Source organism: Ursus arctos, chromosome Y (assembly GCF_023065955.2).
Source record: "Ursus arctos isolate Adak ecotype North America chromosome Y, UrsArc2.0, whole genome shotgun sequence".
Classification (NCBI taxonomy): domain Eukaryota; kingdom Metazoa; phylum Chordata; class Mammalia; order Carnivora; family Ursidae; genus Ursus; species Ursus arctos.
The window spans coordinates 28,838,452-28,982,630 of NC_079874.1; the positions used below are offsets into that span (position 1 = coordinate 28,838,452).

Below are 144,179 nucleotides of genomic sequence, written 5' to 3' on the forward strand. Positions count from 1 at the left end.
ACAGGTGCCTTCAGAGAACAGGTGCAATCCATCACATTCTGCATCTGATGAAACCCTCACTGAAGGGAGCGCTGTTACTCTGTTCTGTCCTGGCCTTAGTACTTCCCACAGCGGGATATAATTGTATACCCACCCCTACCCATCCTCAGTGCAGGTGGTGAGCTCCTTGAGCTCAAGACCCAGGTGTGTCTACACCACAGGTCAACACTTTTACTGTCATGGTGAATATGGGGGACCGTGTGCCTCCATCTACAAGGACCACGAACAAGATGCCCCATGGATGTATTTCCACTGATGAACCCAGATGCTTTGGTCAATGGTCACATGACCATATTTCCAATAGCTAAGAAAAGCGATCGTGCGTGCTACGGTCAGGGCGTGTTACAGTGCAAGGAGAAACCCAGGGGATGGTTGTGGTGAGCCAGCACAGGGTGGGAGCCCAAGGCCGTCCGGCCTGGAAGGTTGACGGCAGAGATAAGGAGAGAAAGGTTCAAATTCAAAAGGTCTGATAAAAGCAAAGTCAACAGGATGTGGCAATAACTGTCTTCTAAAAAACGGAAGAAAGGCGGTATCACTTGTGAGGACTCAAGAGGGTTGAACAGAAATGTGCATTTTTTGATTTTTCACTTTTTTTTGATAATATGTAAAGTTTAATCGATATATTGATTGATAAGAGAATTGGTGAAAACCTGGAGGGACACCAAGGGTTTACAAGATTTTGGAGCAAGAGAGGGAGGAGAGAAACAGACCCAAGAGGAGGGGGGTGGCCATTGGGCTTCCCAGATCTCTGTACAGCACCTGCAGAAAAAGAGTCCACCTCAAGACACTGCCCCCACACCTCACCCCCGCCCAGCACCAGGAAGACCCACGGGAACCAAATTGGAGAGGAGAAGAGAAGTAGAAACGAATTCGCTTTTTATTATTTTTACTCAATAAAAATCAATTTTAGACATTGAGGATGTACAAGGAAAAAATAAGAACTAATGCGATCTTCCAATGACCTGGAAGCACACTCTACTTGCTTTAATGTCCAAGACGCATGCTCCACCAAGACCACGCAATACGTCCTGTTTGGGGAATTAGCTGAGATGCGGGTTTACCTTATTAACACACAAAACTAATGGAAACATGCACTTATCAAACGAACGGTGAATTGTTTTCACATTCACAAAGTTGAGGTATTTTTAGAAGAGCTTCGCATGACATGAAGTCGACTTGACATCTTGCCCAGAGAAAGATCAAAGTCAACGCATTTGACAGATGTCCACTCACATGTGGGATACATTACTTAGACAATGACACAAAGAGAGAGAAAAAGCTGCCTCTCAACCTTTTCTGCCACAAACTATAATTTTTTTGAAGTATCTTTCTCCACGGATACTTCTCCACGCCTGGTCTGCTCCAGTTCTGAAATTCTGACTGACCTCGTGCTGCATGGCTGTGATGTCATAATCGCTGACAAATGCTTGCCACATAGTATAAATGAGTCAGGTGATAGAATTATTTCCCTATTATCTAATATTTCAGAGAGTCAAAGAATTGTAAAAGGAGCACGCACGTCCAACACCACGGAAAGCAAAACACACATCCTCTATACTTTGTAAACTTCTTGTGTGTCCCTCCCAATCCCTCAAGGATGATAGATCCTGAATTCACATTGATCATTAATTAGTTTTATGTACAGTTTTGTCACATGGACCTCGTCTTGAATCTGCCAATTATATCGTGCACGTGCTTTTTATCTTTAAATAAATGTCATTACGCTGCATTTTGTCATCCATCGTGATTATCTCTCCAACATTGTGAGAATTACATTGTTGAAGGACTTAGCCGTATTCCATTTATTTCACTTTTTTGTCTCAATTTGTTCTTAACTTCACGACTTGTCTTTACTGTCTATTACTCCGATGTCTGGATATCACGGGCTTTACTTACACATTGGCTTTTTCCTCTCCATGACCATTTGGTTGGTTTCCATCTTTTGCTACTATGGATAATGATGCCATAAGCATTTTTGTGTGGGGTTCCTTTGTAAGACTTTTTAAGGGGAAGTCTTCGGCAGAATGGCTCCTCTTTCCAAAGTAATGCCACGTGGTTTCCCCCAAGTAGCTGTACCAATTTCTACGTCTACAGAGTATGAGAGATCCCCTGCCTCCACATGTGTGCCCTGCTTTGCGACTCTTTGATGGCAAATGTGGTTTTAATTTTGTATCCGCTGACCAAGGCTCAGTGAGCCACTTTCCTCTGGTTAATTGTGATTCAGATGTCCTCTTCTTTGAAACGCCCTTACCCATTTTTCTACAACACTGTGGTTTTCCAAGTTGACCTGGAGGAGGTCTTTACGTACAATAAACACTAAGCTTCTGTTGATTCTTTAGAGCAAATGCGTTCTCCCAGTCTATACCGCGTGTTCTCACTCTTTTGTTGGTGTCTTGACACAAACAAATTCTTGGTTTTCATGGAGTCAACCACATCAGTCTTTGCTCAGTGGTTTCTCCTTGGGCTGTGTCTTGGGTGAAGAAATCCTGCCATCACACAAGGTCATAAATGCATGTGCTCATGTTTTTTTTTTTAAGGGTTTAAGTTTAGCCTTTCATACCTAACTGCTTAACTTGGATAGCTTAGAGTTTTAAAGCTGGGTTTTACTCCCTCTGGATAACCCATTGTCCGAGCACCATATTGAACAGATCATTACTTTCCCATCGACCCTGTCACACAACAAATGCCTCCCGTTGACGGTCTTCAATGCCACCACCCATGCTACACTGAACTCAGACTATGGCTTCTTGGAAGGAAAGTTGATATTGGAAGGAAAGTTGGCAGGAATAGTCTCCACCTGATTTTTCTTCCTCAAACTTATTTCATCAGGATTACCTATTTGCTTATAAATTTACTTTATTTTATTTTACTTTTTAAAGATTTTTTATTTTTTAATTAATCTCTACACCCAACATGGGGCTCAAACTCATGACCTTAAGATCAAGAGTTGCATGCTCTACCCACTGAGTGGGCCAGGCACCCTTACCTATCAACTATAAAGACAAGTTGTCAAGCTTTGGAAAAAATATGGCTGTAACTGTGATTAAAGTGAGAGAAAGAGAGAGTGTCCACATCTTTATGCAACTTCATGCTACCATATTTTTCAAACTTTGAATATGTTAGGTTTCTTGAGTGATATTCTTCAGTGATGCCTATAGCTACCACATTAAATGAAGAGCTTTGCATTTTCTTCATTTGTTCTGACATTTCTTTTGGTAGAATAATCCCATTATTGTTATTATAATTGTGTTTTTTAAATTATATTATAAAACATATTTTATATTATATAATATAGTTATATAATATAATATATATCATAATTATATATTACACATTATAATATATTAGTTGCAGATTATATAATATATATTATAACATATTATAGTTGCATATTCTTTATTATGTTATATATTATAATACATAATATATTATAATTATATATTATATCATATTATATTGTATGTCTTAATATACAATATATTATAATTATATATTATTATATTGTGTATCTTAATACACAATATATCATAATTATATATTATATATTATACATTGTAATATACAACATATTATAGTTACATATTATATGATATTAAATTATATATTCTGATATATTAATATTATATACTATTATTTTATTACATTACACTAAATAATCTTGTGCTCCTGTATTAAAATGAAATTGACTTTATTTAATGATTTATAAATTTCAGTTAACTCTTACTAATTCTATGTTTTTTCTAGAAGTTTTTTTTGGGGGGAAATTGTTTATATACATACAGAAAATACCGTCTGCAAATAATATCATTCTTCTTTCCAGCACTGTATTTATTTTCTCTCGTTGTGGTCGGATTGTAGTGGCTGGTCTCTAGGACAATGTCGGATTGAAACGAAGACAGCAATTATCCTTGAATTGTTTCTGACTTTCTGACTGCTTTCAAAATTCCACTATTTAGTAGGATGTGCAGTAAGTTCACTTGGAGAAAGCCTTTCTTCGATTAAAGGGGGTTTGGATTTATTCCTGGTTTGTTCAATCATGAATGGATGCTCAACTTTCTTTCTTTTTTTTTTTTTGAGATTTTATTTATTTATTTGAGAGAGAGAGCACAAGCAGGGGGAGCAGCAGAGGGAGAAGGAGAAGCAGACTCCCCACTGAGCAGGGAGCCCGATGCAGGGCTCGATCCCAGGACCCTGAGATCATGACCTGAGCTGAAGGCAGACGCTTAACCCACGGAGCCCCCCCAGGAGCCTCGGATGCTCAATTTTATCAAAGTGATTTTCTTCATCAGTTGATATACAAAGACCTTGTTTGTTTTGTTCTGTCCTTTAATCTGGTAATGTTTAATGCATAATCACAGACCAACGTTGAACCTTACATTCCCAACATAACCCAAATCCATTGAATGGCTTACTGAAATTGTTTTGCCAATGCTTTGCTTTGAAATATGCAATTTTTGCTCACAAAGAGGAAAATTGGTCTGTAATTTTTCCCCCGTGCTTTTTTTTTTTTTTTTTTTTTTTTACTGGGTTTTGGTGCAAAAATATTTCCGGCCTCATAAAATACTATGGAGATGTTATTTCTTTATTCTGTTGCCTGGGGTAATTCAGATAATACTGGAATTTCCAGCTACCTGATGAAACCACATGCCGTTGATATTTTCCCGGTGGGGAGTTGTTTAACCACTGATTCAATTTTTGTTAACATCCATATGACTATTCAGCTCTTATATATCTCTTTGCATCAGTTTTGGTAAAATTTGTTATGTCCAAGTTTAATGAATTGGAACAGTCGTTCATAACATGACTTCATTTTCCTTGTAAACAAGACGACGTCTGAAGTTATGTCTCCTACTTATTCTTGGTATGATTCATTGGCACATTCTATTTCCTGTTTCTTTTCTTTTATAAAAAAAAAAAAGATTTTATTTTTCATTCAAGAGTGAGAGAGAGCGAGCGAGCGCGAAAGCACAACCAGGGGGAGGGGTGAAGGGAGAGGGACAAGAGAATCCCCTCGGAAAAAGGAGCCCAACACGGGGCTCGATCCCAGGACCCCGGGATCATGACCTGAGCTGAAAACAGGCCCCTAACTGGCTGAGCCACCCAGGCACTCCTTTTTTTTTTTTTTAATATCACCACAATTTTGTTGATTCCACTATTTCTATTTTATTTAGTATATTTTCAATTTTATTACAAATTAAAATTTTATGTAAAATAAAACCGATTTGTTAAAAGGGAAATGTAAAAGAAAGCCAGTTTTCTAAAACTAAATTTTAATTTAAAATAGAATTAATGTGATTAACATTTTTTAAACTATTTTCATTTCGGCCACATTGATTCCTTGTGTTTCATTTTGCTTCCTGATATAATAAATCATGTAGGGAAGAACACTAGGGTTCAAACGCATTGGCCAGGAAAGAATTCTTGAGACGTCTTTGGTGCAAAAGGTGGTTTTGTTGAAGCTTGGAGACAGGACCCATGGACTGAAAGAGCTGCACTGGGGTCAGGAGGAGTGGCCCATTATATACGCTCAAATTGGGAGGGGGTTAGGGGTAGTCTAAGTCTCTAAGGAGTTTGGAAGCAAGGTTTCTAGGACCTTGAAGACGCTAGCTATTGTTGGGAAAAGGTCATTTAATACTATCTAATAAAATCCTCATCAAGAGACCCTTCAGATGTGTATCCATGGGTCATATGCTTGGGGGATGATTGCCGACATGTATCTTGGTGGGTTTCGAGATAAAGGAAGTTTCCAAAGGAATTTTTATATGTTAAAGTGGACTTACAGGATCCTGGTTTGCCCTTAGCAAAGTATTCACATGGAGGCGGTTGAGTCCCTAGAGAAAGGTCACTCTGCCTGTTTCAAGGACTTTTCAGTGGGCTGTAGGTAGTCAGGAAATTTCATAATTTTTCTTGTCTTTGTCTCCCACATTAGTAAACTCTGCAGCTTCCAATTTCTTTGTGTGTGCTCTTTTGGTCTTCTTCCGACTTCTTTTTTTTTTTTTTATAGATTTTATTTATTTATTTGACAGAGATAGAGACAGCCAGCGAGAGAGGGAGCACAAGCAGGGGGAGTGGGAGAGGAAGAAGCAGGCTCATAGCGGAGGAGCCCGATGTGGGGCTCGATCCCATAACGCCGAGATCACGCCCTGAGCCGAAGGCAGACGCTTAACCGCTGTGCCACCCAGGCGCCCCTCCTTCTGACTTCTTAAGTCACTTCTTAGCTCATTCATCTGTGCCATATTTCCTTGACTGGCATAAACACTGTCCAGCTTTTCAGAGTGACCTGCCCTGGGACACCGGCTGCCCACACAAAGCTCCAGCACCGTTGATGTGCGTACCACGGGGTCAAAAATGGAACGTGCCAATGTGTTCTTAAGAAACCGCGATGGTCTCTGCAAACACAAGGGCGCGTCGGGTCTAAAAGATAAACATTTGTCCCATGTGAAGGCCACTCTGTTCTACCTTCCCCGCGGTGCATTTGGCAAGAAGGGACATGTTATGCTTTCAGGAAAACATCCATGCAGGGGAGCTGGAAGCAGGGACAAGATGCCCCGAGTCCCGTAACGGGCGGGGGACATTTGTCATTCCTTGACAAAGAAGCAGGCAGATGGAAATCAGGGCCTCCAGCTCCATGCTGCAAGGATCTGTCACCACGTGGCCAAGTGACCCAAAATAGCACCAGCGGGACCCAAGCTGGAAAACACTCCCAAAGGGAATTAGCCTTCGTTTCTGCAGCTCTGCACGCAGGTTACAGAGCTCATGGGAGACGCTCCACGGCTCCCTCTTCCTCTGGGCGCACGACAGGGGTGCGGGCTCCGTGCTGGCTTCGAAGGGGGACTGATGGGGCAGAGGACAGAGGGCAGCGGGAAGGGGACTGGGCAGAGACCAATGAAGAGAAGCTGGACTCAGTCTCCCTGGGGAAATTCCTGGGCTGACGCAGCAGGAGGGAAGGTCCTCCGAGCCTGGACACCCACCGGATTTGCCTCCCTAGCAAGAGGAAGGGAGACCATCCTCTGTGGGTTCAGCCTCCTCTGTGGGTACCGATCCTGTGTCTCTTTGAAGCGTTGACTTGTTGCTCATCGTGCTTTTATTTATTTATTTCACCCATTTTTATTCTTTTTAAACATTGCATTAGGGGTGCCTGGGGGGCTCGGTCGATTGGGTATCTGCCTTCGGCTCAGGGCATAATCCCAGGACCCTGGGATCGAGCCCCGCATCGGGCTCTCTGCTCGGCCGGGAGTCTGCTTCTCTCTTTCCCTCTGCCTCACACGCCTGCTCATGTGCTCTCTCTCTCTCAAATAAATAAATAAAATCTTAAAAAAAAAAAAAAAGCATTGCATTAAATAGTATGGCTCTGGGCACCTGGGTGGCTCAGTCGGTGAAGCACCTGTCTTCATCTTGGGTCACGGTCCCCGGGGTCCTGAGATGGAGCCCCATGTCCCATGTCGGGCTCCCTCCTCAGCAGGGAGTCGGCTTCTCCCTCTGCCTGTCCCGATGCTTGTGCTCTCTCTCTCTCTCAAATAAATAAAAAATATCAAAAACAATAAAAATAAAACAGGAGTCCTGTTGTTAGCCATACAAGCCCCAGCAGTGAGGTGTATTTTAGCTGAGAAACAGCACCACACCTGCTACGTTCCTATCCTTCAAGCCCAGCTTCCCGTCCACAGTCGGCCCTCGGTGAATAACAGCGTAATAAAGGACCCCGAAGCCAAAAAAAAAACAAAACCCAAACCAAACCAAAGCCCCTCTTTTTCCTCCCACAAACCATTCTAACAGCACGGTAATTCCTTTCTTAATGCAGAGAAACACCACGAATTCCTTTCCTTGCAAAGAATGTGCTCCCTTTATCCGGAAAAATTCTGATTATATAGTCAATAGACTTGTAATGGCACTTTTATTATGCGCTGCATTAGACACTTAGCATAATTATAGCAATCGTTGAAATCTGTATGAAAACCAAGTAATTGCTTGGCAGGGTGAGACAGAACACAGCTCATTCTCTGGAAAGTGTAGATACTAAATAAATCCGCCCCCAGTCGGCAATTTCCTCACCCCAAACGTGCTCCTTTCCGAATAAACCAAGGTACTCAGCAGTGACACGCAGCTTCGAAGGGCCTATCCCAGTGAGACACGGAGCATGAGAACAGCAATCGGCAGAGGGCTTGAGGGTCTGGTTGGTTGCAAATAGATAAATCGTCAAGAAGTAGGACTTGATGCGGGTCTGTTTGAAAAAAGTGTCCGTGTCTTTTATTCTTTCGTGGAAATGCACGTTGCAGAAAAACTTCCGTGCCTCCTTGTTAGCAGAAACATTGAAGAGAGTGGGTATGGCCAGCAAAATTCTAAGATGGCCCTGTGTGGTAGGTTGAATGGGTGGCCCCCCAAATGTATGTTCACCCAGAAGCTGGGAATAGAACCTTATTTGGAAACAAGGTCTTTGCAGATGTGAGTAAGGGGAGGATCTGAGATGAGCTCCTCCTGGATCAGGGGGGCCCTAAATGCAATGACAGGGGTCCTTGTAAGAGACAGAAGAGGAGACACAGACACAGAGGAGAAGCCACGTGAGGACAGAGGCAGAGATGGGAGGGACGTGGCCACGAGTCCAGGGACACATGGAGCCCAGAAGTGGAAGAGGCAGGAAGGACCCCGCCCTGGAACCTCTGGACGGAGCATGTCTCTGCCCCGCCTGGATCTCAGGGGTCCTGCCCTGCCTGGATCTCAGAATTCTGGTCTCCAGAGCTGGGACAGGATAACTATCCCACTGACCCTCTTCTTTCTGGCCTTTCCTCCCAGGTGCTTGTCTGTGCCTCCCAACAATACTTTTGCACAAATAAACTGTATTTATTCATCTGTCGGAATGCCATAACAAAATCCCACAGACTGGTTTAAACACAGAAATTTACTGCTTCCAGGTAGAAGTCCAAAGTCAAGAAGTTGGCAGGGTTGGTTCTTTCTGGAGGTGTTAGGACAGAATCTGTTCCAAGCCTTTCCCTGGCTTCTTCTGGTTTGCAGACAAGCTTTGGCAGACGCTTCCCCCCCCCCCCAAATCTCCTTCTTTGTCTTCACCCGGGCTTCTTCCTGTGAGTGTCCCTGTATCCAATGCCCCCCTTTGTATAAGGACACCGATCCCATTGCATTAGAGGGCTGCCTGATGACCTCACCCTAACTTATTCCATCTGCAGCGACCCTATTTCCATATAAGGTCATATTCTGAGTTACTGCAGGTTGGGATTTCAACTTACAAAAATTTTTGCGGGGAGAAAGTTGTACACGATTCAATCTATAACATACCGTTGATAAAGAAAGCCCCTGACATTCAAAAAAAACAGGATGTCAGGAACCCATAAGCAAACCCTATTCCAGAAGCTCTTTCCATGGTGAAATATCCCAAAACTGAAACCCAAAGCAGCGCAGCAGATGGCCTAATTTGGCGGGTTCCTAACACTTCTGTGTGTATTAGAATCGCCCTGGGACCTTATTAAACACAGCAGCCTGGACCTCACCCCACTTCTTTGGAATTTGAATCGCCTGGGGTGTGGCTATTTTTAACAGCCTCCCAGGTGTTTGCCCGCAGCAGAAACATTGGGAAGCCCCGAGAGACTCACGGCCCGGTGTGGCGAGGGCACAGCTCTGAGCGCGCCCCACCCAGGTGGCCGCCGCGACTTCAAGCAGGAGTTGCATTAATTGGGTGCATGACCCAGAACTGGAGACACCCGGGTCATTGCACGGGAGGCGTGGCCACAAGTGGGCCTCGCCTCAGCCGATGGGTTTCATTAGCGGCTCCCTTGCAGACAAGAAACACAAATTGTCTCTAAATAAATCCAATAAAACATGGATTAAAGCTTGCATGGGTTTAAAAACTCCTGTTTGCGGGATGCAATGTTATAACCTGTTTCTGATCATTGACTGTGGTTTTGAAGTTGGGAAGACAGGATCCAGACCTTTCACGGGCTCTGAGGTCGACCGGTGATCTACGCACCCACTCCCTGCTCGCGGCCAGTAATGTGACTGTCGCAGTCCCTGGTTCTAGGCCTGTGCAGCCCACAAAGCACAGAATCCCTCAAAGTGCTCAGGGCCTGGCCCACAAGGCTTTGCTCCTCAATTGCTGGCTTTTTCCCCAGTGGACCCCGCGTCCCTTCTCTGTCTAACTGGATCCTTGAGGCCATGAATTCTGAGAATGTGATTCTTTTTGAATCCGATGGAAAGCCAGAGGAGCGGGATGAAGCCCACATCAGTTCCATCGGGCTTTTTATTCAGATGCATCCGTTCTGGACCATCATCACAAGGAAAGGCAGAATTGCTACGATGCAGATGGAGATGCAGACATGGAAATGCAGGCATATTGAAAGTTCGCCCAAATGGACAGCTTCTGGATTTCCGAGTTGCCTTTTCGTGAAGTATTGGCAAATACTCTTGCCTAATGGCACTGCACCCACACCTGAAATCACACCTACGACCCACACCTGGAACCACATGTATAACTCACACCTGCGACCCACACCTGGAACCCACAACTATTACTGACTCCTGGAACCACACCTAGAACCCCCACCTGGAACCACACCTCCGACCCACACCTGGAACCCACACCTAGAACCACCACCTGGGACCACACCTAGAACCCCCACCTGGGACCACACCTCCGACCCACACCTAGAACCGCCACCTGGGACCACACCTAGAACCCCCACCTGGGACCGCCGTCTAGAACCCACACCTGGAACCACATCCAGAACCCACACTTGAAACCACATCTGGAAGCCAGACCTGGAGTCCGAATTTGCCTCCACATCTGCGCCTTGAAAGGGTCATGCCAACACCCACCTGAGGCCAGAGAGTAGGTAAGGACGTACTCCTACCTGACTTAAGGTCAAGCTCTCTTCTGGATGCTGTCACCCCGACCTCTTTCATTTCACTTGGATCGTTCTACTTCGTCCTCATGGCTGGTGCAGGCTCGCTCCGGCACTGGGTGGGCTCCGCGTGCCTTATCTTCTGTACCCCTACTGACCTTCCTGGACGGCCGGCCCCATGCCTTCCTGACTTTCCTTTTCTCTGTCTCCACGAACTCCACACCTACTTTTTTCTTCTTCTTCCCTTGATACGCCGCCCGGCACAGAATGAAAGGACCCAGACATTTTATTAAAATGCCCCCCCCCCAAGAACACAACCTCGCCCAGACAAGAGAAATTAGTCCTCTCCCAAAGAAAGTCTTGGCTCCAAGCTGGCAATGCCCAGTTGCCACCAAGATATATTCTATCCACGTCAGTTCTTGACATTTTCATCTTGCAGTTCTCCAAGGGACAAAAGGTCATAGAAACCCTCCCAGAACGTCATAGAAAAGATTCCTAATCTATCAAACCCCGTGTGTTCCAGTAATTCTACTCCCAGGGATAAACCCAACAGAAATGGAAACATAGGTTCGTGCAGAAGCTTGTCCACACAGGTTCACAGCAGCTTGATTCACAAGAGCCAAAAGCGGAAACCACCGAAGCGTCCATCAACGATGGATAAGCAACATGTGGTCCATGCACACAATGGAATATGACTCACCCAGAAAAAGAGATGAAGCTCTGACCCCTGCTACAGACGTGGATGAACCTTGTAACCACAATGCTCAGCGGAAAACAGCAAGTCACAAAATACCGCGTACGATCGGTGCGTATTCATAAGAAAGCCTGGAATCGGAAGACCTATAAAAACAGTATGGAGGCAACAGAAGGCAAGCTGAGGGCAAAGCAGGAGCTGACGCCGTACAACCCTCCCACCCCTTGGGAGGGATACATGCGACATGGCTCGGCACTCCTGGCTGCCCTAAGGAAAAACAGAGTTAACTTGTGGAGACCACAATCCTGCAGGACCTGAGTCTCCCCCCGTCTACAAAAGTCTTAGCAATTTACAAGAACAAAGCATTTCTATCAAACCCTAGCTTCCAGAAGGAAATGTAGATACAGTTAAATGTCCTTATAACGTGCAGCCCGTGGACAGATACTTGAAGTGGCCAGAGCGTAATGTTCCTCCAGGAAGCTCCCAACCGTCTTCACGTTCATGCCTTGCTAGAGGGAAAAACGACCTTCACTTGACAATGGCAAGGTCGGTCCTTTGAGCAGATGAAAGTTCTTTTGAAACCTCCCTTTTCCTAAACTCCCGCAACTCCAACCCCCGTTGGAGTGGATCATCAGCCACCCCTCACAACCCGGGGGCAGCAGCTCTTTCTGCTCACGGGTCCTGTCCCCGAGCTATTTAATAAACCACCATTTTGCCCCAACGACGCCTCAAGAATTCCTTCCTGCCCGTCGGCTCCAGACCTCACTTCACTGAACCTCACCTATATTCCAAAACCACATCGAATAGAACCCAGATTAATGGTTGCTTAGGGCTTGGGGCGTCTGGGTGGCACAGCGGTTAAGCGTCTGCCTTCGGCTCAGGGCGTGATCCCAGCGTTATGGGATCGAGCCCCACATCAGGCTCCTCCGCTATGAGCCTGCTTCTTCCTCTCCCACTCCCCCTGCTTGTGTTCCCTCTCTCGCTGGCTGTCTCTCTCTCTGTCAAATAAATAAATAAAATCTTTAAAAAAAAAATGGTTGCTTAGGGCTTGTGCAGCTTGGGACGTGGTAGCTCAAGGGTGTGGGGTTTCTTTTTGACGCCATAAAACACATTCTAGATTGGGCCGTGGTGATGCTTGCTCATATCTGTGCAAGTACTAAAAACCATTCCATGGTACGCTTTGAACAGATGCATGTATGCTATGTGATATGTATCTTGATAAAGCTGGTTTTTTTTTTAAGAAAGCTTAAGGACAGCATGGGACAAACCAGAATAGGGCAGAAAGGTACCTTTCATGATGCTTCTAACATGATGGTTTCCCCCCAGATTCATGCACTCATTCCTGGACTTTTGTCTTCATTGATTTTTATTGGTGTTCAATCAATAGCTACTGAGTGCTACCGGGGAACAAGCAGGGGCTGGGTCGTTGTTCCCAGTCCTTGACTCCCTTCATTTGATCGAATCGCAGGGGTGTAACTCTTGCCGTGGGTGAGACTCTCAAGGAGCTCCCACAAAAGCAGGTGTGATATTGTTATCTATGAAATATATACGTATTTTGGTGTTCATTCCCCACCCCACCCCCACTTTCTGGCACGGAGTTCCTAAAACCCTTGGAATTTCTAAGTGATAAGATAGGAAGGTATCCTTTGTCAGGTGAACAAGGTGACTTTTGGAATGCCCCCAAGGATGGGGGCTGGTTGCCACGGAAACCAACAGTAGGATTAAAGGGATAGAAATTTCTGTCCCATGGATGGGGGAGGGGCTGGAGGTTGAATCATTTACCAATAGCCAACGATTTAATCAATTCTACCTACACGACGAAACCTCCATAAAACCCCAAAAGGATGGGGTTCAGTGAGCTTCCAGGCTGGGGAGACAGAACATTTCCACCAGGCTCTGTGACCGACCCCAAGCTCCAAGATGACAGAAGCTCCTTTGATCCAAACCTCCCCCTACGAGTCTCTTCATCCAGCAGTTGATTCGTTATCCTAATATCCTCTGTTCCTTTGTCATAAACCGGTGGGTAATCTACCGAGTGGACGAGGTTCCCTGCATCACTCTGAAAATTAATGGAACCCAAAGAGGGAGTCATGGGAGCCTCCAGTCTAGAGCTGGTTCAGGTGCCGATGTGGACTGGAGATCGGCCTGCGAGGTCTCCAGAAGAGGAGCCTTCTCATTCCATCTCCAGGCCAACGCTGTTGGAAATCAGGTGCCTCCTGGACACCCAGCTACTGTCTGAGAACCGGTCATCTGGGGAGGCTCCCACCCCGCACCCATTGCAAATGGCGCCAGAATTCTTTGGGCAGGTGTAGTAGATACTCCTGTGCCGTGATACTGGGTTTGAACGCATTCCTGGTCACGGCCGAAGAAGCATGAACGGGTGACACAGTACGGGTTATCGCTGTGGCCCTCCAGTTGGCTTATCTCTTTGGCCCCCAATCGCTGCCCCAAGCAAGATGTTAAAGAACACAAATTCAAGGGAGCAAATGTTGACTTCATGAAGCTCTTCACCAATGGGGCAGCGTCCCACCTAGCAAGTAGAGAGAGGCCCAAGCTAGAAGGTTTCTGTAGGGAGGAGAGTGGGGCAAGGACGTAATTAGCAAAATAAAGGAAAGGCCTGTGTCCGGGCAAGATCGCCTTCCCCCAGAGGGATGGGCAGGTGCATTAATTCATCTTCCTTTGGTGCAGGGATGCAGAAGGTTCCACAGACTCCCCACTGAGCAGGGAGCCCAATGTGGGGCTCGATCCCAGGTCCCTGGGATCATGACCCTAGCCAAAGGCAGACACTGAACTGAGTGAGCCCCCTGGTGCCCCCAGATTTAATCTCTGGGACAGGTTGAAACTGCAGACAGTTTAGGTATGAAGCCCCGGGGGGTCTGGTGACTTTGGGGCTTGTGGTCTTCTGAACAGAAGCATGCCCCAGACGCCCTCTGCCTCTTCACCTGCTTGGACACGCATGCAAGAAACATGAGCCCAACCAGAAACTTGGAAACCCACACCCTGCAGAGCCGAGGTAGCCCAGCGAAGATCAGAGCTGACGATTTCCAGCTACTTTGTAGTGTTTGTGTCTCCAGACCAATTCTTCACAACCCCGGGGCCATTTTGCTCCCAGGGAGACTGGCAAGGACTGGAGATATTTTGGTGGTTGCAGCTATGGGGGAGGGAGTGTTTCTGGTGCCTGGAGGGTGGAAATCAGAGACGTGGCTCAGCACTCTACCATGCACAGCAGAGAGTCATCTAGCCCCCGCTGTGCATAGCGTTGAGCCTAGCAGTGATTTCACATGCAGTAAGATTACTGTCGTTTCTGGGGAAATGAGCCATCTGTAATTTCCTTGTGCTCACTTCTGGCTAAGTGCTGTGCCTTAGACCTTCCCATCCAGAGATAAAATACTCGTGCAATTTTCTCTAGCACTTGCCAGAGAACAAAGACCACTCCACACTCATAAAGCTGCCTTCCAAATGGAGCGTATAAAAATACTTAAAGCATTTAATGCTTAAGCATGCACAAGTTAGACTTTTTTTTCTTTGCCTCTTGATTTGGTGGAAACATTTTATTCCACTCAAACATCCAAACTGTATTTTAGGAAATGCATTTGGGTTTGCAAATACGCTTTTGTAATATGGGTAAGCAAGTCTGAGCAGAGCTCACGAATGTATTTCTTTATGTAAAAATAGACAGTCATGCCACTTTGTGAAATCACAGAATTTTCCCCTAAATAGTCTTTTGCCTATTAAATAATTTGAATGAGCCTTGAAACTCCCCAGAAATAAAATATTGGTTCCAGACAGTTGTATAGAAGAGAGCAAATACACTTTCAAGAAAAAGATACCATTTCAATATGCGGAGAATATTTTCATAAAAGTCAAAATTATTTTATGAATATCATTTTAGCAAGTTCAGAATGGAAAGGACTCTCTTAATCTGGTAATCTAGTTTTTAAAAACACAATCATTTTCCTTAACAGGACAGCCGTTAATATTGGTTCTGTTGAATCAATATGTAACTGGAAAGCTGGGCTGCAAACCCATCTCCGTATCACCTGGGGGTGTCCACATTCCCTAGAACACAGTCTCCACGGGGCTATTAACATTTCTTCAAGTTAACAAAAAAAGAGAGCTTCTTAAAAATATTTTTTAGGGCGCCTGGGTAGCGCAGTCGTTAAGCGTCTGCCTTCGGCTCAGGGCGTGATCCCGGCGTTCCGGGATCGAGTCCCACATCGGGCTTCTCTGCTGGGAGCCTGCTTCTTCCTCTCCTACTGCTATGTTCCCTCTCTCGCTGGCTGTTTCTCTGTCACATATATAAATAAAAAAAATATTTTAAAAAATATATTTTTTAAATGGTGGACTGAAGTCCCAATAATTTCAGAAAAATTGAGGGGATAAAGCCTCAACTCGGGGTTAAAATAGTAGTATGTCTCAATTCAATCTTCAGTCAAGGAAGGAGTGTTAATTTTAGAGGTTAATTCCACACTGACCACATCACACACCTCACTTACCCACGTCTTAAATAGCACAGACTTCAATTATACACTGTTTAATAATTGAAAAATGCTTTATTACAATTATCAACATAATAACCATTATTCAATGCTGAACTTGAAAGCCTTACGCTTCTTCCTTTTAAAAAATATGTTTAAGCAAAATATTAAATGAATATAAGCAGCAATGTTGCTTGGCTCATAGAATTTGGGGACGCTTTTTCAATTTATTTCATGTTGATGTCTTAGAAGGACCTCCAGGGTCAATAAAAGGCAGATGAACGAGAATGAATAAATGTTTCCCACCGTGTCATGTTGCAATAAGCAATCCTGTTAGTAACTGTCAAGACTGCAGGCACAAACCATCTCAACACCCAGGACGTAGGGCCTGGACACATGATCCCGTTGGAGTCTCCATCTAGACAAGCCTAGAATTCCATGGGATGAACTTGGCTTTCCCTCTCAATGAAGTCATTCCCATCCAACTTATATCCATCCATCCATCCATCCATCCATCCATCCATCCATCCATCCATCATATCTGTCTATCTATCCATCCATCCATCCATCCAACCATTCATCCACTAACCCATCCATTTATTCACCCATCTATCCACTTATCCATCCATCCATCCATCCATCCATCCATCCATCCATCCATCCACCATATCTGTCTATCCATCCATCCATCTATCCATCCATCCATCCATCCACCATATCTGTCTATCCATCCATCCATCCATCCATCCATCCATCCATCCATCCATCCAACCATTCATCCATCCATCCACCATATCTGTCTATCCATCCATCCATCCATCCATCCATCCATCCATCCATCCACCATATCTGTCTATCCATCCATCCATTCCATCCATCCATCCATCCATCCACCATATCTGTCTATCCATCCATTCATCCATCCATCCATCCATCCATCCATCCATCCATCCATCCACCATATCTGTCTATCCATCCATCCATCCATCCATCCATCCATCCATCCACCATATCTGTCTATCCATTCATCCATCCATCCATCCATCCATCCATCTACCATATCTGTCTATCCATCCATCCATCCATCCATCCACCATATCTGTCTATCCATCCATCCATCCATCCATCCACCATATCTGTCTATCCATCCATCCATCCATCCACCATATCTGTCTTTCCATCCATCCATCCATCCATCCATCCATCAATCCATCCATCCACCATATCTGTCTATCCATCCATCCATCCATCCATCCATCCATCCATCCATCCACCATATCTGTCTATCCATCCATCCATCCATCCATCCATCCACCATATCTGTCTATCCATCCATCCATCCACCATATCTGTCTTTCCATCCATCCATCCATCCAGCCAGCCATCCATCCATTAACCCATCCATTTATTAACCCATCTATCCACTTATCCATCCAACCATCCATCATGTCTGTCTGTCTATCTCTCTCTCTCTATCATCTATCTATCCATCCATCCATCCCTACATCTATCTATGCTTACATCTATCTACATATCTATGTATCTATTTATCTACTTATCATCTATCCAAACATATATATACACACCCACACTAACAAATAATGTCTATGATCTGTGTTGAATATAAATTATACATTGTGCTAAGACAAGGGTCCTTAGTTTATAAACACACACACACACACACAGACACACACACTGAAAAACACAGCTGTGTCCACCGGTGCAACAGGGTGATTACCTCACACATTTTTAAACGTTAAGCATATAGTCTCAGCCTCAACGTCGAAACAGGCTGAAGACTATTCATTATCTTGCTTCCTCTTAATGTTAAGGTGTTCATTTATACAAACTCATCTCACCACGGAGGCAACATATATTTGCAGCAAATTGTTATGTTGGAAGGAGGACTTTTGGGGTTTTCTACCTGCTAATTCCCGGAGAAAAACCGCATTGGTGGATTGCTTTCAAGGACGTGTTCTTAGTTTCTGCATTACTCTAGCTATATTTTAAGGAATTATCGATATGAGTTTGAGATCATAGAGGAATAGATCATACACAGATCTTAGAGGAACCAGCCCCCAAAGTTTGTACAGCTTCTCGAAGAACACCAGGCAAGAAATTCCCATAGCTGCGATGTTGTAATCATGCTACGTACACGGGTATAGATGAAAATAACCTAACATAAAAACAACTCCTTATGCTTACAGAGCAATAGAAACATGACATGATTTTTTTTTTTTTTTTTTTTTTTTGTCATCACTGTGATGTCTGCATTGGACTTCTCGCTATCCTACTTTCTATACAAATATAATCTCAGCTTCCCGGAACGGAGTTTTCTTCATGGAGTCACAAGCAAACAAGAGTTTCACAGCTCATGCTGGTCTGCATTCTCAATTATACACTTTAACTGTAAAGTGCTTACCCAGGTATTTTGTCATAGGACAGATTCCTGGCTACTTGCTAACTTTGTAAGATTATTATTTCTTTTAAGATTAAATGGAAACCAATCAACCTTGGGGGTGTTTTCTTTCAATGGCAATTGTAGCCAAATTCAAAAAAGTAAATTAGAGCCTTTCTATCTATGAAAGTATGTCTAATATATAATTAGATCACAATTTTCTATCTATCTACTTATTATCCGTCTTATCTATTTATCTGTTGTCTATCAATCATCAATCATCTATCCATCCATCCCTCCCTGGATACATTTATCTCAATCTCCCTATCTATGTGTCTATCTCTATGTATCTATCGTATCTGTTTATCTTTCTATCTACATCTATTTATCAATCTATTATCTATCTATCTATCTATCTATCTATCTATCTATCTATCTATCATCTATCTACCCAAACACGTATATACTCCCCCACACATATAAATTATGTGTATGATCTGTGTTGAATAAAATTTACAAATTGTGCTAAGACAGTGGTCCTCAAACAGGGACGATATCCTTTCAGTCTGGAGGCCATTTGGTAATGTCAAGAGACGTTGTCGGTTGTCACAACCGGGGGTGGGGAGATGTGCTAGCATCTACCTAAAGGACACGGAGGAAACAGCTCAAAACCCTACAAGGCACAGGACAGCCCCCCTACAGCAAAGAACTATCTGCCCCCACATGTCAATAGTGTCAAGGTTGAGGGACCCTGGGCTAAACACTAGGGAGGAATTAATTCAGCAAGATGCATTAAACACACATGGGTCATAAGCTCATCTACTGTATACCCTACATGAGAAATAACATAGGAAGTCCCTAAACAACTTTTAATGAATTTTTAAATAAACGAATGTGTTTTCTTTAAAACTGTGTTTGTAATGCCTGAACACAATGAGCCCCTCCCAAACCCCTAACCCTCAGACCACGCCTGTTTACACATCAAGGTCGGGTAAAACCGGCATCTGGCTTTGTCTGCAACCCTAAACAGGAAGTGTTTGGGGTGGGGTTGGCCAGTGGTTGGCAGAAGTCTGGGTGTTGGTGGCTTTCACAAATCCGGGAGGTGATGTTCGGGAAAGTGGGTGAGGCGAAGGTTCTTGCTTCCCTTGTGCAGACTTATGCGTATTCACTGATTGAACGCCTTTTGGGGTAGAGTCAGAGTACTTCAAAGAAACCGAGACCTGTCTTTCCCCTGCCCCCCAGAAAACGGGCGTGTGAAAGAACAGCTGACCCTATTTCCCAGAGAGGACCTGACATGCCCCAGGACACACCTCCTTATCCGACCACTCCTCCATTAGGAAGTGGGGTCTACATGCCTTCCCCTAGGAGCTGAGATGGCTTACCCTGACCCCGTGTCTTCGCCTGCCAGGGCTGCCAAAACAGAGCACCATGGGCCAGGGGCTTAAACACCGGGAATTGATTCTCTCTCAGTTCTGGAGGCCAGAAGTCCAAAATCAAGGTGTGGGCAGGGCTGGTTCCTCCTGGAGGCTCTGAGGGTGAATCTTCCCATGCTTTCCTGAGTCTCTGATGGCTGCTGGAGGTGCTGGGTTGCCCTGGACTTGTAGATGCCTCAGTCTCTGCTTCCTCCTTCACACTGCTCTTCCTCTGTGTGCATTTCCTATTTTTCCCATATTAGGACATGCATCACTGCATTTAGGGCCCACCTCGTTAATCCACAATGATCTCATTTCAAGTTCCCTATTGATATCTACAGAGACCCCTTTTCCACATAAGGTCCTATTACCACGTCCAGGTGGGCACATCTTTTTGTTGTTGTTGTGGGAGGTGTTGGGCTAAGGGTGTGTCACCCTTCAACTAAGTACATGGTCTATGAAACACGAGATGCGGGCCTCACGTCCACTGACCTTGCCACAATATGGCCGAATCTCCACGTTTTGGCCCAGGATTGGTGAATCCCCCTCCTGGGAATTCAGATTTATCCTGATGCTTTCAGATTCCTTCATGGTGACATCTTAGGAATTGTAGACCTCCCAGACGCATTTTCAAATCCCGGTACTTAGGTCTACACCCCCAGTCAAGTTGGCTGTGTGGTCTGCATCAAAATGTCCCCCGTCCTCCCACGAAAGGGCGGATCTATTGACAGATAAGTGTCCCCTAAAGTCCGCAGCTCACGTCACAGAACACTCTTGTCCATCTTTGGGAAGTCTCAGTCCCTTTGCACGTCTTCGGGACAAACCCACAGAGCCCCCTCACTTTTAATAGCTAGAGCTCTGCCACACAGTGTACAGTGAACTTCGTTTCCACACATCTCTTTACGGCACCCTAAATCCATCCCTAAATGTGTTTTGAGGTCTGTATTCCTCAGGGATCTCACACCACAGAACGTCCCTCTCCCACGAAGGTCTTTTCTCTTTGTATTTACCCAAGCTTATCTGCACCGCTTACATCATCTTTCTTCCAACACACTCGGCAAAACTCCAAACAAACGACAGCCAACACTCGTCTTGCAGAAAGAGCTGCTGTTTACTATGTACGTGCATCATCCCGTTGTGGGTGCGGGCGGCCCCAAGTAAACGCAACTGACAGGCGCATGAAGCATCCTTCGTGATTCCCTATCGGAGGGGTCTGATTCCAGGCGTGAGCTTACGGACGGTCTCCTTCTCCCTCCAGCTACGGGGGAGCTCTCTTCTTTATTATTGTCTGCATCGACTCAGGACTCTGACCTGATTGCCTAAGGCTGTTCTGAAGGAGACTTCTTGGGTGTGACACTGATTGCCTAATTATGGCGCACAGCTTCACGTCAAAAGAAAACAAAGCAAACCACTTCTGTATCTTCTCCCAAGGACACTCTGTACCCTTCTGAGCAGAACAATACTTCAGACACAGGGACGTCATCTTGCAAGATGCGGTCAGGGTCTCAGCCTCCCAGGGGGGCTTAGTCTGGACCCTTGTAGGAACGGTGACCCACGCACGTCACCTCATGCAACCGTGTGCATGCAGTCAGAAGGCTCTCCGCGGTGGGCATGCTGATGTCCTTACTCTTGGGGTCGTTGGGCTATTGGACCACCTCCTTCATCTTGGACAGCTGAGCTCTTCCTACGGGATCTTAAAACAAAATCACATATGTTTTATTCCCTCTTCCCAGACTAATTTCTTGTGGGAACTTGGACCCCAGTGGACGGCTCCACAGATCATTTCTGCAGCTCCAAAGCAGCTCTGACCTGTCTGCTTCAACCGAGCAATTTCGGCTCCAGCATAAACCAAACAACCTCCATGCATCAAAGGTTGCCGGGGGAGCTGTGGGTCTGTAGCCTCAGCCCCAGATCCCGGCGGGCAGAAACCAAGTGTGACGTCCTTCGCACTCATGCCCAAGAGCAAAGCCGGGCATGATCTTTAAAACCAGCCAAGTACGTTCCATAGGAATACATGACCGGCTCGGTTTCTTTTCCCTCGACCTTACATATCTCAAGGCATCGTACAGTGAGAACTGCGCTTATAAATCCAAAAATAAATAAACAGTAATTAGTGGCATGAGAGATGCATAGCCCATAATTTTTAGCCCCACGTGGGTTGGTGTAATTATACCCGAGAAGCCATAAAAAATTGGAGTGGGGAGATCTTTCCCTCCGTCGGATGTGGGGATACACGGTTTTCTCAGAGGCTTCATGTTTGGATTTCGTTTTCCCTTTGTCTTTTCGGCCTCCATCAGCTTCGTAAATACGATTGCACTGGAGGAACAATTTGTGCTGGGATGTGCTGTCAGCTCTGCTGGGCACTGATGAGCTGGATAGCATCTCTCTGGGTAAACAGGTTGTTACAGGATTTGTGTCCCCTGAGTGCCCATGGTTCTCGGTCATGCTGCTTTGAAGAATGAAGAGGTAGTCCAGATGAAGAGTGGTGGGCAGCAAAGCAATGTGTATTGAGCAAGAGAACAAAGCTCCCGGAGAGGGAGGGAACCCAAGAGGGTTGCCCCTGGAGTTTCTAAGTTTTGCGGAACTTTCTTAAGCAATCGGGGTGTGCTGAGTTGTGCCAGTCAGGGCTCTGGTCACGTATCTGTCTACCTATTAGGTTCACATCCATGTGCTTGTGGTCTCTTTTTTTGCTGACATCTGGGGGCTTAGGTCTTCACCGCCCCTTGCCCGTGACAGTGACAAATGCTTTGTGGTTCATTGTCTTGTTTTAGGACATTTTGCAGAAGTCATTTCTGCAAAGGCTGCAAAGCAGAATGTCAGTGGGGTCCTGTCTAAGGTGCAAAACAGGATGTCAGTGCTGTTGGATCTTAGCTGTCCCGACTGCATGTTCCCTTGTTGGGGACCCTGGCCCTGACTCCCTAACTGTCCAGCTCACTCCGAACAAGGCGACTGCCCCAGCTGCCAGGGTGGGATGCCCTTTGAGCTGCTTTTCCTCTGCCGGGGCTGTGTTCCTGCTTTGTCACTGCACTGGGCCCTCGTTCGCTGTATGACCTTCAGCACGTCTTGGAGATGACCGCAGAGGGGATTCCATGTACCCAACACATGACCTTTACTCTCCCGGCAGCCAACACAACTAATGGATTTTACTCTATTTAATTTAATTTTGTTTTCTTTTCTTTTATTTTGTTGTGTTTTCTTTTCTTTTGTTTTGTTTTATATTACTTTATTTCGTTTTATTTTATTTTGTTTTGTTTTATGTTATTTTACTTCATTTTATTTTTTATTTTATTTCATTTTGTTTTATTTTATTTTTTACTTTATTTTCTCGTTTTGTTTTATTTTACTTTGTTTTATTTTGTGTTATTTTATTTCATTTTGTTTTGTTTTAGTTTGCTTTGTGTTATTTTATTTTGTTCTGTCTTATTTTTGTTTTATTTTAGTATATTGTATTGTAGGGTACTTTTTTTTTTTAAAGATTTTTATTTATTCATTTGACAGAGATAGAGATACCCAGCGAGAGAGGGAACACAAGCAGGGGGAGTGGGAGAGGAAGAAGCAGGCTCATAGTGGAGGAGCCTGATGTGGGGCTCGATCCCAGAACGCCGGGATCACGCCCTGAGCTGAAGGCAGACGCTTAACCGCTGTGCCACCCAGGCGCCCCGTAGGCTACTTTTTCAATTAACATATTTTAACACCTGATACAAAGGAACATCTGTTCAGAAAGTCAAACCAAACACAAGGAATTTAATGTGATCCCTCCCAACACCCTGGATTGACTTACCCTCCTCATCCCAAAGCCCTGTCTTTCGGGGATCCCTTCTGGACGGTCTGCAAGGAGCGTTCCTGAGCCCCCAGAGCGGCATATGGTTTCACATCTTGTGAGGCAAGGTGCTTCTTGTCAAAATGACTCTGATATCTTTCCCTCAAATACACACGTACAGATCACCTTCCTTTAGTATTTCTTTTTATGGCTATGATCTTGTCTCTTGGAAGGGCATGGCTCGATTTATTTTTTATTTTGCAGAATAAATAGACGTCATTGCTTGGAGGCGTTTCGGGGTCACAGAGGCATGTGGTTCCCACGTCCGCCTGGCCCTGCACCCCGCTTCCCCTCTTACATCGACCATAGCTGTGGTACATGCCTTACCATTACTGAACCAATACGAGCACATTCGCACTGCAAACCCACAGTGTCTATCAGGGTTCACTGCACTGGTGCATAGCCTCTGGGTTTTGCAGAACTCAACTACCCACCAAAAGGGCATCTTACAGAGGCAACTGCACTGCCCTACTGCTCATTATTTCCTCGTGCCTCCACAATTTGTCTCTGCAGAACCCCAGAAGCATCCCACTGAGGCTTTGGTCCTCAGCAAAATCCCTCGAGGAAATAGGAAACGTGTCTGTGCCTGGGTATCTGAGCACCTGCCCCGAGCCATGCATCAGTGGGGCTCTGCTGAAGCCCACACTCTGTAGGGTTTCCCAACGTTCCATGGACTTCTCCCCGAGCCTGGGCCTCTGAAGCTTATCCTCCACCCACCAGGCACATGGATCCTTGTATTTATTCTTATTTTATTTTTTTTAAAGATGTTATTTATTTATCATGATTATTTTAAAAGATTTTATTTATTTGAGAGAGAGATGGCACGAGTGGGAGGGGCAGCAGGAGAGGGAGAGAGAGAGAGAATCTGAAGCAGACTCCATGCTGAGCTCACAGCCAGATGCGGGGCTCGATCCCACGACCCTGAGATCACGACCTGAGCCGAAACCAAGAGTCGGGTGCTTAACCAACGGAGCCACCCAGGTGCCCCCAAAAGATGTAATTTATAGAGAAAGAGTGCAAGCTTGGGGAGGGGCAGAGAGAGAGAGAATCCCAAGCTGACCCCACACTGAGCACAGAGGCCAAGGCAAAACTCCATCCCATGACCCTGAGATCATGACCTGAGCTGAAATCAACACTCAACACTCATGACCTGAGCCGAAGCCCAACGCTCAACCGACTGAGCCACCTGGGCGCCCCTGCAAGGATCCTTTTAAAATTGAGCCTGGCAGGTGACATTCCTGCTTATAATTTGGCAACGGTGCTGCGTGTGGCTTGGAGTCAGGGTTGCCAAATAAAACACCGGATGACAGCCAAATTCAAATGGCAGCTAAACCGTGAATGATGTTTTTAGTGTAAGGACGCCCAAATGCTGCATGGGACATACTTATCCTATTGGAACTATTTGTGGTTTATGTGAAATTCAGATTCATCTGTGCCCTTAATAGATGTACAACCCAAATAGTGCATGGGATATACTTACAATAACAGAATGGTTCATTATTTATCTGAAATTCAGGTTCAACTCGGTGATTAGTGTACGTATATCCCAAATGTTACACAGGCCATACTTACAATAAAACAATGATTTGTTGTTTATCAGAAATTCAAATCCATCTCAACATTTAGTATAATTACGTCCCAAAGATTACAAGGGCCATACACTCAAATTCAAATTCAACTGGCAGCCTAGTCTGAGTATGTCCCAAGTGGGACATACTTAGAATAAAGGAATTATTCATTGTTTATTTGAAATTGAAATTCAGCTGGGTGTTGAGCATAAGTACATCCCCAATACAGAATGGGACATACTTATACTAAAACAATTACGTATTGTTTATTTGAAATTCAAATTCATCTTGGCATTTAGCCTAAGTATGTCTCAACTATTACATGGGGACATATTATATACTAATATATATATATAGATTCATATTTTATACTGATATATACATATTAAGTATATATATATACTTTATGTATATTATATATTATCTATATATATTATACATGTATTATATATCTCATATATATATTTATATATACATTGTTTATCTGAAATTCAAATTCATCTTGGCATTTAACCTAAGTATGTCCCAAATATTACATGGAGACATATTATATGCTAATATATATACATATATATGCATATTTTATGCTAATATGTACATATTAAGTATATATATACTATATGTATATTATATATATTACCTATATATATTTATATATACATTGTTTATCTGAAATTCAAATTCATCTTGACTATACATTATATTATACATACACACACACATTGTTTATGTGAAATTCAAATTTCACTGGGCATCCCGCATTTTTGTTTTTAAGATTTTATTTTTAAGTCATCGGTCATCTCTACACCCAACGTGGGGCTGGAACTCACCACTCCGAGGTCAGGAGTCTCATGCTTCACGGACTGAGCCAGCCGGGCGCCCCTCACTCTGCATTTTTATTTGCTCAGTCTGGCGACCCTACCGGGACGAAGAGGCAAAGTCATCGTAAGGGCTGCTAGGGCCATACCCTCTGTGGCTGGGCCACGCTGTCTCTGTCCCTTCCCCACACACGTGCTCACTGGCTCCGTCCCTCCTTCAGGTCTTTGCTCCAATCCCACCCCCTCTGGAAGACCTACTAGGTACGCACATACACGCCCATATCTATAGGTAAATAATCGTACATCTCTGTATGCACGTATATATGATATGGTATAAAATATTAACATACACTTATACCCATGTAATTATAGGGTTAGAGTGAAAACATATAATTACTGCCTTGTCAACGCGCCCCTCCCTCCAGCCCTCCCAGTTTGCTGTTTCTGTGTTTCCAGCCCCCTCATCGCATCCTCTCACCGCCTCTGAATGCTCACTGTCCATTGCTCCCCAGTGGGATCTGAGCCCCAGGAGACGGGGATCTCGGTCTGCCTTTGCTCTTGCAAACTCTCCTGCAATGAGCCGTCTTCCCCAAACGCCTTCACACGCCCGGGGCACATTTCCCCAAACACACCCAGAGGGGGCAGGTGCATGGGACGACCCCCCGATGTTCACTTCCTGATAATCTTCCATAACGTTTGCACACACGGATCCTCTCACTTGTAGGGTGCCTCAGGGCCCGCTGTCCTGAAAACCAACCTACACAGGGTGCTGTGTATGGTTCCCGTCACGTGGGAGGAAGGGACATGAGCTAAACCTCCTTCCTCCACTGGGAGAGGCTGAGCAACTTTTCTCGGGGGTTGGCACAGACCCTGAAGCCCCATCGTCCTACCCCAAGGACCAGCTGGGGGCACAGACTCAAGCCCCTAATGACAGTCCTCCCAGGGTAGCAGAAATAAAAGCATCAGCCCTTTACGTGACTATCAAGATCCAGGGCACAAAGGCCACATGGATATTTTGCACGCTAACATTTGCCTTTAAAATTAGCTTATGTCCTTGTAAATTATGCATGATTTAAATGATTATAAACGCACACATAAATATATACATACACACACATAAATATGCACATGGCTTCATACATATTTAGGGTTATATATATGTATATATGTTTATATACACTTAGATTTATATTTGTATATATGTTCATATATATTCGTCTACTATGTATCCATATATATTATATTGTAACATATATATTTTGTATATAGATACACACGTCTATATAAAAGTATGTATATATTTTTCCTAGACAATACAAACACAAAATGCCTTTCCTTTATGGTTTCTTAGAAAACTCTCCCTGTCCCCAAATGATGCATATTTTTTATAAATTACGTATACTATAAATTATATATATTTTGTTTTTTATTTTTATTGTTTTAAGGATTTTATTTATTTCAGAGAGAGAGCACAAGCAGGGGGAAGGGAGAGAGGGAGAAGGAGAAGCAGTCTCCCCGCTGATCGCACGACCCTGGGATCATGACCTGAGCCAAAGACAGACGCTTAACCAACGGAGCCACTCAGGTGCCCCTAAAATATATGTATTTTACAAATGCAGTTATTATTGCACGTTTTTTATTATTACCCTTTTAAAGTCCCTATTGTCATTTTGTAGTCCGTGATTTTGTTTTTAACATTCATCTTGACACGTACAGAATTGATTTTGGCACGAAGGAGCGCAGACCCAATCCTCTTTTTTAGAAACTTGAAATCACCATCCACCTGCTTGCATAACATTTCCTGGGTAAGCCCTGCTCTCTCCACCACATGCAAATGGCAGGTGCCCTCCGGGCTCCAGATTTTTTCTGCCGCAATACCAAACTATTTTTAAAGTCCGGGCTTTATCACAGGAAACCCAAGTTCCCATGTGATGACAAGTCTCCTATTCTCAGAATTTTGGAATCCCTGCTCTCACACTGGCTCTTCCGTACAAATCATTCACCTCCCCGGGTCAGGCTGTGACCTGTGTTTCCGTGGGCTGATGCTGACCCATTCAGGACTCCTACTCGCCAAGCTTTTCCCGGCAAGGTCAGGGTGTGACTTTGTCTTTGCTCACACCTCCCTGGAGTCCTTCGAGACTCCTCAACTTCCCCCTTCCGAGTCCTGCCGGGATAAGTACTGATAACTAACTGAAATGATCCGGTTCGAAGATAAGACCGGGAGATGTCCTCCTTCCTCCGTCCTGGAAATGAAGATTAAATGCACAGGTGTCCTAGCAAGACCTTACAGAACTCTCTCAATCCAATCGGTCACACCTCCAAAACCAGTTTCCAAACCTCTCCATCTGTATCTCCCAGGAAATCATTTCTCATGCTCCCAAGTCAGCTTCCTCATTATAAAAAAATGTGTGAAACACTGACAAAAAATTACAAAGGTTCTCAAAATCCACACACAGCCTTTTTGACATTTTCCTACTTTTTTTTTAGGTCATTTTGCTAGACAAGGAACATCGGAGTGTGTCATAACATTTGGATGACTGCCTATATTACTTAAAATGTAATCATAACGCCCCCCCCTTTTTTTACTATTTACGAGGAGTATAAAGATTTCCGCACACGAACAGAACAACATAAAAGCAGACACAGCCCTCTATCTGGGGTGTTGAACGTATCTCTGTTTTTCTCGATCATATAAGCTGCCTTGAATATTGGGCGTATTACTTTCCTAGGGTCACTGTAACAGTACTGACCTGACACGCATTTATTCTCTGACCGTCCCGGAGGCTGGGAATCAGATCCAGGCGGGGCCGAGGCTGGAGTCTGAGATCCAGGCGGGGCCGAGGCTGGCTCCCCCTGAGGCCTCTCTCCTTGGCGTCTCGACCCCGTGTTCTCCCCGTGTCCTCATGTGTGGGGATTTAGGGCTTCCACCTGCAAATTTGGGGGGACACGATTCAGCCCATAACCATCGCTGACGGTGATCAGAAAGCTGTCCATATAATCCCACATTTAATTTTGAAAAATAAATTCACGCACGTAAAATGACGAGACCGAAATGCACGATCCCTTCTAACAGTGTCGGGTGTTCCACTCACGGACATGGCCACTCGGAGTGTGTAAGAATTCTCTTGTCCTTGTGGGAATAGCTCATCTTTCTAACGTTAGCTGGATTAAAAAAAAAAAAAAACACAAAAAAACAGCGGCCACTTTTGTGCTTCGATACATTTCTTTGTTACTTATTAGCCACGTGTTTTCTCGCTGTGTGAACGACCCCCACTATGCCTTTTTTGCAGGAGTGTTAATTGTGCATTCATGCCCTTGGACCAGATATCAGTTTGGCTTTATCCACCACGCACGCTTCCCATCAACGTATTTTAATTTTGTTTATATTTCCATAGCTTTCTCACATTTTTGGGTAGTCGAAACTATTCCTCTATCTACCCCTGTCGTTCTATTTCTGACAAGTTTACGACGTCCCCTTCCGCGATTTGGAAAACTGGCCCCAGGGATCTTCTTCGAGTTGTATTGTTCTGATTTTATCTCCCCTTGACTCCTTGTATTTCCAGAATTTACTTTCTTTTCTTGTGGTATCTTCCTGGCATTTTTAAAGACCAGACAAGTGAGCATCTAAATACCATTTAATCCCACAGAACCGCTTCATACTAGCGTCTCATTTACCGTGGCTGGAGAAACGCACAACTCCATTGGAGACCATTTTTCTCTTGTTACTTTTTCAGGCTCCTGAGTTACTTAAAAGCTTCCGAGACTAACCCAGGAGCCAAAAGGAGTGGCAAAGCTCCTCTGACCCCAGTGATAAGGTCAGGGGATGTGTTTGCATTTTGCAAAGCAGGAGGCAACCGTGTGCATTCAATACATTTCCCATAAACCTCTCCAGCGTCTGAGAAGCAACAATTCTCATGCATATCTTGGGTGCAGAGTAAACTCAGCAAAGTCTAATTATAGGCTGGTGTGGCCCAGGCAATGCTATACCCCCGTCAATGCAAAACCTATATGGTTTTCTTTGACATCGCTCAAGAAAAACCTCCGAGGAAATAGGCACGTTTAGAGGCATTATCATTATTACTTTTAGAAGTCAGCGCTCCGTGCACGAAAAATCACGTCCGTCTGCCTTGGGATGTGTTCAGATTTTCAAACTTTTAAGTTGGCCAGACAGAGAGCCTCAGGGTTTTGCTTGACTTTGGTGATTGATGACTCATTGATCTTACTTCAATCTGCAATTATTTGAGGACTCCTGTTTCTGCCCCGGGATGACTTAACTGCTCTCAGCCCTCTTGGAATTCATGAGGTCCCCACCCAGCAAACTGCGTGTGGTGTCTCCATGGTGAAGACGTTGTTTGCATCACCGGACAGGGCTTTTCGAGGTCAGCTTCACCTGGTTCGAACACGTGTTGGGTCAAGGCATTTTTTCCCTTTTTTATTTGGAGTCTTTTTTATGGAGGGGCGAGATTGGGGCAGGTCTGAAACAAGTGAGGTTGGAGGGGTTTGGAAAGCAGGTCCCCTTTGCATGGAAATATGGCACCTCGAGCCCACACGGGCTGTTTTGCATGGGGGTGAGACACCAGGGCTCACACTAGAGGAAGGCTCGGATTCCTGTGGCTACCACATATAATTATAAAATAAGTGTCATCACCTCTGATGACTCACGGTGGGCCTGGCTCCATGCGTGGAGGCCCAAGCGCCCAGCATTGTCCCAGAACGTAACCCACGAACTAGGTTACCATGAATTCCTAACCCATGAAACGCACACAGACCCACCACGGGGCCGTCCGGTGACCAGGAACAAATGAGAACCACACGACTGCGAAGCTGGGAACTGTGAGTGCCACTCTGTTTTGGAATCACTCCTTGCTAAGAAAACGTTCATCGGCCGTCCACGAAAACACAAGCCCCAGGGCCTGCCCTTGCCACAGCGCGTCTGGGAAACAAGGAGCAAACACTCTGACCACGGAAAACCCCCCTGCTCTATCCCTACGACACAAGGGGCAACCAGTAGAGGGCTTTATCTGCATTACGGGGAGATCTAATGAGGGAAGTCTGAGACCCTAATCCTGTAAGTGCACACCTACCAGAACTTTCTGCCTGCCTCCAAAGACCAAATCCTAAGCGGACAGAACTTCAGGCATGCAGCGATAAAAAAAACCAACTTCCATCCCTGGCTGAGTCCAGAGTCAATGCATTGCTGAATTGTTGGAAGGATCTCTTTCCAGAAGCCCTGGGAAGGCCTCTTGGAACAAAGTACTGAAACCCACCATGTAAATTTCCAAAGTATGGGTTTATTTCACTGAGTGCAATACACACAGATATATTTAACTCAAAATATATAGGGGCGCCCAGGTGGCTCAACTGGTGAAGTGTCTGCCTTTGGCTCAGGTCATGATCCCGGGGTCAGGTCATGATCCCGGGGTCCTGGGATGGAGGCCCATGTTGGGGTCCTAGCTCCATGGACAGTCTGCTTCTCCCTCTCCCTCTGCCCCTCCCCTTGCTCGTGCTCTCTCTCTAATGAATAAAATTTAAAACAATATGTATATTTTTTCACACATAAATATATGCGTGTAAATATAAATTGTAATGTCTGTAAAAGTCGCTGCACGTGTCTTTTAGACTATATATATTAGAATTTACAATAAAATATATTACCATATACATTACAGAATGTTAGAATATAATATATACGTCTAATATTATATATTTAAGTTGTAATGTCTGCAAAGGCAGCCGAACATATTTTTTATTTTTTCATTATTTATTTGTTTTAAAGATTTTATTTTTTTTTGTCAGAGAGAGAGCAGAAGGAGGGGGAGGGGCAGAGGCAGAGGGAGAAGCAGGCACCCCGCAGAGCAGGGAGCCTGATGTGGGACTCCATCCCAGGATCCCGGGATCAGGAGCTTAGCCAAAGGCAGACACTTATCAACTGAGCCACCCAGGCGGCCCTGAACATGTCTTTTACAATATATATATACATATGTTAGAATTTATAATAAAATATACTTGAATATACATTATAGACTCTCAGAATAGATGTCTAATATTATGTATATAAATTGTGAAGTCTGAAGGCAGCTAAACATGCCTTTTAGAACACATATTAGAATTTATAAAAATATATTAAAATCTATAAGAAAACAGATTAGACTACATCATAGAATGTTAGAATATAACGTATCATAGGGCGTTAGAATATAATATATAATCGATAAGAATATATCATAGACTGTTAGAATAAATATATAATCTATATATCATTTATGTATATATAAGTTGTAAAGTCTGTGAAAGCAGGTGAACATGTCCTTTAGAATATACAGAATAAAATATATTAGGATCTATATTCTAGAATATATTAGGATTTAATGTATATAATATATAATATGTATGAATTGTAAACCCTGTGAAGGTGACAGTATACTTTTTAATTTTTAAGAGAGAGGACTGTCTACACACTCAATATACACACACATATATATATACCCATACAGGTGTATATATATTCGCATGTATAATATATATTTGTATATATGCATGTATCTGTATGTAATATATATGTATTTGTACATATAATATATACACACACATGATATATGCAAATACATACATTTGGGTTCCAAATGAGCAATACATATATATATTGCTACCGCCGTCACTGACTACTTTTTTTCTCTTGTATTAACACCTGCACAGGTGAGGGTGTTGACCTTCTGCTCCCTCGGGGAGGAGGCAGGATTGTTTCTTTCCGCATTCCTGAGCTCAGTACATCCCTTGCACCACAAGGGAATGCGGCAGGATGATAAAGGCGGTCATAGCCCTATAACGCCTTGCTTACCAGGATTCTTGTTCTGTGTTGCCTTTCGAGTCATAGGCTGTGGTTTCTGAAGAATGTTTATGAATCCTTCCAGATGAAAGCTGGCTTGTACAGCAAGGTGTTGCAAAACCTGCCCAGGATATTTATAGGAAGACGTAGGTCTGTGGTCAGGCTCACCGATGGGAGAGGGAGGAGTCACATCCACTCTGCAACCCAGAGTTTAATTCTCAAAGTTTGTCTGTGACCCTTTTCTGCCTGGGTGCAACTGGAAGGGAAAAGCATGCTCCTAATGGACCCAGCCTTGACCACCAACCTTAGTCACCTAGGACCATCACAGTGGCAAGGGGGACGGGGACGTGCCCCCGAGGACCGTCTAGGGTGCCCCCCATCGCTCGGCAGGGCCTGGTGGCCAGAGCGCCTCCTTGTTCCAACCCGGTGCACACGGCCTGCTCCGGGCACGCATTTTTTACATTCCAGCTCAAGATTTGGCAACAAGCAAAGACAGCAGGCCTAATGCCCGGGGAAAATGCCACCCACAATGTGCAGATGAACGCTGGCCCAAAGCTGACAGCCAGGGGCCAGAAAGCCACACCCAGAGCCAGGCTTTGATTTCCTGTGGCCCCCTCCCAGTTGGCCAAGCCAGGCAGACAGGGCCTGGTGTCTGTAAAAAACCGCCCCCTCCCCGACCCCAGGACTGAGCGGCAGGACACCCCCCCACCGCGTCCAAGCGCGGAATGGCCGAGATGCCTTCAAACCAGGTGGAGTCAGTATGTCCTCTCTTTGGAGCTCAAAGTGTGGTTCGCGGGGCCTCATCTGGGAACACCCCTTCCCGGCCCGCATTTCACCGGATGCCCGGGGACAGGGTGGCCAGATAAAAGAGAGGACGTCCAGTGAACATTCCAGTTTCAGATACGCGCTACTCATTTATTGTCTAAGTATATCCAGATATGGCCTGGGACATACACTGCGGGGGGGGGGGGTGGGACTCTCGTGGATCTGAAATTCAAATGGATCTGGGGCGCCCTGCATTTCTTCTCCAAATTGTGCGACTTGGGTTTAAACCAGTGACCCAACCAGGGGCACGTGCTGCGTTTTTGTTTTTTTTTTTTGGGGGGGTGGGGTGGGGGTGCTCGTCCTCTCTCTTAAACCTGTGTCTCCTTGTGTTTAAAAAATGGTTCTTTGGAAATACTCATGGATTCGCAGGAAGGTGCCCAGAAACGAGGGGTGCGGGGGGAGGGTCCAGCGCACTCGCGCGCCCGCCCCCCCCCCCCCCAGCTAGCGTTTTGCATCACCATGGTCCCCCCGAGAAACCAGGAAGCTGACACGGGCCAGGTTTTTATTCGCTAAACCCGGCAGCCGTCCTCGGGGGCGCGCGGACACCGAAGAGCCCGCGGAGCGACTCACCCGCCTTTCGCTCCCGTTCAGTTTGATTTTTTAACTTTACTTTTGTTGGAGCCACGCCCTCCCTGTCCCCAGCGCGCCCCGCCTCCCACCCTTCCGGGCTGGGGCGCAGCGAGCGCGGTGGCCGGCCCGCGCGTCCCCCGGGGAGCTCGGCTGGGGACCTCTCCCCCGGGGCGCCCCCGGCGGCGCACGGGGCGCGGCCACCTTCTCCAAGCCGCCCGCCCCCGCGCGCCGGCCTCTCGGATCCCGGACTGGGGCGCGGCGGGGGCGGAGCGCGGGGGCCCCAGCGACACGCCCGTCGGCGGGCCGAGCCCGGGCGGGCGCCTGGGCGGGCTGGAGAGCGCGTGGCCCCGCCCAGGCCGTTTCCGCCCGGCCCCCAACTAGCGCGCACGCAGCGGCGGCGCGGGTGGCGGCGGACGCGAGCCACGAGGAATGAACAGGGAGCCGGGCGCCCGCGGCCGGGACCCCGCCTCGCCCCCGCCAGCCCGGGCCGCGCCCCCCGCCTCGGCCGCGCCGCCGCCCCCGCCCCCGCCGCCGCCCGGGCCCCCGGGCCCGCCCCCCGAGGCTGCCGGCTACTCCCACCAGCTGCTGCTGCTGCTGCTGCAGTGAGCGCCGCCCCGCGCCCCGCCATTGTCCCCGCCGCTCCGCCAGTCGCGCCGGGCCGCGGACCGGGAGGCGGGGGACGCGCATGGGTGGGCGCCGCTAATGCCGCCGCCGCCGCGCCGCCCTCCGAGGCTGCGTCCCGGCAAGCCCGGACCTCCGCGCTCCCCGTCCCGGCCCGGCGCCCCGGACTGGAGCGCGCCCCCATGGAGGCGCCCGGGCTGGCCAAGGCGGCCAAGGCGGCCGCGACGGACCCCGATCCTCGGGAGAGCTGTGGGGAGACCCCCGACGGGGCGCCCGCGCTCTGCCCCAGCCCCGAGGCGCCCTCGCCGGAGCCTCCAGCCTACCGCCTGCAGGACTTCGACACGCTGGCCACCGTGGGTGAGTAGGGCGCGCGGGGACCCGGCCCGCAGGGTCTTTCGGCGCCGCCCGGGACGCAGGCGTCAGACAAAGGGCCGGTGTGCCGTCGCCCGGCCGCCTCCCTGAGCCGTCCTGCCCGGTCCCGTCTGCTCAGGGTCTCCGCGCCGGCTGGCGGTGCGCCCCAGGACCCTCGGGCGCTCCCAGAGTTGGAAGGTGTCCCCACCCCCAGCTCCCGCGAGCCTCCCCCACTGCCGGCTCCCTGTCCCGTGCCCCAGGAGTCTCCTGATTTAAAACTCCCCTCCTCCTACCCCAATCCCCCTGGTGCCTGTGCCACTGGACGTCACAAAACTTCCTGGGGGTCACGTCATATAGGGCGCCTCGCCCGCCCTCGCAGCCAGGGGCCCCGAGGGACAGAGGCGGCGACCAGAGGAACCTGCGCAAGTCTTCCTGGCCGGCCTCCCTCTGCCCAGCGTCAGGATGCTCCCGCGTAGACTTTAGACCTCACCAGGGGCTTGGCGGGGACAGGTGTCCTGGGGCGTAACGGGGGCGGGCGTGGCGGGGGGGACTGACGGCGTTAGAGATGGATTACCCATTTCCCGACACCGCGCGTGCTTTTCGTCTCGTGCCGCTGGAAGTTGGCATTCTTGATCACACACTGATTTCCTTTTGTCCTCTCCCCTTTGATTGTGGTCGCAGTTGGGCACCTGGACATGTAGTTTCCAGGTCGCCTGGCGCCCCTGAATCGCGAAAGTCTCTAGGATATTATGCGGCCGCCGTGACTGGGCTAGAAAATCCGCGCCCCAGGTCGGCGCTGGGTTCGAGTTGTGGGCACGACCCGCTGTGGCTTTTTAGCGACTCTTTGTTGCTCACGGGGTTTAGGAGATGGGGTGCTTGTCAGATAAGTGGGGAAGGAGACAAGCTGCATGTCACGGGGGGAGGGGGGAGCTGGGGGTGTTCAGGGAGTTTTCCTGGGTCCCCTGCCCCTCTTCTGGAAAGGAGGAAGCTGGGCAGGGAATCAGGAAGCCGGGGCTCAAGGTCATGCCCTAGGGTTTAATCAGACCGACAGGCACGGCCACATTGGCGTTGTAACCCACCGTCCGCAGAGAGGAACACTTCTCTTTTCCGTGCCCGGTCTCCCTGCGCGGCGGGAGGGAGGGGTCTGCAGGAAACCTGATTTGGGAAGGAGGGAAGGCTTCCTCTCTGTCCCTGTTAACCTCCTCATCTCCGTTCCGTCGGTCTCTGTGTCCCTCTCTCCTTCCCTCCCCTGCCCCCCCCCCGCCCCCCTGCCCCGGGACGCTGGGGCTGATTGAAAGGCAGGCTGTGCTTTGCAGGGTTGCACGGTGGGGCAGAAACCCAACCCGTGGGGTGACACCAGGAGTAGGTGGAAATACAAGTGAACAATGGAAAGTTGGTGAAGGACCCGCCGTGTCTTGGCACACAGAACCACCAATTGTCTTTTGGGCACACACATGGGTCTGTTGTCAAAGGTGCCGGGGCTGGTGGCCAGCAGGGTGTGGGCGGGCTGGTGGGCCGTCCCCGTGACCTATTGTTGTGCCTGCAGTCACGTGGGGTCCTGTGGGCACTGCCAAGTGGGCACGGGGTGGCCAGCCCGTCATCTTGTCCTTAAAAATAGAATGTCTCCTCCTCTGGGGACTGAGAGGGGTGTGCAGGGGAGGGTGACTTCTTCCACTGGTCTTTGCCTCTTGATGAAGAGGATGCTTGTTCTCCAAGGATAACTTCCTGTGGGCCCCCAGGGTGTGAAGGGAGCGCCAGACCGGGGACAGACCCAGGTGTGTATGCAAGAGACAGAGACTCAGCGTTAAGGAATCCTCAGTGTTCCCCAGCCGTCCCAGTCATGTGTCTGAGCCACAGTGTCCACCAGCCGGAGGACGGTTTGTAAGGTGCAGTGGGTTCCCGAGAGGGCTCAGTCTGAGCTCTGCCCGTGCAGTTACAGGCTGGCCTCCTCGCTGTCTCCCGTGCCAGCCAGGCACCCAGGGGTCCCGCGTGGTCCAGGGGCGTCTGTATGCACGTTCCCAGTTGAGCAGTGCGGCTCTCCTTGACCCACACCCAGAGCAGACCCACAGCACGCAAACACCCCAAACCTCTCTTTGCTTTTACTTAGCAGCACCCTCCCTGCGCCTTGGGACTTTGTATCCAGAAGGAGTCAGGGTGGAAGGGTGCCGCTGGGCTCTGCCCTTGACTGTGTGCAATTCTAACTTGCATTTCATCCATGTGGGGGGGGGGCTTGCTGTGTCCCTCATGGTGTTCATTCTGCACGTCTGCCTGTGAGCTGGGCACGCAGGGGAGGCTCCCGAGGGGGCAGAAATGCCGAGTCAGAATCGCACACACACGGTTTGTGGGGATGTGGGTATTCAGGACACGGCAGGTGAGCACACCTGTGCTTCTCCCTGATTTAGGCACGCCCAGAGTGGCTCTTAGACAGCCCGTCTGTCGGTCCGGGAGGTACTTTCAGCTCAAGACCCTGCTGCAAAGGGACGGCCGAGTCCCCGGGGCAGCCCCTGGAGGTAGAAGGAGGAGGCAAGTTGGACACAGGGCGTGTGTTAGCGCTCCAGAGGATCCGATTGCCCAGAAATCCGGACAGTTAGGAAGAAATCTCAGCTTGCGTTACTGCCAAATCTGGTGATGGCGTTGCAGAGCAGGGGAGCGACGTTGGGGCGTGTCTGGGCTCAACTACGATTTCCTAGCTAGAGAAACACGGACTCAGAGCAGGAAAGGAGTGCAAGCAAGCCCAGCCAGGATGTCCGTGTCGGTACAGTCGTGCTGGGAGGCCACAGACCATGTCCCGTGCTCCTTGGTGTTTGCAGGCTGTGCTTTGAGGGTGTGTGTGGCTGCCGGGCTGTGCCTTTTTATCTTGTGCCGTTTTTCAGCCAACACCCCCAAATTGAGGACAGAACTCATTCCCTCAGCACAGACTCGAGGCTCCCACTTCACACCTGTTATTTCCGATGGCACGTAATGCATTGGGCAAGTTGTAGTTCCTTAATCCTGAGGAGACCTGCCTTCACGAATATCTTAATTACAGACGGTTTGTAAAGTTCTCCGAATCGGTTTCCTGATAGTGGCGGGAGTGTCTCCTGCACGGGCAGTTGCCCCCAAATTGGCCCTGGTTTCGCCCCCTCTAACCTGGGCTCTTACCAAACCCCCAAACATCACACCGGCACAGCTCCACGAGGAGTGGAGTTGCAAGCAGTGTGGTGTTGCCGTGCTCCTAGACAAGCGGTCCGTCCTATGGGCGGTGTTGACATAAGCCATTATGAGGAAGTGGTTCTTGCTTAACAATACGCAGAAAATCGAGATCACCGTTTGATCCCGTCCATCCTTCACGGGCGTGTCGCCGGTAACTTGTGAATGCACGTGACCCACACTTTCCATCTGACCGCCTTCCGGGAACTTCAAAAATCGGATGACCTATTAGAAAAAGAGTATGGCCAGGGACCGAAGTCCTACACCTTGTTCCCCTTCATTTTTTTAAAATTGAGATCAAGTTCCCGTAACAAAAAAAACGAACCATTTTTCAGCAAGCCGTCCAGCCGTGTTTCGTACATTGAAAAAGTTGGCGCGACCAGCACCTCCATCCACTTCCGAAACATTCTTCTTACCTCCCCAGAGGAGACCCCATCCCCGTGAGCTGTCAGTCCTCAACCCCTTCCCCCAGCCCCCACTGATCGGGACTCTGCACTCTGTCTCCATGGACTTACCGATTCTGTGTGCTTCCTTCCACGAATGCTTTTTCTTTTTCCCTTGCCATCTCGAAGGGGGCGAGGGTCCAATGGGAAGATGCAGAGCCCAGATTTTCCCCCCTCAAGAGGGCAGAGAAAAAGCACCCGTGGAAAGGAAATAGGGGATGGAAAAGACCAGATGAGGACAAACCAGGAATAAAAAATGGACAGTGGGAGAGATGAGCAAACACATGCACACAGCCTTTGCTGTCCTGGGGTGAGTAGAGTCCCCCACCCCAAATTCATGTCCTCCCTCTCAGAACTGCAAATGGAACCTTATTTAGAAATAGGCTCTTTGCAGATGTAATTAAGTATTGAGATGAAGTTCATTGTACTAGGATAGCCTTAAATCCAATGGCATGTGTCCTTGTAAGAGACAGAGGAGGAGACATACAGACACAGAGGAGAAGCCACGTGAGGACAGAGGCAGAGATGGAAGGGACGCGGTCACCAGCTCACCAGCCCAGGGACGCCTGGAGCCCCAGAAGCTGCAAGAGGCAGTTAGGACCCTCCCCTGGAGCCTCAGGAGGGGTTGAAAGCCCTGCCCCACCTGGATCTCAGTGGTCCTGCCCCATGTGGATCTCAGAGTCCTGGTCTCTAGAACTGGGAGGGCATGAATTCCTATTGTTTTAAGCCACTACGTGGTGGCTGCCCTAGGACACCTAATGAGAAAACGAATACACCTGCCACGGGATTGCAGAGCTGACTTGTAGGCTGCTTTAGACCATGGTGCCTTAGCTCCATGAATTGGTTTCCCCAAACCCGTGGAGGTGCCCGACATCCAGCTACAAGTTGTACGATGCTTTCCACGGGTGGCCTGATCCTAGAGATAGCACGTGGGTGTGGTTAACACAGGAGAGCGATGTGTTCATTTCAGAAGACAGGGCATCCGTAACTCACTGTTTGAGGAGGGCCATCCCCAGAGCTGGGTGGAACACCGCCAGGAACTTGTTCTAATTCTACCTCTAGTTCTGCTCCCTTGCAACCACCCCCTTCCCCCCAGAGAGCAGCCAGCTGAAGCCTGCACACGGTGTCTACTTCCTCTTGTCCCCCCCCCCTTTTGCAAAGCCAGGCTTTCCCGCATGGCCAGACCAAGGGGCGCCATCTTGAATCCGTTTCCACCTTAGGTTGCTGTAACAAAATACCATGAACCAGGTGGCTTTTAAACGACACGGCTTTATTTTTCACAGCTCTAGAGGCCAGAAGTCTGAGGTCAGGATGCCAGAGCATGGATGGGTTCTGGTGAGCGCCCTCCCTGGCTTGTAGATGGCCACCACCTGGCTGTGTGCTGCTACGGTGGGAAGGGAGACAGGAGAAGCAAGCGTCCTGGTGTCTGTTATAAGGGAACTAAGTTCATCATAAGGGACCCCATTCTCATGACTTCACCTAATCTTAATCACATCCCAAAGACCCACTTGAATATGTAAATACTATTTTATTGGGAATTAGTGCTTCATCGTATGAAATGGGGGGGGGGGACGACAAACACATTCCGTCCATAATACTCGGTTTTACTCCTCGTTGTGTGTTGTCCTGACTTCCCTCTCCTGAACTCCTCCTTTGGGGTACAGGGTGCTGGCTGCCCCAGCAGCAGACTTCCCTCGTCTTGTCCTAGAACCCCCAGGGGAGGACACCTCACCTCACTCCCCGTGTCTGTCTGGGACAACCCTCCTTGTCCCTGCTTGCGTCACCCACATGGGTGGGGACACGGCACTGTGATGGCGGTCTCAGATCTGCTTCCTGGGTGAGTTCCTCCTCAGCCGGGGACAACCCGGGAGGCCACCTTTGTACCTGGGAGAACCGGGCAACACATGACATGGACGTGTCCTGGCTGGGTGCCAGCAGCGTGGCCGCCTTGGGATCACCAGTGATGAGGCTTCTGACCACAGTGTTCTTTCTGAGAGATGAACGTGGTACGATTTCTCTGAAAACCACTTTCAGTCTCTGGGAGTGACACCGTGGGGCTCTCTGTGTTTCCCCCAAGGTTTTTTCAAATGACCACAACGTCATGACCTTCACCACCCTTTGGAGACTCATGTTTTCCTTTTTTTCTTTGAACTCTGTATATGCTGTTCTTGTTGGGAAGGGGAGCAGAGTACTGGGTAATCGAGGTGGGCTTTGTCGTGATCGTAGACAGGGTACCAGGCAGAGGACTGTCATCTCCCTTGATCTCACAAGGATGTCCACGAGGGGAGTCGGCTGCTGCATTGGGGGTTTTCTGCCCCCCTTCTCTGCACAGTCCGCCAGCTGTCGGCAGCTCGGCAGTCCCCTGCCCTGTGCCGTCCTCCTCTCCCACGGCGCTCGTGCCTCTTCCCCTGAAACGAAACAGAGTGGGGGCAGAGACATCTGCAGGGCTGTTTGCTAGCTGTGTGTCTCCGAGCAGGCGTCATCCCTTCATCGTCCCATCCCCCAGGAACACGTGGCTCACGATGACGTCGCAGCGCCTCACTGCGGAGCTGATGGGTTGTACCGTGGTGTTCGGCATGGCGTGTGTGCCACAGAGGGCAACTGCCATCGTCTGTTCACGTGTTCACTCATACATGGGTGGTTGGCGTGTCTGCGTTGGGCAGGGACCTTCCCGGAAAGCCTGAAAGTCCCCGATGGTGGGAAATCCCTGGGCCCCGGCCTCTCAGGACGGTAGTTGTCCCTGTTTGTGGTGGATATCGGTGGAGCTGCCCCTGAACTCCCTGCTCTCTGGCTGTGGGAGGTAATAGACAACTCAACACAGGGGTCCCTGCATCTGGAGTTTACGTTACGCCGAGAGAGGTGGATAGTGGGTACTGGGTGTGACACGTGCATTTGGTGGTTGGTTCAAGGCTGTCAGAAGTGGGGGAAGAACAGAGCAGCGCCATGCGGGTTGGAGCACCTGCGTGCCGAGGAGGGGTAGGGGCATGCTGACATGTGCGGGAGGTTATGGAGGTTATGGGGTCTGCCTTTCCCAGAAGGAGAGGTTTGGTCAAGTCCCAGAAGATGAGGAGGGGGCTAGCCATGGGGACACCCTAGGAAGACAGTGAGCACAGTGGCTGGTTCTCAGCCTTGAGCTTCAGCAGAATTCCCTGGAGGGCTTGTCCGAACACAGGTGGCTGGCCCCACCTCAGAGCCCACCGGGCATGTTCTGGAAGCTCTCAGAAGGTCACTGTGGCTGGTGTGGGACTGAGCAAGCACAGAGGGGACGACGCAGAGCTTCTGTGTGGGGCCTATCATGTGTGTGTCTTTGCTTGGGCTTCCCTGAATGTCTGTGCAAGGAGAAAGGGTGGGGGCGGAGAGAGGGTATGTTCTGTGGCGTCTCTTCTTACAAGTGGTCTGTAGGATGACGGCCCCACTCTGATGACCTCATTTCACCTTTATTACTTCCTTAGAAGTTCATCTCCAGATACAGTCACGCTGGGATTTAGGCCTTCAAGGCATGAATTTTTATGTCGGGAGGGGAACGGACACAGACATTCAGTGTGTAACAGTGACTTAGAGAACAGTCGTGGGTAACTCCCAGGTGTTTGGGTTGAATAATTAGAAAACTTGCACTGCCATCAGGCAACGGAAGAAGGGTTTTGGATGGAGCAGTGTTTGGGAGAGAAGATCCCCACATCATCACCATCACCTTTATCAGTGCCTCTCCCTCGCACCTGCCCACATTCTACCTTTTCCACCATATTGATCATCTTAACCATCACTATCATCACCACCACCATCATCATCGCCAACCCGTCATCATCACCACCTTCATCACCACCTTCCTTTCAGCACCCACCCACATCCTATCGTTTCTACCATCTCTCTCACCAACACCACCATCATCATCATGGCCGTCATGGCCATCATGACCACCATCACCATCATCCCCAACCCCATCATCATCGTCATCACCACCACCACCACCTTCATCACCACCTTCCGTTCAGCACCCACCCACATCCTATCGTTTCTACCATCTTTCTCACCAACACCACCATCATCATCATGGCCGTCATGGCCGTCATGACCACCATCACCATCATCCCCAACCCCATCATCGTTGTCCTCACCACCACCACCACCTTCCTCACCACCTTCCCTTCAACACGCCCACATCCTACCACTTTTTTCCCATCGTCAGCGTGATTTCTACCATCATCATTTCTGCCACCCGTAAAACTTTTTCTTTGAAGTTCACATAACAGAATTGTTTTATAGTGAACAATGCAGGGGCATTTAGCACATCCACGGTGTGTAAGCATCCCTTCTTTCCATCAGTCCCCAAGGAACACCCCGTACCCATCAAGCAGTCACTCCCTGTTCCCCTTGCCCTTGACTCCCACCAATCTACTTTCTGTCTGTGTATATTTGCATATTCTGGACGTTTCATAAGAATGGAATCATACGGTGTAGAACCTTTTTTAACTGGTTTCTTTCACTTAGCCTGATTTTGAGTTTCATCTGTGTGTCTAGTATGTGTCAGTAGTTCATTCTTTCTTATGACTAATATTTCATGGAATGGATAAGACGACATTTTGTTTATCCTGTTCTGTGAGTTTGCTTTAAAGAAACAAAGTGCCAGAGATGGGGCGGCTTCAACAATAGACATTTATTCTCTCCCACTCGTGGAGGCTGGAAGTCCAAGATCCAGGCGTGGCCAAGGCTGGTTCCTCCTGAGGCCTCTCTGCTCGGTGTGTAGACTCCGTCTTCTCCCTGTGCCCTTACATGGTCTTCCCTCTGTGCGTGTCTGTGTCGTAATCTTCTCTTCTTAGGAGGACACCAGCCCTGTGGGATCAGGCCACACACCTCAGTGACCTCATTTTACCTTAGTCACTTTCAAGACCCCATCCAAAGATCGCCGCGTTCTGAGGTCCTGGAGATGGGGATGTAAACGTAAATTTTCTGTGGGGGAGGGACACAATTCAGCCCATGACACCTGTGAAACTTCTAATGCATCAGATGATACCTCCATCCCTTTGGAGCTCCCATAATGCAGTATTGAAGCGTCACCCCGGGTGGATTTGGCTCATCCGCTCGGAGGGCTGAAAGCAGGATCCTTTTGTGGCAAAGGACAGAAGACTATGGTGATAGTGTAAAGATCAGCTCTCTGCTCGTCCTGGCAGCACCTCTCCCTGCCGTCCTGTCATGCATCACCACCCGCCCACTGCCCTTTCCTTCTCTCTGGTCATTGGTAACTGTCACATAAAGGTGTCAGGACTTAAGTAGTGCCCACCACAACCCCTCAACTCTACTCGTTCTTTGGTCATTGCAGTAGCACCTTTCCCAGACCTCTGCCTGGGCCGTGGGCATTCTTTCTTCCTGGAAAAGGGAGAGCCCCTGTGAATGAGAGGTGTTGCTCGTTCCCGGGGATGCTGTGTGCAGCTCCTGGTTCCCAGATGCCACATGTTCCAGTGGCTTTCCCGGGGCACTGCGCGGATCTCCTTCACGCTCCACCGAGAAGGGCGACCCTGCATCCCATCTGCTGTGATGTCTGTGTGACCGGGTGTATGCAACCGGGTCTCTCCATGTCTTAGGAAGTCACCTTGGGTGACCACGCTGGGTCTTTCTAAATCTGTTTATTTTTTTTTTAAGAATTTTTTTTATGGTAGTGATATCACATAAAATTCATCATTCTAACCAGTCTGAAGTGTGCACCTCAGTGACATTAAGTAATTCACACTGTTTTGCGACCCTCACTTCCAACACTTTAGCGTTTCCCCACACTGAAACCCCACACCCATTAGAAGTGACCCCCCGAGAGTCTAGTGTCCTCTAAGCCTTTTTCTGACCCATTACCTCATCCCTGTTTCATGACCCGCCTTTCTTATTCTTCTCCTATTGGAGGCTGGTCCCCCGTCACTGCTCAGGAACAGGGTTCCGAGCATTGAAGAACCAACGTAGTGTATAGGGTTGGTGCTCAGGTTCCTGGGTTGAGTGATTGGGACAGAAACCCTGCCTCTTGGCCACTCTTGCTCCCATCTCTGTGGTCACTAAATGGGGCATAGTTTCAGGGTGCATGTGCACCTGGCTCTCCATCCCGCCATTTTCCCCGCACAGTCCTTGAGGAGGCATCCGTGAAGGGCTCCGACCCTGAATGGTCCTTTGCTAGGATGTGCTTCTCCACATACCTTGGCAGGTGCGTGTTGTGTTTTTCTCCGTCCTTTGAGGATGAGTGCGGAGCTTCAGCCTTGAGCACCTGTGTCTCCTGTCCTCTGGGCATCAGCCAGGCAGTAAGCACACCTCACCAAAGCCGTCGTCGCCATCATCGTCGTCATCACCACCATCATCACCACCATCATCATGGCGACCATCCATTCCCAAGCATAGTGGAGGTCCATCACTTCAGGGATGGATGGTGGTGGTATTTGCCTGGATTTGGAGCTAATTCCGTTCGGAACACCTGGAGCCTTTCTGGCTATGTTTGTCTTGAGGCTGCTGAGAGCCTTCGCCCCACCCCACCCCTGCACAGGACACCTTGTGCTAGCCCCAGGGTTAGGGAGTTGGGGCTCAAGGCAGGGTCGCAGAGGCAGCCCACTGCAAGGTTATCTTCACTTGCTCTACTGCTCTGCTCCCTCTGTGGACTTTGTCCCCACATTACTGTCCTACGGCGGCTCTGATGAATGATCCTACGCCTAGTGGCTTAAAACAACACACATTTTTTCAATCCCACGGCTCTGCAAGGTAGGAGTCTGAAGGTGAGTGTTAGTGGGTCAGTATCAAGGGTCAGCGGGGCTGCGTTCCCTTCCAGAGGCTCCCTGCTTCTTACAGCTTCTAGATGGCCGTCTGCCTTCTTTGGCTTACGATGCCTTCATCCGTCCTCTAGGACAGCACAGTTGGGTCAGGTCCATCTCATGCTGCCATGTCTCTGTCTCCGGTTCTTCCTCCCCTCCCTCTCTCGTCCTTGTAAGGACTCACCCACATGACCAAGGATCATTTCCCTGTTTCAAGTCAAGTACTTAGCATCTGTAAGTAGCACCTGGAAACTCAGTTCTCCCTTCAACGTATTCACGGGATCTGGGGATTAGGATGTCAACGTCTTTTGGGAAAAAGGCATTATTCTGTGCACGCCACCCGCTTCCTGTCATGTGCTGTGCTTGCCTTGCCTTAGAAGTGGCTTCTGAGAGTGGGGTTAAGAAAGTGGGGTGGGGTAGGTGGCTGCACTCCAGCCCCGCTGTGCCCTTGTCCAGCTGCACTGACTTCCATCTGCGGACAAACCACATTAACAATAAAAAGCTCTTCCATTAGGAGGAGAGATGCTAGCTCTGATTTGCTATGCACGTGGCTGTAAGTGTGTGTGTGTGTGTGTGTGTGTGTGTGTGTGAGAGAGAGAGAGAGAGAGAGACAGAGACAAAGAGGGGGGAAGACAAGGGATTCATCGAGTTAACTGCCCAGCTCACATCTGTGCCCTCCTCTACCTGGCTGGAACCCTGTACGAGGACTCATTGCCCTCCCTCTGGGACTCATCCTCTGCGCGGGGCGTGCAGAACCAGTTCTCATGTTACAGGGAGCCCCGGACGTGGGATGGCTCAAAGCTGGAATGACAGCCTTACCTTCTGGAAGCTTGAGTCCAGCCCCAAATGCACGGTCGGACGGGTGGCTCTGGACCAGGTACTGGGAGCTCTGTCCAGGTGGCCACATGGCATCCCAGAAGCAGGGCTTGTGTCCACCTGGAGGAGCCAGATAAGGAACACAGACACGTGATTGTTTGCAGGGAATCTTGACCTTGCTGATTAATTCAATAACACATGCACGTTTTTTCTTTTGTAAGCTTGGCAGGCTCTTTTTTCCAAGTGAGCTCGTGCAAGGATAATAAAGCCAATACTATGAAAGCTTCTAGGCAGCTAATTCCGGGAGCGTTCTCCCTTGCTTCTCACGGGGAGGGATTTCCGATTGTACGCTGGGCGGGGTGGACTGGATGGTACACTTTGGCTTTACCATCAGGGCACTTAGGTGGGAGTCCAGTTGGCATTTGGAGTACATCTGAATCGGACAAAACGTGACAGACACATCGCCACTGATGCATTTGAAGTTGTCCAGCGACTTCTCCATTGAAGCATCCTGAGTTTGCAAGGCTCACCCCAGTGGAGCCCCCTGTATTGAGGGTGGAAGGGAGTGCTCGTTCCAGGGGGGAGATTCCTTCCTCCTGTGGCACAGCTGGTTCTTCCTCCCCGTACACTCCAAGGAGGCCAAGTGGAGATTCTTCAGGGTGGGAGGCTGGGCACGGCCCTGAGCATCCTGTGTCCTGGTGTAGGAGTTTCGTGTAGGACACTTGTGGACGATCCTTCTGGCCCCTTAGCTCAGCTCAGGTGTCCAGTGGCCCCCTCCAGCACCTGTTTGTGCCTTCCCATCCCGCTCGGTGCAGGCAGCCTGCCAAGGCTAGATCCTGGGCGTCTGGGACCCTACCTAACTGGGCATTTCCGTGTTTGAGAGAGACATCCACCTTGGACACAATGTCTTCTGTGCTGACCTTGGTTACCCCCTTCTCCACTTGGAAATCCATACTGCTTTTTCCGGCAGGTAACAGAAGATAGAGGCTGCCCCACAGACTCCCTGCTAAAATGCACAAGGTCCCACCAGGCAGTCACACCCGGTGTCACCGTGGTCTTGAACAGGTGTCCTGCCCAGGCATTTGGGTCCTTGTCTTGAGGTGGTTGGTTTGCAAATAGTTGTGATGAAGCAGCCCATCAAGGAGGTTCGCCGGGCAACCTCCAGAGAGCTCTTTTCAAGTGGTTGACAATTAATTTGGTGGATGATTTCATGCTGCTGGATCATTATCTTGGGAGCCACTCCACAGAACAAAGGGCTGTGCAGATGTGGGGCTGGGTGTGGCTGGCCAAGCGCCGGGGCTCTGGAGAAAAAGAAGGCCTTTGTCACGCTTGGGGCCCCTGGGATCTGAGTGGGGAGGGCAGCCAGAAGCGGGGCTGGGTGTGTGCCCGAGCGTGCATGCGTGTGGCCGTACGTGCTCACGTTGGCGGCGCGTCACTGGGCAGTCCCCCAAGAGGATACTGAGCCAGCTGAATGTCTGGGGACAACTGCAGAGGAGGAAATCATTCTGCAGAGCTCGGAAAATCCAGGAAGGGCATGAAGAAGACAGACTGCCTAGGATGTCCTCTTCGCAGGCACTGGACTCCCTTATCATTCCTCCTTAAGAAAAAAGTAGTCGATGTAGAAAAATAAATCAGTAATGACTCCCTGTTCCCCAGATAGTCGGGTCTAGTTGTCAGGTGATTTGACTTAGGAAAGCTTTTCTTTGCTCGATCCTTAAATAGTTCAGTATTTTATTCTGATGACAAATTTTGGAATCTCACTTGTATTGATCTGTCCAAAGAACCAGAGTCGTCTTTCTTTGATTGTTTTTTTTTCTTTCTTTCTCCTCTGTCGATTTCCTGTTCTTCATTTCACTGATTTCTACTTTCATTTTCGGTCATTCTTCTGCTTGCTGGTCTGGTCTTTCTTTCCCTGACTTTTCCTTCTGTAGTTTTTTCTTGCTTTTTCAGCCTTCTGGATTGCTCTAAGTGTTATGTGTGTTCTCGTACTTGGGTTTATGTTATTCTCTCTGTAGCTCTTTCGTGTTGTTCACTCTTCTTTCTTCAACTGTCTTGTTGTGAGCACCATTCTGAGTGTAGGGTGGGGGAGCCGTGAAAGAAAGGACATTGAAACTCTGAGAAATAGCTGAGAAATCACCATCCATCCCTTCTGTGTTCCAGCCGCCTTCGGGGCAGCCCAAAGGAGTTGGGAGTTCAGCCTCGAGTTTGTCGTATGCTTGGGGCCTGTGGATTCTTGTACGTGGCTTCCTCACCGGTTTCTGTCTCTCTGTCCCAGCTGGTACTGGTGCAGCTCAGGCTCCCCTCCTCCAAGTCACCAACACCCTTGACTGCCTCTTCCTCTCTGAACAAGCCACAAACCTGAGTGTGAAGAACACAAGTCAGCAGCGACCTGCTCTAGAAGCGTGTCCGGTGAATGCGCTGCATTTCAGTACGGCTGCTCTGAGTTCCGAGGGCTTGTCTTCCTTCAGAAGGAAAAGTTGAGTGACGCCTGGGTGGCTCAGATGGTGCTGCGTCTGCCTTTGGCTCAGGTCATGATCCCAGGGTCTCACATTGGGCTCCTTGCTCGGTAGGGAGCATGCGTGTTCCTCTCTGTCGCTCTCCCTGCTTGTGCTCTCTCTCTCTCTCTCAAATAAATAAGATCTTAAAAAAAATAAAAAAGGAAAAGTTGAGTGACAGTGCAGTGTGGATTGAGTGCAGTCTAGGAGTTAACTAGAGAACGCCGTGCTCTCGGCAAAACCATCAGCGTGAAGGTTTGATAGGTGGCTGCGTGCTCTGGATTCTTCACCTCCTGCATCACCATGTGGGGGTTCCTGACCTTTATGGAGGTGAAAACCTACTTCTTTTTTTTTTTTTTTTTAAGATTTTTATTTATTTATTTGATAGGAGGAGCAGGCGGAAGGGCAGAGTGAGAGGGAGAAGCAGACTCCCCGCTGAGCAGGGAGCCCGACATGGGTCTCAATCGCAAGGCCTCTTAATTTGTTAGCATAGAAAAGACTTCGTACCTGTAACGAGCATCACATGGTGATAGGAAAACGTAAAGCAGGATTCTTATAAGATTAGCGATTCAGCAAAGGAGTAACTCAGTACAGCGAAAAGCAGTGGTGTTGAATATGGATGCTTGACGGAAGGCAGATTTCCCAGGGAGGAGGCGGTAAGACAGGGTGAGTGGCTCATCAGGACTCTTGAAGAAACTGAATATTGTGTTTTCATTGACTTTATTTTTTCTGGCATTGAACTTGACTTCCTAAAGGGGTGGCATGTAGTTGTTCGAAATAGGTCTGACTTTCCAGTGACCCGCTGTGATTGGGCTCTCGTGTAAATGTGCCTTGGATCGCGAACATACTCTGTGGCTCCGGCTGGGTGAGAGTCAGGCATGGGACATAGCAGACGGACCCCTTCCTTGTTTTCTTGGTTCTTCTTGGGATCCCAGTGTGCTTGATATCTACCTGGCTGGCCTGTGTCGTGACAAGATGAATGATGGATTCATACCCTAATCTAGGGACATGGGGGATTGTTTCTGGTTTCTCTCTTGGACCCTCAGGCCCCTTCCCTCCCGAAGCCTCCTGGGGGATGATGCAGGAGTGCCATTGTCGTTGGAGGAGGAGGTTTGAGCTAGCGATGGGAACTGGATATCTCTGGGGATGACGGGGGCGGGAGGGAAGGGTGGAGGGAGATGGTTGGAGGGAAGCACATTGTCATCATGTGGTCCAGGGTGCCTTGGATCCTGGAGGAAAGGTGGTGGCTTGAAGTGGGAACACCGAATGGAAGGCTTTCTACATCTGCTGTGATGTGTCCACCAACGTGTTCTTTGCTCAGGACTTTGAGGATGTCCGGATTTAATATATGGCGCTGTGACATGATCACAAAGTAAGCACTATTCGAGAATGAAAAGGGCACATTGTACAACCTGACGAACAAAGCGCTTGTGTGCTTGGCGGAGCAGAAACTAAAAAAAACGCTCATCTTACATCTTTGCCGTGTTTGCAGAATGGTGCCACGTGCAAAATACTCCATTTAATACCTCTTGAGAGAGCTTGTTGGTTGCATGATGGGTTGTACAAGTGAGGTCATCACTGAGACCAAGGTGGTTCTCCAGGTGGGGTCTGGGGACCCATGGGCTTCCTGGAGAACCTTCTAGAGAGTTCGCAGGTCAAGCCTCCTTTCATAGTACCATAAAGATATTAGCTGTCCTTCTCTCTCTCCTTCTTGCCTGTGTGTGTGGCGGTTTCCGGAAGCTCCCCGAGCTGGGACGGTATCACCTCTGACCATCACTGGAGTGTCCTTGCTTGCTCTTGTGTTTTAGACATTGCTGCTTTCCTTGCTAATATGGTTACTATCTCCCGAGAGCAACGCCCACAAGTACACAGACATTGGTTACGGTCCTCCATCTGTTTCTGAAGACCTTGCCAAAGAATCTTGAGATCAGGGTGCTTGAGAACCGGTGCTTTAAACCAATGCCCCAGTCTAAGAGGGTCTTGATGCAGCACCCACAGTGACTGATTCATGGTGATTCCTGTATCCGGGGAGTCTTCAGAGAATGAAATCCCTCATTGTGCCCCAAGAACACGGCTTGAATTCTCATTTCTCAACTGCACCCAAGTGAAGTGGTCGCCTTGTTCAAAATTGAATCCTACTAACGGCATTGCTTCTGTGGAGCTCTGGATGTCCCCATTGCGGTGTAGGTTTGGGTTAGCGTTGCAGAGGCATCGTTGAGGCTGTTTGGAAAGTGGTTATTAGCACGTCCCATGTGCAAGGGACTGCAGACTTTATTTGGGGGACATAAAAAGTATAGGATGCAGTTTACATTTCCAAGAAGCTTACTAATACAGATAAGTAAGAAAAGGTCAGTGTGTTAAGGATTGTAATTAAGGTGCCAAGAAGGAACTAGGATCTGATAGCAGATGTTCAGGGCTGCCTAGGGTTTTGGGTAAACACAACTGCGGAGGAAGCAGGCAGCTTCTGCGCGCTCCAGGACTAAGTTCTCCTAATGCTTTCAGAGCCCCCAGCCTCACTCACACGTGGAAACTTTCTGAGTCACTCTTTCTGGTATCCGTCTCATTGGTAAATGGGAAGAGACCGCAAACCCAGTGTTTATCGGGAGGTTACACTGTGTGAGGCATGGAGATAAGTAAAGACATGTGATCCCAGGAAAAGCAGATAATTCAGGGCGCCTAAAGAGAACACTGATGAAAACAAAAAGAGGAACACAGGAGACATTTAAAAAATAACTCTTACTATGAGTCCTGTGTTCAGGGAAGTTTGAGAAGATACCATTCCCATCAACAAAAACAGGATGTGACAGTGAAACAGAAACAGTTTTCAATAGAATTGCTGAAAATTTAAATAATTGAAAAAGAAAATTCCCCCAAATCAAAGGTGCTGTTGTTCATGCTGGTGACTTCAGTTATCACCGTGGAGGTGTTGGCTCCCACATGCACAGCTCAGATCTAGACCTTTCTCTTGAGTGAGCTCTGGAGGGCAGTGTCTCCAAAGCAATGCCTGTTGCGGGTTCCATGGCTCCCTGGAAGCTAGGAGGCCCGTTGTCATACCTTCCTGCAGTTGTCCTAACAAATCCCTGCAAACCTGGTGGCTTACAGGAACAGAAACATTTTCTCCCCCAGCTGTGGAGACCAGAGTCTGAGATCCAGGCGGGGCAGGACCACTGAGATCCAGGTGGGGCAGGGCCATGTCGTTCCCAAGGCTCCAGGGGAGGGTCCTTCCTGCCTCTTCCAGCTTCTGGGGCTCTGGGCATCCCTGGGCTGGTGGCTGCAGCCCTCTCATCTCTGCATCCATTTTTCACGTGGCTGCTTCTCTGTGCCTGAGTCTTTCCTCTTCTGTGTCTTACAAGGACCCCTGTCCTTGGATTTAGGGCCATCCTAAAGCACGATGATCTCTTCTTGAGATCTTTGACTATATCCACAGTGCAAAGACAGGTTTCCAAACAATACCACGTTCACAGTAGTAAGGTTCAGGACATGGACATACCTTTCTGGGGGGACACAATTCAACCCACTACACCCTTTGTCCTCAGTGTGTCCACAGCGTGCCACGTGGAACTGTTGGACCTTCTGCCCCCAAACCAGACAACTCAGCAGATCCCTTGCACACCTGCTAGGGTTTCTGGTCACTAACTGCTCAGATGCCAACATCCACCCCTGCAGTCTTGTCCACCCTCCCTCTCCTGGCCCCGCCCTGCTTGTCCTCTTGACTGTGCAGCTCGCTGTCACCCCTGCTCTTGACCCTTGGCTCTGACCTCTGTCCTGGTTTGTACCACAACTCCCACACTGCCCTGGCTGTTCCTCCCACTGGCTTCTCTTACAACAGTGACATCTTTAAAACAAAACAAAAGCATGCAGAACCCAAAGCCACACACACAGGCACTTCCTGGTGTCATCGTGTGATTTCCTGCTGCCCTTGGCATGAAGAGCTCACTCAAAGGGTTTCACAGTCCTTCCCTTCTCTTGCTGTGCTCCCTAGTGTTTCCTCCCTCCTCCAAAATTCCAGTGCTCCGTGTGGCTTCTGCCTCACAGCCTTTACTTCTTCCCAGTCACCCTACAAACTACCCTTCAGTCTGCCCAGCTCTCCAGTTTCCATTTGAAACTTGACTCCCTCTCAAGGAAATGTCTTGGGCGCCTGGGTGGCTCAGTCAGTGAAGCGTCTGCCTTCGGCTCAGGTCATGATCCCAGAGTCTTGCATCGGGCTCCCTATACAGCAGGGGAGTCTGCTTCTCCCTTGGCCTCTCCCCTCTGCTCATGCTCTCTCTCCCACACTCAGTCTCAAATAAAGACATAAAATCTTAAAAAAAAAAGTCTTCTCTGATCCTGACACCCGAGTAAGGTCCATTCGTTTCTTCCTCTACACACCTGTCTTACCAAGTCATTAAACCTGACTGAGCTCATTAAACCCAAATGAGCTCATCGATGTTATTATACCTGTTATAATTAGTCGTTACTGCCTGCCTTTCCGGCCCAGTTGTAACTAACCCCAGCGAATGAGGGAACCAGCCTTACGTTGTTCATTGCTGCTTCGGAGTTGTGTAGGACACCTGACACACAGTCAAATACCAATAGCGGGGGAAAGAATGCCCAACCTCGTTACATTGACTGGGTCTTCGTTCAGAGAATGAGGTCGTACTCATGCCACGGACTGCCTAACTCATTTGTGGTCAAAGACAGCGGTTGACCCTTGATAACAAGAATTGAGTGTGAGCTGAATGGTCGAACTTTAAAGCTGTCCAAGATGGTGGCCGCTAGCCCCAGGGACTACAATAAGAATATTGTCTCATTAGCCAGTCTCAGGAGCTGCATTTCAGATCCTCAGAAGCCCCCTGGGAGCACGTGCCTACTGTAGCAGACAGCAGGATGGAGAAGGTTCCTGCCCCACGGAAAGTTCAACTGGGCAGTGGGTCTTAACTGGGGGCAGTTCTGCCCCCACTGGACACTTGGCAATGACTGGGCATTATTGATGGTCACAACTGGAATTTGGGGTGAGGGCATCTGGTGGAGGAAACTCTGCCTTAGCAAGAGAGATTCTCTCTCTCATCTGTCTGTCCATCCATCCCTCCATCCATCCATCCGTCTGTGCATCATCCATCCATCCATCATCCATCCATTTATCCATCCATCAGTCTATCCATCCATGTGTCCATCATGCATTTATCCATCCTTCCCTCCCTCCATCAATCCATCATCCATCCATCCATTCATGTGTCCATCATCCATTTATCCATCCTTCCCTCCTTCCCTCCCTCCCTCCATCCATCATCCATCGATCAATCTGTCCATCCATCCATGTGTCCATCATCCATTTATCCATCCTTCCCTCCCTCCCTCCCTCCATGCATCCATCCATCATCTGTCTATCCTCTGTCATCTATCAATCATGTATCATCTGTTTGTGTATCTGTCATCTATCAGTCAGTTGGCAGTGGTTTTCAACCAGTGGTGATTCTGTTCCTCAGTAGACACCTGACAAGGTCAGGGGACATTTTTGGTTGTCACAGTTGGGGGTGTAGGGCTGCTCCTGCCATGTGGTGGGTGGAGACCAGAGACGCGACTCAACACCCTACATTGCACAGGACGCCCCACCCTGGACAGTCATCCAGCCCCAAATGTCAGCGGTGCTGAGGTTGGGAAACCCTGATCTGAAAGGCAGTACATTTTGGGGGTGACCATGACATTCCATCCCATCCTGGCTGCAGTTTAGGGCTGCGTCTTTAGCCTGGCCAGCTTTTCTTGGGAATGTATGAAGACCCACCTTTGTTCTTCTTGGTGAGGACTCACCCAAGTGACATTCAGAGCTGCAGATTCCGTGCTTACAGGAACGCCAAAGCCGAGCCAGGAGTTCCAGGCGTTTCCCTTGTGGGACTTTTGCTCATGCTGGGGGCGGGTGGGAACTTCCTGAGTTTCTTTCTTCCTTCACGATGATCCGTTCTGTATCTTTGACAGGAGAGAAGATCATTCCTTAAATAACTTGTAAATAGGAGAATTGTGCTTCCAAAATGTCAGTTCTGCTTTTATCTATTAAAATTGTACAGTGTGAAACGGAATGTTGCTTGCCTCAGCAAAATTTTCAGGGAGTTATTTGTTTTAAACAAACAAAAAGCTGTCTAGACGAGCAGACTCACAAAACGGCCCCCCCTCCCACCCAGGGCTGACTTGAATTGCATCCAGTGTTTTCAGCTGATCTTGGAAGTAAATATTCCAAGTTAAGAAAAGAACCTTCTTGAGCTGATCCAAGGCACTCTTCTTTTCTGTAACTTTTGCATATTGAGATAGAATTCACAGGCCATACGATTCACCCTTTCAAAGTGTCCCGTTCTCTGTGTTGTTCATTCACAGAATTAGCACACTTTTTTTTTTTTTAAAGATTTTATTTATTTATTCGACAGAGATAGAGACAGCCAGCGAGAGAGGGAACACAAGCAGGGGGAGTGGGAGAGGAAGAAGCAGGCTCCTAGCGGAGGAGCCTGATGTGGGGCTTGATCCCAAAACGCCGAGATCACGCCCTGAGCCGAAGGCAGACGCTCAACCGCTGTGCCACCCAGGCGCCCCAGCACACTTTTTTTTTTTTTTAAGGGCCCTTTTCCCATAAACCAGAAGTCTGATTATACTTGTGCGCAACAAGAATTTTAAAAACTGGCTTTTTGAAGGAGGATTGCATGCGTTAGACATATATTATTTCATACATTGTAGCTTATAATCTTTTCTGATATTACCAGGAGGGGGAAATGCCAAAGAAAATAAGTGAGTTTTACAATGATAAATTTATGCATTGTGATACAGTGATTACAGTCGACTCTCTTTTTTTTTTTTTAATATTTTATTTATTTATTATTTGACAGAGAGAGAGAGGAGAACACAAGCAGGGGGAGTGGGGAAGGGAGAAGCAGGCTTTCCCAGGACCTCTGGGATCATGACCTGAGCAGAAGGCTGATGCTTAAGGAACTGAGCCACCCAGGCGCCCCTCTAAACGATTAAGGATGCGAGATTTTATTTTATTATTTTTTGCAATAAATGCAGTCTGGCACTGTAAATGTATTTTCCCTAGAATTTTCTTAATCACCCTTTCTTTTCCTTAGCTCACTTTATTGTAAGAATACAGCAAATAATACATAGAACATAGGAACGCTGTGGCAATCAGTTCTTATAAGTGAGGCTTCTGGTCAACAGTACGCTGTTAATACTTACGTTTTGGGGGAATCAAAAGTTATACGCGGATTTTCGACTGCATGGGGGGTCGGCACCCCTAACTCCCGCGTTATTCAAGCATCCGCTGTATTTTTCCATAATTCCTTAAATGCATTGATTTCATTTCATTGATCCGTTTCACATAAATTTCGCTGTTATGTAGATAAAACATTTCTGTGGTTCACAGATAAAGGAAAATTGTGAAAATTATACTGTGAAATGCATCTGTGGTTTTGTCCCCTGTCTTCTCCCATGACCCCCCAGTACCCCTTAGCATCCTGTATCTTTTTGCAGACATCCTTTCAACACAGAGGAGCAACTCTCTCTATGAAGAGGGGATAGACATTCTAATGACCAACAGAGTGCATACTTTTGGCCTCCTCGGGCATTGCATGTTCTTACTTGCTTTAAGCATTTCCAAGCTAATTTCACCCATCCAGACAGTGCAGGATATGTAAAACCTTGGTCTTAGCTGGACGGAGGAGAGAACGGATTCTGGAGACCTTACAGTCCCGGGTGATGGAGGTTCCATGTAAAGGAGGGTGCTCGCCAACAGCTGGCATGTGCAGTGTGCACTGGTGGGTGGTGGGAAGGGACCCCTCCTCCTGCCAGATTTCTCAGGATGTGCAGGTGAGTCACCTGAGTCCGAGAGCCTTCCCGCTGTGTACCAGCCTCCCGTTACGAGTCCGCTGAAATCCTTCAGACCACATCAAGCACCTGGTGAAGGCAGGCTGTGTCATTTTCCTCCAGGTCATGCACAGTTGCTGAATCCAGGGCCACGAGGGGATGAGGATAGGAGTGTATGATTTTCAGGCAATCTTGGGTCTGAAGCATGGTCCAGACCCCTCGGTAGCTACTTACGCAAGAAGGGTTGTGGTCATGCCAGTCCGTGTGGAAGGAGGAGAAAGGAACGTGTTCCCTGGAAAGCCAGTGAAGAGCACAGTGGCCGGCCAAGCAACGGGCAGGGCAGGGGGGCTCTGCTCACTTCTGGGGGTGCCCCCTTCGAAGACGTGCCTTTCCCACGTCTTTGTATCCCAGCTAGGAAGCTCTCCCGGAGATTTTCCATCCACCATTGGCCTGTTGGCCATCCCCTCTCCTGCATTTCAGGGGGGACAGGGTCTCCTACACCCTCCCTCCCTCGCTCCTCTGGAACTTGCCCGGCCTGTTTCCTTAGCATCGGGAATGCCCGTGGGATAGCACACGGAGCATCCTAATTCGGGAGACACTGCAGGTTAGGAAGAGATGCCGGACGGGGTGATGGCGGACTGCATGGGTCTTTAACCCAGACCTGTGTCGTCCGTCTTGCGTGTCAGGAGCCATTCTCACTTCCCTTCCTAGCAGTGGCAGCTGGTATTTTCAAGTGCTGTCGTTTGCATGTTGTTATTCTAAACACGCATGCAGTGCTGAGCGCAGGCTCTTCCAGGATGGGTGGACACGGGCTCACTCTTGCACGGGTTTCTTGTGTTTTTCTCGGTCTGCCATAACTCTCAGGAGTAGTTTTGACTGTCCCAACGCTGTGGGGGCTGTTATTACATGAAGCAGGAAATTACGTGTACTGCCAAGTGGGTTTCGATGAAGTTTTATTTTCTGTTTGGGAAACAGCCTTAAAAAGTAAATTAGTGTCTGTCTGTTGTTTATAAGCTGGTGTTTTTCTGTCCGTCTCTCCATCCATCTCTTACCCATCTCATTTATCTTCTCTATCATCTATCGATGTATCCATCAACCACCTATTTATTTCTCTGTATCTGTGTCTGTTCATCTAGTAGCTGTCTTGTCTGTCTGTCTGTCCATTCATCCACCCATCCATCCATTATTTATCTCATCTATATCAACCATCTGTCAGTCATTTGCCTATGATCTATGTGTCTCTCTGTCTCCATCTATGAGCTATTACCTTTCCCTCCATGCATCCGTCCATCTATTATCTGTCTCATTTATCTTATCAGTCAGTCAATCCATCTGTCGGTCCATCCATCCATCCATCCACCCACCCACCCACCTATTTGTCCATCCATCCATCCATCCATCCATCCATCCATCCATCCATCTCTCAATCTATCTATCTATCTATCTATCTATCTATCTATCTATCTATCTATCCATCCAAACATCCATCCATCCATCCATCCATCCACCCACCCACCCACCTATTTGTCCATCCATCCATCCATCATCCATCCATCCATCCATCCATCCATCCATCCGTCAATCTATCTGTCTATCTATCTATCTATCTATCTATCTATCTATCCATCCAAACATCCATCCATCCATCCATCCATCCATCCATCCATCCATCCATCCGTTCTATCTATCTATCTATCTATCTATCTATCTATCTATCTATCATCTGTCTATCCATCCATCCCTCAATCTGTGTAGGTATCATCTGACTGTGTGCCTGTCTTTAACTCCTTCTGTGACTCCTCTTGCCCTGGGATCAGGGAACACGGTTTTTCTGTTGCCCAGAGTCCATTCCGTGGCACAGAATAAAGCCCCATTGTCGTATGCGGATTACATCCATATGTGAAGTGGGATTTTGTATTTAGGGTGTGCCTTTGGGGAGGAGGCTGGAGTCTTGAATACAGACACATTCAGATCAAATCAAACATGTTTGTCTTTGTGTTTACTTTCTCATTTCATTTTTTTTTAAGCAGGCACCACGCCCAGCCTGGAACCCAGTGTAGGGCTTGAACTCACGACCCTGAGATCAAGACTTGAGCTGAAATCAAAAGTCAGATGCTTAACCAACTCAGCCTCCCAAGCACCGCCATCTTTGTCTTTGTTTGAATAGAAATGGCTTCATGTAATTATGTGATGCCATGTGAATACTTCTCTATAATTGCAGCTGGTAGTAGTTCACTCTTACCTGTGTGGGCTGGCCTGCCAGGGGCTCTTTAGTTGGGATCTGTTATTACCTCTTCCTTATTCTTTTCTTGTCCTTTTCCCCAGCATGGAAACGGGGAGGTCGTGGATTAGGTGTTTAAAATCCTGTGTTAGGTTTGACTGCGCTTTGGGACCCGTGGTGTGCTGTGGTTCGCGTGTGCCTCTTTGATGATGAGCTCCTTAGGAACTGAGAGGCTCTCCCGTTTGTAGTTAGTTGTACCGTGACAGCGGAGGACGTCGTGGGGCGCCCATCTGTGGGCAAACTCTGCTTGAAGGGAGGCTGGCGAGAGGCACAGTTCTGTCTCCGGGAGTGTGCGGTGTCAGTGGGGACGGAATTTCATTTCTTTCTAGTTTCTTCCTTTTCGCGGTGACCAGCACTCACTCAGGCTCAGGGGCCATGGCGAGGATAGATCTGACAATTAGTGCCACTTGCTTAAAAACTTAAAGGGACAGCGGGAAGGCCATCACGAGGAGTCTTTTATAGGAAACTACAGGAAATGCCTCTTTTTGCTGCTGTCAAACAGTGAAGTTATTGAACTAAATTTAACAGTAGACAATGTGGTGGAAAAAAAAAACAAGTAAAAGTTAAAAAAAATTAAAGAGATCTAAAAGAAACTATCCAGGAGGGAAAGAGTCATAGCAGCTGGCTTGGGATCCTGTGCTTCCTATTTTTTAAAAATTTTTTTATTTATTTTTATTTTTTATGGTAGCAAAGGGAAAGGTACACTCGGGTAAGAGAAAAAGAGGCAGGTGACCTCTGACAATCACTGAACTTCCAAGTAATCACTGAACAGATGACTTTGGAGCAAGAGACCTTTTTACTGATGCCTTTAGCAAAATATCTGTGGTCAAATCCTACATCTGTGGGATTAGGTGATATGGCTGCTGCTGCTTTTTTTTTTTTTTTTTTAATTTAATTTATTTTTTAGAGAGAGTGCACACGTGGGGAGAAGGGCAGAGGGAAAAGGAGAGAGAAACCCAAACACACTGCACGCTAAGCACAGAGCCCTATGTGGGGTGAGAACTCACCACCCTGAGATCATGACCTGAGTCGAAACCAAGAGTCGGACACTTAACGGACTGTGCCACGCAGGCACCCTGTGATAGGGCTCCTTGCAGATGATAACACAGGATACTCAACTAGGGTGTAAGATAGAGGTGATTTTTTCTAAAATTTTTTGTGTGAAACAGTGTGACTATTAATAATTTAAGACTCACAGGTCATTGTAAAATAGTAGAAAGGAGAGTCCCCATGTGTCCTCACCCCAAGATGATAGCTTCCATAATCAGAGGACATGCATAAAACCAGGACCTGGCTTCTCTGTAATCCCGTTAACGCCTGTGTGGACCTTATTTGGATTGCAGTGGTGGTACTGTATGTGTTTTGTTTTTGTTTTTGTTTTTGCTTTTGTTTTTTTTACAAATATATGGAGGTGCTTTAAATGCTCTCTGTTCCATTGCCTGTGAAATCTGAGATATTTAGGGCCAAAGGCAGGAAGTCTCTCTGGGTTTCTGTATCTTTACCCCCATTGACAGAAGAACCGCCACTGGTTTAGGCAAGAGATACTCTACTGCTACTTCTATTACGTGGATTTGTCCATTGGTGTATCCATGAATTCATTCATCTGTCCCTTTATCCAGCCAACATGGGCCCAGGGATTAATCACAAAGGTACGTAAAACATACTTGATCTACAAAACCTACTGCCACAAGTTACAGTCCAGTCCCAACTTGGACCAACAAAAATGGCGGTCTCTGATACTTTGAAACTTGGTGTGTTGACTGGACTGGAACACTTCTGTCAAATGGCTAAACTTACAGAAACATTTTTCCTGTGGTTCTCTAAGGAAGAGCGCTTTGTGCCCCCTGGGTAGAGAGTCTGACTCAGAAGGTGGTCGACCCCATAGCATCTCTTTTCAGATGACGTTTCTTCAACGGCATGTTTGCGGGAACGTCTTCAGATGTATTTGCGCGCGTCAGACTTTGGAATGATGATGATAAAGTGGAGTGGAAGCCTTGACCCTTCTCTGTCTCCCTGTAGCAGATTTGTCCCGAGTCCCCATAGCCTGGTGCGGGATCCTTTCCTCGCGGGATCCTTTCCTCGCGGCATATGTTCTGCCATATTCCGTCAGTGGCTGATAGACGTCTGCATCTCGTATCCCAAAGAATAAGGAGTACGAACGCATGTCAGCTCTGTTTAATGGAGCGTACTTTAAAAAAAAATCGATCTCACCCTAAATTTTTTCGACGGGGGCCGGGGCAGCGGTTAATGTTCTTGATAAAATATCCACACAGCAAAATTCATGCATTTTAAGTGTTGGCATTGATGACTCGTTGACAGATGCGTAGAGTTACATAACCACTATCACATAGAACATTTACGAAATTGACTTTCATTTTACACTGATGGAAAATCCATTTATTACCTCGACTGAGATGCTGTGTGATGGGCTTTGCATGTGCTATTTTATTGAAACGCTGAGGGGGTAAAGATTTATTTTTTTCGGTTTTATTGAGTTAGGATTGACAGCATAGTGACTAGACAAATACTTCTATATTTTGACATAATTACTGCAATGTAGTTAACATCCGTCTCTTCACATAGTTTAAAAAAAGTTCATTTTCTTGTTATGAGGACTTGTAGGCTACTGTCTTAGCGACTTTGAAATATACCATAGAGGTGTGTTGTCTGCGGGCGTCAGGTTGAGTGTTAGCACATGCCCATGTTAGCACATCCCCAGGACTTAGTTATCACCACATCCCCATGTTAGCACATCCCCAGGACTTAGTTATCTAACACCTGGAACTTTGTACCTTTTGGCTGTCTTCATCCAATTGCTCTACTCCCGTATCCCACCTCTGGTCACCACAAATCTGAACTCTTTTTCTATGCGTTGTTTTTTCCTTTTTAGATTCCACATATAAGTGAGATGATGCCGTCTTTGTCTGACGTATTTCACTCAGCATAATGCCCTCAAGGTCCATCCATGTTATTGCAAATGGCAGGAACCTTTCCTTTTTTTTTAATGGCTGAGTACTATCCCATGGTGTGTCTTACTGGTCAGAGATGGGTCCTTACCTGCAACAAAGCTAAAAGATGGACTTTCTGAAGGGATGTATCGAGAGCCGGGGGTGTATATTGGTCAGCCTCTGGACACCAAGTGGGTCAATCTCTGCCCGTTTTCTTCCCACCACCTCAGTGCCTTACAGGCAGCACCATTAATGGCGTCTTGCGTCCTGTGCGTTTCAGCTGGCAGAGCTGAAAATTGTAGCTGGGTTCGTCCACCTTGAATGAGACTGCTGACCGGTGTGGTCCTGTCATCTGATCGTGGCGTCCAGGGACTCCCGCATCCCCCAGGGAAGCTCAGGCTCCGGCTGCCGTGAATAAGTCACCCGTTTGGAGTTTCTGAGTCATGGTCGGTGCTGTCCTTCACGTAGGCACGGGGAACGTCCAGGTGCAGGTCCAACACTAGGGCTGAAAAGACAAACTATGATTTGGTAAATGCAACCCAATGACGAAGGGGCTTCTTCTCGGGGTTGGGGGGCCGTGGAGAAAGATGATCGAGAAGAAGGGTACCAGAGAGGGGAAGAAGGAGGAAGGCACATGGCCGCCTTTCCATCCCGAGAACCTGACGGCGTGGCAGGACTCGCAGGGCGCCCTGCAGTCCGTCCTGTTGGAGAGAGGAAGAGTAGAAGCGTAGGGATTCATGTGTTTGCCCCAGTTCACAGATGGAATAAAAGCAGACCTTCCACCAGATGCTGGTGTCCCCGTTGTGTGCACCTGACCCAGTGGAAACATCAGTGTCTGCGTAAAGACACCTGAACTCGCCCAGTTCTCCCTCCTTACAGCCTTCCCCCTGCCATGCCTCCCGGTTGGGACTTGGTTGGGACTAACACGCGACTGCCTTACCCTGTTACAATTCTGTCTTTGCTTCCCCGTGACCTTCCGATGAGCCTGTCCTTGACAAATGTGTTACCCCTCGTCGTTCGCTGCTTCTTACACAGCACTTTTCTCGGTTTTCTCGCCGCTCCCTCTTTGCAGCTCCTAGAGTAAAATATTCATGATTGGAAACGCCACTTAGAAGCCAAGGTTACTCATCGTGCCCGCGCCCCCAGCGCTGCCCGAGGAGGCCAGGAGATTCAGTTCACAGCTCGGCAATTCTCACTTACAGAAAATGCTACAACAACACGTGTTTGCTCGAGTCTGACCCCGTGCTCTTTCTCATGTTACCGTGCATGGGTGCAGACCCTGTGCAAGAAGAAAGGATGTCCGTGGCTGCGTGGTTGTGTTGGGAGGGAGGAGAGCGTCCTTTGTCTTCTCCAGCTCTCCCCGATTCCTTCCTCCCTCTTACTGTGTTCATTGCCATTTTTCCAACCGGAGAACCATAACTGGTCACCGTGTTCCATGCTGTCACAGCCGCCATTTAGAAGCTCACTGGGCACCAGGTACCCCGAGGCTCACACGTACACGTTTCCATTCTTCTGCCCCCCTTCTTTACCTCTCTTCTGTAGCCACAGATAAAATTCCTTTGGATCTTTGATCTCATGTTTGCATGAAGTGGTTGCCAGTCTGGGTGAGGGGTGGAAGGTGGACCCCGTGGCCCACACCGAGGCTCAGAGGACCAGGCAGTTCGGCGGCAGAGGGAGAGGACGCATCTGGGTTGGAAATGTCCCACCAGGGTACAGAAGAGCGTTGGATTCCCTTGCATATGTGTCGTGGGTGCAGTTTTTAACTTTCACCCCAGTCTCAGCCTTTTATCCATTATAGCCTACCCGAATAGGTGTCTTTTCCCATATCATTTTGGGATATATCCCATTATCCAATCCTTAGCAAATTTTAAATAAAATCCAAGCGCTTGGAGCAAGTATTAGCGTGTTAAAGAGCCGTTTTCATGAGCGTCGCGTGTCCGATATCTTTGCCTTTCTCTAGAAATCCCGAAGAGACAAGCCACGTTGAAGCAGTGTCTTCGCCGTACCTTCCCATTCCACCTGTCCTTGTATGTGTGCGTGTGTATGCACGTGGTCTCCACGATGGCTCATTTGTAGACACGATGGCCGGCGTTCCCTCCAATGACAGACATTTCACAGGCAGGCGATCGTCTTTGTTGATGAGTGCGTCATAGTACCCTCCCCTGAAACTTCCAGAACCGCACTTCTCGTCAGTACTCTCACCCGCCATATGCTAGGGTTGGGAGCGCCGAAGCTGACGGTTTCTTTGACGGTCCTGATACAGCCCCGTGTGCCGTCTCCCCCTCCAGGCACCGGGACGTTCGGACGGGTGCAGCTGGTCAAGGACAAGACGGCCAAGCATTTCTTCGCCCTGAAGGTGATGAGTATCCCCGACGTCATCCGGCTGAAGCAGGAACAGCATGTGCACAACGAGAAGTCAGTGCTGAAGGAAGTCAGCCACCCGTTCCTGGTCAAGCTGTGAGTCCCTCCCCACGGCCTTCTCTCGGTCCTCCCCTCTCCGAGATCCCCGGCGGGGTGGAGTGAGGTCACAGCCGACCCTCAGGCTGCCCGGGTCCAGGGAGGTAGGTGCTGTTGGGATGACTGCTGGCCCCAGGGCCTTGCTCCCCTCCTGGACGAGTGGGTGGTCCCACCAGATGCTCTGTTCCCCTCGTCCCCATCTGGGTCACAGTCACCAGCTCCCAGAGAGCCTGTTTAGTCACCGCTCAGCCTCATTCATGCAGGCCCCCCCTTGGGTTTCTCATGGACGACTACGTGTCTCCATTTAGATGCACCACACACATGTCCAGTTGAGGGTGTCCCGCACTGAACGAATAAATCCCTGTCCTCCCACGCTATTTGCTAGTACAGGGTAAGACCATTCTACCCAGATATGGCTCTCTTTCCCCATCCACGGTGTGGGTTGGGTGCCTTCCAACCAGGGTCAAGCCTCCCTTCCGCCATTTTCTTTTCATTCCTTCTCATTCCCACCCCATAGCCCCTGCCTGATCTGGGGCCCCCTGTCTCTGCCCTGATGTTTGACCCTGGCCTCCCACCTGGTGTTGCCATGGCATCTTTGCTTCCTTCCGAGGCATTCCTCACTTTACACCCGTGGTGGTCCTCCCCCTATACCTGTCTGGTGACCTTCCTTTGTACCTACAGATACACAGGGAATGGCAAAGTACCCAGAATACGGCCCCAGCCACTTAGGGCTCGTCGTGGGCTGACCTCTGGGTTTCCCTTCTGTAGGCTCTCTTTCCCTACACCCTGCCACCTATCGTCCCATCTCGGAAAGCCACCTGCGGTAGAAGGGGACAGGTGCCGTCCTCCTTGTCGCTCCCCGTCTCTCGCGGGCCACCCCTCCCCTGCAGTGCCTCCTTCCTGTGTGTCTCCCCACCGGGCATCCCTCCTCCTACACCAGCTCCTGCCCTTCTTCTCTGATACACCTGTCCGCACACAGAGACGGGAGCCCTTTGTCACAGCTCTGGAACGTCTCCCGTGCACACGGACTCCGTGAAGGACGTCTCTAAGCTACGGGGGGAGCCCTCCCATCCTCCGAGCCCCAAAGGGCGTCTTACCCAGAGTCCCTACTCTGTTGCATGTTTAACGAGGAGGAGAAAGGAATAGGCTGAATTTTTTTTTTGGTTTTACTTTCCTTTTTTGGAGCTGCAGGTGATCTGGTGCCGATAAGGAGGGGTCAGGTGCGTCTCAGGGTATCAAGTCACGGAAACAAAAGTAGCCAGTGATTCGGGGACTCCGCACCGCTCACTCACCGCGTGTGATTCCCTCATTTGGAGGGACAGCACTTACAAACACGTATGCATTAGCTCTTCCTCTGGAATTAAGGAAAGCGTCTAGTTTTGTCTCTTGGAGGAATTAAAATAGTGATTCTGGGGAGTACCTTTAGCTTGCTAGGGTTTTAAATAAATACTGTCTCCGGGGAGACCTAGACTCCTTTACGATATTGGCAAATTGTGGTCACGTGTCTCGGGCTTCCTTCCAAAGGACGGGAGTCGCAAGCCAATGTCTTTGAGGTTGAGAAGACACAATGACCATGTGTCGACATCTGACGGGCTCTGGATGGACTTTGCGATTCAGAAATCGGATGCAGGTCACAGTTGAATGTAGTCTTTTTACACGGCAAGGTCCACGAAGGGTGTGGCTGAGAAGCAGGAATGTTCCTCCATCATTAAATCTACGTGGAATGTGAGGAACAATTAGATGGTCTTCTCAGAGGGATTATACTCCCGGGTTTTGGGGAAGTGTGGCAGGACCTCATTTAAAAATCTGTCTACTGATTTTGATCAATTTTTGGTTTTCCCCCACAGTACTGAGTTTGTGCATACAATGAGGCCCGGTGTCATGTCTGCTCTCCAGAAATGCTCAGGATCTAGGGAAATTATTATCAATAACGGGTCCTTTCAAGACTTAATAGTGATCTAAATTTCCAGGTGACTTTTATCCCAAAAATTATGGAAAATAGGTTTGTTCACTTGGGCTGCCGTAACTCAGTACCGTGGAGTACAGGCCTTAAGCAACACACATTTATTCTCTCCTGGCCGGAGAGCCTGGGAGTCTGAGATCCAGGTGGGGCAGAGGCTGGGAGTCTGAGATCCAGGTGGGGCGGAGGCTGGGAGTCTGAGATCCAGGTGGGGCGGAGGCTGGGAGTCTGAGATCCAGGTGGGGCGGAGGCTGGGAGTCCGAGTTCCAGGCGGGGCCAGGTCTGGTTCCTCCTGAGGCCCCTGTCCTTGGCGTGTAGACCCCGTGTTCTCCCTGTGTCCTCCTGTGATTGTCCCTCTGTGCATGTCTGTGTCCTCCTCCCCTCTTCTTATAAGGACCCCAGTGCTACGGGATCAGGGCCCATCCTAATGACCTCATTAAAGACCGCATCTCCAAAGGTCCTGGGGTTAGGGCTTCAACATGTGAATTTGGGGAGGATATGATTCAGCGGTCACACCTACTTAGTGACTTGCTAAGAGTACATCTCTGAGAGCACGTGGATCTTACTATAATATACTTCCAGCACTTGGTTTTTTCTGTGCATTCTCACTGGAGTCACCAGGTTGTCTAAACACTGGGTGTAAGTTGAGCTAGTGGAATCAGGCTCTGGAAGTTCTCCGAACATAGCACGGAGAGCACACTATATCCTGATGGGAGCCACAGGGTGTCCAGGTCCCCATGACGAAGGACACATTTTAGTGGGAAAAGACCATCAGTGAAGAATGTATTTAATCCCCCAGCTGTGCAGTTATCATGTGAATGGAGGTCACTTCACCCAACATCTGCTTCCCATACGATTCTGGAAACAGGAAGCATGTTTTGCTTGTGTTTCTTGAGGCCACGTAGAACGCTGATGACTCCAGGTATTGACCTGAGCAACGATTATTTGGAGTTTGAAGTTGGAGTTGAGTGGACTCGGCAGTGCCGGTGTCAGTACCCAAGTGCAGTATATGAACTGCTGCTGTTGTGTTTTTGAGACGATACCAGGGCTTTCATTAAATGCACATTTGAGAACACGTTCTGTTCGGGGATAAAGTCGTTCCAAAGGCCACCTCAGCCCGTGGAGATAATTTTAAGAAGGGCTGAGTAACTTACCATCTGGGGTGCAAAATCAAGATTTCCCTGGGACAGAGGCTTGGGGTCTGCCCAAACACCAGCCTCCCACGTCTGCTCCTTGCCCTTTGGGTGTATAGAAATGCTGGTGTCCTAGAGTTGTTTGACCCCAGGACAGGGGTCCTACACCTTGGCACTATTGACTCTGGGGAACCAGATCATGCTCTGTGATGGGGTTGCTCTGTGTAATGTAGGAAAGTTAACAGCATCCCCGTGGTCCCCCCACTCAGTGCCAGTAGCACACTGTCCCCAGTGCTGATGACCAAACATGTCTCTAGACATTGGCAAAAAACTCTCCGAGGGACTGAAATAGTCTTCAGTTGCAGACCACTGGTGTAGAGCAAGAGATAGATAGATGATAGATAGCAATACATAGATAGATTTGATGGAAGGATGGAAGATACATGTCTAGTAGATGGATGGATGGATGGATGGATGGATGGATGGATGGAACAAAGGAAGGAAGGCAGACAGGGTGGATAGATAGATGAGATAGATGACAGATAAATGAACTGTAGGTACATATTCGATATAGACAGATGATATACACAGATATGATAGATGACATATATAGTTGATAGGTAGATATGATGTGTGGATAGATAGATAAATATGATGGATGGATAATGGATGGATGGATAGATGATACGTAGGTAGGTAGGTAGATAGATGATAGATATAGAGAGAATCTCCTCTGCTAAGGCAGGGCTTCCCCACTTGAGCACTGTTAACGTCTGGGGCTGGATGACTCTGATGTGGGGCGTCCTGGCCACTATAAGGTGCTGAGCAGTGTCTCTGGTCACCACCCAACACATGCCAGTAGTGTTCATTGTGACAACCAGAAATGTCTCCACATTGCTAAGTGTCCCCAGAGGTCACCATCACCCTGTTGAAAACCGTTAGCCTTGGGAGGTTGACTGCCACGAACCCAGTTCGCCACAAGGTGATGGGTCAACCAGAAGTCCGGTTAGCGTCCAGGAAGACAGAAATCTGGGGAGGGTTAATTTCCCTGCACTGTCAGTAGGAATCAGCAGATCTCATGGGAGCTGCGGCTTGTATGGGGCAGCCGGCCTGGTGAGACACAACTCAGGGACATCAGCTTCACGCTAACCAGTTCCATGCCACCATCTCTGCTTGGGGAGACACCTCTCAAGTCCAGACAGTGAGGCCAGGCTGGTCCTGTATGTGCAGGAGCATGAGTTGTCCACTCCGCGCTGACTCTCTGAGGCCCCCCACATAGCCTCCTCCTCCACCCTGGCTCAGGATGTACCTCATTGGGGTCGTTAAGATAGCTTCCCATATGGTGTCTCTAAGTTCTCTTTCTGCAGTGCCATGAGACTAATACTAAAACCAAGACACGATCGTGTGTCTCAGCCTGGAACTCTTCCGTGACTCTTGGTGACCAGCCTAGGCAGGTCAGGGACGGCAGGACACTTGTCTCCTGGCCACTGCCACCTTCTGCATGACCGACCGTTGCGGTCCTCCGTGCTGGCCATCCCCCATGGTGGAATCACCATCCTCACCCTCCAGTCCCTTTCTCTCATTGGCCAATGCCAGTGCTTGCTTCTAGAGTTCTCATCTCCAGTCTAGACCTTCCTCCTAGCTCAGATGCTTACTCCACCAAGAGGCTTCTGGCCAGACCTGGCCTGGGTGGACCCCCCTGGAGGCCTTTCGTATCTCTGCTGTGTACCAGCTGCAACAGTGTGCTCTGGTACCTTGCCTTTAGGTGATGGGCGGACTCTCCAGACGTGTGTGATCACATAGAGAATTCAGCATTATTAAGTAGTTAATGGATAGCTACCCACCTCCCACGTGCTGGGCTTCTTGCTGGGAGGTAAAGGTGCTGAAGTCTGGCCCTCTTAAAGCTATGGAGGGACCTGACATATATGCAGACAGATGTAGGATAGGGCGGCGTGTAGGGACACTGGAGCGAGGCTTGGTCACGTTCTTCCTAAGGAGCCCGGGGAAGTCCTACACCCTGACACGTGGAGAGGAGCCTTCTCCAGACCCTCACCCTCCATCTCTTGTGAGCCTGCATCCTGCTTGCCTATCTCCTGCTAGAACACAGACCCACGCTCTGTGCCTAGAAAGGTGTCTGGCACATGGTAGGGGTTCAGACTCAAGGATGGCGAGTGCAGAGCTGGGGAGGGAGCATCCTGGGTCCATGACACACCGTGCTCCAGACGAAGAGAACAGAGACCATTTCAGGAGCAGACTCATGTGATTGTAGGGGCTTCCAAGTCAGAAATGTGGGATCGGCCAAGTGTCTTGAAACTCAGGTAAGAGCTGATGTTTCAGTCTTGATTCTGAACTCTGTAGAACCACCCAGCGAGCTGGTGACTCAGGCACAGTATCTATATGGCAGTCAAATCCAGAGGCAAAATCCCCTCTTCCTTGGGAAACCTCACGTTTTTTTGTTCTTCTTATTTTTTTTTTAATTTTATTTATTGAGAAAGCAACAGAGCACAAGTTTGGGTGAGAAGAGGGGGAGGAAGAAGCAGACTCCCCACTGAGCAGGGAGTGCGTTGTGGGGCTCGATCCCAGGACCTTGGGATCATGACCTGACCCAAGGGCAGATGCTCAACTGACTGAGCCTCACAGGTGCCCACATGTTTTTTCTCTTAAAGCTGTCAACTGATTAGACGAGGCCCACCATATCATGGCGGCTCATGTACTTCTCCTAAAGTCAACTGACAGTAGATGTTAATCACATCAAAAAAAAAAAAAAAAAAGTTTTCAGAGCACCATTGAGATCCTGTTAGATCATGTGTCTGGGCACCAGGGCCTCACGGAGTTGGTCCATGAAACTAGCCATCACAAGGGGCAAAAGCAAGAAAGCTTGAGCAGAAGAGCAGAGCCATTCCCTCATAGGGATGTGATGCCCAATGTGATGGGGGCAGCTCATGAAGCAGGACGTGATGCCTGCAGCCACAGAGTCCGGATCCCGAGCGGCATCGTGGCCGGAAACCCCATTGCACACTTCTGCTCCTGTCCCCAGCCTTCACGCACCGTGTTCTCTTGGAAGTCTATGTAGATTCCCAAACCTTTGCTTCCGCTTTCACAGGACTGGGGAGTTTTATCCTGCTCTGCTCTGTTCTCCTGGCAGCTCCTCTGCCTTCCCTCTCTGGGCAGCATCTTTAAGGCCCCCTTCCATGCACCTCTGGGTGACAAGGGCTCATTCTTGTCACTGCCTTGTCTTGGACACCTTGTGTTCAGCTCTGTATGGTGCCACCACAGTCTTCATCAAACCCTCTGTGCTGTGGGCTGGTCGCTCCCTGTTGGCTCAGAGGGGCTGCAGGAGGTCCAGGACAAGTTCACCTGTCCGGGGAACTAGCTTGCATCCCCCACCCCTCTGCCGGTCCTCCTCCTTGGTCCTGCTGTACGTCCCTCCCTCATCTCAGCCCTCTCTTATTTCTCGTTTCTCCTAACCGTGCCAAGTTGGTTTTGGTTTGTTTTTCCAAGATGAGAAAATGCCATGTGTCTTCTGGATGCTTGTGACTGGTTCCCATCATTCTGAAGGACCTAGGGTGGTGTTTCTTCACCAGCAGCTTACTCCCCTTCCTAAATGATCCCGTGTGTGCTTGTAAACTTTGGAGACGGAGTTTGCTTTGCTTGCAAGCAGCTGTTCACACGAGACAGCCGCTCTTCGGGAAACGGGCACGTTGACTGTTTTGCTAAGGTGTCCCCCACTATCCCACCCACGGTGTAACCAGGTGATAGATTTTCAAAGCAGAGCCTAGTGACTTTACCCGATTGCTGGGTGGTGGCGGTGGCTTTCTGTGAGCAGCGAAGACGTTGGACCACTGTCGCTGGTCGCCGAGCAACGACATTTGGGATGGCACCTCTTGGTGTGCTGCGGGGTCTTGTGCTGCCTGCTGTCGGGGGGAATCAGTCAGGCTTCCAGTGCAGGTAATGACAGTCACGGACGGTGATCATGCTTTATCAGGGCCATTCCAGAAGCCTGCTTGTCATGCTAACGTGAGCACCACGGGACGGGAAGGAATGCATCGCCCTCCTGCAGGGCTCTGTCCACCTTTATCTCTTCTACTATGGGTTCCAGGGCTCAGACTTTGCCTGATGAAGTTGCTCATTCGGATTTCTCAGCCCAGGCGCTCCTGACATCTGGGGCTGGGTGCCTCTCTGATGGGGGGCATCCTGGGCACTCTAGAATGCTGAGCAACATGTCTGGTCGACACGGTTAGTTGCCAGGATTTCTATCCTTCCCCACTTGTGACCACCAACACAGCTCTGAGCATTTCCAGCTGTCCCCCAGACGGACGGAGCTGCCCCGGCTGAAAGAGCCAGCGGTGAATCAGAGACCCACACAGTAAGTGTGCGTGCGTGGGGTCCCACTCTCCCTTTCCGGACCCAGCCCCTGAGCCAGGAGCGCCATTACTCCGTCAGTGAGACTGGCCCGTGGACCCCACCACAGTCCCTAACCCGGTGCGTCTTGGCACATGAGCAGAGCCAGGCTAGTGCTGACATCGCCTAAAGCAAACATCTCTCCGTGTCTACCGGCTTGGGTCTGCTCTCTGTGTCCCTTAGTCTGCAGTCGGGTAGTTGGCAAAGCTGTTCCTTTGTTGCCCTCGTAGTCAAGGGGGAAAGAACACCACATTCTGAGTCTCTCTGCACTTCTGTCCATGTGAAGCTTAAAAGCAAAAACGCTGACAATATGTCTCGGAGGTCTGGGGACTCTGAGAGTGGCCAGGCCGGCAGCATCTGTGCTGGTGGGCAATGGAGACAAGCAGGTGGGAAACGGGGCAGCCAGGGCACCGTGGGGGTGTGGGGCTGGGAACGCATGAGCACGGGTGCACGTGTGCTAGGCTCCCTGTGCACTCGCCGGGGACGGGGGTTCCAGGAATCACGAGGAAGAGGTCACACTGTCCCCGGCTGACACGGCCGTGTATTCGGGCTGGCACACGCCTAGCAGGGTGGGTGGGAGATCAAGTGGATAAGCATTTGCAGAGAAGCAAGAGGTGGCTGTTTCTGGAGAGAGCAAGTGCACAGCCACCAGCCAGGGGCCGTCAGAGCCACCGAGGGCAGGCGGGGGACCCTTGGGGACAGGAACTGGAGGACACCCCAGGGTGAGGGATAGAGCAAGCCAAGGGCACCTTGGGGCAGAGCTGGCTGCCACAGAGCCAGGTCGGAAAGTAGAAGGAACGTTCCAGAGCCTCAAATTGCACGAAGAGATGAGCAAGAGCCGATAGGGTGACACGCGTGGGCGGTGTCTCGGTTTCTTGTTGTAAAGGCAGAAGAGCAACTTTGCTGCAGCATCAGGAGAAAGTACGACCGATTCTTTAAATGAAGGAGGCTGGACTTTCGAGTCAGTTCACACCTTCCGGTAGGAGCCCTGCCACAGACTTTGCAAACAGAAAGGCAGGGGTCAGTGCTAAGGGCGGAAAGCACTGCTCTGAGCTGAGGTCAGGGGCAGGTGGGGCCCAGACATCCTGTGTGTTCCTTGTCACTGTAAGCCACAGCCCGTTTTTTTGCTCTTCATAGGTTCACACCTACTCTTGAATATGTTCAAAAATTCTCATTTTCTCCTTGTAGTAAAATGCACCTAAACATAAAATTGGCCATTTTACCCATTTTTAAGTGCACAGCTCAGTGGCATTGGGCACATTCACGCTATTGCGCAATCATCCCCACCAGCATCTCCGGAACTTTCTCTCTCCCCAAACTGAAGCTCTGTCCCCATGAACCAGTAACTCCCCGTCCCCAGCCCTGGCCCCACCACCTACTGCTGTCTCTATGGATGGGACTCCTCTAGGGACCCCATATACGTGGAATCAGGCAGGATTTGTCCTTTTGTGTCTCCGTCATGTCACTCAGCACCATGTCCTCAAGGTCCATCCACATCATAACAGGTGTCAGAACATCCTTTTCCAAGGCTGAGTCATATTCCATTCTGTTCGTGGACAGATAAACATGCTGTTTACCCATCTGTCCATCCATCCCTCCATCCCTCCATCCCTCCATCCCCCCATCCCCCCATCCCCCCATTCCCCCATCCCACCATCCCCCCATCCCTCCATCCCTCCATCCACCTACCCATCCTTCCATCCACCTATCCCTCCACCCACCCCGTCCACCCACCCACCCACCCATCCATCTATTCTTCTGTCCACCCATCCATCCCTCCCTCCGTCCATCCATCCCTCCATCCACTCATCCATCCATCCATCCATCCATCCCTCCATCCACCTACCCATACTTCCATGCACCCATCCCTCCACCCTCCCCATCCACCCATCCCTCCACCCACCCCATCCACCCACCCATCCATCCATCCACCCAGCCATCCATCCATTCTGTCTGTCCATCCATCCATCCATCTGTCCACCCACCTATCCCTCTATCCACCCATCCATCCACCCCCCATGCAGTCACTTATCCATCCATCTGTTCATCCATCCACCTACCCACCCCCCATCCATCCACTTACCCATCCATCCAGCCAGCCATCCATCTATCCATCCATCCATCCATCCATCCATCCATCCATCCATCCAACCATCCATCCACCCATCCACCTATCCACCTATCCATCCATCCATCCATCCATCCATCCATCCATCCATCCATTATCCATCATCCATCCATCCATCATCCATCATCCATCAGTGGACGCTTCGGTTGGTTCCATGTTCTGGCTCTCATAAATAATGCTGCTAGGAATATGCAGTGTGCGTGTCTGTTCGAGCCCCTGCTTTAACTGCTTGAGTGCATTTTCAGTTCTCGAATTTCATTTCCCTCCTGTTTGTGGAGGGACTTAAGATTTTCTCTTCCTGGTTTTTCTTTTCTCAGGTTGCCTCATGCAGGCAACTATCTTCCTTCCACCTTCCCTCATCACCAGGTCATCACATGGATGGTCTGGTACGGATCTTTGTGTCCTTAAAAGTGTGTGTGCACACACATACACACACACACGGGGTTCGGGTATCATTGCAGCATATTATACACACCCTTCCCGCTGTTTCCATCTTAGCTACGTGTGATCCCTTATGGGGGTTTTTGGGGAGGACACATTTGGGACGTTGCTCTTGGTCAGGTGTGTGCATGGACGTGCACGTGCTCCAGAAATCCTGCTCTCGTCCACCATGACCACCTTGCTCGGAAGTTTGGACTTCACGACTCCAGCTAAGCCATGCTGTTTCTTCCCCAGCTGCCCGGAGCTATCTGAGTCCCACTTGCTCCTGGTCGGTCCTACTCACATGGCTCCCAGGCAGTTCAAAGTCCTTCTGTACAAACATCAATTCTTGACCTTCCTCCTGACCTCCTATCCCTAATCAGTTCTTCCTTTCCCTGTCCCCAAATGGCCCTTCCAGCCCCGTGGGCTCCATTTTCGATCTGCTTTTCTTTGCCTCTGTGTACACTCCGGCCAGGGGTCCTGCCCTTTCCTCTTCCAAACCACATCACCAGATCTGTCCAGCCGGTGGCATCTTCACAGAAGCCACTGCAGCTCACCGCGTCCCTTGCTTTCTTCTGAGCGTCCGCTCTGGATACCAGCCTAGGGCTTCCTTCTGACATGAACACTGGCCTGCAGTGTTCTTTGCTGTCAGATCCCATGGGAACGGGAGGTTTCCTGTGTGCATGATGGAATGTAAGCTCTCTGTCACATCTCTGAGGTCCCAGCGTTTGCCTGGTGCCTTGGTTTCCAGCCTTCTTGGATGTCCCACCGCCAGCCTTCTTTGACCAGAGGTTTATCCTGCCTGCGGGTCCCGACTTTCACCTGCTCTTGACTCCTTGCTGCCATCCTGTGTTTCCTCTTTACACTGGGCTCCCCATCGAGCCCGCAAGGCTCAAGACCATCAACACAAGAGCTGCCCTTTCCGTTGCTGCGTATCCAGCTTGTTGCCTGGTGCACGGTGAGTGGGTCCTTGGTCAGAATTTACCTAGTAAGGGCACCTGGGTGGCTCAGTAGTTAACCATCTGCTTTTGGCCCAGGTCAGAATCCTAGGGTCCTGGGATAGAGCCCGTTGTTGGGCTCCCCACTCAGCAGGGAGTCTGCTTCTCCCTCTACCTGCACCCCCCCCCCCACCGCTCGTGATCTCTCTCCTCTCTCTCTCTCTCTCATAGATTAAATCTTTTTTTTTTTTTTTAAGATTTTATTTATTTATTCGACAGAGATAGAGACAGCCAGCGAGAGAGGGAACACAAGCAGGGGGAGTGGGAGAGGAAGAAGCAGGCTCCTAGCGGAGGAGCGTGATGTGGGGCTCGATCCCGTAACGCCAGGATCACGCCCTGAGCCGAAGGCAGACGCTTAACCGCTGTGCCACCCAGGCGCCCCTCTCATAGATTAAATCTTAAAAAAAAAAAAAATTTACCCAGCAAATGGAGCAAAGAGCAAGTTGAGTATGGAGCTGGATAGCGTGTTGTTTCATGAGTCATGGATCCGTGGTGCTCGAGCAGGACTCCTAAGACATAGTGAATTTTAGATCCAGAAATGCCTCTTTTTCTCACACCACTGGTGACAAACCCACTTATGGCTTTTTGCCCTTCCATTTTTGTTGTTTCTAGACTCCATGCAAGGGACGGAGTCCTGCAGGGAATGGGAATGAACTAGCCAGCGCATTAGCTGATGCCATCAGTCCTGTTTCTCATTTTCTGAACTCAGATTTTAATTCATTTATGGCCACCCAGACTCCGCCTCTCCCCCCACAAGCCCCAAGTGATGACTTAATGCTTATAAATGTTTTCGTAATAGTAACGTCAGCATCTCCTTGAATGTTGTGGTTCTTATTAATAATGCCCAATGCGTTACACATTCTCTCCATGTAAGGGAAGTCTTGCTCATGTAAATTTGAAGGAAAAATGTACCCGTGGAATTTTTTTCCTTTAGGATATTTATTTGACTTGAAGAAAGACAGGGGAACCTGGGCCCTCACGAGTTGTTGTTTTTTTTTTTTTTTCATAGTCTCGGTTTTTGAGTCCTCGTGGAGTACCTTTATTTGAAAGCCCTTACTTCTCAAGGGTGCTGGTGACCCGTGGCCACCTGAGTGGGGTGTGTGTACCTAGGATTGACAGCCCACTTACTGTATAATGCCCGTTTCAGGTTGTTGTTGACGCTTTGGTGGGTTTTATTGAGAGATTTCTGCAACAAATGTGCTACAGATGTGTATGGGTCTAGTTCTCCCCACTCAAGTCATTTGTGTGTGACATTTGTTGCTGTGATATTGTGATTTGTAAGAAGAAACAGATGTTTGGTCTTTGTCAGTTGGCGCTGAGCTCTTAAAACCCTTGGAATTTCCGCAGTGATAGGAGTGACAAAGGTGCCTTTTGTTATGTGAATGAGGTGACTTTTGGAGAACACCCAAGGGCAGGGGCTGGTTGCCTGGGAAACCAATCCTGTAATTGGAGGGTTGGCATTCTCGGTCCCACCCCAGATCTACAGGGAGGCCAGAGGGGCTGGAGGCTGAGTTAATCCCTGCTGGGATGAAGCCTCCATGAAATCACATGAGGACAGGGTTTGGGAATGTCCAGGATGGTGAGCTCGGGGAGATTTGGGGGAGAGTGGCCAACCTGGAGAAGACGCAGCCTATGCGTCTCTGCCATGTGGCTGTTGCTGAGTTACAGCTCTTCATAACAAACCAGTAATCCAGTGAGTAACATGAGCTCTGTGAGGCCCTCTGCCAGATTAATGGAACCGGGGGAGGCGTCTTTGGAACCTGGGACCTGTAGCAGCCCTATCGGAAGCACAGGGTTTGTGGTTGGCACCTGAAATGTGTGTGTTGGATGGGTGTAGTACGGCTACACCCTTACCCTGTGGGATCTTCTGCTGTCTCCAGGTATGGACAGTGTCAGAATTCAGTTGAGTCATAGGACGCCCAGCTGGTGTCACAGAATTGCTCGGTGGTGTGGGGAAAAGACCAACATGTATTGGAATTGGGAGCAGAATGATAGACACTAAGTCCCAGTTTTTAGATATATAAAGGTACCCATGACCGAAATTCAACTCACCTGGAACGTGGGTGACAGACTCTGAGATCGTCAACCCACTTCTCCTGCCCCAATCTCCTGGTCTCCACCCATACTGTCTTGGGGGTTAATACATTCTACTTGGTTGATTAATCCCGAAAGTTCTCTTTCATTCCTTACAGGCTGACTCGCTTGGCCCTGTTGTAATCTCCCCCATTGTGAACCATCTCCCATGCCTTTGAAGGGTGCAATTAGGTTGCGTTCCAACATGGCGGATGCATTGTTCTCAAGAGCTGAGAAGGGATCTGCATAGATGATTATCCTGGCTGTGGATCAGTAGGAGTGGCTATAGAAGATACACAAAGAATGGGTGCATACTGATTGACGAGTGTGCACATGTGTGCGTGTGTGTGCGTGTACAGACTTACGCATTTGAGTGGTAGGAAGATAGGTTTCTGCAAATTTTCCTACTTTTCCGATGAAATGAAACAAAGTTGTGGAAAATACGAGTGCTGTGACTTGGATAGTTTTGACCGTTTGGGGTTATTTCAGGGGCTCCATGCTGCCCCCAAATTGTGGAACACCAGTCCTGTCTTCTGGTGAGTTCTAGCTCAGTTGGCCACTCCTCTTGTTCCAGAGAAATCCTGAACGTCACCAGCCTACATAGAGGTCCATTCTACAACTTCACCACTCCGGTGTTATTTGGACCCTAGACTGTATTTTCCCACTCGAGCAGTGAAGTCGTTGTTGGATCCCAAGTTGCCCCATGAAAGCAGAGTGTGGCCGCCATATGCATTTGAGATACTGAGCATCTGTATTGAAGCATCAGGGGAAGGAGTGTTCTTACCATACTAATCAAGAAATAGAGCATGGGGCCGCAAGGAAACACTCCTCTGGGCTTTAAATGATAGGAAGAAACGTGGCTGGCTGGAGAGTCTGTATAACTGTAAAGGTTTCTCCAGGAAGTGACAGCCAACCCCCAAATCCCCAAAACACCGTTCCTGCTTCCTGTATCCGTCCGGCCTCCGTACCACAAATCTTGAGCCTCCGGGGCTGCAAGAAGCGAGAAGGGGAAGCAGGACACAGATGCAGTTTTCAGTAACTGAAAACAGGGACCTTCGGCAGGTCCCCGTGGTTGCGTTTCTGGTAGGCAGCTTGGAGAGAGGACGGCATTTGTGCAAAGCCCATTTGTGGGTCCGTGTCGTCCCGCACGGCATCCTTAAGCAAAGGGTCTGCACGTTTCCACGTGCATTTTGTGAAAGCCTTTTGTATACACAACCCGTGTTCTGCTAATACATAGAAACACCATGATCAGCAAACCACACATTCTTCTTTAAATGGTTTCCTTGACCATAGTCGAGGTTTTCATTTCTGGGTTTGGGATTTTTTCCTCTCTTCCATCACGTGTTTTTATTTTTTTGCCTTAACTCCTGCCGTCCTGACCACTGCATACGCTTATCCCTTTGCGATCTTCCTTTGAGTTATTCTTCACGTCGTGGCAAGCTGTGTCCCCCAGTGCTTTATTGGAATGGCCCATCCCAGCAGGTGAGACCCTCTGGTAGAGCCGGTGCCCTGAGCATTGTCCCGCAGGGATGCCCAGTTCTCTGGGCACAGTTGTACTTTTGGTGAAGCCCAGATGGACGCGGCTCATGGGGAGGCAGCCGTGCAGGGAAGCACCATATTGTCTTGATCACGGAAGATGCAAGAGGGAGCCTTGCAGCATTGACTACCATGGCGTGGCCGTGCTTAACATCGTCCTGCGCGTCGCCCATCCTGTGGGGTGGCTTTTACTGGGGGACGTCTCCTAGGGCTGATTGTATCACATGCATATGTCCTACGTCCTCTCAGAAACACAGCATCCTCTCAGAAACGCAGGGCGTAGTTCCAAAGCTTGTTTCTCTTCTCTGCACGTCTCCTCTGCGAGAAAATATCCTTCCTCCATCACCGTTGATCTCCCTGCAATGTGTGTGTTTTGTTTCCTTCTGTCAAGACGTCTCGAAAACAGGACCTGGCGTCTTCTGCAATGCCTCCCTCCATCCCACCTCTCCTTCCAGTAACAGAGCTCCGAATGCCTTTGTAAGGCCGGTGAGCCTGTTCTGACTTGGACATTTTTAATGGCCACCTTACCCTGGCGCGTGTTTGGGAAGCAGTCCGTCCATTTACTGTATATTTCCAGTCTTGATTATAGGGCCGGGGGGCCAAACCAGGTGTGATCCCCAAAGATGTGTCCACTCTGCATGAATTTGCTCGGGCTTCCAGAACAAATCCCACAGACTGATGGGCTTAAATAACACACATTTATTTCCCATAGTCCTGGAGGCTGGGAGTCCGAGATCCAGGCGGGGTTGAGGCTGGGAGTCTGAGATCCAGGTGGGGCCGAGGCTGGTTCCTCCTGAGACCTTCCTCTTTGGCGTGTAGACCCTGTGTTCTCCCCGTGTCCTCATGTGGTTGCCTCTGTGTGTGAATCTGTGTCCTCATCCCCTCTTCTTAAAAGGACCCCAGTCCTGTGGGATCAGAGCCCACCCTAGTGACTTCATTGTACCTTAATCCCCTCTTCAGAGACCTTATCCCCTCCTCAAAGACCTTATCCCCTCTTCAAAGACCTTATCCCCTCATACCCTCCCATTCTGAAGTCCTGGGGGTTAGGGCTTCCACATACAGTTTTGGGGGACACAATTCAGCCTGTTGGCCAAGATTTTTCTTTTAAGATTTTATTTATTTATTTGAGAAAGAGTGCCAGCACAAGCAGGGGGAGGGCCAGAGGGAGAAGCAGACTCCCTGCCGAGCAGGCTCGATCCCAGGACCCTGGGATCATGACCTGAGCCCCCCCCCCCCCAGGTGCCCCTTGAGTTTTATCGGTGCCGTATCTTAACTTTTATCTCTAGCAGATTTTAACACCTGCCCACCTGTGTATTTTAGCATCCGTTCCTCCGCATGCATATCCTCCCGTGTACATAGACGACGTGCGTAACGTCCGTTCGTCCCCACACCGTAGCAGGTGTCTCTGGCTGACATGCGTGCGTGGGGCACCGCGGAGCCGCTCTCACTGACGACATCCTTAACGTCCGTTCGTCCCCACACCGTAGCAGGTGTCTTTGGCTGACATGCATGGGGCACCGCGGAGCCGCTCTCACTCCCGCGCTGCTGTCCCGCAGGTTCTGGACGTGCCACGACGAGCGCTTCCTCTACATGCTGATGGAGTTCGTGCCGGGCGGCGAGCTCTTCAGCTACCTGCGCAACCGGGGCCGCTTCTCCAGCAGCACGGGGCTCTTCTACTCCGCGGAGATCGTCTGCGCCATTGAGTACCTGCACTCCAAGGAGATTGTCTACAGGGACCTGAAGCCGGAGAATATACTGCTGGACAGGGAGGGTCACATCAAGCTCACGGACTTCGGCTTCGCCAAGAAGCTGGTCGACAAGTAAGTGGCCGCGGGCCCCCGTGGCCGCGTCGGGCAGCCGCCGTTCTCCTCCCCGTTCCCGCGAATTCCGTTGTGTTGGGGTTCCACATGTAAGTCAGCTCGGGCCGTGCTTGTCTTGGTGCCCAACTTCTCTTTCTTGGCATCTGGCCTCAAGGTCTGTCACGCTGTCGCAAATGGCGGGATGTCCATTTTCAAGGACGAAGCGTAGCCCGTTGTATGTAGAGAGCACCTTTCCCTCCTCCGTTGATCTGCCAGTGGACACAGGTTGGTTACATGTCTTGGCTGCTGTAGATACTTCTGCAGTGAGAACGGGCATGCAACTATGTTTCCACTTTCTTCACATAAATACCCAGATGTGTAGTTGGGTGGATCATGGGGTAACTCTATTTTTAACTTGTGGAGGACCCTCCATGCTGTTTTCCAGAGTGGCTGCACCAGCTTGCGTTCCCACCAACAGTGCATGTGCATTCCCCATTCTCCACGTCCTGCCCAACACCTGTTACGTCTTGCCTTCTTGATACTAGCCGTGGACAGGTGTGCGGAGCTGTATCTCAGATTACGTATTCTTTTTATCAGAGTTATATACGTGCATATACTGCGCGTCAAGGAGCTCTCTCCCCTCCCCCCCAGCTCATTGCCGCTCTCAGCAGAAGACCACTGTCAACACTTGGCTCGCCTCCTGGGACAGCTTCCAAAATTTTGCTCTTGCTGTCTCTTTGCTGCTTCTGAATCCTCATGAAATATGCTTTTTTTTTAATTAAAGATTTTATTTATTAGAGACAGAGAGAGCATCAGCACAGGGGAGTGGGAGAGGGAGAAGTAGACTCCCCTTGGAACAGGGAGTCCAACATGGGACTCGATCGCAGGACCTGAGATCATGAGCTGAGCCAAAGGAAGATGCTTAATTGACTGAGCCCCCCAGGTGCCCCACGCTTTATTTACGCTTTTGTAAAAACTTCTTCCTGTCATTCCTCATTGCCTTTTGGGAGGGGGCAGAACTGGGTGCAATCAGTTCACCATCTTGGACAAGAAGACATGATGCCCGAGGTCGTCTTGGGGTCGTCTAAAGTAATTCCCTCTCTTGCTTTTTATTTCTTAGAATAACAAAACACCGAAAAAGTCCTCTTGTCGAACCAGTAGATTATCTGTTCTGGTGTTTTTCTCTGTAAATGAAGGCCCGGTACCTAAAACTGTGCCCACAGATTTCTGTATCCGCTGAATTCTGTAATGTGGATTTCTGATACTGGGCTCACCGCAGGAGGAAACGGTCTCATCATCGTTTGCGTGGGCGTTGATCTCGTCAAGCGTAGTCCTGTAAAATGAAACCGTAACGTAGTTGGGCGTAAAATGCCTTCTTGGCGTTCTTCACGCAGTGGTCCAGACTGCCCTCTGTTCCACTGGGAAAACGTTTACAGCATGTGTGCAATCATAGAATACATAACGTATGAAAGTACAGCATTCGAGTTCAGAGAGGCTGATGGACTTGGTGCAAAGCTGGTGTAGGTTGGTGTTCCCGGGTCTTGCAGTGTCAGGATGTATAGGGAGCGTATTCCCTCCATTAGGAACAATGTAGCTTTTGCATAGAGGATTCAGGGAAAACTTAATATTTTAAATCCCATGCATTTAAGCCGGGAGTACTCCTTCCAGGAAGCACTGGGGGCTTGTCTTGGGGTCGAAAGGTTGGGGTTTGAATGCAAATCTAGATGTTTAGTCCAAAGACGCGACTAAAGGAAAGAAGGGTATAAAGGTAGGTGTTGAAACTCTCTAGTATGCTGTGTAGACACTTTGTCACATCACGCCTTAGTTTTCTGGATTTCTGTTTTGTTTTGGGGTTATTTTGCTGTGTTTTTTTTCCCCCCCTACTAAACTATGAGGTTTCTTTCCTGTATTTGCGGTTGGCTCATTGGTCTCTTGGTACAATTAGGCGTGGAAGAGAGTCACGTGCCCAGACAGACGGAGGGAAACAGGGCTGTCTTTTGCTGATACTGTCACACCTACAGCCCTAAAATACTCCCTGGAGAAGGATCAAGGTGTATGTTCTGTTCCCCTGGACACATTGAGTAATTACTGCTCCTAAAATTTCTCTGCAGAGCAGTGCTGTGCAAGACAAACAGAACACAGATGTCACGTATGGCTTCAACTCTTTTAACAAGTCTTGTTTTAAAAAGCAAGAATTTGGGGGCGCCTGGCTGGCTCCGTCCGTAGAGCGTGCCACTCTTGATCGTGGGGTTGTGAGTTCGAGTCCCACGTGGGGCATACACCTTACCTAAAAATAAAATCTTTAGAAAAGAAAGTAAAAATTTAACAATATAGCCTATGTAAATCAGTGTATCTCAAATAGGATTATTTCAACGTATCATCAGTGCAGAAATTGAGAGGATGTACATGAATTTCTGCTGCTAAGTTTTTGAAATCCCTTGAGCGTTTTACCTGTATGGTGCATCCCAATTAGGGTACTATATTTTCATCAGAAGTGCTTGATCTTTATTTAACGTTAGTGTTTATTTAATGTTAATCCATAACGTTTACAGTTGGAAAAATAACATTCACGTGCCAGGCTCTCCAGAAATACCGGAACCTTTCTCAGTAACTCCCTTTGAGTATGGGTTTTTTAATTTAATTTTAAACTAAAAGCAGATTAAAATCTTAATTCCTTAGTACATTTTAAGTGCTCCTAAAAGTACATGTGGTTGCTGGCTCCCATACTGGACAGGCTGATCTAGAAAATACACCTGTTAGGGGCGCCAGGTTGTCTCAGTCTGTGGAACAGGTGATGCTTGATCTCGGGGTTGTGAGTTAGAGCCCTGCACTGGGTATAGAGATGACTTAAATAAAAATAACACTTTTAGGGGTTCCTAGTGACTCGCTGGGTTAAGCGTCCGACTCTTTTTTTTTTTTTTTTTTTAAGATTTTATTTCTTTATTTGACAGAGATAGAGCCAGCCAGCGAGAGAGGGAACACAAGCAGGGGGAGTGGGAGAGGAAGAAGCAGGCTCCCAGCGGAGGAGCCTGATGTGGGACTCGATCCCATAATGCCAGGATCACGCCCTGAGCCGAAGACAGACGCTTAAGCGCTGTGCCACCCAGGCGCCCCAAGCGTCCGACTCTTGATCTCAGCTTGGGTCTTGGTCTCAGAGTCATGAGTTCGAGCCCCACGCTGGGTATAGAGATTACTTAAGAATAAAAACTTAAAGAAATATATTTCCTGATGACGTGGGGTTGGCTAAGGTGGTAATTCTATTCCCCGTATTGTGGAAACATCTGCATTTATGAGAACCTTGATTGTGTGGGGGAGCAGTTTTATGCTAAATGGCTCATCTCTCTTGCGGTTTTTAAGAAAGCCGTCATCCTAGGAACATTCTGTAATGCAGTTAAATTGAATCTGATTTTCCCCTATAGGATTTCACCTATTACCTTTCTAAGAGTAAAGCACATGAAAATGAAGTGCGTTTCCATAACCTTTGCAGCAAAGACCTATTAACACAAAATAATTGGTTTCTAACGTTGAGGCTGCCCCCTATTGGTAGCATGTGGTATATGGTACACCCTTTTTTTTTTGTTTTTTTAAGTCCCTTATTTGGAAGTCTGATTCAAACTCACCAGATGTAAAATATTTCGCAAATTTGCTCGATGATACGTTTGGCGAGCTATGTTCCTCTGCAGTGAATCCAGTCTATGTACTTAGCATTAAATGCACGATGTGGCTTCATACATCACATCGAACAATTAATTTACTTAAGATGTTGAACTTTGGGGCGCCTGGGTGGCTCAGTCGATGAAGCGTCTGCCTTCTGCTCAGGTCATGATCCCAGGGTCCTGGGGTCGAGTCCCACATCGGGCTCCCTGCTCAGCGGGGAGTCTGCTTCTCCCTCTGCCTGCTGCTCCCCGTGCTTGTGCTCTCTCTCTCTCTCTCTCTCTCGCTCTCAAAAAAGAAAAAGACATTGAACTTTGGAAAAGAAGGCTTCATTACCATCTAGATATGTTCCTTTTTAAAAATTTTTCATTTTATTTTATTTTTTTATATATTTCTGATATATTACAAAGAACTTCGTTCTTTAGTCATGGTTTTGTAGATTGCAAAAACGTTTTTACACCCTTCTTTCTATGTGTTTTTCTCGGTTTGCTTGATGAGTGAGGTTGCTCCCTTCTGGGCCAGCATTGGTGACTTGGTGCCTATGGGCGTGTTTGCACGGACTCCCTTCCAGGTCAGGATTCTGAGAACTGACGTGACTTTCCCGTAAACATGGAAGGAAATGTCCCCAGGAATCACTACAAAAGACATGGAACCAAAGAGAGCCTCATCTCCAATAATATTTTTGAACACATAATTGAGAAAAGGCGTGCTTCTCCTGTTTTTTTTTACAGTAAGGGTGTACAGCGTGGTTAAGCATGTTTTAATTCGATATGATTCCCACTCTATGAATTGTATGCTTGTTTGCGCACGGTGACTCCGGTTCTCATGCTTACTCTTCATTCTCAATAACGGATGAATTTTTCCTCTTTTTTTTTTTTTTTTTAAAGATTTTATTTTTATTTATTTGACAGAGATAGAGACAGCCAGCGAGAGAGGGAACACAAGCAGGGGGAGTGGGAGAGGAAGAAGCAGGCTCCTAGTAGAGGAGCCTGACGTGGGGCTCGATCCCGTAATGCCGGGATCACGCCCTGAGCCGAAGGCAGACGCTTAACCGCTGTGCCACCCAGGCGCCCCTGAATTTTTCCTCTTCTGACATAATCTTACAGAACTCTTGTTTAATTACAGTGATAGCTCTTTTTCTTACACAAAAGTATCCGGCACACACACTTGCTATTATGCAGATAGGCTGCGTAACAGAAAAACGGACACATTAGGATTATTTTTCATTTTCTAAAATGATGAAAACAAAAGGTCCGATACATTTCATTTCGTTATTCTGTTGTACTTTTTAAAATTTAGATGAGACATTCAATGCTGTTGTTTGGATTTTCGTGCCTGGCCTCTTGCTAGGGATAAGTAACATTGTACCCAGTGTTTAACAATTTGTTACTTAACGTTCTCAAACACCCACAAAAGCAGAGAGGAGAGTTTACCTTAAATCCTGTGTGCCCGTCACCCGGCTTCAGTAGGCATCAAAGCTCTGCCACCTTATTTGACTTTCAACCTCTCCCAAATTTCCGTTTCTTATTATTTTATTTTTTAAAAGATTTTATTAATTTATTTGATAGAGAGCAAGCACAAGTGGGGGGGGGAGCAGCAGAGGGAGAGGGAGAAGCAGGTGCTCTGCCGAGCAGGGAGTCCGATGTGGGGCTCGATCCCAGGACTCTGGGATCATGACCTGAGCCGAAGGCAGATGCTTAACCGACTGAGCCACCCAGGTTCCTCGTTGCTTATTATTTTTAAAGAAAGTGCCCACCCTGCTCTCTCTAATGGATAAGGATTAAAAAAAAAATAACATCAATGCCATGATCACATCTTACAGAATAAAAGGAAAAATTCCTTAAGATCGTCTAACACCCCGTCAATATTCAGATTTCCCCCACATCTCAAAAATGTCTTTTTCTTCTCTGTAAATAAGGATCTAACCAAGGTTTGTACATCGCATTTGGTTGGCTTCTCTCTTAGCTCCATTAAATCTGTAAAGTTCCCGTTTCGAGTTTCCCTCCCGACCGATGCCATTCATTTGTGGAATAACCTGGGTTGAGCCCCGTAGGAAGCCCTGTGATCTAGATTGGGTGGGTTACTTCTTCATGGTGTCCTTTGCCTTGTTCCTCTGTCCTCCCTTCTGTTCCTTCCTTCCTTTTTGGCATTTTAGAAACACATGGTGCAGGGTTTTTTGGTGATGTTCCTTTTGCCTGGTAGCAAGAAGCATACAGTAGGTGCTTGTCCTTGCATATGTGGGTCCAAGTGTTCCCTGCCCGCCCTGTCTTCCTACTGTCTCTACTCTGTCACTGTCACCGTGTGACCTGTGGGCTTAGGGGCCAGCAGGGGCGCTGCTTGCTCTCCCATTCTGTGAGAAGTGACAAAATGCTGATGCCCTCCCTCGGTCAGTCCTTCTGTATTTCTCAGCTGGAATTCTTCTCTAAAGAGCCCCTTTCCCTCATAAGCCATCGGGTGACCTTCAGATACCGTCCTTCATGAGAGCAGGAAGTCTCCCCTTCGTTCATTCACTTCGTTTAAGGGTTTGCAGAATCATGACCTGGGCCCTTAGTGACCTCAGAGGGGGCCATAGCATTTTTAAAAAAAAATACTGTTACCACTCAGAAAACACACGATCTCATGTGGTTTTAATTCAAAACAATCTTCTTGTTTTTCTTTTTCCTCCGTGCTTGAATTGCCCTCGTCTTAATAGGCAATGACCACTCCCTTGATAGGGAGTGACCACGTAATGGGTTCAGACTCTCCTTTTGGGTTGATGAAAATGTTTCAACCTAGATAGGTAGTGTTTGCCTGACATTTTGAATGTACCAAATGCCACAGAGTGGCTTGCGTTAAAATAGCAAATTTTGGGGTGCCTGGCTGGCTTAGTCAGAAGAGCACAACTGTCGATCTCAGGGGTCAGGAGTTTGAGCCCCATGTTAGATGTAGAGATTACTAAAAAAAATAAATTTAGAACAATTAATAAAATGGCAGATTTTATGTTCTGTGAATTTTGCCTCAATTAAAAAAAGCAACAATAGTCCCATCTTTGTAGGAGCCCCTTCGAGCTGCCACCTGTACCCTCTTGCCAGCGTCCCATTGGCTTTGAGAACATCCTTGCTTTCATTGACTAGAGGAAGCCCTGGGTCCCTGTACGAGTCTCCTCTCTACCCTGTAGTCTGCCACTTTTTTAAGGAACTCTGGACACTGTTGGTGGGAAATAGTATTTAAAGACCCCTCGAGGGGTGCCCTTTGCTGTGGGGGTTTCATTGCTTCTAAGAATTCTTGGGGGGACAGAATTTAAAAACGTGTTTTTTTTTTTTTTTTTTTTTTTTTCGAGAGAAGAACAAACGATGAGTCCAAACTTTCCTAGTTGTATTTAAGGCCATGGGTTTTTCGTTTTTATGAATTATTCTTATACCTCTTTGCTTACCCCAAAACTCTCACCTACCCCCACTGCATTTATTCAGAGCAGCAAGTCGTTGAAGTCCTGCACATAGCTGACCTTGGTACTGACAGTGTAGTTGAAATGATCCGGCCCAAGACGTGGGTCAGAATGTTTTAATCCCGGGGGCGCCTGGGTGGCACAGCGGTTAAGCGCCTGCCTTCGGCTCAGGGCGTGATCCCGGCGTTCTGGGATCGAGCCCCACATCAGGCTCTTCAGCTATGAGCCTGCTTCTTCCTCTCCCACTCCCCCTGCTTGTGTTCCCTCTCTCGCTGGCTGTCTCTATCTCTGTCAAATAAATAAATAAAATCTTTAAAAAAAAAAAAAAAAAAAGAATGTTTTAATCCCGTAGTTCGGCAACAAGCCAGAGAACCAAGCACAGTTAAGTTGTGAAACTGGTGAGGGCCTTTGTTTCGTGGAAACGAAAACCAAAGCTGTAAAAGATTGAGGGTTCGATGAGAGCCAGGCTTTGAAATCCATCCCTCTCTCTAAATATTCTTTCCTCTACACCAGGGCTCAACAGACAGCAGCCCATGGGATCTGGCCCACCACTTGTGTTTTGTAAATAAAGTTTTATTAGAACACACTTATGTAGTTTGTTTACGTGTTGTCTACAGCAGCTCTCATGCTACAGAGCAGAGTTCTGTGTCTGCAGCAGAGACCAGATGGCCATAGACAATATGGAAACAAATGAATGTTGTTGTGTGCCAATAAAATTTTATTTATAGAGTAAGTGAGGGGCTTGGGAGTAAATAGAGCAAGAGAGTGACACTTGGCAATGCATACCATTTAAAAAAATTTTTTTATTTAAACTCAATTCAGTTAACATAGAGTGCGTTACTAGTTTCAGAGGTACAGTTTAGTGATTCATCAGTTGCATATAACACCAAGTACTCGTTAAATCATGTGTCCTCCTTAATCCCGATCACCCAGTCACTCCATCTTCCCATCCACCTCCCCTCCCTTCCAGCAGCCCTCAGTTTGGTTCCTACAGTTAAGAGTCTCTTACGGTTTGTCTCCCTCTCTGATTTTGTCTGATTTAATTTTTCCTTCCCTTCTCCTATGTTCATCTGTTTTGTTTCTTAGATTCCACATACAAGTGAAATCCTATGGTATTTGTCTTTCTCAAACTGTCGTATTTCACTTAGCATAATACCCTCTAGTTCCATCCACGTTGTGCAAATGGCAAGATTTCCTCTTTCTGATGGCTGAGTAATATTCCATTGTGTGTGTGTGTGTGTGTGTGTGTGTGTACAGCACATCTTCTATATCCATTCATCTGTTCATGGACGTCTGGGCTCTTGCCATAGTTTGGCTATCGTGGACAGCAATGCATACCTTATTTATTTATTTATTTATTTATTTAAGATTTTATTTATTTATTTGTCAGAGCACAAGCAGGGGGAGGGGCAGAGGGAGAGGGAGAAGCAGGCTTCCCACTGTGCAGGGAGCCTGGTGCGGGGCTCGATCCCAGGACCCTGGGGACCATGACCTGAGCCAGAGCAGACGCCCAACTGACTGAGCCATCCAGATATCCCAGGGCATTGCTTTTAATACCGATTTAGTTTCTGCGCGATGAAAATATACGAGCTGTTCATATATTCACCATCTGGCCATTTGCAGACACATTGGCTGGCCCCCTGCACTAGACCATCTGCTGTGTGAACTGGTTAAGACCGACCCGAAGGTATATTCATACCACGGATGGTTATCCACCCCACATCTTCACTGTACAGATGAGAAATCCAAAGCACTGAGGGGGAGATGACTTGCCCACAGCCCCACAACTGCCCAGTGGTTGTCCCTTGTGACTTCCAGGTCAAATTTCTTTCTGTTACCATCAGCCTTTAGTAAGGGGAGCATCACAGAGCAAGGAGGAGGAATGAAGAGGAGAGCTGTGCGGATACTTGCCGCTGTTGGCCCATGTTAGTGTTAGGCTGGTCAGCTTGGGCCTGTTGTTACTGCCTCTGTATGCCTTGCTTTGCTCGTCTGTGAAGTGAGAATTGTTCCTACTCTGTAGGATTGTTGCTAAGAATGGGTGGATCTGCTAATTGCAAAGTACATCCTTAGAACAGTTCCAGGCACATAGTAAGCATTGAGTAGACATAAGGTGCTTCTGACTTTATCATCTCCATCATCAGTATCCCCATCATCACTACGACCATCCCATCGTCACCACCATCACCACCACCACCACCACCACCATCACCACCACCACCATCACCACCACCACCATCACCACCGCCACCATCACCACCACCATCACCACCACCATCACCACCACCATCCCATCATCACCACCATCACCACCATCCCATCACCATCACCACCACCATCACCACCACCATCACCACCACCATCACCACCACCATCACCACCACCATCCCATCATCACCACCATCCCATCACCATCACCACCACCATCACCACCACCATCACCATCACCATCACCACCACCATCACCACCATCACCACCACCATCACCATCCCATCATCACCACCATCACCCCCACCATCACCCCCACCATCCCATCATCACCCACCATCCCCACCACCACCACCACCACCATCACTACCACCATCCCATCATCACCACCATCATCACCCCCACCATCACCACCACCATCCCATCATCATCATCACCCCCACCATCCCATCATCACCCCATCATCCCATCATCACCCACCATCACCACCACCACCCACCATCACCACCACCACCATTACCACCACCATCACTACCACCATCCCATCATCACCACCATCATCCCATTATCACCATCATCACTACCACCACCACCACTACCACCACCATCACCACCACCACTACATTATCACCACCATCATCATCACCATCACTACTGTCATTACTATGACCATCATCATCATCACCATCATCATCACCGTCATCACCACCACTACCATCATTACTATTACTATCATCACCACCATCACCACCACCACCACCATTGCTATGGACTGAATTATGTCCCTCAAATTCATATGTTGAAGCTTCAACCCTCCAGAGGGGACTGTATTTGGAGATAGTGCTTTTAGGAGGTAATTAAGGTTAAAGGAGGTCAGGAGAGTGGGGTCCTAATCTGATAGGATTGACAACCTTATAGGAAATTGATTTGTCATAGTACTGGAGCTTGGAAGTCCAAGCTCAGGGTGCCGGGCAACTTGGTTGTTGGTGAGGACTCTTGCTGGCTTTTAGATGGCTGCCTACTCGCTGTGTCCTCATGTGGTGGAGAGAGATTTCTCTGTCCCTGTTCTTACAAGGACACCAGTTAACTGCGTTAGTTCATCTTGATCTGATACGACGTCGTCTTAACTTGATGACATCTGCAAGACCGTGTTTCCAAGTAAGATCACATTCACAGGTTCTGGGGTTTAGGACTTTTGGGGGAACACAGTTCGCCCCTGCACAGATGCCCTGGCAGGTGATGGGAGACGAACACACGAGCAGTTGGAAATATACACTTTGCAGAGAATCCCGTCCACACGGTGTCCTACCCCCGCCACGGTGGAACTGATAACAGTGAGCACACTGAGACCATCGGGTGTCACCTTGCTGCTCTCCAATTGCTGCGTGAGCAGAGTAGAAGACCGGGAGCATGGAGATAATTCACAGCCTGGACCAGCGCTCTCTAAATAACATCTGGGGCTGTTTGTCTCATCTTTACAGTTTTACCGCCGCCGTCTGAATCTCTCTAGCAGTTTATGCCTTTCTGTACATCCACGAAGCACCGGGGCCGTTTGCAGGAAGGTCTTCCTCTGCAGAAGTATCGGGCTACCCAGGGCAGCTTAGACGCTGGAAACTTACACAGCCTTCCACCTGTGCCTCTTACCCTAGGCAGAGCCAGAAAGAGACTCACCTTTCCAAATGCAAGTGGAGAGGCTATACCTGATGCCTATTGAATGACCTGCCACCACCTCCACCTGGTCTTAATAGGAGCTAAGAGCTCGATTTCCAGCTAGCTGGGCGTGCTCCCAGCCTGGGAGTCCAGCACGAAGGCCCCATAAGTTGGCCAGAAGAGCACAGGTGGTCTGGAGGCATGCTCGAGGTCTCCATGGCTAAAGTGGAGAACCTCATGTGACATTCTTCTCCCTGGCAATACAGCACCAGCCGGGCACAGCTGTCTCTAGGGTTACAAATTCCCAGACTGACCCTTTGTCCAGCCTCTACCGAGGTCCTGCTTGCCTTACCTCGACTTTGTTTCTCAGACACTTGTGTTTGCAGCTTCCCTCCTTGGAGGACATCCTGCTCTGCCTGGCGTCTTCCGTCCCTGCACTTCTTATAAAGCTTATCGCAAAGTAGACTTAGGATAAATTGGAGCATCTCCCCCCTTTTTCAGTACACGGTTCCGTGGTATTAGATGCATTTGTAACGCCGTGCAACCATCCCCCCATCCATCTGCAGAACTTCGCGTCCTCCCCAAACGAAGCTCTGTCCTCGCGAGACACTTACTCCCCATCCCCCTGCCCCAGCCCCTGGCCCCGCCATCGACTTTCTGTCTCTGCATTTCCCTGCTCTGGGGACCCCATACACGTGACTTCATACAGTATTTGTCTTTCTGTGTCTGGCTGATGTCACCGAGCATCATGTCCTCAAGGTTCATCCACGTCGTAGCAGGTGTCAAGAGCGTCCTGCCTTTTAAAGGCTGAATCCTGTTCCATGGTGTGAATGGATCCCATTTTCTTTATCCATTCATCCATTGGTGGGCACTTGGGTTGACACCTGCCTTTTGGCCCTTGTGAGTCATGCTGGTCTGAACATGGGTGTGCAAGTATCTCTTCAGTACCCTGCCTTTGTGTCCTTTGGGTATATACCGGGACGCGTAATGGCTGGATCATATGGTGATTCTAGGTTTCACTTCTCAAGCACCCGCCATATTGTTTTCCACAGCAGCTGCACCAGCTTGTATCCCCACCAGCCGTGCATGCAGGATCTCTGTTCTGCACGGCCTCACTGACATTCCTGTATTTTTCACAGCCATCCATCCCGATGGGTGTGAAGTGGTCTGCACTTCTGACTGTTTCCTTCCTGCGAACCAGGGAGCAAAGCCACAAGGAGGACCTGAACTTCGTACTCATGGAAGCCCCATAGCTTCCTCTTTCTGAGCCACTGCTGCCTGCCTTAGAGACATGCTCTCATCTGTCAGAGTCTTAGCAGGTGAGGGGTGTGGTCAGCCATCCAAAGAGGCAGACGTGGAAATCAGTAGGGTCATCTCCAAAGTTGTCATTTCAGATGTCTGCTGTTCCCTGCCATCAATTAGTTTCCGTTCTATACATACAGGACGTGCGGGGCCACGCCTGCAGGTGCTTTAGAAGGAAGGTCAGGTGTGTGCGTGGTCAGCGTGGTGGGGAACACGTGCCTTTCCCAGGGCTGCCATAACAGCACCCCGCCCAAGGGGCTTCGGACAGCGGTATTCTCCCGCGGTTCTGGAAGTTGGAGCTCGGGAATGAAGACGTTCTCAGGGCTGTGGTCCCACAGTGGCTCCTGAAAGAAGGATCTGTAAGGAGCCTCTGTCCTGGCTTCAGGTCACCTCACGTGGTTCCTGGAGGGTAGACGCCATCCCTGTGTCCCCAGTGGTCTTCCCTGTGTGTGTGTTCCTGTCCTCATCTCTCCCCCCACCACCTTTAATGAGTTTGATGACATATAAAAATTGTACGTATTTACATTGTATAATATGGTTTTTAAAAAGGCTTATAGTGTGATTTAATACAGATTGTGACGTGATTACCACACTCAAGTTAATGGACACATCCAGTCATCTCAACTGGTTACCTTTTTTGGTGGGGATGGTGAGGACACATAAAATCTGCCGTCTGGGTAAATTTCGAATGTAAAATACGGTCTCACTAACTGCTCCCCGTGTTGTACATGACATGTCAGGACTTACTCATCTGATACTTGGAAGTCTCTACCTTTTCTAAAACAAGTATTTTTTACAGGTGAGTTCTGGGTCGCCTCCATGCCAAGGCACGTGAACCAGGAGAAAATGAAGAAAATCGGTCTTGAATTTTCCATAGAGTGTAAAATTTAGAAATCTCAGCAGAAACGTGACATATCTGTGAATTTTAATGGAACGTGGTGCCTCTTTTTAAGTATAAGGAGAATTCTCTTCTAAGGACAAGAGGAAAGGAAGTCCATATACGTGTTGTGAAACGGACAGATCAGAGACAGCACAGGGAAGGGGTGACCAGAGTAAAACCCAACACACCTGACCACCAGAAGCTCCATCCTCTAGTCTGGGTGAAGTTTGGAGGGGGGCTCGGCATCCCTTATTACTTCTAGCCTGCTGTTCTCTGGGTGAGGGTAGAAGCTAAATTTTTGGCAAGTCTCCCCTCTTCTGCAGAGACGGTCCTTTCCAAAAGCCACCTGCTCCATGTAAACCCTTAATATCCTGATGTTGCTTAACCTAAGGATTTCTAGAAGCCACTGGGGAGATTAGAGTGACCACAAGCCCACAGAAACGTTGAAAACACGTCATACCTTTTGGGAGCAGGTGCAAAGGACAATTAGCAGCAGCTTTGCATTGCCTCTGGAGGACAGAACTGGCTCCTTGATGGAGCAGACACGTAGGTTCTTGAGGGGTTAGGGAGTGAATTCTTGAGTTTTTTTTCCACGCCGTTTTATAGGAAAACAGGTACTGTGGCGTTCTTGTGTTTCAGTAACCGTGGTAAGCAGCAGCCACGGTGCACGGCTGTGATCCCGAGGGCTTTTCTTCATTTCTGTTTGGGTTAATGAGTGTTTATAAGGGAACGAGTCCTTTGAGACAATGTCGGCGTTTCTGCCCAGCACGGTGGGTCCACGGGGTGGGGATGGGGCTTCGGCATGATCACTGGCGTCATTGTCACTTTCAGTCCTTCTGAGACGCATGCATTCACCCAGCACCGCTAACTTCTGTGCGTGTCCTTCTCTGTCCCCAGGACGTGGACCCTTTGTGGAACACCTGAGTACCTGGCCCCTGAAGTCATCCAGAGCAAAGGCCACGGGAGAGCCGTGGACTGGTGGGCACTCGGCATCCTGATATTTGAAATGCACTCGGGGTGAGTAGGGCTTCTATGGAGAATCAATGCGTACTCTCTGGCACTTCCCCTCCCCTGCTTCTAGAACCTAGGTGCTTTTCGATGGCAAATACTCATGGTGTCCCCCCATGCCGGTTTCCCTGTGCCAACATGGCAGTGGGGACCCACAGTTCAGTGTGCTTTCATAAGAGCAAAAATACACAGGAAGCACTGGTATTTGGGACCTTTCTCCTGCCTAAATGTGCCTGTCTTCCACGCCTGCCTAAATGTGCCTATATATATAATAATATAATATTAAATCTTCTGTTCTCTTTTGGAACAATGCAGAAAGCTAAGTAATGATCATATGCGTTGGGTAAAAATAAATAAATTGCATACAGTATAGGACGTTATGAATGAGTCCTATGCTAGGAAGGAGAGCGTGTGCCCATACTTGCTTTCCAGGTTCCACTTCCCCCACATCCAGATACCAGAGGTGTTGAAGAGGTATCAAGGTATCCCCGTGATTATTACATAAATACTCCAGTCTGGCTGAGGCATGAGACAGGTGTGCTGTTCTCTACCAGAAACATAAAGCCAGCAGCCCCCACTTAGAAATCATGGACGTGGGGATTCCTTCTGGTCCTACAGAGGAAAGGCTCTTCTCTGATGGTGCAGTGACGGGCAGCTGGTCTGTGAGGTGCCAGGACGCCGGCCATGTGGCTCTCGGACATGCGGCCCCTCTGCCTCCTTCCGCCCTCCCTGCTCTGTCCTTTGTCCTCTTCCTTCAGCTGGCTTATTTCCTGCGGGAGAGCTTGGAAGATGCTCGCGGTTTACTCCCAGCTGAACCCAAAGCCCAACCCCGTTCCACACCTGATTCCCTGCAGGGCAAGAGCAGAGCTTTTTGCCTGGAAACCTTCCCTTCCAGTTGGAAAGAATGATGGAAAGAGGCGTATTTCTGCATTGAGGTTGTGGCCAGAGTGGAGTCTTGTGAAAACCTGTATTTGTCTGTCTGTTATCTATATATCAACTATCTACCCGTGTATCTATTATCTATGTGTCTGTCATCTTTTATCACTTATCTCTCTATATCTGTCGTATCTATCCATCCGTCTGTCCATCCACTTATCCATCTATCAATCCCTCTATCCATCCATCACCTGTCTGTTCTGTCTACCTGTCTGTCCATCCGTCTGTCCATCCGTCTGTCCATCATCCATCCATCCATCCATCCATCCATCCAACCATCCATCATATCTATGTATCTGTGTATGTATGTATGTATCTGTGTATCTATCTATCCTACCTCTCTATCCATCCATCCATCCATCCCTATAGCTATGTCTATCTACTTATCCATCCATCCATCATCAATATATCCATCCATCCACCCACCCGTGTATCTACCATCTATCTATTCTACCTGTCTGTCCATCTATCCATCCATCATCTGTCCATCCATCCACCCACCCATCTATCATCCATCTGTTTTGTGTGTCCATCCATCCATCCCATCCACCTATCAGTCCATCCACCCATTCATCCATCCATCCTTCTGTTTGCACGTCCATCCGTTCAGCCAGCCATCCATCAATCCGCCATCCATCCATCCATGCATCCATCTCTGTATCTATTTCTGTCTACCTATCCATCCATCCATCATCCATCCATCCATCCACCACCCATCTATCTATTCTGTCTACCTGTACATCCATCCATCCATCTGTCCACCCACCCACCCACCCATCTGTCATCCATCTGTCTATTCTGTCTACCTGTGTGTCCATCCATCCATCATGTATCTATCCATCCACCCACCCATCTGTCTATAATCCATCTATCTATTGCATCCATCCATCCATCCATCCATCCATCCACCCATCATCTATCATCTATCTGATCTCTCGTATTTTCCATTACTCTTCACCCAGATGTGTCTAGCAATTCACACAGAATCGAATTTCTTGACACCCCAGCTTGTGAAGTCCCACGCAGAGCAGAAAGGTAACAGGAATCATGCATAGGGCCCATCCGTCAAGAAGGTACAACAGTTGTGAATATTTATGTGCCCGTATTCATCAGATTCTCCTCCAATGCCCTGCAGCACGTTTCCCTTCCTTAATGTTACTGACCACTAGAGGTCAGCATTGTTTAACGATAAATGAACCCTGGCGGCCAGGGCTTAATAGAGGACATTCACGAGCTCTGTTTTTTCCCTATTCCTGCCGTACATTCTGGTAGGATATATTCTATATGTAGAATATAGTACTGTGAGATATTATTAGTAAATGTAAGTTTGGGAAATAATATTGATGGGATATAAGAAAATAAATTGGAATTAAATTCGAATAAAATCGAGTAAAATTAGAATATAATATTAAGGTGTATTAGAGTGACTATATTAGGATTATTATGTAAAAATAATTATTAGAATGATTAGAATATTATTAGGGTGTAATCCATTCAAATATTAGAATATACTGTACTAGGATATTAGAAAGTAGAATATTTCTAATATTCTCATAGAATTGTAGCAACAGTGTATTTCTAATATAATACACTAGAGGATTAGCAGTAGACTATAAAGTAATGAAGTAAAATCTAATATATTAGAGGCTGTTTTAGAATAATGGATGATGAATCGTTAGAACCCACTCCCAACCGCGATACTATGAGCTGACCTTTGCATTTCATACGAGGCAGGGACCTGTGTGTTCACTGTAATGTGTTTTCATGTACACATTTCCAGCTGGGGGGGCTCAAGGCTTTCTGGAGGGATTTCTGGAGAGACACAAGTCCGTGCTCATGCCACAAGCCTCGCCGATCCCTCCTGGGCATTCCTTGGCTCCCTGTAGTTCCTGCCAGACTCAGCCTTCTCCTGGACCACTTCTGAATTTCCTCATTGCCCCCTCCAGCTGCTTCCTCTCCTGCCCACGTTTCCCTGGCAGCAGCTGGAGGTGTCCCACCCCCTTCCCCCCAGCGACCAGGCCTCGGTTGCTGGAGGTGTAAGAAAAAAATGCATCCACATTGAGATCTGCAATCAGAAAAAAAAAAAAAAACCTTCGCAGAGCTCCGGAAAGAGACTTGTGGAACCCCAGGGTTCCGTGGGACAGCGTATTGAGAATCATGGCGGTCACATTTCAGACAGGGTGTCCCTGGGGCTCTTTCCTACTCTACACTCTGCCTTCCACATCCCCGCTCTTTGTCCTTGACACTTTCTCCGAAGGACACAGGCTTTTCGTTTTCTACGCACGTCCCGGGGGAGGGGGTCCTCGAGGAAGACGTCAGAAACGGTGAACTGGTAGCACTTCCCCGTTCTGTTTTTCTCTCCAAAAACTCTCTCTTCTCCTCGAACCCACGTCCAAAGTGCCCGCCTTCCAAGGCCAGGCCCTCCTGTGGTCGTCCAAGAGGGGGACGAGGAGCGTGACGTTACCGCCACTATCGCGCGTCTTTCTGGACAGCCCGTTCTCCTGGAAGGTGTGGGTGGGTAGAACGGATATGTGAAAAAGTCATCACGGGGAGATGATGGAAAAAGCGGCAGAGCTGGCGCGGAGTCGGGAGAGGAAACTCTTGACCTTCCTTCATGCCCACGAGCACGTCGTCCTTCGGAGCGCCGCTGGGACCGCGGAGATCTTCAGCTCACTTCCATAACGAGGCGCGCTGCTTGTCAAGGAGCTGGGACTCTTCCGTTGGGTTAGAGACAGAGATCTGCGGATTTCTCAGAGCACCTTCCACCTGCCCAGGGCAGGGCTCGTTCCCAGATCCCCGTTCTCTCTGCTTCTTCCTTTGGGCACGATCTGGTCCTGCTCGTTCATTATCATTTCTTTCCGCTCGTTACGCTGCTGCTGACATACCTTCCCCATGAAGCACTCGTGTAACGCCGGCTTCCTGAGAACACTTTGTGTGATAATTGTCCATAAATGTTCTTAGGTATGTATGACACATTTTCTCCTGGTGTTTAAACGTGCCGTTGGTGAACGTGAGCATTTCCCCCGATGAAATCATGCAGCCCGTTGTCCTCAGGCGGGGCCGCCACCCAAGAACTGAGTCCGACTCCTCCAGCCACTGTCAGACACAGCATCTGGCTGACCAGAAACGGTTGACTTGGGAGCTGTTAACTTGAAGGCGTAGTCGGCTGGCGCGGACTGGATGAGTCTCTTTGCGTATAGACCTTTCCTCCCCAGCTTGGCCCCGGGCAGTTTCTCGGGACGTGGTAGCTCCTAACTCTAGAAGCCAACAGCGGCCAAAGTACTTGTAGTTACGAAGCCCAGATAACCAGCAGCTCTCCTTGCGGTGCCCTTCTCAGCACCAAGCCTCTGCTCACCCCAGAGTGTGTCAGTGAAGATCTGAAATGTCTCATAAGGAAAAAAAGCTTTTTGGTGCCTTTATCACACATGGTGACGCTTTCCCATTTACTGAATGTCTTCCATTTTCCTTGTTCACTTAACCTCTTCTCCCTCAACTTTCCCATTAATTTCCTTTTTTTATACTTTATAGTCTGTTCTTTAGTTTTTCAATTTTTCACTTCTCTATAATGTATGTGCAGAGTTAAGGTGTCTGTTCTGTATGTTAGTAGCTGGTAGGACAAATGCGAAAAACATGGTGGCTTACAATAGAAGTCCATCCTCTCCCAGCTCTGGAGACCAGAAGTCTGAGATCCAGGTGGGGTAGGACCCCTGAGATGCAGGCGGGGCAGGACTGCTGAGATCTACGTGGGGCAGAGCCGTGCTCCAACCCCAGGCTCCAGGGGAGGGTCCTTCCTGCCTCTTCCAGCTTCTGGGGCTCCAGGCATCCCTGGGCTGGTGGCCGCGTCCCTCCCATGTCTGCCTCTGTCTTCATGTGGCTTCTCCTCTGTGTCTGTGTCTCCTCTTCTGTTTCTTATCAGAACACCTGTTGTTGGATTAGGGCCACCCTGATCCAGGGTGAGCTCATCTCAGATCCTTCCCTTAATCACATCTGCAAAGACTCTTTCTCCAAATAAACTCACATACACAGATTGTCAGGGTAAAAACATGCATATGTCTTTCTGGAGACCACCATTCCAGTCACTATATTCTGTTTTTTTGTTTTTATTTAGTTTATTTTTTTAAACATCAGAAATTGATTTGAAATCAACAGGAAATTTTTTTGCCTGTTAAGTTGCCATCTCCCATCAGGGTATCATTTGAAAACACCATCTTTTTTTTTTTAACGTTCTTTTTATTTATTTAGAGAGAGGCCATGAGCAGGGTGGGGACGGGGAGCGTAGCGGGAGAGGCAGAGAGAGAATCTCAAGGCGACTCTGCACTGAGCCTGGAGCCCGACATAGGGCTCGATCTCCCAACCCTAACATCATGACCTGACCTGAACTAAGAGTCGGACACTTAACTGACTGAGCCACCCAGGTATCCCATGAAAACGCCATTTTATAAGATATTTCCAGTGCTTATTTCAGTGGATTACAAGTTCTGCTTCTAAAGGATCCAGTTAGCGGTGTCTTTTTGAGTTGAGGGTCTTTGCCTTCGGCACTCCGAGCAAATATCAAAAGTACAACTTGTGCCTTGGGGCATGTAGGTACGTATCTGGCATATATTTATTATTTTATGTAATTTTTCTAGCTCTTTGCAGTTTTAAGTATGTTTCTAATGGAGCTTATTTCAGATTTTTTTTTTTTTTTCCCTATCTCAAGGTATTAGAGAAGATGGTTGGTTTCTATGCTAGGACTGCAATCTTTATTTTTTTCATTTATTTATTTTTTAATAATAATTTTTTATTATAATAGTTATGTTAGTCACCATGCAGTACATCCCTGGTTTCTGATGTAAGGCTCGATGATTCATTAGTTGCGTATAACACCCAGTGCACCATGCAATACGTGCCCTCCTCACTACCCATCAGCAGTCTATCCCAGTCCCCCACCGCCTCCCCTCTGAGGCCCTCAGTTTGTTTCCCAGAGTCCACAGTCTCTCATGGTTCATTCCCCCTTCTGATTACCCCCCCCTTCCTTCTTCCCTTCCTTCTCCTACCAATCTTCCTAGTTTTTATGTTCCATAAATGAGTGAAACCATATGATAATTGTCTTTCTCTGCTTGACTTATTTCACTTAGCATTATCTCCTCCAGTGCCGTCCATGTTGCAGCAAATGTTGAGTAATCGTTCTTTCTGATAGCTGAGTAATATTCCATTGTATATATGGACCACAACTTCTTAATCCAGTCATCTGTTGAAGGGCATCTCAGCTCCTTCCACGATTTAGCTATTGTGGACAATGCTGCTATGAACATTGGGGTGCATATGGCCCTCCTCTTCACTACGTCTGTATCTTTGGGGTAAACACCCAGTAGTGCAATGGCTGGATCATAGGGTAGCTCAATTTTTTAACTTTTTAAGGGACCTCCACACTGTTTTCCAGAGTGGCTGTACCAACTTGCATTCCCACCAAGAGTGGAAGACGGATCCCCTTTCTCCACATCCTCTCCAACATTTGTTGTTAGGACTACAGTCTTTAATTCTGATAACTGTGCCGTAGACAGTAATACATGAGTGAGTGAGCATGGCAGCGTTGTCAATAAAACTTTATTTATAAAAACAGGCTTCCGGCTGTAATTTGCTAGGTCTTTGTGTTCTAAAGGTACAAGCTCTCATCCAGCTCCCTAAGTGTGACCCACGTGGATTCATCTACTCTGGAGATTCAGATACTGGCTGCTTGTAGACGTATAGTCTACTTGAACCAAAAAAGAAAAAAGGAAAGAGAGAGGGAGGGAAGAAGGGAGGGAGGGAGAGAGGAAGGAAGGAATAGGACGCAGTGTAATCCATCCTCTTCCATTAGCCCTGCTCACATTTATCGAGCACCTACTGTGTGCCGCATAGTCCTTGTGTATGAAGAATTCGAAGAACTTCACTCGTGGTCTGAAGGGGGTGACATTTTGAACGTCCAGAGGAAAGGGTGCCCGCTACGAAGCAGGGATTTTTTCCGTGCTTGTTCTCCTCTAAAAATAGATGTGTATTTTTCTTACAGGTTTCCTCCGTTTTTTGATGACAACCCATTTGGCATTTATCAAAAAATCCTTGCAGGCAAGATAGATTTCCCCAGACATTTGGATTTCAGTGTAAAGTAAGTAAACCGTCTCCCTCCTCATCGGGGGTGTTTATTTTTAAAATCACGAGACGAGGAATCCCAGGGCGGGCACCTGCCGAGCAGGACGGCACACTGGGTTCTTAACGCGCTCTGCTTCGCGTCTCCCATACAGTCGACGTTTCCACAGGACGGGAAAAGGGGGTCGTGATTCTACTGTAATGATACTTAACTTTTACATGAATCTTGGCCAGATTTTACGCGTTTTGAGAGAAATGACCTTTGGAATTAGCCAGTAAAGGCGTTTGTTAATCCCACTGAGTAAGAGAGCCGTTTAAGTATTTGACGAAAAGGGTCCTTCCCAACCCCCCACCCCCTCTAGCTGGTTTTGCGGTTGGCAGGAGTGCTGATGGCTTTAGCAGGCTGTCTTTTTCCTCCTGCTTAAATTATTTTCATTCTTAAATTCCTTTTTCATGCTAAAATTGAGACTGATGAGCACCTGCGATGAGAACTTTCCACGGCTTCCATGTTCGTAACTTTGGGTGTGCAGTTCATTAAATGTGTGGTGACAGCACAGAGAAAACTTACGTTTTTAAAAATCTCAGAGTGGTTGTGGCGTTCCAGTTACCTTCGTCCATCTGGTCACCTCGTAGACATTTTTGTACCATGATTTCTAGTTCTTTCCCTGCATTTTCCACGTGAGGTGCTGAGTGCACCAAGTCCTGCTGATGACAAGGTGGTTCATTGCATTTAGCCGAGAACTAGACTTTTCTCCCTCTTTGCTATTTTTTAAAGTAGCCTATGGGCAGCGAGTTCAGAGAAAACTGATTTCATGACACTGGGTCAGCTGCTGGGACCACTGGCTGCATCCAGTTGCTTTTCTAACTGGTGAAGGTCGTCTCACTCCCCCCAGAGGCTCTCCGTCCAGGTAGAAGACAGTGTTTCCATTGGCTGGTTGAGCCAGAGGTGGTGATAGGTTTGACACACCAGGCAAGTTTTAGAAGACTAAGCCAGAAAACGAGGTTCCATTTAAAAATAATCATTCAGAACGGGGAGCACTCTGTCCCGTGAATGGTAAGATAGTAAGGTGCAAAGGGAGATCGAGCAGTCAAAAGCTCATTTTCTCTAGAAAGAAAAGAAAACTATTATATAGATCTTCTCCCCCAGGGTCCAGATCCCATTAGAGTTGAGTGACGTTATGTCACATGGATGTTTTAAAAATTTACTCGTGTATATGCCAACAGTTTACCAGTGGTTTGCTTGGATTAAACTGGGCTCACACCCACTGGTAGATCGGCCAGTTGGCGGTCACCTTAGACCATTGGGATTCTGGGTAAATCAAGGGGGTGGGAACATCTGCCTCGCTCTGGTTGCACACGGGTGGAATCCAGTCCAAAGAGGTATACAGGTGTGGCTTAGCTGTTGCTGTTGGTTCACGTGCTCCAGGTAAAATGAGGTGGACTGTCTCTTGCTTTCTAAAAATCAGCCCCTTGCGGAGACCCCCTGAAGGTCTTAGTCTAGGCAGAACCTCAGGGGATGTATTCACCTTCCTCTTGCAAGGAATGACTTAAGCTCTTCCTAGAGAAGTTTCCCCAGAGAAGGGACGATGCGTTAAATCATAGGTCATTTCTTCCATCATTGATGGCAAGGGCTCAAGTCGGTCGTACGAAAATATTGAGTAAGTTTACACTGTTCCATGGAAAAGAAGGGAATACAACAAACCTAAATTCAATCTCCGTCTGGTGTCTTGCTACCCCTGCTTCTTTTCCTCCTAGTTTGTTCTGAAGAGAGAACCAGCAGTGACTCCGCTGCTGTCCTTTGGTCTAGAACACTCCTCGTCTTAGCAGCCCCAGGCTCTTCTTCTCTCTTGCCCTGGGACCCCCCATGTCCCCAGCAGGGGGGCTCAGCCAGAGCAGGAACCTGGGCTCCTTGGATGTCGTTGCTGATTGCAAATGGTGGTTGAGAAGAACTTCACTTCTCCACGGTATTGCCTGGATCTTCCTGAGTTGGCTGAGAAGCAGGACCCTAAGCAGTCTTGCGTATCCAGATCCCTGCCGTTGGGTTCCATGACGGTCGGATTTTGACTCTCACGTTCTCAGGGTCTTCCGTTGTTCACACAACTTCGGCGTTGGACAGTGTCACCTTCCTGCCTGGGCGTGGGTCTCTTTGGATTGATGCTGAGATTCCTTATGGGATCTTACACAGCTGAAAGGACGTCAGAGCTTTGGGGCTTCTCACCAACTTGGTAGAGCAAATACCAGGGTTTCTTCCTGTCCCAGAGGGGTCAGCGAGAAGCCAGGCAGGATAGTAAGTAAGATCTAGAATTTCAGGCGCCGTGAATCAAGGGATTGCCGGTGGCCACAGGACCCGTGCCCAGATTGTAGGCCCTTCCAGAGTTCAGACAGTCCTAGAGTTCTACACAGCTTTGCCATATCAGATGGCCCCTTTGTAAGGGTTTCATTTTACGTTTTAAATAAAACATCGTTATTAGAATCCCAGTATAGACAACTTTAAGTATATGCACTAACGGGGATGACGGGTGTAAATGGTAGGGAAAGAGAAGGAAAAAACCCATAGTTATTTGGGATTGTTTGAAGAGCGTGGTATTCGGTGATTCACAGTCTAGACATACGGCGCCCGGGGATCTTGGGACCCTGGACCTTCACATGTATCACCGCGGGCCTTGGGATCTCAGCCTTTGCAGCTGGGCACAGAGTGCACGCCGTGGCATGAGTCCACGGGGGTGCTCCTCACCCTGGGGGATAAGGTACACCTGAGTCTTCTGAAGTTGTGTTATGGGTCTTTTGAAACTGAGCCATGGGTCTTTTCCTTGGTCTGGGGGATTTCAATTTGTATTTGAAGTCTAGCTATGACTGCGCATAATGTATTCTGTATAGTATGTAAGACACACACGATTTTTACTTCCTCACCTTTTCTTCTGAACATCTTGGACAGTCCCCTTAACCGTGAGATCCTGATAGACCTGGCATAATCCTAACGGGCCTGTATTCTGATATGGGCTGCTGTCCAGGAAGAAGAAGCAGGTACAGCAGCGGAGTTGAAGGGAGTCACAGAAATTTGGATGTGATGGGAGACCAAGCAGCGTGCAACCAGAACCCCGTAAATACGTAGACCTTTAGCGCACAGCATGACCATCCATGTTTGGTAAAAGCGGACGTCTTCTCTTTGACAAGGACAGCCTCACGGGTATAATTTAAGTGAAATGTCGCCATCCTTGGGGCAGGCGCAGAATTTTGTCACGTATTCTGTTGGAAGGCTAGTTTTCTGCGCAATGAGTTAATGAACCTTTTCCCTTCTGCTCTGTCCCTGTGTGTAGCCAACCCAGCTTTGCATAAATTACGTACAAACCAGTATCAGTGAAGAAACAACTGCGGGAAAATGTTGAGGCAAAAGGGAAATCGATCTGGTCTCCCCGTGCGTAGCGTGGTGGGCAGATTTTACTGCTGTTGACATGCCGTCTTTGCTTGGGTCCGTATCAAGATGCATCTTTTTTTTTTTTTTGTCTCCTTCCCGCAAATAGAGACCTCATTAGGAAATTGCTTGTTGTTGACAGAACCAGACGCCTTGGAAACATGAAGGTCAGTGTTTGTCTCCGTACGTATCATCCCTTAGACCCTCTTGTCGCTCGACACCGTACGTTTCTGTTTCTAGAAATAAAAGGCATGGCAGTTTTGTGTATTCGTTGATCCAGTTTCAAATCTGGGTATCTGGGCATGCAAAATCCACCTGCGTCTATACCCCATCCTCTCTTCTCTCCCCCACGAGTCGACGACTCACCCATCGTCTCGAACATGTCGGTATTTTGCTTATTTATTTCGACTTTTCCGATAACGCGATTGACCTGTAAATCACATACTGCACACGCCTCCCCATTGAAAGTGTGCAGTCCAGCAGCTTTTAATGTGTTTGCAGGATTGTGCAACCATCCCCACGGTCAGTGTTAATGTTTCCCTTCATCTCAGAAAGAAACCGCATACCCTTACGCTGTCGTTACCCAAGCCCCCCGTCCCTCCTGCCCTGGGCAACCACTAATCTCCTTTCTGTCTCTGTGGAATCCCCTGTTCGGGGCCTTCATGTCCACGAATCACACCACGAGTGATGTTTTGTGTCTGGCTCCCCCCCACTGAGCATCGCGGCTTCAGGGTCCGTCCACATGCTGGCAGGTGTGAGTGCTTTGCTCCTTTTTATGGCCGAGTCACACTCCATTCGTGGATGGACCCCACTGTGCTTACTCATCCACCCGTGGATGGACATTTGCGTGGTTTCCACCTTGTGGCTCTTGTGAGGAGCGCCATGAACGTGGGTGAGCACATTTCTGTGTGAACTAAGCATTTCAGAATGTGTAGATCATATATAGTTTTCACAAGCTTTTTATGTGGTGGGGAATATATTGAGATTGTGGCATAAATGGTATGATATCTTACATGCATGTTTTGGTTCTCTTGTGGCACCACTGAATCTAAGTGAGTCTGGGAAAGTCTTCTTAGCTATTTCTAGCTGTGGACGTCCAGGGAGGAACTTAAACATGGGCCAGTGCGTTGGTCTTGTCTGCTGTGGTCTTGGGAGACACAGTAGACCGTGGGTGAGGCTTGATTCCCACCAAGCTCTCAGGACCCTCTGTTGATGTGGGTGTATTTGTGTCCTGTGGGTGCTGTAACAAAAGACCGGAGTCTGAGATCCAGGCGGGGCAGGGCTCCTGAGATCCAGGCGGGGCAGGACCGCTGAGATCCAGGTGGAACTGGCCCCCTGGGATCCAGGTGGAACAGGGCTCCTGACATCCAGGCGGGGCAGGGGTGCTGAGATCCAGGCAGTGCAGGGGTGCTGAGATCCAGGCGGGGCAGGAGCACTGAGATCCAGGTGGGGCTGGCCCACTGAGATCCAGGTGGGGCAGGGCTCCTGAGATCCAGGTGGGCAGGACTCCTGTGATCCAGGCGGGGCAGGGCCATGCTCCCTCCGAAAGCTCCAGGGGAAGGTCCTTCCTCCTTTTCCAGCTTCTGGGGCTCCAGCCATCCCTGGGCTTATGGCTGCATCCCTCCCATCTCTGCCTCTGTCTTCACGTGGCTTCTCCTCTGTGTCCGTGTCTCCTCTTCTGTCTCTTACAAGGACACTTGTCCTTGGATTTAGGGCCACCCTGATCCAGGATGAGCTCATCTCAGATCCTTCCCTTCATCATATCTGCAAAGACTCTATTTCCAAATAAGTTCTTCTTTACAGGTTCCAGGTGACATTTCACAAACTTAATGTTACATTCAGATCCATTGGCTTCTTCCTATGTCACAGAATTCATGTGTTTCTGTCTTAACAACTCCCAACACTTAATCGATTAAAAAAGTTGCTCCAAGGGCCATAAAAAGGAAGAAGAAGGGTCGGGTGGAAGGCTGAACACCTGGGAGGGATTTTCAAAGACCACGATGCCATTAGTTGGCTATTGGTGTCACCCTTGTGAATGAAACAGACCCTAACAAACCATTACTATTACACGAACACACTGGTACTATAATTGAAAGGTGCTGCTGGGTAGCTGTTCAGATCTCTGAATTTGGGCGTCATGGTTTGAGTCCTAGTCATGTGACTTACCGGCTTTGCAGTACTGAGCCAGTTACATCATTTAGTGAACCTCGGTCTTCAGGCCTTTGTGATGAGGATGCTAAATACCAGAGAAAACTGTCAAGACAAAAACAGGCGGCAGACTCAGAAATGACCATGTGTCTGTCTCGTTTTATCTCAGGAGCCTGAGCCATAGTCATACTTTCATAAAAGTGTGGCCCAGGGTAGTAATGACAGGGTTGGTTTCTACTATAAATGATGGTGAACAGAACACAAACACCTTCCTTTTTACATTGCCCCTCCTAGCTCACGGTCCAGGCACAATTACTCAAAAACATATCACACTTTTTAAATTTAATTTTATTTTTTTATTCTGTACTAAGTAAAGTAGAGATTCTCTGGAATGCTTTGTTCCCTGTCCTGGCGAAATTCTGTCTGCTGATGATTCCTGTTTCTTTTGAAGAACGGAGCGGATGACGTGAAGCGGCACCGGTGGTTCCGAACTGTGGATTGGGAGGCGGTCCCACAAAGGAAGCTGAAGGTACAACATACGTACGTGGGTGACTGTCAGCTCGGCGCCCTTTACCTGTCTTCAGCAAGGGGCAGTGTCTGACTCTGATACATAATTAATTTGTATAATGCAGCTGATCATCTCAAATCGCTAATTAGCCAAGATCCCTTTTCAGTGGAGATCTTGGCTGCCACAGACACACCTAGAGGTAACGGGTTAAGATCCCACGTTTTACAGTCGGGTTTTTTGAGACCCGGCTCTGTCCCTCACTGGAACTATGACTAGGATGAGTCCCATCCCACCAGTTTCTAATTGGGAATGGTAAATGGTATAACACAGATCAGGCGTTTGTCCAACACTTACAGATATTGTGCAGTGATGGTGGTAGATCAGATGGAGAATATTTTCTAGGTCACCTTTCTTTGAACTGAAAAAAAAAATATGGATAGATAGATAGATAGGTGTATGTTTATTTGAAAGACAGAAAGAGAGCATGCACATGTGGGCATGGGGGGAAAATCTCAAGCCAGCTCCCCACTGAGCGTGGGGCCGCTGAGGGACTTGATTTCGCGACCCTGACATCATGACCTGAGCCTAAATCAACAGTTGGACTCCTGACCGACTAAGCCATCCAGGCGACCCAGAATTCAAATGCATTTTTAACAGGAGACTTCAGTACTGATGTTCTCAAACTTGTACTTTTTTCCTTTTTTAAAGATTTTATTTATTTGTTTATTTGAGAGAGGGAGAGAACACAAACAGGGTGAGCAGTGGAGAGAGAGAGAGAGGAAGCAGACTTCCCGCTCAGCAGGGAGCCCAACGTGGGGCTTGATCCCAGGACCCTGGGATCATGACCTGAGCTGAAGGCAGACGCTTAACCAACTGAACTACCCAGGCGCCCCTCAACCTTGCACTTTTTAGAGCCAATGGAAAGACTTTAAAAATGCTCATGCCCGGCCCCCAGCCCAGAACCTAGGGTTCAGCCCAGACCACCAATGTCTCAATGAGCTGCTTTCAAGGGTTTCATTGTATTAAATGACTTATTTTTAAATTGAAATAATAATATGTTTTCATTGTTCAGAAACCAAATCGATATTAGAAGGTATGCATTACCGAGTGTAAGTTATTCTCTTCCTCTGTTTCCTCCCAAAGCCCCTTGTTTATTTTTATAAATAAAGTTTTATTAGCACACGGCCACCTGTATTCATTTGCATGTTGTCTGTGGCTGCTTCCCCCCCTGCTGTGGCCGAGCTGAGTAGTCAGCACAGAAATTCTACAGCCTGCAAAACCAAAAATATTTGCTGACTGGTCCTCTACGGGAACCTTTGGCTGAGTTCCTCTTCAGTGCCAGTGACCTCATTTCGTTGATGCGGGATTGAGGCTTGGCATCGATGATGCCAACACTGGAGCCTGTCGTGCTTCACCTCTTTCTGGAATTTTCCAAACTCTGGCCACTGGACCAGCTGCTTCAGATCCCTCAGACCTGAGCAGGCCTGGGGATCTGCATTAACAAGGAATCTGGGTGGTTCTCCAGTCTAGAATTTAGAAGCAAGGGCTGGCTACCACCCTTCCTCCGTTCATTCCTCCTACGTCACCATTGACAGATAACCTTTTTCGAAATATCTCCGATTTGAAACTTTCCACCTCAGTAAACAAAGAAAGGACAACTTTGTTTTTTTGTGCTTCTTTTCCCCCAAATCACCCCTATGGTTATGTAAAGTCGCAGACATAAGGGATGCACGTCCCATCCAGGTGCGCACCGTTCCCTTCTGACTGTGCTTTGTGTCTTGCCCCTGCCCTGCAGCCCCCCATCGTGCCGAAGCTGTGCGGCGAGGGCGATACCTCCAACTTCGAAGCCTACCCGGAGAATGACTGGAACACGGCCCCTCCAGTGTCGCCAAAGGATTTGGAAGTCTTCAAGAATTTCTGAGGACGGGAATCTTCATCTGGAAGGTAAACCGTTCGTTTTAGTAATGACGCGTGAGTGAGGGTGACGCGTCCCCACGTCAAGGGCATGTTGCCTTGGCGGAGTGGGGCTTCCCTCATCCACTGGGGCTCAGCAGTGGGGCAGGGCTGGATGGAGTCCTTCCTAGCGTCCACTTCATCAGCACCCCACGGTGTGTTACTCAAGACATGCAGTGTGGCCCAGAGACAGCATTGCCCCCAACGCCCCACTCCCCAGACACACCTGCTGCGGCACAGTCTACGTCTGAGACCTCTGTGAGGGACGTGTGTGTCTGCGCATTCCAGGGGCACAGCCCCTTTGCTAAAAATCCCTGAGTTCCTGCGTTCTGGAAGCCCTGAGTTCCACACCAGCTTCTTTGTAGATACCTACCAAATATTTTCAGAAGGGTTTTTTTAGGTTCCCTTGTCACTAGAGACTGATGACAGCAGTGAACACCTCCTGTGGAATTTGCTAAGCTCCACTGGATGTTTGAAAGAAGGGATTTTTGAGTTTCTCATTTCTTTGAACCGTTGAAAGTCTACGACTCTGTGTCTGTGGAATCTATGACTTGATGACTTTGAAGGATTTTTGAATGTGGGTAGTAAGAGCTTTCGGTTACTCCACCACTTAAATCAGGGTCTCCTCCTCACGACACGCAGGCAAGAAAAATCGCGGGAAGGAAGAGAAGCAAGATATTGCCAATGATATGTCTACTCCTTGACTTTTCTTGGTTTTTGCCTCTGTTTATCCCCCCAACAGCACTTCTGAGGAATAGGAGGAATAATTGGTCAGTACCATGTGCCCATTGACGCCATGGTAGAGCTCTCGCAGGGAGGGAGGCGTGGTGCACTGGAAACCTGTTCTCGGCTGCTGTTGCCACGCGGAAACCTGCCTAAAAGTTAAAAATTTGTGGAAGCAAAAATTCAATAAGAGAAACAGGTGGCCGTGTGGATGAGAAGGGAACACGTCTGCTTGATGGGTTTTAGTCTTTTCAACACATAACGATCGTTCTCCTGAGGTTTTCTTAAAATACTCTCTTTAGCTGCAGCTTTTCCAGCTTCTGCAAACCTAGTGAAGGCCAGTTAACGAGTTTTAAAAACAGAAGGTGTTTCTAAATTCGGGTTTTATTTTCTGTTCTCCTCGTTTGCTTCAGGTTTGAATGATTTGCCTATAATATTTTATACGTTATTTTTATCCAGTTATCTTTAAATGATGGAAGACGTGGTTTGGGGGCGCCTGGGTGGCACAGCGGTTAAACGTCTGCCTTCTGCTCAGGGTGTGATCCCGGCGTTATGGGATCGAGCCCCACATCAGGCTCTTCCGCTATAAGCCTGCTTCTTCCTCTCCCACTCCCCCTGCTTGTGTGCCCTCTCTCGCTGGCTGTCTCTATCTCTGTCGAATAAATAAATAAAATCTTTAAAAAAATATAAATAAAAAATAAAAATAAAAAAAAGAAATGGAAGACGTGGTTTGGTTTCTGGTGAAGGACACTTGGTTGATAAGTCAGAGGACTGGGACCTTTTTGTAACAGAGATACTATTAAATTTACTTAAGGAAGCACAAAGCTGCCGTCCGATGGGGTCTGTCGTGTACCCAGTGGATAGTTTTCTATTCGTGGTTGGGAATTGTACCCCCCAGGTGCCCCAGCTATGTTTTTAGCACATTCCGTAGATAGGAATAACTTTCTCAAGGCAGTGCGTATCCTTGGGAACGTACACGTCGATGGCATTTTTTTTGCACCTGGAATCATTCACTGTTGATGACCTTCTCAACGAACCTTGGGAAATAAGAAATCATTTCATGATCACATTGCTGCTCATTCCAAGACACTGAATTTTGGTCTCGTGCGCAAGCAGCTGGACTGTTAACATTTGAATCGGTCTCCACGATTTTGCACACAACATGGGACAGAGATCTGGCGTTTTCAGCGCCGAGTGATAAGGTGTGACCATCCACGCGGGAAGGTTATTTCTTTGTGAAGCAAAAAAAATATTTTTAATGCTTTATTTATTTATTTGAGAGAGAGAGAGAGCAGGAGCAAGAGGGATAGGCCGAGGGAGAAGCAGGCTCCCCACTGAGCAGGGCGCCTGGCATGGTGCTCCATCCCAGAACCCTGGGATCATGACCTGAGCTGAAGACAGACGCTTCACTGAGCCACCCAGGCACCCTCGTGAAGTAAAATTGTCTCCCGTTGATGACACACAGGTGCACCTTAATTCCTGCCCTCCAGAGCCGATTAATAGCTGTATGACTAACCCGCTCGTCTTTGGAAAGTGAATTTTCCCATCTTTTCAGCCCATGGAGCAGACTGTCAGGACGGCTGGCAGGGACAGACCTCACACTTTGGTTTTTGTTTGACTTCAACATTTGAGTTGAAATGTTTTCCATCTAGCTGGAAGGTTCTATGGTGAAGCACATCGAGACAGGACTTGGTTTTGCTTGTGAAATCAGTCTCCTCTCTCAGCATAGTTGAACATGGGATAATGTTATGCGTGATGCCATCATATCCCATTTGAGACCCACCATTAAAATACTGCTTAAATGTTTTTTTAAAGGTTTGTATACTTATTTTTAGAGAGAGAGAGAGCACGAGTGGGAAGGGCAGAGGGAGAAGGAGAATCTCAAGCAGACCCCACGCTGAGCACAGAGCCTGATGCGGGGCTTGATCTCACGATTCTGAGATCATGACCTGAACCGAAATCGAAGGTCAGAGGCTTAACCAACTGCATCACCTGGACATCTCACTGCTTAATTATTTTATTAAGCATTTCCCTCCCCTTAGAATTCACGCTTGTGGATCTTTGCAAGAAGAATTCCAATGGAAAGTTTGTTTTTGTGTGTGTATTATTATTTTTCAATTATTAGGATGATTATTACGAAACTTACCCAGTTCTTCTGAACACTAACAAAATCCTTTTTTATTTCATGCCGCAAACAGGGTGATTTGAACCTGCTGGGGACAAGGAGCTGCACATCATCCCTGAAGAAGGGTCGTGTCCACAGGATGAGGACATCTCCGTATTCTATAAGTCCGGATGTATATAAAGAGACTGGATCTCCGTACAAAGTCACGGACCTGGCATTATTTAAGCAACTGGAAATTAAGCATCATTAAGCAACTGGAAATCTACTGCACAGTAGGACCTTTCGGATCATTGTTTTGTTGTAGATTTTATCTTATCTCTTAGTGTGGTGAACCTACTGTTGATATCTTGGTTTTCCTCATAGACTTATCTTTATAAGTTTGAACTGAACGTGTTTGGTTATAACCACAGATGGCGTGTGTGTGCGTGTGTTGCGCGTGTGTAAAAACACCATATGACTGGTGCACAGGAATTGTGCCGTGTTGTAAATCTTCATACTTGGCAGAGCCTATGACTTTTCTTTTCCAAATTGCTCTTCCAAGAATCTGGCTTTCTTGGGGACAAAAGCTAAAACGGATAAGACGTGTGCATTTTTTATCGTCTTATGTGCATTTTGTAGCTTGTGAAGAAAACACCACGCGGTGGTCCACATGCCCTCTTCAGTGCTTTGTGTCTGGTGACTGTAGGTCTTGAAACTGGAAGGGAAGAGAAGGACAGTTGAATTTGAGTCTGAGAATACCAATAACGTTGTTCAAGGAATGGAATGCAGTCCAGAAGTTTCCTGCGTCGCATCCAGAAATTTCATACTCCGTTGGGGGGTGGTGGGAGCAGGTGGCTACCTATTAAAATTCCAGTTGAGCTCTGTCTCCAGCAAAACGCAGAGCTAACAAATAACTTTCCGTGTTGGCTCAGTTGCACGGATGACCTTCATGCAAACATGGGTTTTTTGGGTTTTTTTTCAACTTCCACTGTGGGAAAAGTAAGAAGCAAATGAGCCACAGGACGTCAGTGTTCAGCGAAGTAAAAATTAATCTCTCTTGTTTCTGTCTTCATAAATGTTCAGTTTGGGTGTGTCCAGCACACTCTTGTCTCCTACGTAGGGCGGGCTTGTGCAGACTTCTTGGTGGCTGAGATTTTGTCTTTTCCTCTCTGGACCTGATCGTGAAGCTATCACGAAGAGCATCCTGCAGATGCTTCCCCCTTGGGATTGACTTAATGCAAGGCAGATGTGGAGTGGGTTCCAGTGTGCATGTTGCTAGATGTGGGTCCTCTCAAAAAATGGGGCGTGCAAAAGGTGCTAGGGGTCCTTGCTCTCCATGATCCGTTGCCTTGTCTTGTGCTTCTCTTCTTCATTCTGAAGTTTGCTGCATGAATCTCAAGGGGTTGCCCGTTCTCTGCTGACAGTGACTCAGCTGGACTAACAGAGTTGCTTACGTCTGTGATGTGTCTGGTTGTAGGGTTCAACTGTGACCTTCTGCAGGGATGTCTGTGCACTTCACTGCCAGAGCCTTTGGTGACTGCGGAGGGACATACACACAGACCTCCAGAACCCCTTCTGTACCCTTCCTTTCTTCCCGTGGTTGGCCTGAAAAAGTCCAGCTCCGTGGGCAGCGGGGATGGGAGCACTGCATGCCCTGGGAGGTGTTTCAGTGAAATGGGTGCGGGGAAGAGGGAAACCTGGACACCCTCTCGAGGTTTCTCCAGCTCATGTGTTCTTGAGTCACCTTGTGGCTTCTTGGCCATCGTAGACATTGTTTTTCAGTGCCGTGCCTGGGAAGACCTTTTCTTTCCATGTAACCCTTCATACCTCTCTTCTGTAAGCACATCCGTGAATGTGGAGAGCTGCCGTGTGGGGAAGTCATATATTTCTTTAAGCAGCAAAATGTCAAAGACCATGCAGTCACATACCAGACTTGGCCAGATTCCACTCAGGAACCAGAAGCCTGGGGCTCAGCATTGTGGAAGGTGGAATGGAGAACATGTGTACCCACCCAGGCAGTAAAAGACCCTGAAATCAAATCCACTCCAGATATCCCTCTTTCTCATGCATGACCTGCTCTTCAAATACACATTCAATGAGTAAGGTTAGAGGTACTACAAGATTCAGTAAAATAAACTCTTTATAATGAGTAACTCAAAGAAAAGACATTTTTAAAGGGCGTGCCCTACGGACGTTCCAACAGAACGGTGTTTTCAGTCTGTACCAAGCAGTCCCTGTGCCGTTTGCATTAAGTAGGGGGCCATCACGGGCTATGAGTTCAGCATGAAGTTCTTTAACTGTTTCATCATTGACTATTACAAGGCTAAATCGGCAGTGTCTGTGCTCTGATACATAAACCCATGAGGGAAAGCAAAGATCTCACATCCTCTGATTTACAAAAGTCAATTATTATTATTTTGGAGCCTTGTGCTTAAAAAAATAAAAATAAATGAAACACCTTTCTTGAGCACGTTAAAACATTGTATGTAGACACACTGACCCATATGCATATCTTCGGGTTTAGTTTTCACTGTCCCGGATTTTATATAGGATATGAAAATAGCTTCAAGAAAGCATGAAATGCAATGCCTTAATTTTGGACAGATAGGCACGCACGCACACACACACACGCACACGCCAACATTGGAATGCACACATCACATGGTTCTTTAAAAACATTGTCATCGGCCATCAGCCATGCAAAACAAATTGAAAACTAAAAGGAATTCCAAGGATACCAGATGGTGTTAACCTCAGCCTTGCCATTTCAATATTCGAGGTGGCACACGCCATGTGCTAACGGCCCGTGGCTGGACTGTTAAATTAAGCAGAGTGATGTAATGCAAAGACTGATTTAATCAAAAGGAGTCCCAGACACATGGGACACTTACTATATATAATTGAAAAAGAGTTTATTCGGTGGGGACACTCTGAAATCTTCAGATATCTGATTAGATACCTGTGTCCAAAAGTCGTATGAGAAGAAACATCGTGGAAATGTTCGCAAAATTTGCATCAGGAAAAAAAAAAGATAGGCTTCTTTTGTTCTATGCAATTTTACGAGTTGGCAATATTTTCGTAAATACAAATACCAATTAAAGAAAATCCTCAGGAAACGCATGTTTTGCAAATTAAATACGTTGGGGTGGGTGGTGTTTTTCTAAGGGGATTGTCACCAACCCGCTCGAACACACATCTGCAAAGTTAAGAAGGAAATTAAATCACAGCTGGCCATACAGCGTGTCCTCCATTTGCGTTGGCCAGCTTCCAATTCTTGCAGAACACACGTTAGAACCCTGCTTGGCATAAACGTATCTGGTGTGGCAATGGGCACATTGCGATTTCTGCGGTCGATGAGACGATACGTCAAAGCCCAGCAGCAAGATCCGTGCACCCAGCTCAACGTCCTCGTGATGCTTTCATACTCTTCTTCCCATCCCTGCCCACCCACCTGTCCATGAGCGTCTGGTAGTGTCCTGTTTTATTCTGTACTCCCTACGTAAAGACTTCCTTGTTACCAACGACAGAATCACCAGTACCGCTAGACAGTCGCGGGATGTGGGATGCGTTTGCCATTTCTATGTATGACCTAAGCTGCCTCTAGATTTTGGACCACTTTAACTGTGAAAACATGGCTCCGTGCCATCCACTAAAGACCCCAGTTTGCCCCCACTCTCTGGGCACCGAGGGCTGCCCACCTCCTGGGGAGCGCTCCGGGCTGCGTCAAATCTCATGACCACGTCAAAATTCTCATTCTAGCTACTTGGTTATTGTAGTGCAGGGAAAATTCTTGGTTGGATTTTTCCCCCCAACCAATCGATCATACATCCCAAAATGAACAGACTCACAGAAGCCCCTGACGGCTCCCATGGTGGAGACTGAGAATGTGACGCCCGAGTTCTTTTTCTGGTGGTGCATCCACCACGTTGGGCAAGTCCTGTGTACCTGTACCGTGTGTCTGTGTTTCTCACGGAGGCGAGAAGGCCTTCGCTTTACTTCACCTTCAGGGGACGATGTCCACTTACCAAAAAACAAGAAGACAAGCACATGAACTGTTGTGTTAATAATGTATTTGGGTAGTTTGGTGTGTGTGTTGGTGGCGGTGGAGTGCAGGAGTGGTGTTTTCACCAAGCGTCGCGTATTCCTATCAAGTGTGCTTTGCAGACCCCGTGGGCTTCGCAGTCTTTCGTAGTAAAAGGGAAACGCTCTGTCATGCTTTCCTATAAGTTATTGTGTTGTCATGCATTCTGTTGGGCTTCCCTCGGCTCTTCCCTGGTGGACGCCGCTGTTAATTTAAAGTAAAAGTCATTACATGTGTGTGTGAGTAGATGGGATTTCAAGCCTTTTGACACTCAGGGCGTCTTGTCCTCTGAGGCGGTTCTTCAGCTCTGCAGAACGGTCGTAGCTTCCTTCTTCCTTGCGCTGTGCTGCGGGCGGCCTGGCGGGGTGGCCCCGGGTCGGCCGTGGGATGCCGCAGACACGAGACGGAGTGCCTTTGCAGGTGTGGTGCACCCCGGCGAGCCCGCGCTGGGATCCCTGTGGGGTTGTCCCAGCTTCTCATGTGGAAAAAAAAATAGTCTGTTGCTAATTCTTTCAATTCTTGCACAATGAAAATCACTGTGATTTGTATATATACCCTAGGAAAATTGTACTGCTGCCTAATTTATGTAATAATACTATTCATTCCAGGTTTGTTTAATAAAACTTTGTATCTTTTAAGACGTCTGATGCTGGTCTGCTTCTTTGGTTATGGGGCAGGCTTGTCTGTGTTTATCTAGTTCAGGGGTCAGCAGTGTCTCTTAATTTAATCTTTAATTTTTTTATCGAGGTATAATTGACATACGGTATTAGTTTTGGGTGAACAACATAATGATTTGATATCTGTGTATATTGCAAAATGATAACCACCATGAGTGTAGTTAATAATTTCCATCACCACACATAATCGTGAACTTATTTTTCTCGTGATGAGGACTTGAAATTCTTTCTTCTAAGCAAGTTTCAAGTATATGATAGAAGATCATTGTATCTTTTTCTGCAGAGTGCCAGATGGTAAATACTTCAATGTTGCCAGGATACACAGTGTCTGTCGGGAGCACAAAAGCTTCCCTAGATGATATGTAAATGGACAAGCTGTGTTCCAATAAAGTTTTATTAAAACAAAAACACAGTTCAGGGGCCGGATTTGTTGCTTGGGCCATGCTTTGCCAGATTCTAATCCAGTGCCTGAGGGTGACTTTGCACATTGCCGTGGCAGCTTGTTAAAAAATGTGCCGTCATCAGCACTGTCCATAAATAAGCTCCTTGATTGCACGTTCTCTTTACTCACATAGCTTGACACCCGGCGTTCCAGGTCACCTGCTGCTTGCTACAAATATCCCGCCTTTATCACTCAGGTCAGCCCGTGTAATCGATAACACGGACAGCACGTGCTACAGCCTGGTAGCAGGAGTGCCAGCAGACTGAGGGTCACACAGGAGCCTGTTTACCTGGTGACCAAGCTTGTCCACCTCTCCTCATGGAAACCCCTTGCAAGAGGGAATCCTCAGGGACAGGCGGGGCAACTGAGGGTCTGGTTCCAAACCTTCCAGATAGGGACGGCTCCAGAATTTCCGTAGAGTAGGTGCTTAGGTGGTGACATTGTGGTTTGGGAGAAGGAGTGGTGGGTGTGTGCACACGTGCGTATACATTTCGGGGGAAAACCAGAGGGTTCTTGAAGGACTGATAGACATGATCGAGGGAGTGTGTCCTTGACTTTTTTTGGATGCCCTCATAGCTCATAGGGTTTTTTCCTTTTTCTTTCTTTCTTTCTTTTTTTAAACCACACATTCTGTTCATCCAGGTCTCACTTCCCCAGAAGCCATGCTCATTTTGCATTTTTGTTAAAAGGATCTGATAACCTTGTCCCCCAAAACAGTAAGGAAAAGATCTGTATGTATGTATCAACTCTTTTTTATCCACTCATTCATTGTTTCGGTATCGTGGCTGTTGTAAATAACACCGCAGTGACCATGGGAGTGCAGGGATCTCTTTGAAAGACAAATGGAAACCACAGTGAGGTGTCACGTCACCCTCATTAGACGGGCTGTCATCGAAAACAAGAGGTAACAAGCGTTGGTGAGGATGTTGAGAAACTGGAACCCTCGTGCACCGTTGGCGGGAACGCAAACTGGTGCGGCCACTGTGGAAAACAGTGTGGAGTGTCCTCAAGAAGTTAAATACAGAACTACCCTACAGTAGAGCAGTCACAGTACTGGGTACATGTCATCATCTAATACTTCAGAATACTGCCAAGTGTAGGGTATCTGTCCACTTGAAAGGTAGCAGAATGGAGCCTGAGAAAGACTCAGGTACTGATTGGAGATCCCACAGTTCGTCCATCTCCGAGCTCAGATTTAAGTACCTTCTGGTTCCTGCTCATTCCGATGACCCATGTGACATTTCCATAATAAAACTAACAAGACTTAAAGAAACTAAGAACCAGATTCTCTGTGTTCTTCTGATGAAAACACGAGATGCTGTATAAAACTCAGACTCTGAAGACCGTCAATGACTGTATTTGTGGGAGAATTTCGGTTTTGATGCTTTGCTTTGCTTTACGTAGGAAACCGATCTACTTAACCTCTGCTCAGTCAGCCGATCCGAGGTCTATTTTCACGGGCCAGTCGCCTTCCAAAAGTCCATGCAAGAAACCATCTTATAAATGCTGTGAAGCTACAACGTGACATAAACTCTTTTCTCGTTGCCGTAAAGAACACAGCATATGAAATCTACCCTCAGCAGAGCGTTCAGTGCACTTTTCTGGCGTAGCTGACGGTAGGCATGGTGTGGACGACACATCTCTGAGACGTAGTCATCATGCAGAACCCAGACTTCATGCCCGTCGAACAACAGCCCCCCATTTCTCTGTCTCTCCCCCAGCCAACAATTGGCCAAGGCGGGGACCTGCCCACCTGGGTCTTGAATTTCACCCGAAACGATCTTCGTTCTCAAGGACATGATGGAGAAAAGACTTGGGCTTTAGTATCTCGTTATAAGCCTCTGGCTTCAAGCCCGGTGCAAACCCAGCTCTTACAGTGCCCTTGGGAGCAATGTCTCAGAAAGCCACTGGCCGAAAAACGATTCTTCATAATGAATCAGAATCTGTGTGCAGGCTGCTTCAAACAAGTGCCTTGGAAAAAGGGCAGGGGAAGCCCCACAAAAGGCAAAGATTCAAAAGCAAGGTCAGTCCAGTAAGTGGGAACTGCGCAAAGGTCACCCGCCCCTCACGGATGTCAGTTCTTGTGGTCATTCTGCAGCGTGCTGAGTTTTGCCGAGGAAAATAATGACCCAAACGTCTGAAACGCCAGGATGGGCAAATTTGGCGTGATGATAGATGCCTTTTCTTTCTCATGCGTTCCTTTGTCTCTCCGACCCAGCTCTGTACCATCCCTTGTCTTAAGGCGAGTGGCCCTGGCAGATCGAATTTGGGAAATCTGCTGCTTTCAGGATATTTTTTTTTTTTTTAAGTTTATTTGAGGGACTCCTGGGTGGCTCAGTTGGTGAAGCGTCTGTCTTCGCGTCAGATCATGATCTCAGGGTCCCGGAATCGAGCCCCACATTGGGCTCTCATCTCAGTGTTGAGTCTGCTTCTTCCTCTCCCTCTCTGATCTCTCTAGCTTTCACTCTCTCTCAAATATATCTTCAAAAAAATTTTTTTAATTTATTTGCGTAGAGTTGGCACGGAGTGTAACACTACATTGTGCACATACGGTGCACATACGGTGATCCAGCTTCTCTGTATGTTACCGCCATTATGCTCAGCGCAAGTGTGCCGCCATCTTGTCCCCGTACAACGCTATTACAGTACCTTTGACTATATTCCCTATGCTTTGCCGTTCGTCCCCATGACTTAGTCTGTAACCAGAAGCCTGAATCTCTCACTCCCCTTCTCCCATTTTATCCATCTCCCCCCGCCTTCCTCTCTGGCAAGCGCCAGTGCGTTCTTTGCGATTATGGGTCTCTTTCTGCTTTTTTTTTCTTTTTAAATTCATTTGTTTAAGATTCCATATACGAGTGAAATCATGGTATTTGTCTTTCTTTGATTTATTTCACTTAGCATACGTGAAATGGATCGCTAGGTCCATGCACGTTCTCTCAGATGGCAAGTTCTCATCCTTTTTGATGTATCTTCTTTCATCCATTCGTCTATTTATGGACACTTGGGCTGCTTCTGTATCTTGGGTCTTGCACATAATGTTGCTGAACACATAGGAGTGCGTATATCTTTTTGAATTAGTGTTTTTGTTTTCTTTGGGTAAATAGTAGTGGATTTACTGGATTATATGGTAATTTATTTCTAACTTTCTAAGGAACCTCCGTACTGGAGTGGCTGCACCAGTTTGCATTCCCACCAACAGTGCATAAGATTCCTTTTTCTCCACATCCTCACAGACTCTTGTTATTTCTTGTCTTTTTTTAAAAATTTTAGTCACAGAGTATAATCTTAAACATCACCGGGGCTTAACATGAGATCCTATAAGCTGTGATTTTCAAACCCTCACTGTGGCGTATTTAGCAGAACTCTCCAGAACCCACCCACACAAACACACCCGAAACCAATGGTGAGAACACACACCTAACTTACGATACTGCTAATGTGCGGTGTTCTCAAATATGGCTTTATTAATGTCTAAATAGAGCACCATTTTATTTCAAGTTACTATTTTTAGTACTAGTAGGGACCCCCCAAGTTGAATGCATGACCCACTCTTGCATCTTGCTTTGTGTAACAAAAACAGTTTTCTACACAAACCCTAGTTGCCTGTTCCGAATCTCTTTACTTTTCCACATTAAATCAGAGCTCAGGGGAAACCTGGGTAGCGCAGTCATTAAGCGTCTGCCTTTGGCTCAGGGTGTGATCCCGGCGTTATGGGATCGAGCCCCACATCAGGCTCCTCCGCTGGGAGCCTGTTTCTTCCTCTCCCACTCCCCCTGCTTGTGTTCCCTCTCTCGCTGGCTGGCTCTCTTTCCATTATCCCACGTGGGACATGGCAGCCTTCTGGGCCATCACATGAGCATTTTACGGGGCAGTTAGTAATGGCCCTTCATTATGTAATATTTTCTTTGGCACAGCTCTTATTCCCAATCTCTAAATTTGTATTTTGACAGAAAGTTGGTCCAGCTTTTTTGTTTTTGTTTTTTTGTTTTTTACAACTTGGGTCAACATTGCCATGGTCATTGGATATTGCCATTACGTTTTACAGTCTGCTTGGGGAATCCAGTTGGATGGATTTCCTTTCCTAACGGTAGTGGAATATCTTGGTCAGCTCTTGGCGGCTGGTGACTCCGCAGCCCCTGCACGAACCTTCCATGATCCTTGCTGAGCATCTGCATGGGCGTTTGGAGTTCTCAGTACACGGGTGTGTTCTTGTTTCCAAGGGGAAAGAGGTATTGGCGGGTTTCCTTTTGCTTGTGTTCACCGTTTCAAAGCAGAGATTTAGCTTTTGTGGCTGAAGAATCCAGCCCATGCTTGTCAGGATGGAAGACCCTGAAATACTATCCATCTCCTTGCGTCTGAACCCCATACTTTTATTTTCCTTCTTTGATCTCATTTGTCGATTCCTGTCTTCTGTGCATTGGTCTGTGCATTGAATTAGTGTTTTTGTTTTCTTTGGGTAAATAGTAGTCGATTTACTGGATTATATGGTAATTTTATTTTTAACTTTCTAAGGAACCTCCGTACTGGAGTGGCTGCACCAGTTTGCATTCCCACCAACAGAAAGTCGGCTTCTGCACTTTAAAAATCATTCTCTAAGGGGCCCCTCGGTGGCTTAGACGGTTGACCACCTGACTTAATTTCGGCTCAGGACGTGATCTCAGGGTTGTGAGACTGAGCCCTGTGTCCAGCTCCATGGTGAGCAGGGAGTGTGCTTGAGATGCTGCCTCTTTCTCTGCCCCTCCCGTTTCTCTAAAATAAATAAATCTTAAAAAAAATTCTTTAAATAATGACAAATAAACCTCATGGTAGGCTTCTAATACAGTCGTAGATTTCGTTTCTAGCCCTGCAAGATACATATGGATAACCCCACTTTTAAAAATCTTTCTATATTTTTTTTAAGAGGCACTCGGTTCACTCCTCAAGCTGGTAATATTGAATATTTAAAATTAAGTATTTAAAAACAGTTTTAAGTATTATATAGATAGAATTATATTTAATTAATATTGTAAATATTATACTATTAAGGCCTAATAGGATAATTTTAAACAGTGCACTTATGTCTTAAACATAGCACAGAAACAAAACCTACTTACCACATAGAGATTCAAACTGCTATCGATACTCAGGTTGGGCGTTTTTTCATGTATCTCTGGGCCATTTGTATGTCTTTAGAGAAATGTCTGTTCATGTCTTCTGGCCTTTCCTTTTTTTTTTTTTTTTTTTTAAGATTTTATTTATTCGACAGAGAGAGACAGCCAGCGAGAGAGGGAACACAAGCAGGGGGAGTGGGAGAGGAAGAAGCAGGCTCCCAGCAGAGGAGCCTGATGTGGGGCTCGATCCCAGAACGCCGGGATCACACCCTGAGCCGAACGCAGACGCTTAACCGCTGTGCCACCCAGGCACCCCTCTTCTGGCCATTTCTTGACTGGGTTTCTTGGAAAACCATGGTCTTAAAGAATATTTTGACGTTGGGGAGCATTCGAGGGTTGCTCAGAAAGAAAGCAAAGCAAAGAGAGAAACAAGCTTCATTTCAGCGTTTACAACACGATTGATCTTAGTGTCAGAGCAAGAGCTCGAATCGTCACACTGTGAAAGCCAGGAGATGTCTCTCCGACGCAGCAAACCGAGAGTGTGAGCTCGGCTTGTGCAGCCTTGCAGCTGGATGGAACTAGAGACACCAGGTAGAAAAATTGCAAATCAGTTCATACAACGAGAGCTCCCAATGCAGAGCTAGACAGAGAGTGCCCGCAGGCAAGGAACTCAATAGGGGCGAAAGGAGGTGTTGAAGATGCCCGTGTGGAGTCTGCATTTTTCAGTGGGCACGCAAAGGGCATTTTCTGATGGATTCTGTTCCCTGGACTTTTCTTCTAAATATCGCCAGCATTAGGTCTCTTGCAAAGCCGAAAGTATTTACAAGAGCAGTGTGGGGAATCGTGAGCAGGAATCAGGCTGGGTTGTTGGAAGAACCCTGGACCGTTAGAGACCTGGGTTTGAGTCTAGGTTCTGTGTCTACCTGGAGCCAAGATGGCGGGCGAGTTAGCTACCCTGAGCTGCCATTGACTCACTGGTGATGGCTGCTATTCCTGTGCATGTCTTTCTGCTCACAACCCTGGAGTGCCTACCCATTGCATTCCAAGCAAAAGAGAGTAGCCTCACAATATGTGGAGAACCGTCTGTAATCTGCCCTCCAGCATATCAGACTCCCTCTGGTCTCTCCAGTTCCAGAAACCCTGGACTCTTTGCTCATTTAGAACATCCCACAGCGACTCCTGCCACCGGACCTTTGCTCTACCTCTTCTCTCTCTTCTCCATGCTTTTTCCTGAGTCTGCCTTTTCGCTGATTATAGAAGACTCCCTGCTTTCCACATTCCGGCTTCCCACTGTACCCGAGTCAGACTGCAGACTCTCTGTGTGCTTCTGTGAGTCTGTCTGCCAGCCCGATACTTAGCTTCTCTTTTCTTGAAATATGTGCTCTCAAGTAGAGTCACGTTGTGGAGCCAACGTTATAAAGAAATCATCATAAATCACTCTTCACCATTCCTTCCACTTCTGAACTTGGCCACTGCTCCCCTCGCGAGGGGCTTGCTTGTTATTTTAGGTTATGAATGCCAAATAAAACTTTTACTAATTTCATTTTTCATTGGCGGCCACTTTGTGTTTTGAGTACAGTCTGTGTGTAGTGTTGGGAAGTGCCTTCGCCCGTGTGGGCCCAGCATATTTCTATAACATTTGAAAGTAAATTAGCAGACGGGCGCCTGGGTGCCTCAGTTGGTGACGCGTCTGCCTTGGGCTCGGGTCATGATCCCCGGGTCCTGGGATCGAGTCCTGCATGGCGCTCCCTGCTCAGCGGGGAGCCTGCTTCTTCCTCTCCCTCCGTGCTCTCTTGCTCTTTCTGAAATAAATAAATAAAATCTTAAAAAAAAAAAAAAGACTAAATTAGCAGATCTTCTGAAAAACGTTGTTGCCCTTCTTGGCAGTTGTTCTAACCCACAGGGAGGTTGCAGTGGGTGGAATTTCTGCATTGCACATGTTCCTATTTTCAGGTTTACCCGTCTGCTTTGTGTCTAAGTAGATGCTGACGGCGGAAGGCATATGTCTCCTCCATTTGTGTTTACGCTGTGGGGTCTACTAGCTCACTTTCAGAACATCCTGGTAGCTCAGAATTTTTCCTAGAGGCATTCCAGGTTTCCACTGCATATTCATTTTTGCGCCTGTCACCCCCACCACCAGCATCCCGTTTGCACCGTGAACACCAGGTTGTGGCTTGCAGACACACCACCCCGCCATATGCTTTGCTTGAAGCTCTGTTGCGGATCGGTTTAGGTCTCCCACAGTGGTGTGCTGGTAAGCCGGTTCCTCCCTGGGAAAATAGTGCCCACGCTTGGAGCCATTGCCCATTTCCTTGGTGTAAAGACTCATGCCCGCCGTAATGGATTGCAAGCTGCCAACGGTTTGGCTCACGCAATCCTGCAAGGTGGCACCATCCCATTTTGGAGATCTCGAACAAGCCAGCACTGGAAGTAAAAGGAATGGGGGGAGCATGGGTCCTGGATGGGTTTAGTGTCCCCTGGAGGGACAGGGAAGCATGGACAGTGTCTCTGCCCTTCCTCACCTCCTGGTGTATCTTGTAGCTCACGGGGCTTCATTCAGGGTCTGTGTGCTTTCCCCGTGGTACAGACAGTCCCGCGTGCAAGGAAGAGGAGGAACGGCGGGGTCAGCGTGCACCCTGCACCCCCACGTGGCTTCCCCACCGTTCCTTGTCTCCCTGCCTCCAGGATTTTAACTTTAAGCATTCACACACACATATAAAATAGAGAAATGCCCACCCCTTCTCCACGTCCTCCTCCAGAGGTCCTCCTTATAAGATACCTGTCCAATTTTAGCCAAGATTGGCTGATGAACCTCCAGAAAATATTCCTTTTGTTTCCACTCAGTGAATCGTTTAAAAAACATTTTCCCCACACTGTGATAGAATATTATACTTAAAATATTTTGTTGCCAATTTTGTAGGCAAACACTATTTCATGTTGATTTGTGGCTTAAAAAAAAAAAAAACGGTGGCATTTTTAAATGAACCAAGTTCACCCTCTCTGATATGTTACTTTCTGCATGTTGCTTTTAAGTGTGTAAAATGTTTGTCTATGATATCCGTCCCTCCTGTGGGTTATCTTTTCTCAGTGATTTTTGTTTGCAAGGCAAACGTGATAAAGAGACAATATCCATACGCTTGAGTTCTCTGGCCATGGGCATGCATCTGTTACTGAAACAAAAGGGCAACAGAAATTTCTCTGTGGCGGGATGATCAGATCCTTTGGTTAGTTTTACTGTTCTCTCTGAAAACTACTAAGAAAGTAACGAAAACAAGAATACAGCGGCTTCAGAAATAACCATCAAATTAGGGGAGTATTTGAAAAGAAACCACAGTGCATCCAATATACAGAGTAAACTATAGTAGTTAAAAAAGGAGAAGAAGAAGGAGAGGAAGAAGAAGAAGAAGAAGAAGAAGAAGAAGAAGAAGAAGAAGAAACAACAACAACAAAATGGAAAGATCTCTTTTTTGGGTCAGGGGAAGATATTTCTACGACATATCGACATGTGAAAGAGTGGCTCGCCAAATTCCGAGTACAGCGCCTGCTTTTGGGGTAAAGAGGGCACACGCGTAGGAACTCACATTTTTCCGTGTGTGTCTGTGGGACCCACATCCATAGACAAGGTCTGGAAACACGGAGCAGGTGACAGTGGAGGGAAATTGAGGCAGGCTGTCGAGGAAATCTTCTAACGGAGTCTCGGTGACTGCTCTGTCATTTGGGCTTTGACCACAAAACATCAGTTCAATACCGCCACCGTCTGCTGATGTGCTCGGCCACCTGGGCAGACCCCCGTGTCTGGGGCGTTTCTGGAGTGGCCTCTCACGCCCTGTACATCCCTGGCAGTCAGCAGTGTTGGCTCCCTCTATAAATGTCATCACAGTTCACGTGTACTGTTCGCGCCTTCCACGACCAAAGACTTAGATGGAATGCGCGACTTCTGGCAGCCATGCTGTCCCCCGAGGGGCAGGTGCAGGCATACGGAAGGCATGAGAATCACGCGTGCCGAAGGAGACCATCATGGAAGGATCCATTACACTCCTTAGAAACACGTAGAGGAGTCCCCTTACGGCAGAATAATTGCAGAATTACAGTTATGCAAACACTCCGTCCACATAAGTATACATCCCACGTGTGCGTTATGCAACGTTTTTTTTTTCTACCAACCAGGTAATGACAAGTTATGGGGATCCATGTACCTCTTCATTTTGGCTCATTGGAAGGAGAGTAGTTATTACTTGTGTATGTTTTCATGGTTTCTTTTAAGAGGGCTTATCAGATCTGAAGTCTCCTTCTTTCTTTTTTTTTTTTTTTTAAGATTTTATTTATTTATTTGACAGAGATAGAGACAGCCAGCGAGAGAGGGAACACAAGCAGGGGGAGTGGGAGAGGAAGAAGCAGGCTCATAGTGGAGGAGCCTGATGTGGGGCTCGATCCCATAACGCCGGGATCACACCCTGAGCCGAAGGCAGACGCTTAACCGCTGTGCCACCCAGGCGCCCCTGAAGTCTCCTTATTTCATAAACGCCTCAAGCCACATCATTTCAGACTTTTTGGGTTATAGGGAGGTGCCCGTGGCATCTCAGAAACTCCCATATTTTATTACAGAAAGGCGCCGGGAGTGGAAGGCACCTTTTATTTCTAAAATATATTTGAGGTCGGGACGTCCTGGCTGTCTCATTCGGTAGAACGTGTGACTCTTGATCTCAGGGTCATGAGTTCAATCTCCACGCTGGATGCGGAGCCTATTACAATTAAAAAATAATATAAATTTTTTAAAAATCTATTTCAGTTCCAAGGCAAGTCTCCACGCATATGCTTGAAAGATGTGTTCTTACTTTTGCAGTATTTGGGCCACGCCACAGAGCCTGGAGGGAAAACTCGACCCTGGTTCGGGCTTCAGAATATCCAGCGTTACATACGTCCTCCAACGAAGGGCAATAGCTGTGGTCAAGTGTGAAAACACCACCTTCGACTCTGAGCTAATGTTCCCTGACATGCAGGAGTATACGTACGTCTTCCGTGGGGCCAGTGCATCTAGCATTAGGGAAGCTGGTCCACGTTTTTCATTTTATTTGTGAGCCAAGTCCCGCCGAACCTCTTCCCAGCTGGGACAGATGATCGCACAACTTCAGATGAATAATTTTTAGCCGCACGACACGGCAATAGGCTGAGCCCCGCTTGGGACAGTCCATGACGCCATCTTTGGTTCCTCATCTCCAATGAGGTCAAACACGTTCATCAGGGACATTCTCTCCTCGGTGCAACGATCACGAATGGATGGGAAATAGTACAGACCGATGCATAGACCGGAGCTGTGATTTTAGGAGGAACACCCTGTGTGTGTGTCATCCGCACACAGAACTGCTCGGAAGAGGTCTTGGTGGTTGATTGTGGTTGTGTTGGCTGTCGCCAAGGGACCATGGGGAGAAAAGAATTTCCCCACCCAAGCTGCTAGGACAATATAATGCTAATCAATAATTTCAACATCAACGGTAGATCGTATAATTATGTATAGTGTCCTAAGCTTAACGGTGGCTTACCAATGCTTTCAGGGTCCATAAAGGCAGAAACCATATTTCTTCCAGTAATGGTGATTTTAGCAACTCAAACACACACGGTTACATAAAGACTATAAAGACGCATAAGCCTTGTGTCTCCTACGTTATTCAAGGATCTGCTATTTCTCATTGGTTACAGTTCCAGAAAGCTGGCCCTTCTAATGCCAAAAGCAATTTCCACCACTTCTGTTGAGAGCCTTGTAGAAGTATCTTATTGCATTTCCTTGACCCACCACAGAAATACCCTGAAAAGTAATTTAATTTCTGTTTGGACCCAAGAAGGACATTGGGAACCAAGGGATATAAGTCTTATTTTCTCCTGGCTTGTGTCCAGCTAACCTCTGGCCACTTTCGTTCTTTGGATACGGCCCCTCCTTGAATGGGCAGCAGTGCCGACCAGGCTCACTGGGGACAAGGTGACCTCCAAATCCCTCTCTCTCACGTCGTCCCGCAGGAACCACTCCGGGAGGGGTGTTGTTGGGCATGTTTTCCAGATTGCATTCCTCTCGAGCTCAGGTCTACCCAGCGAGCTAGAATCCAGAATTTCTCCCAGCATCCAGAGCCTCTGCAAGGCCCAGAGTCCCAACGGCGCTCCTTGCTGTTTACACCCTCCCCAGTAACTGCCTTCCACTCTGCAAAAGGCATGAGCTTTGGATGCTCATTAGGCGCCCAGAATTTCTAGAACTTTTATTCAATGAGAAACAGCAGATTCCTGAATCATACAGGAGTCATGACGCTTCTGTACTCTGCTTTATATTTTTTTTGGAGCAATGCCTGTGTGCAACTCCTACAGCGTTACTCTCTCCATAAATGCCTCGAGCTCCATCATGGTGCTGGGAACCGGTCGAGTCCCTTTATCCCGTCGTAGAGAATGAAAGGCCACTTTCCCAATTTGAGTCGGCGGGGATGAGACCGTGTTCGTTTTTAAGCTGTACCCGGTGAGTCTTCCGTGAGTGTATCTTTCGGTGATGGAACACAGTGGTGCTCTGAGCCCGCTCTTGTCTGGGACCAGCCCAGACAAGCTTGGGCAGAAGTGGCCAGGGGAATCCAAAGCAGGGAGGAGTTAGGAAACGAGGTATCAGGACTAGGGCTTGACCTAAGTGCAAACACGTGGGACAGCCATTTGCTGCCTTAAGAGATTTTTTTTTCGGTCCTTTTTCTCTTGGTGGGCTTTCTCCTGGAGAATTGCAATGGCTGACTGTTGTCATATTGCACAATGACATGGTCACACGTGTGGTGACTGGCGTAGGCTTTTTTTTTTTTTTAAGATTTTATTTATTTATTCGACAAGAGATAGAGACAGCCAGCGAGAGAGGGAACACAGGCGGGGGGAGTGGGAGAGGAAGAAGCAGGCTCACAGTGGAGGAGCCTGATGTGGGGCTCGATCCCAGATCGCGGGGATCACGCCCTGAGCCAAAGGCAGACGCTTAACCGCTGTGCCACCCAGGCACCCCTGGCGTAGGCTTCTAATGCTGCAGACACCTGTGGAGCAAATTGTCCCTGGTGGCAGCAGTGGCGTATACTTAAGACAACATCACGTCTGACTTCCAAAAGTAGCTTCAGAACAACAATGTTTAAATCGTCTCTCAACACCAAGATGGTGTTATTATACTATCATCTGTTACTTAAAAGAAAAAGAAAAGCTGTAGTTTCTGCTCATAAAGCTGGGTTTGCCAGATAAAATATAGGCGGCTCAGTTAAATTTGAATTTTGGATAGGTCATGAATAATTTTTTAAGTGTAAATATGTCCCAACTTTAATTTGAATTTTGGGTAAGTCATGAATAATTTTAAAGTGAAAGTATGTATGTCCCACATTGGCATGGGGCATACTTCTACTTTCCGAGTTATTCATTTAAAAAAAATTTATTTACTTTTACTAGAAAATAATAATTTTTTACACATATCGCAAATTTACATGGAACATACTGTTACTGTCAAAATTACTCATGTTTTCAAACTTTTACTTAAAAATCATTCACCGTTCTCCCCAAATCCTAATTTAACTGGTTAATGTATTAGTGGTGAGGGTAAGTATGTCCCACGTAATATTTGGGATATACTGGTACTTGGAGGGCATCCCGTATTCTTGTGCGCTCGACCGGCGGCAGCCATGCACAAAGGGCATTGTTGCAAATTGTTTGTGACAGATGGACAACCATGCTGTGATCTCCATATGCTTTTACTCAGAAAGAAGTCTAAATAAGATCGACTTCAAGAAAACAAATCTTCACAAACACTATAAAACAGCCCAAAGAATGACACCATAAGTTTATCCTAACCCGGGATGCCCTGATAGTTCTTTTGCTAAGAGTGCAAAATTTTTCAGGTTGGCTTTTATCCCAGATTTGGCAGAGCTCTTAACGTTGGAGAGAAAAAAATACGTTGGACTTCTGTGAGGACCGGTCATTCTCCGCAAGCACGTCCTACTACCCACAAGGAACGCTAAATGATGCCGGCATTACGTAGAGTAACGACCAGACAAGGTATTCTGTGCGATTTCGTAAATGTTTCATTAGATCCCTATCCACGCAGGTTCTCACACTTGTCCTCCCAGCGCCGTGGATTTACATATTAATTTGTGTTGAAAAAATACATACGAGAGTCCCTTCCTACTGTCCTTAACGCTTTATAATAATATGCGAACAGTTCTTTGCTGGCCTTCTCGTGTTTATGCAGGTGGGCTTTCTTCCTCTGGGCAAAGGAAAGCATTTTGAATTAATAAATTCAGCAGCTGGCTTTCCATTTGCTGTGACATTTCGTTTTGGTACACCAGTGACCTAGCTAAGGCAAAAGTCTATATTTAATCCGAGCATGGCCAACATGAGAAAGGCGTACGTGCTTTCAGTGCGGTGGTTTTTGCGTGGACAAGCACCCAGCGTAGTTGTTGGGGACTCTGTAGGCGTGCACCAGCAGTGGCAGAACTCGCACGTTATGCAGAAAGGGTGTGTACAATGTGCTTTGCAGATGGAGTGTTTCAGCAGATAACACTGTGTGCATCCACAGAGCATTGAGGACAACTGAGCTTTTACTGAGATTCTAGAAAAGAGAACAGACGAGCCCAGAGTATGTCTCTTCTTATGGTCACCACGGAGACGTCCGGGTTGGATGGCTCCAACCCACAGACGTGGTTTCCATTAATAAAAGAAGAAGTTTGGACAAGTAATAATGGTACAGATCCTTCTTTGGGTTACTTTAGATTTATGCTGTTTCTGGACCAGAGGACACGGGGTTTTGGAGTGTTCACTTACGATACTTTATTGGCAGGTGGGGCCATGAGCTGCAAGGCGGAAGTGAGTTAGGAGAAGGCTCAGCAACGTGGGTCAAGGAGGAAGGGAGGAAGGAAAGAAGGAGGGAGATGACAGGAAGGCTAAGAGGTGACCAGATGGTTTAGGATGCTAGAGACACAGAGAGCAGTGTGTTGGCAACAGGTGTATACAGAAGACAGAGGAGGCGGAATCAGAAAATCCTACGGAGGACGACATGCGAACTATAGGCGTGGGAGGGGTCACCCACCCTAATTCTGTGGACTTTACCCTCTGCTCTGGCTTTTCTTTTTCTCTCTGTTCTTTTTCTGGTCTTAGCTGATGCCGTGGTGGCCAGGACCATGCTTGAAAAATAAGCTACTCTAGACCTCTCTTGTGGGAGGAAGGTAATAGTAAGATTATGTCTTTGTGCTGTTTTGAAATAGTGTAGGGCAGAGAACACATCCTAGGTTTGTATGTTGGAGGAAAATGTGGTATGATTTCAGAGTGATTTAAAAAAAACCAAAGTCATGTTTAACGTGTATCTTAGTAACAATGCGTATTTTGTGTATGGGGGGAGGATGCGGTACTATGAGTATGAAAGGCTCCTCCGTATGAGAATATAACAGTTGAAGTCCAGCAAAACCTCATTTCCAGAACCTCGCTGTCCATACAGGCACGTGGGAAGAACAAGGAGTGAGAAAGGGTTGGCCCATCTGTGCACTTGGGTGACTTTAGCTGAGTTGTGAAGTCCTTGCTTAGAGGAGGAAGGCACGTCTTGTTGGAGAGGAAAGCGATGTTCAGAGAACTCTCACGGAACACATGGTCCTTATTTGCAGTGCTTGGTGATGTGGGGAATTTGTAGGAAAAAAGACCTCCTAAACTCCCCCAACTCCCTTCTTGTCGGTTAGGTGGTGTGTGCTGTATCCAGACCATCACCTGACGGACCAGGTGGGGTGGGGTGAGATGCGAGGAAGGCTTTAAAAGGAGGTAATACCTGGACCCGGCAGAAAGTGTACAACCCGTGGCCGAAACCATGACATTCTGCGTGATGTTCCACCCCAAAGGGTCCCATCATGGCGATGGGCAAACCGGTAATGCATCCTCATACTGGTGCGTCCTCCTCTGCTTTGCCCCTTCTGTTCCTTGTGTGTGCTCCCTTGGACCACATCCCACGACAGTGTGCCCGCACGTGGCTTACATCTCATGCTCTCCTTTGGGTGCTCCCCCAAGTTACCATAAAGAAGAACATTCTTTCTCAAATTAACGTTTAATCCAAATATGCTACCAGCAAAGACACTGATTTTTGAGTGATTGTTGGACTAGTTTAAAGGATATTAAAAAAAAAAAACAAAAAACACATCTGAAATGAGCCAAGTCCATCGTGAGGGAAAAGGTGAAGAGTGGGGATTTGTCCCACTAGTATGGTATCCCTAAATGGCAAAGCAGCACGAATGTGTTGGCATTGGTGGTGAGGGCAGCAAAAGAAAGATGGGGAGAAGGGGAGTTCCCCCAAATTAGCGCCTTCTTGAAATGGCCCTTTAATGCTTGAGAAGTAGGACCTTGTGCATGAGTAAGGAAAGGGGAGAATTGTTGAAACGATGGTGTTGGAGAAGCTGGTTCACTATATAAAGGAAGACAAAACTGGATCCCCACCTTCTCCGTGCCTGCAGAGATGACCTCTAGGTGGTTTAAACACTTAGATATTGATGCTCAAATAAGGTAAAAGGAAATAAAGGAGGATGTCCTTTGGCCTTAGAGTGGACAAAGATGTCTTAAACAGGATCCTGAAAACAGAAATCATAAGAGGAATTTTACTCCATCGAGATGAAGGCTTTGTGTCAAGGGCATCATGGGGAAGTTTAATGTATGGTTGAAAGGATGGAAGAAATTATTTGTAATATCCAAATATAAAAAAAGAAGGAAGTCTTATCTAGATTATAGGTACGACTCTTGAAAATGAACCAGAAAAAAAAAAAATTGGGGATTGCAAACTACATAAAACAAGAACACACCTCGTTGCCTCCAGAGTATGAGAAAATGGAACCTTTCCTGCCCTGACAGTGCTGATTAGTGTTGGGGTTGACGTTCTGAAGAGCATTCCGGCCAGATTTTAGATTTTTGCTAAGTAAGTAGACATCTCATGACCCAGCAGTATCCCTCGTTGGGTATATATCCCGGAGAAATTCCTACAGAAGCGTGTGTGACACATCCAGCGTATTACACATGCCTTTACGAAATCAAAGGCGGCTTAGGTAACCATCGGCACGTAAAGTTCATAAAACACGGTCAGCGCATGCCGCCTGGAGATGTACAGCAGAGTAGTCGGAAATTTGGCAACATGACGAGGTCTTAAAAACATTTTGTTGAGTGTTTCAGAAACAGAATGAGATTTATAGTGCAGTGCTATTTATATAAATGAAAAACACATACTTTCAGGGCAATGCAACGCGGCGTACTTTACAAGCCACAGGCATAGTTAAGGGCAGATGTCAGACAGATTGCACGGGGTGGGGGTCGGGGGATGTGGGATGCTGGGCTGGGAGCGGGGATGTGGGGGGAGGGGAAGACACACATCAATAAGGGGAGATCTTGCTGCGGGTGGTGGGGGCCGTAAGACCGATGATTAACTCACCTCTTGGTATGGAGGTCTAAGTAAGAGTATCAACAACAAATCTATGTAAATAACTAGAATGTAGGCAGGAAAACACACAGGAATGGGGGAAACGTGAAAGAACCAAAGAGATGTTGGCGGTTGAGACACCATGATGGCTTTAGGTCAGGGTTTCCTCATCTTGGCACAACATTCGGGACTGGATCACTCTTTATGGGAGGACGTCCTGTGTGCTGTAGGGTGTGGAGCAGTGTGCCTTGTGTCCCCCCCAACAGGTGCCAAGAGCATCCCCAGTTGTGCTGTTCAAAAATCATCTCGAGGCCTTGTCCCTTATCCTCTGCAAGAGGGGGTCACAGTGACCTCAATGGTCACTCCCATTGAGGATGGCTTATGGAAGGGAAGGCAAGATGGTGTACGAGAGGAGATGGCCCAAGAGGAGACTTGGGTCGTGAGTGGCTTACAAAATACCAGGGATCATCTGGAAGCCATCTGCAGAGTCCAAGAAGGGAATCCATCAGATAGGTCTTGGAAAGTCTCATGGAGATGCTCCAAGCTCCCCAAATATTGGATGTCACCCTTCCCTTGGAAGCTCCCCAAATGTTGGATGTCACCCTTCCCTTGGAAGCCCAACTAAAACAACTTCAGCAATCCCATTACAACAAGCGTCCTTGGTGCTCTTCCCTGTTACTCTGAGGATATCTGGAGGCGCAGGGGGGCGGCGATGGTGGTTACACGCTCCAGGTTATGTCTTCTCGAGATTCCTGCACTTGGTGCCACCCCACTGTCCCTTCTGCTTCATATTAGCAGTGGACAGAGTCCCCCGTCACCATGTCTGTCCTTCCTCATCGTGCTTCCCACGTCAGAGCTGTGTGTGCTCTAGGCATTGCGCTCGTGAGTGACACAGAGAGAGGAGGAGACAGCTCTCAACACTGGGCGTTGGACTCACGGTAAAAACCCTCAGCCCTGTGCACCAACAGGAGCCTCTCCCTGGCAGTTCGTCCCTGACGCCGGGGATAGTCTGGGATTCCCCGTCTCCCTATTGTGGCTTCTTCCCCATTGACCCCTCCGCTTTCCAGGACTGGTACCATCTCATCTAGCCGGGCGCCAGTGCCCAAATTCTGCAGAGCGTCTTGGACCCTTCCCTGTGCATTTCCTAACATAAGCACTGGGTCACAAATCCTGGGTTTATCTTTGCTCCCTTCCCTGCTCGCTCTGCTGGCCCTGGGCTTATCAGTTCAGGTGGCAGAGCGAGATCCAAACGGAGGAAACCAAGGGGACAGAGAAGACATAGGTCACACAGAGAACAGAAGAACAAAGGCAGGGTGAGGGGTCCAGTTGGGGGGGGGAGGCTTAGCATCCACCAAATTTGAGGAGACAGGTGGGTAGGTTGGGGGTTACGATCCAGTCGTTATGTGGGACAAACAGGACTTTCCAGGCTGTGTATGTGGTCTCCAGAGCATTTAACTTTGAATTGACTGACAGATTTTGGATTATAGAAATGACGATTACGCATTATAATTTTATATTACTATTTTATATTATATTATTAGTGTATTACAAGGTCTGATATAATATGCATTGTAAATTATAAGATGGCACCTGCAGCCAGCATCTGAGCACAAAGACTCTCATTTGCAACCTATTCAGTGTAATTTAGAGACAATACCAGGTCTTAACATTCACACCTACGTCTCTGTACCGCCACTTGCCTCAGTCACCAACCTGCCCAACTGGACCCAATGGGCATTCTAGTGTGCAGACTCTCAGGGATTCCTGTGCACCGTCCAGGTTTTACTGATTCAGGCTTGTACATTAGGTGTACCTTCCTATTTTGTACGTGTATTTTTTATTTTATTTATTTTTATAGGTTTATAATTTTAGATATAGTTTGCCTGTGGCCTTTTCATTGTGGCTTCTTTTGTGATTTGGATTAAGGTTCGGGATTAATGGAGTGTCTGATTTCTTTAAATTCAGTGAAATTCTTTCATCTGTTGACGGAGGTCTTTTGTGTCAACTCAGGAAAGTTCTTTTTCGACTTTTCCTTCTGGGATTTCTTTTGGTTGGACAGGCTTGTGTCTTGGACGCGATGACTCTTCTATGGCTTCGCTGGATCTCTCGTCTATATTGGAACAAAACCACCACCACAGCCCATTTTCCCGGCATTCAGCGTTTGCTCTGAGATTTGCCCTCGGTGAGCTTGCCTTCTGCTTCTCGGACTTGTTTTGCACATTGTGATGCGAGATTGGCCTGAGAACGTGCTGAGAACCAGCATCATTGGTTCCTCAGCCTGGCTTTCGGTGTCTATGCGCACTCTCCTGATTTCAGGTGTCTATCGTGCTTTTGCAGTAGATACTTGTCAGAAAGATCCATTTCTTCTCCTGCCTCAGGAGTCCCTCCCGTGGATGGGGGCAGTACTTTGTCCCGTTTACAGAAGTGGTTGAGAAGGTAGCTCCGTGGGCTGGGCTTGCCTCCACTCCGAGAGTCAACCCCAAGATGGCATCCCGCGGCTGTGCTTGGTCCTCGCGTCCGCCTTGCCCGCATCACCTCCGTGGAAGCTTTCTCTGCCAAATCGCCAGCGCTCTCAATTCTTCAGCATTTTGGTAAAGTTCTTGCATTCCGTCCAACGCTATCCTTGGAGGATCTGTGGACTTAGCAACCCAATGTCATGGGTCCGTTTTAACTTGAACTTGATCGCCATTTCTTTACGAATGTCACCTTGTGTATATTATAAATGATGTCACCTTCCATCCTTCCGTGTATTCCACACCGTGTGCACGGTATGGTAAGACTCAATAATTATCTGTCTCCAAATGCAACTTGGGAAAGGCAACTTTCTTCAATAATCATAAACCACAGAGAAGACAAGTAAGAGGCTACTCCCCTTTATCCTTGCACTAAAACACAACATGTTTTTGATGAGATCCTTCTGGGTGAAAGTCGCTGAGGCTCACGAAAACAAGAAGTAAAATTACTTCGGCAAAGACAGTTGGCCAAGGAAAGAGGAAAAGCAAAGACAGTGTTTTTCGAAAGGGTGTTCTGTGTTTTCCTCCAAATGGCTCCACCACATATGTGAGTTTGGATGTCGAATTCGGTGACCTGTGTGGGCTGGGGTATTGAAATGAAGACTGGCCCCTGGAGAAAATCCGCGGCAGGGCCGGAGCCCTCGGAAAAGGATCACGGACGTGTCCGTAACCGCAAACAGCTGTCTCTTGCAAACCGCTGGACAGTGGTCGTTCCTCTGCAATCTTAGGTGTGGCTCGTCCAGAAAAAGCCATCGGGCTGACTTCATTGTAAACTAGTCTCGGGGAAGGACGAAGGCCATCTGGAAAGAGAAAGACATGGTCTCTGACGCCGATTTCAAGTATTTCCCCCACTTCGCTTTACGTGGGTTGCAGGGACGTGGTTCCTGAGGGCGCCTTGACTCACACCATCTGCTCCCCCATCGGCAGCAGCATGAGGGCGTGAAGCCGCAGGAAACGTGAGTGGATCCGCGTCCCTGGGACGTGTGGGTGCTCCCCTGCAGAGGGGCACGTGCACGGCTAGATGCGGTGTGCGTGCAAAGTAACATTGCCTAACACGTCCCAAGAGGCCGTTTGTGGTGGGGTCTGATGAACCCATTACCGAGAACGCGTGCTTCAGAGATGGAAAACCCTAGTGGCTTTGCAATGGCTCTGCATCGCTCAGTTCTTTCAAGGAGGGAGCATTTGCCAATGACTTTTTAATTAGTCGTATTTTAACGATTAAAAATCTAGTTTTAAAAAGCAAATATGAATGGGGGTTTTGCCCATCTAATCTACAGGGCATGCCTTTGGGGCGGATGGAAACCTGATCGGTCTACCCAAACAAATAGGGAGGGCCTGTGTTTCCAAAGGGACGATTGACCAGAATAGGGCTTTATATGGTAGAAGGGGGAGATTTGTTTCGAATAGCTTTCCGTTAGCATTTCCACGATAGCCCTGTTCCGGTGTGTGGTATGCTGAACCCTCTCGCTCTGATGGTTGACGTACTAACACACAAGAGTCATTACATTAAGGCCGGTAGAAATCAGAACCACAGCATAGCCGTGCCGAGAATGCACGTTCTCAGCTCACGGACAACACCCACTGCCGTTTCTGCACAACCCAAGGCAGGCAACACCCATCTGTCACAAGGTGAGCAGCCCGCATTTCTAGCTCTGCATGCATTGACTCATAAACGCGCAAATTTGGAAGGCAACTGTGCAGACGTACGGGCGAGCCTCTTGCAGGGGTTAGAGTAGCGACTTCCACTTGACCTCAGCATGGGTTCCAGTTGTGGCTTTGCAGGTTGGCCTGCCCTAAAACGATAGAATCGAATGCATTTGCCTAACTTTAGAGAACCACCAGCAGAACCAAGAAGAACCTCGGCAAAAGGAAACTTCTCCCTAAATCTGTCCGGGAATATAGGCATGGATCCTATCATGCTTGGAACTTCACAGTGTCCTAATGATGACGTTTACCTGCAACTTTGCATGTGGACCTGGATGTGTGGTCAGTCACGCCATGCCTCCTTCACACAGTGTCTCGTGCATCCACAATGATCGGCACTAGACAAAGCAAAAACCCATCTACTATATGTTAACATCCAGCGTAGAATTAATAGTTAAAAACATGCAAAGTGCCAGAAACACTGGAAAGAGATGAACTTTTTGGACATTCACAAGGTCACATGAAGGTTTCAGTTGATAACGCTTTGATGGCTTCTGTTTTCAACAGACTTGAGCCCTTTGATGGCTTCTCTTTTCAACAGACTTGAGCCCGTACTTCTTAATCTTAGTCACAAAGACCTTACAAATGGCTCCCTTCCTACAGGAATCATCCTTGTCATTACTGACTGATTGTTCCAGTAACCTACCCTCTGCAACACCCAAATTAAATGGTTTGCTCCTCTCTGCACCTGCGTCATGCCTCGGTTGGTTCACAACATGAATTCATGCATACTATGGGTTCTCCACGTCTTTGTGGACCAGTAAAACCCAATTTTCAGCACCAAGCCTCATTGGATGCCTCCCATAGGCATTTCTTGGGTTCTCTTTCCAGGAAACCCTCCCTTAGACACCGTTGTGTGTCCCGCGTATCGCCTAGCAGCTTGGAACAGCCCTTCTGCCTGCTTCCCCACAGACTGCGAACCGCTGCGTACGTACGAGGAACAGGACAGCCCCGCAATGACACCAACTGAAACCATTTACCACATAACCCGTATCTAAGAACATTCTTGTAGACACTTGGTGTCCAGATGCGTCCGTCCCTTGCACTTCCATTTTTAAGATTTGCTTCCACTGCAAAAATTTACTCTCACACGGTGGAAGCTTACGGAGAGCCTGTTTATAGCCTACAACACGGGTCCAACTATAGACAGAGATGATCTAATTCACCAAACATACACTCATCCCCCCAACACATGAGCCCGGACAGGGAATGTTGTGTGTGTGGCAGCTGCTGGGTCCCACCCTGCCAGTGGAAGTTCTTTCTGGACTGCCTCACCTCGAGCCTCCTGGAGGGAAATCCCTGTTTTATGTCTACAAAATACAAAATATCCCTTCTCTTTTCTCTTTCAAGAACCCTGTGGGGTTTTTTGTTAGGTTTTATTATGGGATTTTTCTCCCTGTTTGTGGCATAATGCATGTAAGAGTCAAGAAGAAGATTTACTGAAGAATACAGTAAAACCTAGACGACAATGTGTGTGAGTGTGTGTGTCTTGAGCACAATCTAATTCTTCATGGCGAACCACCCTGCCTGCATTATTCATGACAATTGTAAATTTAATAGAGTTGGTGTGATCAGAGCTGTCTAAATTTCAAGCTACAGGCTCAATTGTTACTTCAGTGTACCTTCCTCCAGAGAGCTTCCCAGGCAGGGCTAGAAGCCTCCTTTGGGTTTTTTTTTTCCAGAAACTCCTGCCTTTCTGATAAAACCTTTCCCCCACAGCACTCTGTTGCTCTCCCTTTCTTCTATCCCTGGTTATTAGTTCTGCCCCTTTGCTTTTGTTGTAGGTAGAATGATGGGTCTCCCCAGCAAAGGTGCCCACGTCCTAATTCCCAGGACCCGTGAATATTTTTGGTTACAGGGCAAAAGGGGGGTTAAAATTGCAGATGGGATTAAGGTTTTTCATCCACTGACCCCTCACGTCAGGAGAGGATCCTGGGTTATCCAGGTGGGTCCAACGTGACCACAGGGATTTTTAAACATCGAAGACGGCAACGGAGGTCAGACTAACTCTGTCTGAGAAAGACCTCATCCGCTGTTGCTGGTTTGAGGATGGACGGAGGGGCCATGAGCCAAGGGATGCAGGCGCCCTCCAGGAGCAAGGGAGTGGATTCTCTGTCGGAGCCTCCGGGACGAACACACCCCTGGGCACACCATGATGTTAGCACGGAAAGATCTTTCCCAGACTCCTAACCCCTGCAATTGAAAGAGACTCATTGGTTATGGCAGCCCTAAGAAATGACTACAGCTTGCTCTGTGGGTGACGGCAGGCCAGCTACTTAAATCTGCAGAACACCAGCTTGCTCACGTAACGGTGGCACCTTCTACACTCATGGCCGCTGGACTGAGTCTACTGGGCAGAAGCCAGGAATGCTGCTAAAAATCCTCTAATGCATGTGGCAGCCTCTGATGACAGAATTTTCTGACGCCAGACGTCAAGAGGACCCAGGTCAAAAAGCCCTACCTTCTCCAAAGCTGAGATTATTAGGCACATCTTCATCTTCAAAGTTCCTGCAGGCTACTGTTGTGGTCTTTCTTCACCACGTACCATAGGTGATCATTTCTTTTTCTGGCTTTCAGGTAGTATTTTTCCAAACTCGATGCACCACTCAGTTTCAAAGCCAATACAGGTGTTTTTTCGCTCTTGTTATAGGAGCAGCCTTCCCCTAGGTCACACTTTCTGGACCAGTTACAGCTACATGTAAAATCAACTCTACGTTTGATGCTTCACTAAAACAAACACTGTATTTGCTCATAATTCTTTTTTTTAAAGATTTGTTTATTGAGAGAGAGAGAGCATGAGCAGGGGAAGAGTCAGAGGGAGAGAGTCCTCAAGTAGACTCCGCCCTGAGCACGGAGCCCCATGTTGGGCTTGAACTAGGACCCTGAGATCATGACCTGAGCTGAAATCAAGGGTCAGACGCTTAACCGACTGAGCCACCCAGGTGCCCCTGCTAATAGTTCAGTGAATCAACCACTTGTGCTGGTCTCCATTGGGAAGTCCTTCTGTTGGTCTTGTCTGAGGTCACTCATGCAGACGCCATCATCAGAATGGTTTTGATGAGACTGGATGGTCTCAAGCCAATTCATTCCCATGCCTACTGGCCATTAACCTAGAGCCCTGAGACCCCCATGTGAAGAAGCCAAAGCTCATCTTTGAGATGAGCAACCATGAGAGAGATACTGAGGAGACAGCAACACCACTAGCCAGGCATGTGAGTGGGTCCCGGCTGGGCTCATCCATCCACCCTCGGTGAAGCTGCCAGCTGACTTCTGCCACATGATGAACTCTAGACTAGACCCACAGAAGGACCACCCAGTGGGGCCCAGGCCAAATTGCTCACCCAGAGAAATGTGAGCAAACAAGATGGCGGGTGTTTTTAGCAACTAAATATTGGAGTTGTTTGTTACCCAGCAATACATAACTGACATGGGTCTTTAACAAGCAAACAGCTTGCTTCCTGGAGACGTAGAAGCTTTCGTGTCTATTTTATCATGAATTCTAACATGGCAGAGAAGTTCATCATTGGTTCTGTGGGGCTGGAAGGGACATGATGTAATGGGGAGCCTATGGGCAGGTGGTGGCTCGTTTTAGCTGCAGTGTGCTCTTGGCGGGTGTATTCTTCCTACATGGCTTAACGTTGTGGTCGTGGGCCAAGGTCAGCTTGGGTCTCCAAGGGAAATTCCCTTAGAATAGGGGAAGTTGGACACAGTGGGAGCAATTTATCTGCTTTAGACAGGATTTTGTTTGCTGGTCAGTTGACTTGGATATAGTATAGTCTCTTCACTGCCTAATCCATAACCCGTTCCATTCAACCATTACCCCTTCTTTACAATTTCCAACAAAGCCCTGAAAACGTACATGGTCAGGATTCCTCCTTGTATGCAGACATGATGTCATTATTTGCACAGAACATTTTAACTTTAGTTGGGAGTATTAGTAGCGACTCTGAACTATAATGGAGATCTTTAAATGTTTCTGTTTGGGTAATTGATATTTTTTTCATTGATCTGGTTTTTATCCCTCATCTTCTTAATGCTTCGGTGCTTGTGTAATCTAAGGGAGAATCGGCCTGTTTCTGATTTATTTTATATTAACTCAGTGAATATTTTTTATATGTACAAGAAGTCTTCTGAGAGTATTTAATATACTATTTTGATCTTTCTGTGCTAAAAGCATGAAGCCATAATTTTTTTCCTAAGGGTAGAAATCTGGAAGAGATTTAAATTATGATCAAAACAGCAAACTCGTGAAGTTTGAATGGTTTCTAAACTTGGAAAAAAGAATTCGTCCGACCTCTTTCCTCTTAGAAGAAAATCAATTCTCAACTCCCTGGCATTGTACAAAATACCCTATTTTTTTTTTTTTTGTCAATGTACATAAGAATCAATTGTATGTGATGCATTGATTTTCCTACCAATCCTATCATCGTATTTCAAGTCATTAAAACATTGCAAAAACAGCTTAATAATCAGTTGATCATGTTAACCTTTTTCTTGGCATAAGGAGGAGGTACTTGGAAGACATATATGATTTAAACATGGTGGTGATTTTTCAGGAACATTTAGTCACGTTGCTTTGGGTAAGAAGGTAGGAAGCGCACAGATGAAGGAGAGCACACGGTGGCTTACACACGGTTCTTTCTCCATACGTCAGTGCGGGGAGCTGCTGGATGGGAGATGCAGCACGGTTTGCCCCGCCACCTGCAAATATCAGGAATTCTCCCGGGACACCCGGCTGTCCGCAGATGTGCGCCATGCAGGATCAGACCAAAGTCCATTTAACTTCCCTCGCGCTGAAACAGAGCCAGATGCATTGGGACCGCGGTGGGAGAAAGGCTGGCCACACAACTCTCCAGGATGTCAGTTTTATTGAACATGATTTGAAAGGGGATGTCAGGAATAAGTTGCCTCTCACCGTGTCCTTGCAGCTGCTTTCTGGAGCTGGACACAGACTCCCCTCCTATTGTTTATTGGATCTCTGGAGTTAAAAATCAGCACTCAGAGTTGTAGAATTCTTTCCATGGGCCATAGAGAAAGTGAGTCATCCATTCAGTTACTGACCTATCTATGTGTATCGTGCGGTCCTGATTCCAGCGCAGGTGAGGGATGGGGATAAATGGAGTGAGGAGGGCCTCTGGATGGCCGTGGTGTGTGCATGTGTGTGTGTGCATGTGTGTGCATGTGTGTGCATGGGATAGACAACTGACCAGCGATCGCAGGGGACATGGTGACCCTTAGGAGCTGGCTAGGGCATGGACAGGGGCTCTGTGCTGCTGGGGATGCAGAGATGGGTGGA

General features: G+C 47.9%; 1 protein-coding gene and 1 long non-coding RNA gene across 2 annotated transcripts; one reads left to right on the forward strand and one right to left on the reverse strand.

The window, feature by feature from the left end:
- Nucleotides 1–25,983: 25,983 nt before the first annotated feature.
- LOC130544356 (uncharacterized) lies at nt 25,984–33,525 on the reverse strand. The gene is made up of 4 exons (XR_008960581.1): nt 32,910–33,525; nt 29,105–29,233; nt 28,822–28,999; nt 25,984–26,171 (listed from the first exon to the last, which is right to left on the reverse strand). It is a non-coding gene; the product is annotated as an uncharacterized LOC130544356 (long non-coding RNA).
- Nucleotides 33,526–34,887: 1,362 nt separating this feature from the next.
- On the forward strand, nt 34,888–117,670 carry LOC130544357 (cAMP-dependent protein kinase catalytic subunit PRKX). The gene is made up of 9 exons (XM_057315724.1): nt 34,888–35,270; nt 64,322–64,490; nt 80,696–80,959; nt 94,952–95,071; nt 102,027–102,122; nt 105,625–105,682; nt 108,115–108,192; nt 109,967–110,115; nt 113,046–117,670. The coding sequence occupies exons 1-8, from the start codon at nt 35,096–35,098 to the stop codon at nt 110,090–110,092; spliced, it is 1,086 nt and encodes a 361-aa protein (XP_057171707.1). The 5' UTR covers nt 34,888–35,095; the 3' UTR covers nt 110,093–110,115; nt 113,046–117,670.
- Nucleotides 117,671–144,179: the final 26,509 nt, after the last annotated feature.

What these genes read in the sequence shown, in the direction of transcription:
- LOC130544357 (XM_057315724.1), top strand. Translation starts at nt 35,096, where the DNA reads ATGGAGGCGCCCGGGCTGGCCAAGGCGGCCAAGGCGGCCGCGACGGAC. An exon ending in ATATTTGAAATGCACTCGGG is followed by an intron (nt 95,072 to 102,026) that starts GTGAGTAGGGCT and finishes TTTTTCTTACAG; the next exon opens with GTTTCCTCCGTTTTTTGATG. An exon ending in CATTTGGATTTCAGTGTAAA is followed by an intron (nt 102,123 to 105,624) that starts GTAAGTAAACCG and finishes TCCCGCAAATAG; the next exon opens with AGACCTCATTAGGAAATTGC.